Source organism: Ctenopharyngodon idella, chromosome 15 (assembly GCF_019924925.1).
Source record: "Ctenopharyngodon idella isolate HZGC_01 chromosome 15, HZGC01, whole genome shotgun sequence".
Lineage (NCBI taxonomy): Eukaryota > Metazoa > Chordata > Actinopteri > Cypriniformes > Xenocyprididae > Ctenopharyngodon > Ctenopharyngodon idella.
The window spans coordinates 16621471-16743366 of record NC_067234.1 but is presented as its reverse complement, the minus strand read 5'-3'; the positions used below and the strand labels follow the sequence as shown (position 1 = coordinate 16743366).

The 121896-nt window shown below is 40.4% G+C and overlaps 9 protein-coding genes and 2 pseudogenes across 9 annotated transcripts; 3 read left to right on the top strand and 8 right to left on the bottom strand.

Annotated features, from left to right (window-relative positions):
- Positions 1–1994: 1994 nt before the first annotated feature.
- On the top strand, positions 1995–2639 carry LOC127495562 (olfactory receptor 1F1-like; annotated as a pseudogene).
- Positions 2640–15601: 12962 nt separating this feature from the next.
- On the top strand, positions 15602–16246 carry LOC127495560 (olfactory receptor 1J1-like; annotated as a pseudogene).
- A 2635-nt stretch (positions 16247–18881) lies between these two features.
- LOC127495054 (olfactory receptor-like protein OLF3) lies at positions 18882–19823 on the bottom strand. The gene has a single exon (XM_051861464.1). It carries the CDS (start codon positions 19821–19823, stop codon positions 18882–18884), a length of 942 nt encoding a protein of 313 aa, XP_051717424.1.
- Positions 19824–22107: 2284 nt separating this feature from the next.
- On the bottom strand, positions 22108–23103 carry LOC127495556 (olfactory receptor 52E8-like). Its single transcript, XM_051862480.1, has one exon. The coding sequence runs from the start codon at positions 23083–23085 to the stop codon at positions 22108–22110; it is 978 nt and encodes a 325-aa protein (XP_051718440.1). The 5' UTR covers positions 23086–23103.
- A 4779-nt stretch (positions 23104–27882) lies between these two features.
- Positions 27883–28845, top strand: LOC127495048 (olfactory receptor 2L5-like). Its single transcript, XM_051861455.1, has one exon. It carries the CDS (start codon positions 27883–27885, stop codon positions 28843–28845), a length of 963 nt encoding a protein of 320 aa, XP_051717415.1.
- Positions 28846–31954: 3109 nt separating this feature from the next.
- On the bottom strand, positions 31955–33013 carry LOC127495061 (olfactory receptor 1M1-like). Its single transcript, XM_051861472.1, has one exon. It carries the CDS (start codon positions 32984–32986, stop codon positions 32006–32008), a length of 981 nt encoding a protein of 326 aa, XP_051717432.1. The 5' UTR covers positions 32987–33013; the 3' UTR covers positions 31955–32005.
- Positions 33014–36494: 3481 nt separating this feature from the next.
- On the bottom strand, positions 36495–37502 carry LOC127495063 (olfactory receptor 1C1-like). Its single transcript, XM_051861473.1, has one exon. It carries the CDS (start codon positions 37473–37475, stop codon positions 36495–36497), a length of 981 nt encoding a protein of 326 aa, XP_051717433.1. The 5' UTR covers positions 37476–37502.
- A 3493-nt stretch (positions 37503–40995) lies between these two features.
- Positions 40996–41979, bottom strand: LOC127495072 (olfactory receptor 1M1-like). The gene has a single exon (XM_051861482.1). It carries the CDS (start codon positions 41974–41976, stop codon positions 40996–40998), a length of 981 nt encoding a protein of 326 aa, XP_051717442.1. The 5' UTR covers positions 41977–41979.
- Positions 41980–64790: 22811 nt separating this feature from the next.
- LOC127495041 (olfactory receptor 1-like) lies at positions 64791–66352 on the bottom strand. Its single transcript, XM_051861427.1, has one exon. The coding sequence runs from the start codon at positions 66166–66168 to the stop codon at positions 65104–65106; it is 1065 nt and encodes a 354-aa protein (XP_051717387.1). The 5' UTR covers positions 66169–66352; the 3' UTR covers positions 64791–65103.
- Positions 66353–89356: 23004 nt separating this feature from the next.
- On the bottom strand, positions 89357–90346 carry LOC127495066 (olfactory receptor 52E4-like). Its single transcript, XM_051861477.1, has one exon. It carries the CDS (start codon positions 90326–90328, stop codon positions 89357–89359), a length of 972 nt encoding a protein of 323 aa, XP_051717437.1. The 5' UTR covers positions 90329–90346.
- A 28865-nt stretch (positions 90347–119211) lies between these two features.
- Positions 119212–120198, bottom strand: LOC127495068 (olfactory receptor 1-like). The gene has a single exon (XM_051861479.1). It carries the CDS (start codon positions 120163–120165, stop codon positions 119212–119214), a length of 954 nt encoding a protein of 317 aa, XP_051717439.1. The 5' UTR covers positions 120166–120198.
- Between the last annotated feature and the right edge of the window lie 1698 nt (positions 120199–121896).

Here is a 121896-nt window from a genome sequence, read left to right as displayed (position 1 = left end):
ATTCGAAACAAAAGATTTGTAAAGCTTCGAAGCTTCATGAAGCAGTGTTTTGAAATCACCCAACACTAGAAATTGTTGAATAAAGTCATTATTCATAACATTAAGGTTGAACCACTGTAGTCACATGAACTGTTTTAAATATGTCTTTAGTAGCTTTCTGGGCATTGAAATAGTAAATTAACTTGCTGTCAATGGAAGCCTCACTGAGCCAGATTAGAATTAGAATTTTCATTTTTGGGTGAACTAACCCTTTAATAATAACATTCTACCATTAGGTAAAAAAAAGTGTTGTGTCACAGCAGACTCTGCCCTTATTGGATCTCAAAATACTGTGTCATCATGAGCTCATCTTATTACCTGGAGACTTGTTAGATGTTAGTCTTGCATGTCAACCTTTTGTATACTGTAGCAACTGTAATTAGTCATTAGTATAATGAATGTGCTTTCTTTATATTAGTCATGTTTGTTTCTGGAGGTCTCTATAGGGAATCATTGTAGGTTTGTCAAAACAATATAATGAGTTTCTTAGGGACATGCATGATGAATCAAAAGTTTCTTAAAGTTACCCTAAGAGGATAGAATACTTTTAAAATACTATTAGATGTTAAATCTGTTATGGCTATGCAAAGGATCTTTTAAACTATTATCTTTTTATATTTTTTTTTTATGATTTATAGGCCTGTAGACTCAGTGCTGCAGTTTTGATGCATAAAACTGCTTTTGTTGGTGTTTTTTCTGGTGTTTATTTAACACAAGGCCTCATAAGCATAACAGTAACTGGGGCATATTTGACATTTTCTTTTGATAATTTTGATCACGCATGGCCTTTCGTAAACCTTAGAACATCAAATTATCTGCAATACTCATGCAGATATATATGCAGAAATGTCTTTTTTACTTACCTTTTATTATTTGAAAGGTAAAAGATAAGTGTCAACAGCTTTTTAAAGCATACAGGGCAAAAAGGTTGATAAAAATGAATGAATATATTTATATATCATGCTCTCATAATATGTTTGTATTGTCTTGGATGGTGACGATGTCTCATCCTTTCTTTGTTACTGAGAGCAAAATATATTTTTTTCAATTTGTTTGCCTCTATGGGTCAAAGTGTAAAGACCAACAAAAGCTATTTGGGATATAATTACACTAATTAAATACACAAGAGAAACATTTTGTTCAATAACAAAACTTAAAACAAGATAATTATATTTTTGTTTGCACAACAGTGGTTAATTATACCCATTAGACCCTGGTCATCAGTTTAGCAGGCCTTTAAAAATCTCTTTTCCTTTGACACAGCCCAATTTGAATCCAAAGCAAGATTTCAAGAGAGATTGCTATAGGTATTTTATTTCTTTGGTCATTTAACTCCCATTTGCCATTAACACTTCTAATGGTTTTGTGTCTGTTTTCTGTTATGGTAAAATATTGCACTTCTTATGATTGTTTGAATATGTGGAATAAATATGAGTGTTAAGTCACTCCCTTAATCCACTCTTATTTTGTGTAGTGAAAGACAAAAAAATGTAAATGACTTTTCAAAGTGGCTTTTCCTAAAATGTTATATTTGAAACTGAATATTTTAACTCTAGAAACATTTTAATTGTGTAGTAATTCTAACCCTTTTTTTCAGATTTGCCAGAGTTCAAATGAATTTTTCAGTTGCTTTCAGCAATGGAACTAATTCTTTCAATGAGGGATTTTATCTAACTGCCTTCCGCACTTTGGCAAACAAAAACTATCTAATTTTAGCCTTGGCGATTATCTACATCATCACCTTGCTGGGTAATCTTGTTCTGCTGATTGTTGTCCTAATGAACTCCAGTTTACAGAATCCCAAGTATCTTGCTGTGTGTAATCTAGCTATTGTTGACATTTCAATGAATAGTGTTATAATTCCTCAAATGGTGCCTGTTTTTGTGTTCAATCAGAATCATGTTTCATTTGGAGCATGTTTTTCCCAAATGTTCTTCATGCATTTTTTTGGTGACATGGAATCTTTCTCTCTTGCTCTTTTGGCGTATGACCGGCTTATTGCGATCTGCTGGCCCCTGCGCTACTCTACCATAAACACCAATCTGAGGATGCTGCTTATAATAGCAGGGATTTGGTGTCTAGTTATTCTGCTGGAGATTTTCCCAGTCAGCCTTGCTGCCAGGCTCCCTTATTGTGCCTCCAGAGAGGTACAGAGCTGCTGTTGTGAACACAGTCCTGTATACAAGTTGGCTTGTGCAGACACCTCTTACAACCGTCAACTAGGTACAGCTAAGTCATTGACCACTTTGCTAGGCCCCTTGACTTTTATTATTTTCACCTATGTGATTGTAGTGGTTGCTGTGATGCGGATTGCGTCTACAACACAGCGCTGGAAGGCCTTCCACACCTGTTTCACTCACCTGCTGCTGGTCCTGCTCTATTACATGCCAGTAATGCTGGCATTCATACTAGGGAACCTGCGTTTAATTCAGAATTTTGACCTCTACACAGCAGTTCTGACTGTTTCTGTTACCCTCCCCCCAATGCTGAACCCAATCATCTACAGCTTAAAGACTGATGAACTACGAGACAAGATAGTCAAGCTTCTGGGAAAGTCAAAAGTGGCACAACAGATCATTAAAAATGAGGTCAATGATTAACTAGAGTTTTGTGCTTCTTATAATGGAAAATATACTTTTATCACATTAAATGCCATGTTAAGCAGATCGCTCTTATAAGTTATACAAAATTATGTTAATGCTCTGGATTTGTATACGATCCAGTGTTTACATTGTGTATTGCTTTGTGTTCATGGTATGTTTCTTATACTTGCAAAAAATACAAGAAAATAAATGTTTAGTTAGCTTTGATTGATTCAGTTTTAATCAGGCCTATGTTACACAGAATTAATGTGATGTTCTGCAGATGAGCATGGCAATGTTTCCCAAGCATAAAGAATCTTTTTCATATCCACTTGATTCAAGCCCATTGGCATTTGTAAATATCTCATATCTAGATTTTTGATTCAGTCATTTACAGAAGATTAGAGGGAATCAAAATAATTTGTGTTTCCAAATTTAATCACAGAGGTAAGACCCACTGTATTTAGAAAACAGTCAGCAAGACTGTGACTTTAAAATGACTTCAAAACAGCAGCAAGGACATTAAAAGTACTTGTCATACAGTAATCAAATATGTGTTTTAATAATTTGAAAATGTAAATAATATATGGTTACTTTTGCCAGTTATTGTCTGTGCATTAAGCATTATTGGAGTGGATATTGAATAAGATTCACACTAAAGAACCCTAGTGGTCAAGAATATCCACATGCAGAATGGAGCATAAAACAATAAAGACAAAATACACTGAAAATAAAATGGAATTTATTGCATATTTTACTGAAAAATCATGAAGATGAATACTCTTGCTTCCCACTAGATGGCAGAGAAAGACAAAAAAATAATGCCCTGCACTGACTGCTATATTCTCTGTTTAGATATTAAAAGTGCTTACAATGTTTATGAGTAGGCCTTTGAGGAGTCCTCTCCTTACTCGTCACAGGACCAAGGAAGAAAATTCCACATGTTACATCATCAAAGGACATTCTATACTTCATTCTGATTGGTTAGTGGTGGCATTCAGCAGTCAAATATAGCATTCGACTTAGTCTACCAATGCTGTGTATTAGTCGGCTCATCTGGGTAACTGAAGCTGACTCTGTTATCCCTTATGTATCACATAACATTAATATTGTTTTCTTAATATGTGGTTGCCAGAGCTGTGGTTCACATGCTCTCCATACATAAGAGCTGTGGTTAGAGTATATAAAAAAATTAATTTGAATCTGCATAAAACACATGTTAGACCGAACAATGTTATATAAAGCTTATTGGGGTAGATGCTATAATGACAACAAGGCTTTATAGACATACAGCTTGTTCTCTCTGTCTCTCTCTATTTGGCAGAAAAATACCCCCAAATACACACACAATAAGAAACGCATTTCTTTTTTTTCTTTTTTTTTTTAATGGAAACTTTCAAGTGCAAATACATTACCAACCAAAAACAGGCTGATTCCAGAATCAAATCACTGAGGGAGCTTCTGAAATTAGTGACTCTGGTGCAGATGTAATGTGTAAGCAATGGCTCCACCAAAACAAGAATAACAATATACAGTGAGACATTTAAAGTTATTTACTAGTCATTACTTTTACAAGTAATTGGAATGGAATTTCAAAAATATTTTGATACAGACACTTTTCTATTGATTTATTAGTCTGCATTTACGTTACATTACGTTACGTTGTCCTGAAAATTAAAAAAATAAAAATCCTGAAAAATGACCATTGCTGAAAATTATTTGCAGTGTGGCATGGTGCATTATCCTGCTGAAAGAGGCCACTGCCATGAGGGGACACCATTGCCATGAAGGGTGTGTGTGGTCTCCTAATCTTTGGGTGGTGGTATGTGTCAAAGTAAGATCCACATGAATGCCAGGACCCAAGTGTTCTCATGCAGCAGAACATTGACCCAGAGAATAACACTGCCTCTGCCTGCCTTTTCCCATTGTGCATCCTGCTGCCATCTCTTCCCCAGGTTAACAACACACAAGCACTGGTCATCCACCTGATCTAAAAGAAAACCTGATTCATCAGACCTTCTTCTATTGCTCCATGGTCCAGTTCTGATGCTCACATGCCCATTGTAGGTGCTTTCAGCAGTGGACAGGGGTCATCATTGGCTCTCTGACCTGTGCAGCAAACTCTGATGAAGTGTGTGTTCTGACACATCATGGACACTTTTCTATCAATGCAATATAATGATAATTGAGAGCTGTACAAATAAATGTTCCTCAAGTAAACCTAAGCTGCTTCAGAAATTCATGCATGAAATATGATACAGCAGGCTTTATAGTGTTAACCCTCTGGGGTCTGAGGATTTTTGGGGCCCTGGAGAAGTTTTGACATGACCTGTGTCACGAATGTGGCTCCCTCGGCCCTTCCTCCGGACCACCGGAGGGAGCCATCACCGGAATACTGATCAGTTCTCATTCGGACTACGTTTCCCATGGGCCCTCATTCCTGGGACTGATTGCACACACACCTGCACCGCATCACACTCACACTATTTAAGACACACACACTCACACATCGCGAAGTCTTGATTTGCCTTGGTGATCATTTCTGAGCGTTTTTCTGTGGACTGTTTACCTGTTATCGATTGGACTGGTTATTCCCTGCGACCCTTTGCTGCTGACCCTGATCTTTGCCTGTTTCCTGGACTGTGATTGTTTTGCTGCCTGCCCTGATCCTTGCCTGTACCCTGATTCTGTTTGTCTGCCGCCTGCCTCGACCATTGCCTGTTACTGTTTATGCCTCTGCCTTTGCCCTGTCTACTCTGTAGGTACTTTTAATAAACTAGCTGCAAATGGATCCACATTCTGTCGACCCATCATTACAGAAGACTTCGCCACACAGTGATCCAGCAGCCCTCATGCAGATTTCATCTGAATTAACTGCCCAGGCCAACCAGCTTGCGGTGCATCAACATCAACTCAACCGCTTAACTTCCCTTACTGAAGAGCTGGTGAAGACGCTTCAAGGCCTCCGATTCAGTCCTGCCGAAACCGCCACGCCGCCGCCCGCTGCTCCCGCCAATCCAGGCTTCGCGGCCTCCCCTGCAGTCAATCCTCGCCTAGCGCTCCCAGAAAAGTTCGACGGCACTCCAGCCAGATGTAAGGGGTTCCTTCTCCAATGTTCCCTGTTCATCAACCAGCAACCGTCCCTGTACCCCACCGAATCCAGTCGGATATCGTTTGTGTGTTCCTTGCTCACCGGCAAAGCACTGGATTGGGCCACCGCGGTGTGGAGAGATGACAACCCCGTGTTTTCCACTTTTCAAGATTTCTTGCGAAACTTTAAAGAAGTCTTTGAACATCCCGAAGGAGGCAGAAGCGCTGGCGATCAGTTACTTTCTCTCAGCCAAGGTAAACAAACAGCAGCCGAGTACGCGCTGATATTTCGTACTCTGGCCGCTCAAACGAACTGGGTTGAGGACACTCTAAAGCTGTTGTTCCGAAGGGGCCTAACACTGGAACTGCAGGCCGAACTCGCATGCCGGGATGAGGGAAGTTCGCTCAACGCTTTCATTGAACTTGCCATTCACATTGACAACCTGCTATGAACCCGACACCCCGTCCGGCAATCCTCCTCAGCCAGTCCCGCTCTGGAACCCATGCAACTTGGCTATACCCCACTACTTCCCGAAGAGAGAGAAAGGAGACGACAACGACACCTGTGTCTCTACTGCGGCCAGGCTGGCCATGTCAAGATCAATTGCCCCGTACGACCTCAGTCTTCCAATCCCAAAGCGGTGAGTTCTCCACATCACTCTAACTACTCTTCCAACTGCTTCAAAATCCCAATTCAAATTACCGTTAATGGCAAAAATCTATCCACTCACGCCCTACTGGATTCTGGAGCCGCTGGGAATTTCATGTCAGATTCATTCATCAAAGATCATAACATCCCTCTAACAGACTGTAATTCCCTGTTGACAGTGGAGGCGCTAGATGGGAAGCCCATCGGTGGAGGCAGAGTAGTCCATATCACCGCCGAGCTCGCTTTGCAAGTAGAAGCTCTTCACCATGAACAAATCCGCTTCTATGTTATTCACTCACCCAACAACTCAGTGATCCTTGGTCTACCGTGGCTCAGAACCCATAACCCTCACGTTTCCTGGAAAGATGGCCAGATTGTGCAATGGGACGCTAACTGCCATAAAGGTTGCTTGAAACAAATCACCCCTCTGCCAGTTCAAACTGCTTCACTCCACGATTCTGACACCGGAAAACTTAACATACCCGAAGTATACGCTGATCTGGCTGTGGCATTCAGTAAAAACAAATCCACTGAGCTACCTCCTCATCGTCCCAGTGACTGTGCCATCGACCTGCTGCCTGGTACCACGCCTCCCAAGGGCAGGATCTTCCCCCTGTCACAACCCGAGTCAGCAGCAATGAAAACCTACATTGAGGAGGAACTAGCCAAAGGGTTTATCCGCCCGTCCACATCACCAGCAGCATCAGGGTTCTTCTTCGTGAAGAAAAAAGACGGCGGGTTAAGGCCCTGTATTGATTACCGTGGATTAAATGACATCACCGTCAAGTTCCGGTACCCCTTGCCTTTGGTTCCTCCAGCCCTTGAACAACTCAGACAAGCCGCATACTTCACCAAGCTGGACCTCCGTTGTGCATACAACTTAATCCGCATCAGAGAGGGGGACGAATGGAAGACAGCCTTTTCCACAGCCACTGGTCACTACGAGACCCTCGTCATGCCGTTCGGGCTGTCCAACAGTCCCTCTGTTTTTCAGTCCTTCATTAACGACGTCTTCCGTGACATGCTCAATCGCTGGGTCATAGTCTACATAGATGACATCCTCATCTATTCCAACTCTTTTGAGGAACATGTTCAGCACGTACGGGCAGTACTTCAAAGACTGATACAACACAGACTATATGCAAAAGCTGAGAAATGCGAATTTCACCAAACCTCCACAACCTTTCTAGGTTACGTTATCAGCCGTGAGGGTGTGGCCATGGATGACAGTAAGGTGAGGGCGGTACTGGATTGGCCACAACCTCGCACACTGAAGGAATTACAACGGTTCTTGGGGTTTGCCAACTTCTACAGGCGATTCATACGGAACTTCAGCGGCGTTGCAGCCCCGTTAACGTCCATGACCAAGCGGCAGTCCTCACGTCTCACCTGGTCCTCTGAAGCAGTACAGGCTTTCCAGGAGCTAAAGGAGCGTTTCACTTCAGCACCCATTCTCACAGACCATAAAAACCTGGAATACCTGCGTTCCGCCAAGCGTCTAAATCCACGGCAAGCTAGATGGGCCTTGTTCTTCACATGCTTCCAGTTCTCGGTAACTTATAGACCAGGCTCTAAGAACACCAAGGCAGACGCGCTGTCACGGCAGCATGAGGAGGTGGAACGGACAGAGAACGCAGAGAATATAATCCCTGACACTTTACTGCTTGCTCCAGTTCAATGGGACATTATCACAGAGATCACACATGCTAACGAACAGACCGCTCCTCCTCCAACATGCCCACCTGATCGCACCTACGTCCCAGCACAGCTCCGAAATAGGCTACTTCATCATGTGCACGACTTCCCAAGCTCAGGTCACCCAGGTGTCACAGCCACCTTCCACCTGCTACAAAACCGGTTCTGGTGGGACTCTATGCTATCCGACACCTCCCGCTTCATCTCTAACTGTTCTAACAGACCACCAAAGCATCACATCAAGCGCCAGCCGGTTTGTTGCAACCGCTACCCATTCCCCAACGTCCCTGGTCTCATATCGCCATTGATTTCGTCACTGATCTCCCAGAATCCCAGGGCCACACCACCATTCTCACAGTCATCGACCGTTTCTCAAAAGCCTGCAGACTTATACCACTGGCCAAGCTCCCCACAGCATTCGAAATGGCCGAGCTTCTCTGCAATTATGTGTTTCGATTCTATGGACTACCCGAGGACATTGTGTCAGACAGAGGCCCACAGTTCACATCTCGAGTCTGGTCCTCCTTCTTCAAAAACCTCAATATCAATGTCAGCCTCACTTCAGGGTACCATCCAGAGTCCAATGGCCAAACAGAGCGCATGAACCAGGAATTAACACGTTTTCTACGCACCTACTGCCAACGCAACCAGACGGACTGGAGTCGTTATCTGCTCTAGGCGGAGTATGCCCAAAACTCCCTACAAAAACCTGCCACTGGTGTCACGCCCTTTCAATGCGTCTTGGGCTTCCAGCCTCCATTATTTCCTTGGTCTGGGGAACCATCCAATCTACCATCTGTCACTGAATGGATGCAAAGAAGCGAGGAAACCTGGGACCAAGCTCATCAGCACTTACAACGCGCCGTAAGAAGGCAGGAGATGCAGGCCAATCGTCACCGATGTCCCAATCCCCAGTACGCCGTGGGACATTGGGTTTGGCTGTCCACTAGAGACCTCCGGCTAAGGCTTCCATGCAGAAAACTCAGTCCCAGGTTTGTAGGGCCCTTTCAAATTATCAAACAAATAACTCCAGTATCATTTCGTTTAGATTTGCCTGTTAATTACCGTGTCTCTCCCACTTTTCATGTTTCGCTGTTGAAACCCGCCGGGGGTCCGAGAGGGGAGCCAGAGGGAGCCGAGGTCCGCTCCCCCCCACCCTTGATGATTGAAGGCGAGGAAGCCTATCATGTACGAGAGCTGCTCGATTCCAGGCGCCGGGGTAGGAGACTACAATACTTAGTCGACTGGGAGGGGTACGGCCCGGAGGAGCGATCCTGGGTCAATGCGGATGATATCCTGGACCCCTCACTCACAGAGGAATTTCATCGGACGCACCCAGAGAGACCGGCCCCTCGACCACGTGGTAGACCCCGGCGTCTGCTTCCTCGCGTCTGGAGCCGCTCACAGGGGGGGGGGCTCTGTCACGAATGTGGCTCCCTCGGCCCTTCCTCCGGACCACCGGAGGGAGCCATCACCGGAATACTGATCAGTTCTCATTCGGACTACGTTTCCCATGGGCCCTCATTCCTGGGACTGATTGCACACACACCTGCACCGCATCACACTCACACTATTTAAGACACACACACACACACACTCACACATCGCGAAGTCTTGATTTGCCTTGGTGATCATTTCTGAGCGTTTTTCTGTGGACTGTTTACCTGTTATCGATTGGACTGGTTATTCCCTGCGACCCTTTGCTGCCGACCCTGATCTTTGCCTGTTTCCTGGACTGTGATTGTTTTGCTGCCTGCCCTGATCCTTGCCTGTACCCTGATTCTGTTTGTCTGCCGCCTGCCTCGACCATTGCCTGTTACTGTTTATGCCTCTGCCTTTGCCCTGTCTACTCTGTAGGTACTTTTAATAAACTAGCTGCAAATGGATCCACATTCTGTCGACCCATCATTACAACCTGACATTTAATGCTTTTTTCAGTTGTTCATAAACATATTAATGGAAAAGGTGTCATTACACTGTATTCAGCATGGACTAGGCTACCATAATATGTGAGCGTGGTTATTGAAAAAACAAAAAAACTTAAGTCACTGAAATAAGGCCACAAAATAAATACAAAATGTGTGTTCACAAGACTTCTGGGTATTGGAGTTTGTAGACTAGAGTTTTTGCTTCAAAATGATGTAAAAATTATCCTGCCTACTCGTTCGTATAAAACAATATATTGATTTAAATTTTGTAAGACACTTTTTGTCAAGAAACACAGTATGCATGGAGGCATGAATCTTCATGAATAATGCTGTGATTCACACCTGAGAAGACAAAGACCCACATAATGAGCCCTTTCAGTCAGGTAGGCTATGTGAAAAAACCCTCTGTGATCATACTGATAGCAGTATTAACGTTAATGTAATGTCCACTCTTGACAAAAAAATATGATTTTTGTGATCTCATGCATGCACGTATTATTGCACATCATGTGAAGAAAATTTTGTATAGGCCTATGTTAAATTACAGTACCAGTCAAAAGATTGGACGCATTACTATTATAATGTTTTTAAAAGAAGTCTCTAGTCTCAAACCAAATAATGGTTTCTATTTTAATATACTTTAAAATATAATGTATTTCTGTGATGCAAAGCGTCTGAACATTCATGTTACCTCTATGGCATTTCATATAGGCTATTACATTTGTTATATTATATAGCCTAAATGTTAATGTGCAGTTGACAAACTATACATCATTAAAAAGATCTAAGACTCAAGCTTCACATTTTTACGTCTGTTTTACTCTTATTGTGACTGTAATTTGTTAATATGCGTCAGGAGTTATGAATATGAAAAACAAAGTCGTTACCTTTGACAAAACAACATCCATCAGGGTTTTAGCTTAAAAGCATGCACATTTGGAGAAATATTGATGGATTCTCATATGTTTATACCAATTTTCTATACAGAGGAGTAATATTTATTCAGTATATATTGTTATCACTATGAGCGCTGGATACTTTGTTTTCAATTCGTACTTGCAGCCGGAGGGCGCTCTGTGCACGTTTAGTCCACAAATGACATTCCAGGAACTAACAGAGGCTTCCATAGATCACTAACCATGGCTATAACATGCAGATAGACACTTTTGAAGATAATAAATACACAATTGCGACGATGTATACATGTATTGCCTCAGAATTTGCATCTGAATAGAGCGTGCACTCTGTGGGCGTGGCCGAATTAGTGGATAATGAGCTGACTCATGGACGTCGGACGTCTCTATTTTTATTCAGATTACATAAACAGAGAATGTTTGTTTTCGATATGACTTACACAATTTAAAACCTGACATTTCAACATTTCTTTAGACATAAGTCTCATTTTTTTGTGATTAGTATTCACTAAGTTACAGTTCATTTTCTGAGAACTATCAGATTGGACTTCGTTCAGAGGGAGACAACAGATCACGCATCATGTTAGTTTTCTTTATTTTGCAAAAAGCACAACATTTTGTTTTTACTCTGAGTGTACACAAATAAAAGAAGATATTTCATAGATTAAAATGGAGTATAACTCTTAATTGTATGTACAAAATTGACAGAGTATTTTGAGTCTCTTTCATACTGGTAAGAAAAAAAGCAAGGTGGTATCGCCGGCGCAACCGCCGGCTCGAGGGGGTTAAGACAGTATAATCCACTGAATGGATTGTGTATCTATTCCTCACATACCTGTGGAAATTTCTGTTAAACAATATTGCAGATTTATGGGTTTGTGATTTCAAAGCATGAATAAATGGTGCAGTTAATGTACCAGTTATTGGTTTACTGCTTTGTTGTTTGCTAACGTTATTAGTGGAGATGTTATGTGGAGAATATTGTTAACACAGTTTTTGAGATAAAGAATAATGTTGACTGGGTTTTTAATGTTTCTCAGAAATGTCCCTAGTATTCTGCTGTCAAACGAAACAGAACAGAACATGAGTTACAGCACACCCCCCTCTCGGAAGGCACATCCTTGTGCTGCAACCAATCAAACAGAGGAGGGAGGGAGGCGGTTCTGGAGGTGGACGTGAAGGGGAAGAACACTACTGAAAAGACGATGAAGGAAGGAGCCAGAGGAAGACCCAGAGTGGAACCATCAGGACGATGGCCAATGGCAGAATCAATGGAGGGAGGAAGCCAGGATGAAGCCAGGAACCTGACAGACAGAGGTAGAGATGTGAAAGGTGGAGCCGAGGAGATAAAGACCCAGGGTGACACAGAAGGCCTGGAGGGCAAAGGCAGAGCTGCAGGTTGGTGGGACCGATTTGGGACCAGGGGGTCGTCACACCAGGGTAGAGCTGGAGACCTGGAAGTCCAAGGTAATTCCGAGCAGTTGGGCGGAGCCACTGAAGTAATAGCCAACAGAGGCAGAGGGCCAAAGATCTGGATAGCGTTAACAGAATAGGAGGGAGAGGGAGGCTGTGCAGGAGCAGCAGTGACAAAGGCGACTTGGGGCTGGGCAGAACCAGCGAGGACGAAGGCAACTTGGGGCTGGGCAGAACCAGCTGCGATGAAAGAGACTTGGGGCTTGACGGTACCAGCGGCGAAAAAGCAGACTTGGGGTTGGAGAAGACCAGCAGAGACTGAAGGCACAAGGAACAGTAATAATCCAGATTGCCAAACAATTCCTTAGGGACCAAGCTCAAACACAACTCAGCTGTGGGAGTATGGGCGGGGCTCCACTTCATGCTCTCAAACTCCACTAACATGCCCTCAGGGACAGATGTTGGTGCCGGCTCTCGGGCTCCCAGTTGAAAATGGCTTCTGTCGTTAGTTCTGGCTTTGTGGTTTGTGGTGGGTGTGGGGTCTGGCTGATGGTCCGTGGTGCATGTGGTTGAAGGCTGGCTGGGCTCTGGGTCCAATGTGAGGCTGGTGTTGTCCTCCTCTGTGGTGCAAACAGCGAATGGGGATCCACATTATACCAGCACCCACTCCATGTACTCTGCGAAGCTCCTTCAAGGACCTTCCATGGGCAGGTGTTCCTTAAGGGGTCAGTTCACCCAAAATTAAAATTCTGTCATTAATTACTTACCCTCATGTTGTTCCACACCCATAAGATCTTTGTGCATCTTAAGAACACAAATTAAGATATTTTTGATGAAATCCAAGAGATCTCTGACTCCTCAATAGACAGTAATTTAATTACTGTCATTAATTAAATCAATTAATTGTCAAGGCCCAGAAAGGTACTAAAGACATCGTTAAAACAGTCCACATGACTACAGTGGTTCAACCTTAATTTTATGAAGCGACGAGAATACTTTTTGAGCACAAAAACAAAACAAAAATAACGACTTTATTCAACAATCTCTTCTCTTCCACGTCAGTCTCTTATGCAGTTGACGTAGTGAACACAGTGCAGTGCTTCCGTGTTTACGTTCGAACACCGGCTCAGCTGACGCTGTACACGTGATTAGCACGACGCATGTGTGTGATGCTGACAAAGCAGCCAACTATAACGAGTCGCCGTTCTGACGTAGAACACGGAGGTGCTGCACTGTGCCTATTACGTAAACTGTGTAGGAGACTGACATGGAATTTGTGTTCCAAAAATGAACGAAGGTCTTACGAGTTTGGAATGATATGAGGGTGGGTAATTAATGACAGAATTTTTATTTTTGGGTGAACTAACTCTTTAAGGCTGGCGTGGTAAATGACGCAGAACTAGCGGTCCGGGTACTGAGTGAGGCACGCCAGATAGAAAATTCCTTGTGTGGTCAACAAGGGAATGCTTCTCCTGTTCCAGGAGGAGGAATTGGACAGCAGGTAAATCCATCTTCTTTGTTTAATCCTTTCTTTAGTTTCGGTGTTCTGTTATGGAACGCTGTATAATCCAAGATTTAAGGATGATGACACAGAATGAATGATACAAGGAGACTTTAATAAACACAAGGAAATACACAACACACTAGACATTCAACACTGGCGTTAATGACACCGAACCATGAATAGAAAGAACAGAGGGCTTAAATACGCAGGGATGATAATCAACAGAACATGAAACAGGTATTTAACTCAGGCAACAGTGACAGGGAAAACAGGAAAACAAAACAGAACAGAACATGACCGTTACATATGTGTTTCTTTATGTCATATGGTTGACATATTTCAACAAATTTATATAAACAAATTCACATTAATCTTTTCATGCATAACTTTATAATTTAGTTTGACTTGTGTATATATAGATTTTATTGTTTTACATTTGTCCTAAACCAGACCCAATTTTTCAATCTTAAAAATGTAAATACATCATAAAATATGAATTATTTTATGTTAAAAACTATGGTAATCTGTATATAAATGCTGGATTTCAGATAAATGAGACTTTCATTTTCATTGGACATTATTTCATTGGAAAATATTTGTTTTAACCTTGTTTGCCTCTGTGGGCCAAAAGAGTAAAAACTCTTTCATAACACACCAACAGCTTTATGGACATAATTACAACAGTAATTAAATACTCATGAGAAAGGTTTTTTGCTAAATAACAAGACCTCAGTCAAGGTAATTATTTCTTTGTTTGTACACAGTGGATAATTATACCCATTAGACCATGTCCATTAGTTCAACAGCCCTTTATATATCCCTTTTCCTGTAACACTACAGAATTTCAAACCAAAGCTAGATTTACACAGCAGTTGGTGGGTATTATTTGTATTTGTTTGTTTAATTTCCAGTTGTAAATGAACACTTTGTGTCACTGTTTTTCTGTTAAATGCTTGTATTTGGTTTTATAAAATACATGATGATGTCAATATGAGATTGATGTTATAAAACTGAAAAGGATAGTTAATTTACTCACCCTCAAGTTGTTTCAAACCTGTAAGTTGTTACACCCTCTAGTTGTTCCAAATAGTAAGTCAACGGGGCCCATCAACTGTTTGGTCACAGACATTCTTCAAAATATTGTCTTTTGTGTTCAGCAGAAGAAAGAAATTCATACAGGTTTGGAACAACTTGAGGGTGAGTAAATGTCAATTTTTATGAAAAAGAAACTATCCCTTGAATGAAAAAATATAATTTGCTGCTACAGTTCCTCTCCTATCCTTTTTTGTTTGTTTGTTTTTTTTTTTTTTTTTTTTTTTTTGTTAATATTAATAAAAAAAAAAAATGTCTTTATTACTTTTTCTATCGTTTGCTATCTCAGACTCAATCTTTTAAAGCTGAAAGTTTGTTAATTGTGTATTTCTTTCAGATTCGCCAGAGTTCAAATGAATTTTTCAGTTGCTTTCAGCAATGGAACTAATTCTTTCAATGAGGGATTTTATCTAACTGCCTTCCGCACTTTGGCAAACAAAAACTATCTAATTTTAGCCTTGGCGATTATCTACATCATCACCTTGCTGGGTAATCTTGTTCTGCTGATTGTTGTCCTAATGAACTCCAGCTTACAGAATCCCAAGTATCTTGCTGTGTGTAATCTAGCTATTGTTGACATTTCAATGAATAGTGTTATAATTCCTCAAATGGTGCCTGTTTTTGTGTTCAATCAGAATCATGTTTCATTTGGAGCATGTTTTTCCCAAATGTTCTTCATGCATTTTTTTGGTGACATGGAATCTTTCTCTCTTGCTCTTTTGGCGTATGACCGGCTTATTGCGATCTGCTGGCCCCTGCGTTACTCTACCATAAACACCAACCTGAGGATGCTGCTTATAATAGCAGGGATTTGGTGTCTAGTTATTCTGCTGGAGATTTTCCCAGTCAGCCTTGCTGCCAGGCTCCCTTACTGTGCCTCCAGAGAGGTAAAGAGCTGCTGTTGTGAACACGGTCCAGTCTACAATTTGGCTTGTGCAGACATCTCTTACAACCGAAAACTGAGTACAGCCAAGACATTGACCACTTTGCTAGGCCCCTTGACTTTTATTATTTTCACCTATGTGATTGTCGTGGTTGCTGTGATGCGGATTGCATCTACAACACAGCGCTGGAAGGCCTTCCACACCTGTTTCACTCACCTGCTGCTGGTCCTGCTCTATTACATGCCAGTCATAATGGCATACGTACTAGGGAACCTGCGTTTAATTCAGAATGTGGATCTTTTCACAGCAGTTCTGACTGTTTCTGTTACCGTCCCCCCAATGCTGAACCCAATCATCTACAGCTTAAAGACTGATGAAATACGAGACAAGATAGTCAAGCTTCTGGGAAAGTCAAAAGTGGCACAACAGATCATTAAAAATGAGGCCAGTGGTTAACAACAATAACAATTTTATTCCATCCAGAGAAGAATGTGCTTAACCTGTAAATTATGTTTCAAATATTCTGAATTTGTTTAAGAAACAATGTTTTCACCCAGTGTATTATGTATTATAATTGCATTGTATTCAGGGTGAGTTACTCATCTCTCTGTGCAAAAAGAAAATAAATGATTGAACCACTAGTTGGTTGATTCAGTTTATTTACCACTATGTGTTACACAGAACATGCTGCCTTTTTCTAGTCCAGCATTTTCTATATTCACTTAATTATAGTGTTTTGGTATTTATAAATATCTCATATCTAGATTTTTGTTCTAGTCATTCATTAACAAATAAATGGATTCAAAATAATTAGTGTTTCATTGTATACCACTATAAAGTCCATTAGTGAGCCTGAATGACTTAAATAGATAAAATATAGTCTTACTGCAACAATAAATGCATTAAAAAAATTATTTCTCATACAATAATCAAATATTCTATATATAAAAAATAGGAATAGGCTATATGGTGCTTCTTTCCCAGTTGCTAATGCAGAGGATTCAAGAGTATCTTTGGAGCGGCTCTACACTAGTGGTCAAAAATAATTATTGTGAACATAAGTTAATGTAAAACACAGACAAATAAAATGCAAGTCATTATATATTTCAGTGTGAAATCGTGAAGACACATTCTCTTGTTTTCCCACAAGATGGCAGAAAAAGACAAGAAACACTACACTGCATGGTAGTTGAATATTAGCAGATTATGAAAGGAATATATGCACTTTGAATAAAACATTTCTCGGTGTAAAATAATTAAGCTCCTTAGTATTCATCTGAGGAAATATTTTCTCCAGCAAATATTTGAATTAAAATGCTATATTGTTTGTTTGGTTATAAAAGAAGCTCCTGGAATTTTGAGGTGGTTCCTCCAATCAACAGACATTCCACTTACAAAATATATGCACTACACAACAGTAAAAGATATAAAAAGCAATATGGGGCTGTATTAGAGAAACATTCTAACTCATAATCTTATCCTATATGTTTAGTAACCATGGTTTCACACAGAATGTTTTCAAATCTTAAAAATTAAGATGTTTCTTATAAAGGCTAACGTATGAAACTACGTCAGACTGAATTACTTTAAATGTATGATTTAAAAAAAAAAAAAAAAAACCTGCCATACAAACAATATTTACCCAAATGTTGTTCCAATTAGCATAAAATAATACTGCAGAATTTTGATGATTTGTTAAGGGTTTGCAAAGCTCCTAGCATGCATTTCAGTATATGAATAATTTATGTGGTTACTGTAATGACATGATTGATCACTGACTTTATTTACGCTGTTGTTGTTGTTTTTGTCATCACTGATATTTATGTGGTAATGGTTTACGTGGTAATGTTTGAGATTTTTTTTACTTCACGATATTTGATTTATTCAAGTGTGTACAGTATACTGTGAATATTCAAAAATTTGGGGTCAGTAAGATATTTTTGTATTTAAAGAAATTAATAGTTTATTCAGCAAGGACACATTAGTTTTTTAAATTGCTTTGGTGTATATATATATTTGTCTATTATTTAATCCAACTGATCTTAATGGTTAATCAATGAATCATTTGGTACACCTATAGATTTCTATAGATACAGATTCTACAGATATAATTTCTACTTTTTTAATTTCTGATACGGATAACCAAAAGTAATTAATTCTTTTTACATTATAAGCGAGTTATTTTAGATTATAACCACTATGTTCACGTTATGGGGACCAAATGTCCCCCAAATGTGTAATTAAGTAATGTATGTGTATTTTCTAATGTGGCATCTGTAGTCTGTATAACTGTAATTATTTCAGCAACAAGATTTGAAACGTATCTTACATTGTTTGTGACTGAATGAACTGATTGTTAAAAGTACTAAACTGAAAGAAGAACATACTGTTGTGTTTCAGTGATTAAACCAAATGTTCTCATTATATATCACAATGATCTTGTGTTTTGAAACAGTGATTATGTAGAATGAAAATATGTACAACTAGAATTAAAGCATGAGATCAGGTTTTGAAAGAATGACTAGCTGTGTTAGAAGTGTGATCAGTTTAGATTTTTGTGAAAAGAGTTTTGAAAATGTGCAGCTTACTTGTGAAAATAGTACCAAAGCAAATAAAAAAGCTGCAACTTGATCAAAAGTGACAGTAAACACATTTATGATGTTACAAAAGATTTTTATTTCAAATAAATGCTACTCTTCTGAACTGTCCATTCATCAAAGAATCCTGAAAATAGTGCCACAGTTGCCACAAAAATATTAAACAGTACTCTTTTCAATATTGATAATAATAAGAAACATTTCTTGAGCAGCAAATCAGCATATGAGAATGATTTCTGAAGGATCATGTGACACTGAAGACTGGAGTAATGATGCTGAAAATTCAGCATTACCATCAAAGGAATGAATTACATTTTAAAATATATTAAAATAGAAAACACTTATTTTAAATTGTAATAATATTTCATAATATTTCTGTTTTTACTGTATTTTTTATCAAATAGACTTCTTACATAAACATTTAAAATAATATATTATAAAATTACAGTAAGAATCATCCACTGATCACAAACTGTCTGTGCTTCATCAAGACTTTATTCAGGTGCAACTTTTGACACAATTCTAAAAATTTTGTTTCTGATTTCTTTGGTTCTGAAACAGTATATGAAAGGATTGACTAGAGAAGGGCAGATGATGGACATTAGCAGTAGTCCATTACGTTCCCCTAATGTTAAAACCACACCAATCCGGGTCAAGACTATTCGTACGAACATCGGAGCATAAAAACAAACTATCACTATCAAGTGAGTAAAGCACGTATGAAACATTTTCTTTTTGTCGGCCTTTGAGGTCATTCTCATAACAGCGATCACTATCCTTAAATAGGACAGGCAGATGAACGCGAATGTCCCAAACAACAGTACAAAAGTCACAGTGGATATCATATTAAAATAAGGATTTGGATTCACACAGGTGGCCCTCACAAGAGAAGCATACTCACAAAAAATATACTGGATAGTGGAAGAGCAGAAGGGCAGAGGAAGAACAGTAGCTGGGATGACGGTCAAAATAGCACTTGCCACCATCCACAGCAAAACAGAAATTACAACAGTACGGGTGGTGTTTAAAATGGAGTGGTAACGTAAAGGATTGCTTATGGCAATCAAACGATCCAGTGCCATTACGGCGATAGCAAACATCTCCATTACTCCACCTAAATGAAAACCACACATCTGAAGAACACAAGGGATATAAGATATGGCTTTATAACCAATGATAAGGTTGCCGATCATACTAGGATAGGTACTGCTGCTATACAGCATGTCCACTAAAGACAAATTGCAAAGGAAAATGTACATGGGCTGGTGCAAACGCTTGTCCATGACAATAAAGCATATGTTTGCAGTGTTAGCAAGCATTGTAAGCACATAAACCACCAGCAAAACAACTCCAATGGGCAGTTTGTGCTCTACAGTGTCAAATCCTGAAATTACGAACTCAGAAATGTTTTTGATTGAAACATTTTGAGAGGACATGGTCCTTTGCAAATCAATCTTTACAATAATAATAATGATAATAATAATAGAACAATGCTAGTAATCAACCAAATCTTCAAACAAAAAAAACATAATTCATTCATTCTCTGACATATTCTCTTGAACTAATTACTTGGCATCTAATAAATAGGCTAATGTTCACCATCATTTCTTTTCTTTACTCTTCAATCACAAAAAGGAGTAAGGCTTCTCTTTAGATTTGCTTTTCTTGTTGGTCTGTCACTTGGCTTGCTTAAAAACATTCTGTCATTTTTCCAGCATGCAAATGTCAGATCTGGGTAACATAAATGCTTCTCTTATGCTGTACATGTGCATATAGTTTGCTGTGGTCCCATAGCAACAGGATTCATGTTTGTTTGGCGATTTTACCTCAAATAGAAACTCAATTGATTGAATTGTGTGTGTGTTTGTGGGAGAACACTCCCCAAAAGTTCAAAGCTCAATGCTGTAATGATGTGTCCTATCCTTAGAGAATACTGTAGGGTTGTGTTTCTTTATGCCTTCAACCACAAAAAGGTTTCAGCTCATCAAGAGGAAAAAACAGGTAAATTAAGACTTTGGGGAAACAATACTCATCAGTGTGTTATTGTGCCACAGTACCTGCTTTATTGGCAGCTTATGCCATTCACTCATTCCCCTGCTATTTACAGCAGAAATGTTCAGTGATGTTCACAATAAATAATAAACAAAGAGGAAGCAAGAAATTAAGTGTTTTTTATATATACTCAAGACTGTTTTTTTTAATGTTTACATTATTAAACCACCATAAAAACACATTCCAATTTCAGCAAGTGACCCTCCAAAGTATTTGTATAGTTAATATTTTCATTAATACTGTTAAAAATGCACTATAAAAAACAAGCATGGGGAATGTGCATAATTGTATTAAATCATTAGCTGAATGATGCTTAGGGATTTGATCTCTAAATAATCTCTATGGAGAATTTATTAAGAGAGTCTCCAGACCTCAGGTCCACTTCCATTTTGCTATATCTTTTGTTCCAATGGGAGTTTTCCATCATGGAATAGATACACACCTTTGTGTGATTTATTTTTCAAGAAAAAAAGTGAGACATAGCTTTTACACTGCACTATCAGGTCAAATTTTGGACACACTTTTCTGTTTATTATTTATTTATTTACTCGTTATCTTAAAACCTTTTAAATCTAAAAGTTTATGCTTAAATGCTGGAAATTATTTTTGCAGAATATATTTTGCCTATGTACTTTGATTTTATTTTAAATTTTAAACCTTGACTGCATTCATGTTTATTCATTACATTTTATCAAAAGCTATTTATAAATTAGAATCAGGTGTGTTCAAAACAAAAAGTAGTGATCTACTGAAATAAAGATCTGAAAATTCAATATTGATTTTCAATATTGATAATAATAAGAAACATTTCTTGAGCAGCAAATCAGCATATTAGAATGATTTCTGAAGGATCATGTGACACTGAAGACTGGAGTAATGATGCTGAAAATTCAGCTTTACCATCGAAGGAATGAATTACATTTTAAAGTATATTAAAATAGAAAACACTTATTTTAAATTGCCTATGTACTTTTTTTTATTTTAAATTAAAATTTTTTAAACCTTGACTGCATTCATATTTATTCATTACATAGAAGCAGGCATGTTTAATCCAAGGGAGAAAACAAAAAGTAGTGATCTACTGAAAAAAGATCTGAAAACACTTCATAGATAGATTAATGATGCCAGGTTTAGGCTATAATTTATGACAAAAATAATAGACATTTAAAACTAAAATGGTGTTACATTTAATGTTGAACTGCAAAGAAGTCAAAAGATGCTATAATAGATGCTTATAAGTACAACAAAAACTTATTTAAAAAAATATTAAATTTCCATTACTTATCAATTTTGCAGAAAAACAGATGATTGACAATAACTTTTAAAACAAGAAACTTGATTATTCCATATGAAAAACTAAGTGTAGAAGCTTTATGATATATAGCACGCATACTATACACTTTGCAGTAGTAGGTTATTCATTTGTTTTAGTGTGACAGAAAAATACAGCATGGACAGTAATAGCACACATACATGTGAAAGCAAAAATAATGATAATCATACTTGGCAAATCAGCATGATAAAAACAAGACATGGCCTACTTGCAGACATCATCTTTTCTCTTTAATTTAATCAAGTTTTGCTGTATAGCTTCAAGATGAATACATATGAATACATGAAATAAACAATGCAATGAAAAACTTTGAGACACAAACAAACATTTTGCAATCAATCTGAAACGCTGTGGGCAATGGATGCAGACTTCTTTTTAATTACTGTCTGGATAAAATTCTTAACTTCAGCTGTGTTTAAAACATAAATGATGGGATTTAGCATTGGTGGAACAGCATATGCCAGAGACGTGCTGATGATTCTCACATTGGGAGACAAAGAAAGCATGACTGCAGCAATGTATGTGCAGATTATGGGAATGAAACACACTCCAACTAACAACAGGTGAGAAACACAAGTCTTTAGGGCCTTAATACGCCCCTCCCATGTTGTAATTTTACTTAAGGCAAAACAAATGCAAAGATAAGACAGGAATATTGCCAGCGGAGCAGCAAAGTAGACAGCTGTGTTGAGTTTTGCCATAAATGAACTTATGCTATTGTCATTACATGCCAACCTATACAATGGACCATGGTCACAAAAATAACTCTGTATCTCATTGGACTTGCAGAATGAAAGTCGGGAGATCAAAGACACCGTGAAGGCCACCAGAAAAGCATTAAGCATCCAGCATACTGAGAAAACTGTACACATGACAGCATTATTTACAATGGCGTGATATCTTAGTGGCAAGCAAATAGCAATAAAGCGATCAAATGCCAAGACAACAAGGCTGACACACTGTATTGTATTAAAGAAGTAAACAAAAAACATGTTGGCCAAACAAGCATTGTAGGAAATGTACTGTGAGTCAAACAGAAAAGTCTTCATCATGTTAGGAATCAGTGCATTAGTTTCACCAATATCAGCCAAGGCCAAATTAAAAACACCAATGTACTTTGGAATGTGCAGGCTCCGGTCAAGAGCTATAATGAGAAGGACTAAAGAGTTCCCAATTACAGCATTAATATAAATGAAAAACAGGAATATATAGTAATAGTTGCTGTATGGTATACCTGATAGTCCGCTGATTAAGAAATATTCAGGATGCACAACAGAGATATTTTGGGAAAAACTGACATTTAAGATACCCATGGCAGCTTTTTCTTTGATATTTTGTCCTGCTGAAGTAATAGAAATATATATATATATATATATATAAAAAAAAAAATCAGAAATAATTAGAGTGTGAAATACATTTCATTTCTCACAGTAGCTATTTTAAATACCTAATTATCCAAACTATTTCAGTCTTATATAGTGTTCACAATTCAAATGACATAATGAATGGTTCCTATACAAATTCTGCTATTTTTGCACTTAAGCAAATTTACTTAGTTGTAGCTTGGGCATTAAGTTAAATATGTAGGTTAGAGATTTGCAAATTAATGTCGCTGTTAGGCCTTATTTTAAAATAGTAGACTTTACGTGACGGTGCACTTTTCACTTTCTACACATAAAAATATAAATTAAAATAAATAAATGACAAAAATGAACCTTCTTACCAATGTGTTAAATTACTATTTATTCGTTGTTCCTAATTATTTTAAGATAGATAGGTCTTCCTGAATGTTTAGTGTTTACATAGGCTAGGCTACAAATTGTTAGGCATGTTGTTCGTGATCATTTAAGTCTACCTATCATATCTGAATGAAAATCAAATCAGTTTCGGTTGCAGTAAGTTTCGTGAAAAGAAAATGTGAAATGCGTGATTTTAAAACGATCTATATTCGATTTACAGGTTATGGCTGGTGCGACACTGTCCTTTATGCCAAGCTTTAAATATATAGGACTCCATGCAAACAAAGTCAGCGCGTAAAGTCACTGTCCTCAATCAATGAAAATAAATCGGAAGATCCTGTTCATTATCCGTACGCACGAAACGTATCTGCTCCGGCTATGTTTGGTTGTAGAGCCCGCATCGCCGTAGAGAAGTATGTTTTTTTTCGTTTATCATGCACCCTTGTCAACATAACGTCTGAGAAACTACACATTAAATACAATACTCTGTGCGCAAAGTAGGCCTACAAGTGCGCAGACACTAAAATAAGATCTGCGGTTATTAGATGCATCTGGCGCATTTCTTCCGTACTCTCGGACTTATTGAATGAACAGCGTGGGGCGTGATTGGCACATTGGGCGTGATTTCTGATTGTGACGCAATAAAAGGGCGTGGCTTTTACTATGAGCATCACAACGGGGTCAGTGTGGGGAAAATAAAAATAAATAAAAATCAAAAATTTATATGAAAATGAGGTGACCTTTCTGTTGCTAACTTAATGAAGGGAATTTAATTTAAATTATACCCTGTCTCTATATACTATATTTTTTCATTCTTTTTATTATGTATATTTTAATTTTTGTGAAATCATAGAAATGCACAAATACACGCAAAAAAAAAAAAAAAAAAAAAAATGTTAGGTGAGACAATCTTGCTTGTCCTTACTGAACTTTTCTGTTCGGTTGCTACCAAGCCACTGACTCAGTATGACACTGTATTCCAATTTATATCTGCTGACACATCTCAGGAGAGCATTTAAACTATAAAGTGATGCAATTTATTTTAGTCCTCCTTTATGGTACAATAAGACAAAAAAATGATGAAAAAAAAACAAACAAAAAAAACCATGAAATAAAACCCCCCAAGCAAATTCATTATTCATTTAAGCTATTTTTGCTTCTTCATAAGTATTAATATTTTTTTAGCAAATGATGTTTAAAAAAGCTTGTTTTATTCTAACATGTAAAAATAAAAACCGCAAAATGGAGTATGTGTCATATTTGTGCTATTATCACTATTGGTCCCAGATGCACATTATAATAATCTCTCTGGAGTGCAAAATATCCTGAGATATTATATGAGATAATGAAAAATTAATTTCACAATGACCATTCTCAGCTGAGAAGTCTATATTGATATAGATATATTCTTTATATTATACTGATTTATTTATTTTTTAATGATTAATTTTTAATTTAAATAATAACACATTACACTTTACAACACATAGGTTTTCATTTGTATTTTTTTTTTTTTTTTTTTAGCTTTTACAAAGGTTTACTATATTTTGTTGATTAGACTGTTGCATCAAACGATAAATTATCATGATAATTCACAATAAACATTCTTTTTGTATTACAAAATTAAAGTCACATTTCGCAAGACTTTTTAATTCTAAAATTAATTATTTTAATTCTAAAACACAAAGAAAAATGGTTTTGCAGTTTGTATGTAGGTGTAGGATAACTATTTTCAGTAAGAGCAGAAGTTCTTGCTGTTTTGTGTAAAATCATTTCTGTATATTGACATTGTCACATAGTATATTTGACTGTCACCAGAGGCTTTGCTAATGATGATCTATGGCACCTTAGAGACTTTTGAAGCTGTATGTTTGCTAACGACGGCACATTCTCAAAGCTCGTTGGGAATTGAGAAAAACAAGTCACAAATGAAGACTATGGGGAAATGGCACACATCATTAAGTTTATGATACAGTGTCTGTTTGTATTTCTTAAGATAAACAGCATATCATGTAAAAGAGAGAGGATGATAGAGGAAGAAACAGACATATAGACAAAACAACAAAGAGTGAGCTATGTCACAAGTTAAAAGCATAACTTATTCAAATATTTTAACAGTACATGTATATTCATAAACCAAATGTATCTATTTTTCCAAATAATCCCACTACACTTTGCTGTGAGGCAGAAATGTTGCCAATTGTTGGTAGAACCCTTTTGATTCTGATTCTGTAACCCATTAAGCATGCCATCTCTTGTTGGTTTTATTTCTTCTGCATTATTTCTCTTTCTTTCTTTCTTTCTTTCTTTGGTAAAACTGCCAAACGTTAAAACATTTTATAAACATTTTTTTTTTGTAACGTCACAATAAACATGAACTAACAATCAAATATAAAGCACGTATTAACCCAAGTTAATGTTAATTTCAACATTTATGAATATCAAAAGTATAGAAGTATCTGTTAATAATATTTAATGGACCTGAGCTAACATGAAATAACAATGAACAGTTGAATTTTTATTAACTAACATTAATGTAAAGATCGAAAAATGCTGTAACAAACTCAATGCTAGTAAATAATACATTAACTAAAGTAAACTAATGGAAACTTAAAGGGATAGTTCACCCAAAAATGAAAATTATCCCATGATTTACTTACCCTCAAGCCATCCTAGGTGTATATGACAATCTTCTTTCAGACGAACACAATTGAAGTTAAAATGTCCTGGCTCTTCCAAGCTTTATAATGGTAGTGAATGGGGCTCAAGATTTTGAAGCCCAAAAAAGTGCATCCATCCATTATTAAAGTAATCCATACGACTCCAGGGGGTTAATAAAGGCCTTCTGAAGCGATGGGATTTTGTAAGAACAGTTCAAATTGTTGAATAAAGTCATTATTTTTGTTTTGTTTTTGCGCACAAAAAGTATTCTCGTCGCTTCATAACATTAAGGTTGAACCACTGTAGTCATGTTGCCTATTTTAACCATGTTTTTAACTACTTTTCTGTAAAAGGTGCAGTGACGTTGCTGCCTATGTGTGGATTAGATACCCTCGGATTTCATCAAAAAGATCTTAATTTGTGTTCCAAAGATGAACGAAGGTCTTACGGGTGTGGAACAACATGAGGGTGAGTAATTAATGACAGAAATTTCATTTTTGGGTGAACTATCCCTTTAAAATGGCCAACTCCCTGATCAGTGCCCTGACTACTGAACTAGGGAGCTGATTGAGATGCATCCTTTGAAATATATGGGCAGGTGAGTTTTGATCAGGGTTGGATCTAAACTCTGCAGGAAAGTGGATCTTGAGGGCCAGAGTTGCCAAGCCCTGCTTTAGGTACTACAGTTTTTCACAATTGCTAAGACATAATTCTTGAAACCTTCACTCATTTTCAAACAACATTAAACACAAAACCCCTGATTCTTCTCCAAAATCAAACAATGCTTTTAGATCATACACACAACCAGTCAATATATATACACTACAGAGCATTCATTAGACACTACATTAAAAAATGGAGAACACAGCATCCAGAGCATGTAGTTACAGAAAAAAAGTGTACTGGATACAGTAAACAAATTTTGCAATTACATAAAAAGTAGCCTTGACAATCTCTCCACACCTTACTGATTCTTGTCCTTATCCTCTACCTCTTCGTCCACCACCGCGTACACTTCCTCCTCTCCTTCTCAGATTGTTTCTATCCATTGTTCGTATCAACATTCAATGCACCTGTACCACCTGTGCACTCTGAACAGGCCTATATTTTGCCACTTGTGTTTACTGTTTTACAACACAAATGCTAGAGTTTTGCAGAGATTTGCAAATGGTGTCTAACTGCCTGAACGTTTTTAATGTTTTAAAAGTTGATTTGACAAATTGGTTTAGGCCATTGAGAACTTGGTTCAGAGAATGGATTTTAGTGTTTTAGCAATTGTGAAAAACTTTAGTATACCTTTAAGGTTATATGCACCCTTTAGAAGTAAAGTAAGGTGCACAGTTGTACCGCACCAGTGTAGAAAGAACTGATTATCCCTGGAGCCTTGCGTCAGCTGTTTTACGTCATTCCCATCTGTATATTCATAAAAAATTGTCTTTTAACTGCCATATATCTGTGTTTGAAGCAGAATGCACTTTATGGTACCTTGTGAAAGCGGTATGCAATATCTGTGTGCCTTTTTTCTAAAATTTTTTAACCAGCTGATGACAGGCTGATTCTGGAATTCTCTAACAAAACTCCTTTGGTTGATTGCAATATCAGAATCGTCTGCTGTTTTCTTTTGGAAAATGTTCATTTCCATTTAAACTGTGAATGTATGTATTGTGTACATAGAGAACTCTAAAACTTTCCCAAGCACTTTAACTCATCATGTCAGTGGGAAACGTCAGCTTTGTAAAGGATTTCATCATAGTCGGCTTTCCTGGACTTCAGCCTCATTACTATGGCCTTGTATCAGCACTTCTGTTTTTTGTTTATGTGTTTACAATGGTTGGGAATGCTGTATTTTTTACTTTGTTTGTAATGACTAAGAGCCTGCAGAAACCTGTTTATTATTGCATTATAAATCTTGTTGTGTGTGATGTATTATTCAGCACTACAACATTACCAAAGATAATTAGCAGGTATTGGTTCCAAGATGAAACCATTTCGTTCTTGGGCTGTTTTCTTCAGATGTTTTTTGTGCACTATTTTGGCTCGGTCACTGCACGTTTATTGGCAGTAATGGCTATAGATCGCTATGCAGCAATCTGTTTTCCACTTAGATATCATAGTATCATAACAAACAGAAATGTATTCATTTTGATCCTGGGCTCTTGGATGTTGGGTTTGATAGGCCCTTTGATGATGGTCATTCGAGCTTACCCTCTCCCTTATTGTGCAAGTAACGCCATTGTGCACTGTTACTGTGATCATATTGCCATCACAACACTGGCATGCACAGATAGAGAAGAATATAGTTATCCAGCATTCATTCATGCTATGATAGTACTACTGGGTTCTCTTGCTGTTATTGTTTTCTCTTACTGTGCCATCATTGTGGCAGTTCTGCGTATATCAAGCGCTCGAGGAAGGATGAAGACTTTCTCCACCTGCAGTCCTCAACTCATCATAATTGCCCTTTTTTTCCTACCCAGGTGTTTTAATTATTTATCAAGCAATATTAAAATAAAGTTCAGTACTGATTTACGATTAGTCATTATTATGATGTATAGTCTGCTACCACCCATGATCAACCCCCTCATTTACTGTTTGAGAACAGAAGAGGTAAAGAAGGTTTTAATCAGACAAATTCAAAGGAAAAAAGTAGACCTCAAATCAGGACAGACCTGATTGTACCTATTTTTTTCTGTAGCTTTGTAGATTTGTTTATTTTATTTTCAGCTCATCAGCACCGACACACATATTATTACATTTTTAGTCCCATCTGCCCTCTTTACAATTTATCAGAATTTAACTGCTGCTTGTTAACTTTTTGGTGATGTTTATTATCAGTAAATAGTTATAAAAACAATCTTGCAACAGCAATACTGTATATATCTTCAGAATTTCAAATGCATAAGATTTGAGCATAAGGGAATACAAATAAATGTAAATGTGTATGATGTACAATCTAAATGACATAATCACAGATAAAATGTGATTGATAACTACATGATAAATAAAATAGTGATATGAAATATTTTGATCCGTTTGTGTCTTTTGCGGCATATAAATAGATGTAATGTTCAATCATTAAGTATCAAACACCACTGCTTTTGTCTGCATTTTTACTAAAGCGGATATCCTGATTTCATGTAGTGTATTTTAAGAAAACAACATATACTTTGCTTTAGTAAATGTATTTAGCACTCATGCATTTCAAAACACGAGTTAGATGTATGATGGAGTATTTCTGTGCCAAATACACTCCTTCAGAATTCGTAAATGTTTCTGAAAGTTTTTTTTTGAGTGTGCCCCTGTATTACATAATAAAGGGCGGAATTCCTTGTATGGGCACTTCTCCTGGAAGAGCGCGTGTACATCAACCAGAGCGAGAGCAAGAGCACGCCCATCAACGTGCTTCGTTCAGGGTTACAGAAGTCATCGGCAGCACTGCACAGACCTTGCTCGAGAAAGAATTTATTACTTTGTTTTTAGACCAGGAAATCAGCAATGTCACCAAAGAAGTGTATTTTTGGTTGTGAGGGAAAGATAACCTTGCTTCCCAAAGAACCCAGCGTTGGGCGATGTGAAGCTGAGAGATTTGTGCTCACGCATTACATTGATGCGCTCTTGATATTTGACATTAAAATAACCATAGAAACCGCCTTACATAAACTATCAAAATAAGGATAAAGTCATGTCTGAAAGTTGCAATACATTTTTTATTGGTTAAAATGAATGGAGAATATCTTGAGTTTTCCGTGGCTGCTCGAGCCCTCAGGATCAGCGCTTATGGTTTCATAAACAAGGCCCAGTTCGACACTGGATTTACAGATCGTTTGAAACTGAAAGATGGAGCGGTCACAGCAATAATGATCCCGGTCATGAGTCGGAACCCCAGGTGGTGAGCGTGCTTCAAATGTCTGTTTTGTTGGCAGTTGGCGCATAAGTGCATATAATGTAAATAACACGAACGTATAATGAATCAAAAGTTATCCATGGATAATGCGATGGTGTTTTGTGTGTGTTTAAATACATTTGTTTAGCTAACCATTGATAGCTTCGCTACGCAAAAGCTGTGCATGCTTGTCACACTTTAGCATTGTCAACGGCATGCCTGCAGGAGCTCGGCTGTTTTCGGAAAGACTCGGTACAGCATATCTTTTCTTTTATAAAACTAAAGACTTTTCGGAGAAATGAAGGATGCTATACTACTCTATAGGTACTCAAGATTAGCATGATATTGGCCGAAACTGTGTGTGTTATGTACCCTTAAGATAAATTTAGGTAAAATTAAGTTCTATTGTCATTAACAAATATTAGGCCATCCTTGTCAATAAATACATTCATCTTAAGCCAAAAGAATAAATATGAATTGAGCAGTTACACAAACATGCTTGTGTCAGAATGGAAACTTGGGTTCAAAATTTAAAGAGAAAAACATTTCAATTATTTGAATTACATTTTCAGGCCTTTGTTCTCTGGTATGTGTAACACAGAATCAAACAACATACACCATTTTGAAATTACCACTAGATAACAGTAAAGGAACATTTATGCGACTGAGATTTTACAGAAATGTTTGACATTGATTCTCTCATGAAATGTTACTTGAAAGACTTCGGAATCTGTTTTAACTGTAATCATTATGTTACTGTGAAGAAACTGCGCCGAGACATGAAGGTTGAGGATCCAAACGCAGTATTTATTGAAAGGGCAATCCACAATCAAAGTCCAAAACAGGCAAAAGGTCAAAACAGGGTAAACAGTCCAAACAGTCACAGGAAAAACCAAGAAGAAAGTCAAAACCACAAACATGAGAAGCAAAAGACAGCACGCTCATAAATGCAGTGTAGACACATACAAGACTTCACAATGAATACCTGAGTGAACAGCGTTTATATAGGGTGGGCTAAACAAGGTAATGAGAAACAGCTGTAGAAAATCATGGATGATGAGACCGTGTAATGAGTTATGGGTAATGTAGTTCTTGAATGATGATAGTCTGGGGTAGAGAGCCCTCTGATGGCTATCAAGGGCACTCCAGCTGGTGATCGTGACAGTTATACTTTACATTGTCATTTTTGAATCAAAGCTACAGGCCTAATATAATTTTGATCACCTTTTCAAAAGGGTAACACAATAATCTGTAACATGTACATGTGTATTTGTGTCTGGTTCATGTCCATTTTTTTATTACTGTAAAGAAAAAAAAAGAACATCAGAAAAACACCAAATGCAGAGAAAATCTAAAAGAGCCTCATCGGCAGATCTCAGGCCAACATGCTCATGTCAAAATGGACCCCTGTATTACAAATTCAAACAGGAATACATTGTGAAATATTATTTTATTTATGTCATGTCTCAGCTGATTTTGCAGAAAATCTATCAAAATACATTTATAAATGACAGAGAATTATGTGTTTAACATGAATATGTCAATATAGTAACGACTGCTCACCAAAAGTCAAATAGCTTTTTTTTTTTTTTTTTCTGTCAGTTTTGTCTTGTGTTCATTAACGGCTTACACTTGAAAACAGCTGGATTAATAAAGAATTTGATTAACAAGTATAGATAGCATTACTGTCACATATATTTTTATACATATATACAAATATTTCTTTCAGAATTTTAAAGAACCTGAGATTGTAAGGGAATACAAAGAAAATATTACTTAACTGGGTTACTCATTCAAAAGTTAATTTTTCAAATTATACATTTCAGAAAAGATATTGTTCACTGACATTGTTCACCTCTGTGTGGCCTGAGCGTGCAGTCTTCGTATTTGTTAATTTTTTAAAAATAAATAAACAAGCATACATTTTAAATAAATAAACAGACATTTTAGTCATTTTGAAATGTTCTCTCTAATTGGTGCTGATCGGTTTTTAACCACTTTCCGGATTATGTCTTTGATTTCAGCTGTGTTTAAAACATAAATTATGGGATTCAGCATTGGTGGAACAGCATATGCCAGAGACGTACTGATGACCCTTGCATTGGGGGAGAGAGAAACCAACAATGCAGCAATGTATGAACAGCATATGGGGAGGAAATAAATCCCTACTAACAACAGGTGTGAAACACAGGTCTTTAGTGCTTTTAAACGTCCTTGCCAAGTTGTAATTTTGATTAAAGCAAGAAAAATGCCTAAATATGACAGGACTATAATGATCAATGGCACTACAATGTATAAAGCTGAGATGAGAAATGCCATAATCTTATTAATGCTATTGTCATTACATGCCAACCTAAACATAGGTCCATGATCACAAAAGTAACTCTGTATCACGTTAGATTCACAGAATGAAAGCCGGGAGATCGAAGCCACCAAAAAGGCCACCACAGAAGAATTAAATATCCAAATTGCTGAGAAAATCAAAACTATACTGGTATTGTTCACAATTGCATGATATCTTAATGGCAGGCAAATTGCAATGAAGCGATCATATGCCAGAACAACAAGAGTGACACTTTGCAAACTACTGAAGAAGAACACAAAAAACATGTTGGCCAAACAAGCATTGAAGGAGATGTACTGTGAGTCAAACAGAAAATTCTTCATCATGTTAGGAATCAGTGCATTAGTTTCACCAATATCAGCCAAGGCCAAGTTAAACACACCAATGTACTTTGGACTGTGCAGGCTCCGGTGAAGAGCTATAATGAGAAGAACTGTAGAGTTGCCAACTACAGTTATAAAATAAATGATAAATAAGAATATATAGTAATAAGTGCTGTTCGATATACCTGTGAGTCCAATGATGAAAAAGTATTGAGGATGAACAATGGAGATATTCTGTGAAAAACTTGCATTTACAGAATTCATGGCAGCTTTGAGTTTGGTGTTTTGCACAAGCTGAAAATAGAAATTATCACAAAGACATAAGCAAAATCTAGGGAAATGTATAAAATTGTCATTTAAAACCTGTAACAGGACATTTTAAATACAACTATAATTTTTAATTCCAAAAATATACCTTCATCACAGACATGTATACATAAAGTTTTAGAGCCAGAGCAAACAATGACAATGACAATGACTGTCTGAACGCTTGTGAGCTGCTTTGAATGAAATTACTCCGCTGTAAATTCTCGTCCTTATTCATCACCTTATTCTGCCTCATGCTGCAGAGATCACTGGCTAACTCTGTCCATATATATCTTCTGAATCATCTCTTGAGAGCTTTCTGACAACACAATGATGCAATATTCAAATGTTGCAAATGTTTTGGCCACTATAGTTTGGATCTATGTTTTATTGACTGGTCTGTATTCACCCTTATGAGTCATTTGAGCATACCATATAGTCATTCAAGGATGAAATTTTGGAATTTTCGTCTATTATGTGCCACTAATAAATATATAGTGCAATTTATTATTAGTAAATAGTTATAAAAACAATATTGCAACTGCAATACTATATATATATATATATATATATATATATATATATATATATATATAGTATTGCAGTTGCAATATTGTTTTTATAACTATATATATATATATATATATATATATATATATATATAAAACTTTACTAAAGCGGATATCCTGATTTCATGTAGTGTATTTTAAGAAAACAACATATACTTTGCTTTATATAAATGTATTTAGCATCACTGACAGTTTATCATTTTAAATTTAGATACATTTAGGTAAATTTACCTAATTTAGGTAAAATAAAGTTCTACCCCCGGTTTCACAGACAAGGCTTAAGACTAAAATGCATGTTTGAGCTGCCCCTTACAGAACAAAAATACATGAGGATATACTGCAAAATATACATTTCCATATATGGGAAACTAGTGCTTATATTTTTCAATATACTGCAATATTGAAAAATATTCAAACCATGTATGGCTATATATGGATACATATAAAATATTTATAAATGAAGACAAAAATACCATTACATTCATAAAGTTTTATCCTTTATTGTGTTCATATATTGCACATACATGTTCCCATATAAATGTGCATGTATTGTACACACATATATACACACATTCATGGAATGAGTTACAGTCAGTGGTAGCAACAGACTTCTAGTTCCCAGCATGCTTTGCTTCTGACTGTTAAAGGAGAGTAAATGTTAAAATTAAGTGCTATTTCATGTGTTTTGCTCAATATTGATATAGGGGGAGATCTGTTAGTGTTTAAAGTTGTATTATTTTGGAATTTAAAAGGTTTTCTGGTATGTGTGAGTTTTTGGGGTTACCATTGTGCTGAAGAGTAGAGCCTGTGGTTAGGTTTATGACTGACTGAACACTATTATGACTATAATAACTTTATTTAAAAAGTAAAGGCTGTGCATGCTATAACACAGTGATAGTCTCTTTGGTAGAAACTTTAATACATGCATGTGTGCTTTTGCTAACTAACTTGAAAATATGAAACATTTAAAATGTAAATAATTATAAAGTATAGAAGTGTCTTACACAATACATTTTACCATATATGTGTTTATACTGCATGAGTGAATATATCTGCAATATATTATGCATGCAGTACCATATCTGATCACATATAAATCTATATGTTATGAAGTATATTACTGAATATAAAAAAAATTACATACATTATGATATATTAGTAAATATATTATCACATATTTTTCAATATATGAAAAGTGGCAATTCCTTATGTATTATTCAATATATTTACACAATATATTTTTCTGTATATTTTCAAATATACTGTTAAATCATGTAATATATTGATCATTCATATATAGGGAAATATATTTTCTTTCCATAAGGGGCTTTAACTGATTGTAACTTGCACTGACATATCTAAAAATATGTCAGAGCCATTGTTTTGTCTCAAGATGCACACCAGTAATGTTTTTTTCTAGGGTACGTTTATAAAATATATCTACTTAAATACCCTAATTGAACTAAGGCCCAATCCTGAGTTAATCTAAGCCCTGTCTGTGAAACTGGGCCCTAGAGTCATTAATAAATATTAGACCATCCTTGACAATAATTACATTCATCTTAAGCCAAAAAAATAAATATTGAATGAGCAGTTACACAAACATGCTTGTGTCTGAATGGAAACTTGGTTTCAAAATTGAAAGAGGAAAACATTTCAGTTATTTGAATTACATTTCAAGCTTTTGTTCTCAGGATTTTACACAGAATCAAACAATATACACCACTCAAATTCACCACTAGATAACAATAAAGGAACATTTATGCAGCTGAGATTTTACAGAAATGGTTGACATTGGTTCTCTCATGAAATGTTACTTGAAAGACTTTGGAATCTGTTTTAACTGTAATCATTATGTTACTGTGATAAAACTGCTCAGAGACATGAAGGCTGAGGATCCAAACGCAGTATTTATTGAAAGGGCAAAAGGTCAAAACAGGGTAAACAGTCCAAATAGTCACAGGAAAAACCAAGAAGAAAGTCAAAACCACAAACATGAGACGCAAAAGACAGCATGCTCATAAATGCAGTGTAGACACATACAAGACTTCACAATGAATACCTGAGTGAACAGAGTTTATATAGGGTGGGCTAAACAAGGTAATGAGAAACAGCTGTAGAAAATCATGGATGACGAGACCGTGTAATGAGTTATGGGTAATGTAGTTCTTGAATGATGATAGTCTGGGGTGGAGTGCCCTCTGATGGCTATCAAGGGCACTCCAGCTGGTGACCGTGACAGTTATACTTTTCATTGTCATTTTTGAATCAAAGCTACAGGCCTAATATCATTTTAATCACCTTTTCAAAAGGGTAACACAATAATCTGTAACATGTACATGTGTATTTGTGTCTGGTTCATGTCCATTTTTTTTTATTTTTCATTACTGTACAGAAAAAAAGAAAAAAAGAAAAAACAACAACAACAACAACAACAACAAAAAAACACAAAATGCTGAGAAAATCTAAAAGAGCCTCATCAGCAGATCTCAGTCCAACATGCTCATGTCAAAATGGACCCCTGTATTACAAATTCAAACAGGAATACATTGTGAAATATTATTTTATTTATGTCATGTCTCAGCTGATTTTGCAGAAAATCTATCAAAATACATTTATATGACAGTGAATTATGTGTTTAACATGAATATGTCAATATAGTAACGACTGCTCACAAAAAGTCAAATAGCTTTTTTTTTTTTTTTTTTCCCGCCAGTTTTGTCTTGTGTTCATTAACGGCTTACACTTGAAAACAGCTGGATTAATAAATAATTAGATTAATAAGTATAGATAGCATTACTGTCATATATATATATATATATATATATATATATATATATATATATATATATTAAACAAACAAGCATACATTTTAAATGAATAAACAGACATTTTAGTCATTTTGAAATGTTCTCTCTAATTGGTGCTGATCGGTTTTTAACCACTTTCCGGATTATGTCTTTGATTTCAGCTGTGTTTAAAACATAAATTATGGGATTCAGCATTGGTGGAACAGCATATGCCAGAGACGTACTGATGACCCTTGCATTGGGGGAGAGAGAAACCAACAATGCAGCAATGTATGAACAGCATATGGGGAGGAAATAAATTCCTACTAACAACAGGTGTGAAACACAGGTCTTTAGTGCTTTTAAACGTCCTTGCCAAGTTGTAATTTTGATTAAAGCAAGAAAAATGCCTAAATATGACAGGACTATAATGATCAATGGCACTACAATGTATAAAGCTGAGATGAGAAATGCCATAGTATTATTAATGCTCTTGTCATTACATGCCAACCTAAACATAGGTCCATGATCACAAAAGTAACTCTGTATCACGTTAGATTCACAGAATGAAAGCCGGGAGATCGAAGCCACCATCAAGACCACCACAGAAGAATTAAATATCCAAATTGCTGAGAGAATCAAAACTATACTGGTATTGTTCACAATTGCATGATATCTTAATGGCAGGCAAATTGCAATGAAGCGATCATATGCCAGAACAACAAGAGTGACACTTTGCAAACTACAGAAGAAGAACACAAAAAACATGTTGGCCAAACAAGCATTGAAGGAGATGTACTGTGAGTCAAACAGAAAATTTTTCATCATGTTAGGAATCAGTGCATTAGTTTGACCAATATCCGCCAATGCCAAGTGAAACACACCAATGTACTTTGGACTGTGCAGGCTCCGGTGAAGAGCTATAATGAGAAGGACTATAGAGTTGCCAATTACAGTTATAAAATATGTGATAAATAAGAATATATAGTAATAAGTGCTGTTTGATATACCTGTGAGTCCAATGATGAAAAAGTATTGAGGATGAACAATGGAGATATTCTGTGAAAAACTTGCATTTACAGAATTCATGGCAGCTTTGAGTTTGGTGTTTTGCACAAGCTGAAAATAGAAATTATCACAAAGACATAAGCAAAATCTAGGGAAATGTATAAAATTGTCATTTAAAACCTGTAACAGGACATTTTAAATACAACTATAATTTTTAATTCCAAAAATATACCTTCATCACAGACATGTATACATAAAGTTTTAGAGCCAGAGCAAACAATGACAATGACAATGACTGTCTGAACGCTTGTGAGCTGCTTTGAATGAAATTACTCCGCTGTAAATTCTCGTCCTTATTCATCACCTTATTCTGCCTCATGCTGCAGAGATCACTGGCTAACTCTGTCCATATATATCTTCTGAATCATCTCTTGAGAGCTTTCTGACAACACAATGATGCAATATTCAAATGTTGCAAATGTTTTGGCCACTATAGTTTGGATCTATGTTTTATTGACTGGTCTGTATTCACCCTTATGAGTCATTTGAGCATACCATATAGTCATTCAAGGATGAAATGTTGGAACTTTCATCTATTATGTGCCACTAATAAATATATAGTGCAATTTATTATTAGTAAATAGTTATAAAAACAATATTGCAACTGCAATACTATATATATATATATATTTAAAACTTTACATGCATAAGATTTGAGCATAAGGGAATACAAATAAATGTAAATGTGTATGATGTACAGTCTAAATGATATAATCACAGATAAAACTGTGATTGATAACTACATGATAAATAAAATAGTGACATGAAAACTGAAACTTTTTTTTTATTTTGATCAGTTTGTGTGTTTTGCGGCTTATAAATAGAAGATGTAATGTTCAATCATGAAGTTTCAAACATCACTGCTTTTGTCTGCATTTTTACTAAAGCGGATATCCTGATTTCATGTAGTGTATTTTAAGAAAACAACATATACTTTGCTTTATATAAATGTATTTAGCATCACTGACAGTTTATCATTTTAAATTTAGATACATTTAAGTAAATTTACCTAATTTAGGTAAAATAAAGTTCTACCCCCGGTTTCACAGACAAGGCTTAAGACTAAAATGCATGTTTGAGCTGCCCCTTACAGAACAAAAATACATGAGGATATACTGCAAAATATACATTTCCATATATGGGAAACTAGTGCTTATATTTTTCAATATACTGCAATATTGAAAAATATTCAAACCATGTATGGCTATATATGGATACATATAAAATATTTATAAATGAAGACAAAAATACCATTACATTCATAAAGTTTTATCCTTTATTGTGTTCATATATTGCACATACATGTTCCCATATAAATGTGAATGTATTGCACACACATATATACACACATTCATGGAATGAGTTACAATCAGTGGTTACAACAGACTTCTAGTTCCCAGCATGCTTTGCTTCTGACTGTTAAAGGAGAGTAAATGTTAAAATTAAGTGCTATTTCATGTGTTTTGCTCAATATTGATATAGGGGGAGATCTGTTAGTGTTTAAAGTTGTATTATTTTGGAATTTAAAAGGTTTTCTGGTATGTGTGAGTTTTTGGGGTTACCATTGTGCTGAAGAGTAGAGCCTGTGGTTAGGTTTATGACTGACTGAACACTATTACGACCATAATAACTTTATTTAAAAAGTAAAGGCTGTGCACGGTATAACACAGTGATAGTCTCTTTGGTAGAAACTTTAATACATGCATGTGTGCTTTTGCTAACTAACTTGAAAATATGAAACATTTAAAATGTAAATAATTATAAAATATAGAAGTGTCTTACACAATACATTTTACCATATATGCGTTTATACTGCATGAGTAAATATATTTGCAATATATTATGCATGCAGTACCATATCTGATCACATATAAATCTATATGTTATGAAGTATATTACTGAATATAAAAAAAATTACATACATTATGATATATTAGTAAATATATTATCACATATTTTTCAATATATGAAAAGTGGCAATTCCTTATGTATTATTCAATATATTGTAATATATTTACGCAATATATTTTTTCTGTATATTTTCAAATATATTGATCATTCATATATAGGGAAATATATTTTCTTTCCATAAGGGGCTTTAACTGATTGTAACTTGCACTGACATATCTAAAAATATGTCAGAGCCATTGTTTTGTCTCAAGATGCACACCAGTAATGTTTTTTTTTTCTTCTAGGGTACATTTATAAAATATATCTACTTAAATACCCTAATTGAACTAAGGCCCAATCCTGAGTTAATCTAAGCCCTGTCTGTGAAACTGGGCCCTAGAGTCATTAATAAATATTAGGCCATCCTTGACAATAATTACATTCATCTTAAGCCAAAAGAATAAATATTAAATGAGCAGTTACAGAAACATGCTTGTGTCTGAATGGAAACTTGGATTCAAAATTTAAAGAGGAAAACATTTCAGTTATTTGAATTACATTTCAAGCTTTTGTTCTCAGGATTTTACACAGAATCAAACAATATACACCACCCAAATTCACCACTAGATAACAATAAAGGAACATTTATGCGGCTGAGATTTTACAGAAATGTTTGACATTGATTTTCTCATGAAATGTTACTTGAAAGACTTTGGAATCTGTTTTAACTGTAACCATTATGTTACTGTGAAGAAACTGCGCCAAGACATGAAGGTTGAGGATCCAAAGGCAGTATTTATTGAAAGGGCAATCCACAATCAAAGTCCAAAACAGGCAAAAGGTCAAAACAGGGTAAACAGTCCAAACAGTCACAGGAAAAACCAAGAAGAAAGTCAAAACCACAAACATGAGAAGCAAAAGACAGCACGCTCATAAATGGAGTGTAGACACATACAAGACTTCACAATGAATACCTGAGTGAACAGCGTTTATATAGGGTGGGCTAAACAAGGTAATGAGAAACAGCTGTAGAAAATCATGGATGATGAGACCGTGTAATGAGTTATGGGTAATGTAGTTCTTGAATGATGATAGTCTGGGGTAGAGAGCCCTCTGATGGCTATCAAGGGCACTCCAGCTGGTGATCGTGACAGTTATACTTTACATTGTCATTTTTGAATCAAAGCTACAGGCCTAATATCATTTTGATCACCTTTTCAAAAGGGTAACACAATAATCTGTAACATGTACATGTGTATTTGTGTCTGGGTTCATGTCTATTTTTTTTTTTTATTACTGTACAGAAAAAAGAAAAAAAAAAAAAGAAAAAAAAAAACAAAACAAAACAAAAAAACCACAAAATGCTGAGAAAATCTCAAAGAGCCTCATCAGCAGATCTCAGTCCAACATGCTCATGTCAAAATGGACCCCTGTATTACAAATTCAAACAGGAATACATTGTGAAATATTATTTTATTTATGTCATGTCTCAGCTGATTTCGCAGAAAATCTATCAAAATACATTTATATGACAGTGAATTATGTGTTTAACATGAATATGTCAATATAGTAACGACTGCTCAAAAAAAGTCAAATATATATATATTAAACAAACAAGCATACATTTTAAATGAATAAAAAGACATTTTAGTCATTTTGAAATGTTCTCTCTAATTGGTGCTGATCGGTTTTTAACCACTTTCCGGATTATGTCTTTGATTTCAGCTGTGTTTAAAACATAAATTATGGGATTCAGCATTGGTGGAACAGCATATGCCAGAGACGTACTGATGACCCTTGCATTGGGGGAGAGAGAAACCAACAATGCAGCAATGTATGAACAGCATATGGGGAGGAAATAAATCCCTACTAACAACAGGTGTGAAACACAAGTCTTTAGTGCTTTTAAACGTCCTTGCCAAGTTGTAATTTTGCTTAAAGCAAGAAAAATGCCCAAATATGACAGAATTATAATGATCAATGGTACTACAATGTATAAAGCTGAGATGAGAAATGCCATAGTATTATTAATGCTCTTGTCATTACATGCCAACCTAAACATAGGTCCATGATCACAAAAGTAACTCTGTATCACGTTAGATGCACAGAATGAAAGCCGGGAGATCGAAGCCACCATCAAGGCCACCACAAAAGAATTAAATGCCCAAATTGCTGAGAAAATCAAAACTATACTGGTATTGTTCACAATTGCATGATATCTTAATGGCAGGCAAATTGCAATGAAGCGATCATATGCCAGAACAACAAGAGTGACACTTTGCAAACTACTGAAGAAGAACACAAAAAACATGTTTGCCAAACAAGCATTGAAGGAGATGTACTGTGAGTCAAACAGAAAATTCTTCATCATGTTAGGAATCAGTGCATTAGTTTCACCAATATCAGCCAAGGCCAAGTTAAACACACTAATGTACTTTGGACTGTGCAGGCTTCGGTCAAGAGCTATAATGAGAAGGACTATAGAGTTGCCAATTACAGTTATAAAATATGTGATAAATAAGAATATATAGTAATAAGTGCTGTATGATATACCTGTGAGTCCAATGATGAAAAAGTATTGAGGATGAACAATGGAGATATTCTGTGAAACACTTGCATTTACAGAATTCATGGCAGCTTTGCACAAGCTGAAAATAGAAATTATCACAAAGACATAAGCAAAATCTAGGGAAATGTATAAAATTGTCATTTAAAACCATGTAACGAGATATTTTAAATACAACTATAATATTTAATTCCAAAAATATACCTTCATCACAGACATGTATACATAAAGTTTTAGAGCCAGAGCAAACAATGACAATGACAATGACTGTCTGAACGCTTGTGAGCTGCTTTGAATGAAATTACTCCGCTGTAAATTCTCGTCCTTATTCATCACCTTATTCTGCCTCATGCTGCAGAGATCACTGGCTAACTCTGTCCATATATATCTTCTAACTCATCTCTTGAGAGCTTTCTGACAACACAATGATGCAATATTCAAATGTTGCAAATGTTTTGGCCACTATAGTTTGGATCTATGTTTTATTGACTGGTCTGTATTCACCCTTATGTCATTTGAGCATACCATATAGTCATTCAAGGATGAAATTTTGGAATTTTCGTCTATTATGTGCCACTAATAAATATATAGTGCAATTTATTATTAGTAAATAGTTATAAAAACAATATTGCAACTGCAATACTATATATATATATATATATATATATATATATATATATATATATATTTAAAACTTTACATGCATAAGATTTGAGCATAAGGGAATACAAATAAATGTAAATGTGTATGATGTACAGTCTAAATGATATAATCACAGATAAAACTGTGATTGATAACTACATGATAAATAAAATAGTGACATGAAAACTGAAACTTTTTTTTTTATTTTGATCAGTTTGTGTCTTTTGCGGCTTATAAATAGAAGATGTAATGTTCAATCATGAAGTTTCAAACATCACTGCTTTTGTCTGCATTTTTACTAAAGCGGATATCCTGATTTCATGTAGTGTATTTTAAGAAAACCCATCCTTGACAATAATTACATTCATCTTAAGCCAAAAGAATAAATTTTAAATGAGCAGTTACACAAACATGCTTGTGTCAGAATGGAAACTTGATTTCAAAATTTAAAGAGGAAAACATTTCAGTTATTTGAATTACATTTCAAGCTTTTGTTCTCAGGATTTTACACAGAATCAAACAACATACACCATTTTGAATTTACCACTAGATGACAGTAAAAGAACATTTATGCAGCTGAGATTTTACAGAAATGGTTGACATTGGTTCTCTCATGAAATGTTACTTGAAAGACTTTAGAATCTGTTTTAACTGTAATCATTATGTTACTGTGATAAAACTGCTCAGAGACATGAAGGTTGAGGATCCAAACGCAGTATTTATTGAAAGGGCAATCCATAATCAAAGTTCAAAATAGGAAAAGGTCAAAACAGGGTAAACAGACCAAACAGTCACAGGGGCACAGGAACAAAATCTAAGGACAAAAACTGTAATTTAAAACCTGTAATAGGATATTTTAACTATAGTTAAAAAAAGATACATTGGATTTACTTAACTTTTTTATGTCAACAGGTTCCACATAACTGAATCATGTTGCGTTTAATTAACATTATTTATTTCAATAAACTTAAGTTTATTACATAAGGTTAATTCAATGCCATTTATTTGAATCAGGTTAACATTCTTAATTTGTTCAAAACTATGAAGTTCAATTATCCTAAAAATTAATATCAAACAAAAATTAAAATAAGTAATCCAGTTTAATTGATTAGGTTATTTAGTGAATGCATTCAAGAACAATCTTTACAACTCTTACATTATCTAAGAATAATACTTAAACAAAATCTTCACTCCGTAAAGACTTTTATTGTAAGGTGTCAGCCAAGATGGTTTTGTTGCATCCATAGAACACCCAAAGTAGTTGTTTTTATTATTAAAACAACTGCAATTTTTGTTAGCAGGTCCTCAACCCAAGCACAAGTGCAACACTTCACCACAATGGTAACCCCAAAACCATTAACATAACAGAAACTTTTAAAAACCAACATAATAGAACAGTAACCATTAAAAAAAACACTCTGTTTTCTCATCTTGCTAAAAAAATGTAGAAAATAACACTTAAAATAACACTTTATTTCAACATTTACTCTCTCAGTTCAGCCCCTTTGCAAAGCATGATGGGAAGTAAAAGTCCTGTTTGATTAACTCCTGGTTTGGTTACTTGATTGAAACATGATATTTCAAAATGAAAATCATCAAGTTAAGTCAAAGAGTAACCGTTTCAAGTCAATTTAACATGAATCAATCACATTTAAACCAGAAACCTGATACAATGGTGCTGAATCAAAATAAATTGTTTAAATAAAGTAAACAGCATCAAAAATATATATTTTTTTGAGTGCACAACTATAATTTTTAATTCCAAAAATATACCTTCATCACAGACATGTATACATAAAGTTTTAGAGCCAGAGCAAACAATGACAGTCACAATGACTGTCTGAACGCTTGTGAGCTGCTTTGAATGAAATTACTCCACTGTAAATTCTCGTCCTTATTCATCACCTTATTCTGCCTCATGCTGCAGAGATCACTGGCTATCTCTATCCAAATATATCTTCTGATTCATCTCTTGAGAGCTTTCTGACAACACAATGATATAATACAGTGGTGGTCAGAATTATTGGCACCCTTGGTAAATATGATCAAAGATGACTGTAAAAATAAATCTGCATTGTTTATCCTTTTGATCTTTATTTCATAAAATTAGCAAAAATCCAACCTTTCATTGAAGGAAAAGAATTGAAAGTGGGGGGAAAATCACATTATGAAATAAATGTTTTTCTCCAAAACATGTTGGCCACAATTATTGGCACCCCTAGAATTTTTTATGAGTAAAATATCTCTGAAGTATATTCCCATTCATATTTACATTTTTTTAGCACACCAGGATGATCATGAACATGAAATTGTCCAACCATGACTTCCTGTTCCACAGGAGTATAAACATGAGGAAACACAAAGGCCAAATTCCCTTAATGGTTCACAATGAGAAAAAACAAAAAATATAGTTCTGATGTGCAGCAAAAGATTGTTGAGCTTCACAAAATAGAAAGTGGCTGTAAGAAAATAACTAAAGCATTGAAAATCCCCATTTCCACCATCAGGGCAATAATTAAGAAGTTCCAATCAACTAAAGATGTTACAAATCTGCCTGGAAGAGGACGTGTGTCTAAATCGCCCTAATGCGCGGTGAGGAGGAGAGTTTGAGTGGCCAAAGACTCTCCAAGGATCACAGCTGGAGAATTGCAGAGATTAGTTGAGTCTTGAGTCTCAGAAAGCCTAAAAAAATGATCAAACAGCACCTACATCCCCACAAGTTGTTCAGGAGGGTTTCAAGAAAAATTTTGCTCTCATCCAGAAACAATCTCTAGCATATTCAGTTGTCAGACAAGACTGGAACTTCAAACGGGACCGGCTTCTATGGTCAGATGAAACTAAAAAAAGAGCTTTTTGGCAGCAAACCCACCAGATGGGTTTGGTGCACACATGGATAAAAAGTACCCCATGCCCACAGTTAAATATACTGCTGGATTTTTAATGTTGTGGGCCTATTTTTCTGCTGGAGGTCCTGTACATCTTGCTTAGATACATGGTATCATGGATTCTATCAAATACCAAGAGATAAAAAAAATCAAAACCTGACCGCTTCTGCTAGAAATTTAATAATGGGCCGTGGTTAGATCTTCCATCAGGACAATGATCCAAAACAAACATCAAAATCAACACAAAAATGTGTCACTGAGCACAAAATGAAGCTTCTGCCATGGCCATTCCAGTCCCCTGATCTGAACCCTAAAGAAAATGAGTGGGGTGAACTGAAGAGAAGAAGCACCAACATGGAGCTGGGAATCTGAAGGATCTGGAGAGATTCTGTATGGAGGAATGGTCTCTGATCTCTTGTCAGGTGTTCTCCAAACTCATCAGGCATTATAGGTGAAGACTCAGAGCTGTTATCTTGGCAAAAGGAGGTTGCAAAAAGTATTGAATAAAAGGGTGCCAGTAATTGTGGCCAACGTGTTTTGGAGAAAAACATTTATTTCATAATGTGATTTTCCCCCCAATTCTTTTCCTTCAATGAAAGGTTAGAATTTTGCTAATTTTATGAATTAAGGCAGATTTATTTTTACAGTCATCTTTGATTATATTTAACAAGGGTGCCAATAATTCTGACCACCACTGTATTTAAATGTTGCAAATGTTTTGGCCACTATAGTTTTACTTTAGTTTTATTTACTGGTCTGTATTCACCCTTATGAGTCATTTGTGCATACCATATAGCAATTCAAGGATGAAATTTTGTAATTTTGCTTACTTATGACCTGTTGACACTTAGGGTGTCCTTCTGTTTACTTTTGAAAAGGAACTCGTGCAGTGTCCCCTAGGGGTGGGGCTCGCAGATGGAGCTCAAGCATAAATTTGAGAGTATGAGTAAATACTCAAAGTATGAGTATTTCTCATTCATATGCAGCTGATGAGAGCAAGCTGCCGGATTGTGATGATGTGTTGTCTTTCACGTCATCTGATCCGGCATCAAGCATGCTCCTGGCTTCGAGCCATGACGAGCAGGACAAGGCTGATGAGATCAATGATGCTTTGGAGTGCTCTCAGCCCACCTGCCCTGCATATGACGAGTTATTGGATGTTATGTCCCACGCCACGGCGAGATTAGATCTGCCATGGAAATGTGAGAAGCGCAAGCTTCCAACTCGTACGGGCCTTCCCTTTCTCCCAGATCTTCACACTGAGCTGCGGAGATCTTGGTGAAAGCAATATTCAGCCCACATCCAACACACTTAGAAGAATCATGCTGATGTTGAGGGAGTGCAGGAATATGGGTATGTGTCGATGCCTCTGATCGAAGAGATGCTGGCTAGGTCTTGCGGTGGATTGAGAGCTCCGTCTCTTCCTGCTAAACCAGTGCGTGTTAACTTGCATCTTAACGGCAAAGCATATGCGGCAGCAGGCTGTGCTGCAGGCCTACCAGGCTGATCTGCTGAAGGACCAGGACCAGGGGCTCCCTCTGAGGATTTGGCTCTCTGTGCCACTAAACAAACTGGTGGCTACAGAAAGACATCTCTGGGTGAACCTGGCCGATATCGGAGAGAAAGAGAAAAACTTTCTCCTCAATGTGCCCATTTTGCCATCTGAGCTTTTCGGCACATCTGTTGAGATGGTGGTTGGGAAGTTTAGAGAGGCGAAGGCGCGCTTCTCTGCTTTTAAGACCTTGATATTGTGACTGTCCAGCCTCAGCCCGCGAGCCCTCCCAGTCTCAGTACTGGAGACAGGACCAGAAGGCTAGCACAGACTTTCACGCTCCCCCTCCTTCGAGGGGTAGAGCGCAGAGGAGGTTTGAGGCCAGAGGGAGAAGGAAAGATCTGAGTGATCCAGAATAAACACGGTCAGTGTTTTGAGGTCCCAGAGGCAAAATAACATCTGCCTCCTTCCCCATCGGGTTGTTAGGCACTCTGGTTGCTTCCTTGACGGGAGCCTCAAGCTGAGTTGTTAGGCTCTCTTGGAGCCTCTTTGGCTGCTCTTTGATATTGTGTTGTTAGGCCTTCTCTTCTTTGAGAATTATTGTTCACTTATGCCTCCTCTCCTCCAGAGCTCCGTCCAGTTACATTTCCAAGCTGCCTTGGGTACAGAACATAGTTAGGCCTCCTCTCTTTTTGGAAAGTCAATTTATTGAGGCCTTCGTTCTCTGAGCCAGATTTGGCAGTAGCACTGAGTTGTAGGCTCTCCTTCTTGAGCCTCCTCTGGTGCATCTAGGTTGGGCTGTGCCCCAGTTATACTTTAGCCTCCTTAGCTAGTGCGAGCGTTGCTAGTCCTCCTCTCGCTAGAGAGAACTATTCTAATGAGGCCTCCGCTTCCCAGACTTGGCTAGGCTGTTCGCTAAGTTGTTAGGCTCTCTGTGATTCTCCTTGGCTACTGTGAGTGTTTTTAGGATTCCTTTCGATACAGAATTATCTTATTGAGGCCTCTGCTCCTCAAGAGCTGTGCTAAGATAGCGATTGTGAGTTGTAGGCTCTCTGTGAGCCTCCTTGCAAAATGTCCTGAGCGTGGGCTGTTGTTAGGCCTCCTCTCCATTTAGAGAGTTGTGATGTTGAGACCTCTGCCCCTGGAGATTAACTAGGTATGTTTGCTAAGTTGTTAGGCTTTCTGTGAGCCTCCTTGGCTACTGTGAATGTCAACAGGCCTCCACTCGTTGAGAGAGTTATTTTCTTGAGGCTTCCACTCCCTTGAGCTCTGCTGGGATAGCAATTGCGAGTTGCAGGCTCTTGATGAGCCTTCTTGCCAGATATCCTGAGTGTGGGGTGTCGTTAGGTCTCCTCTCAATTTAGAGAGTCATCATGCTGAGGCCTCCGCTTCTATATCTCGATAATATTTGCTAAGTGGTTAGGCTTTCTGTGAGCCTCCTTGGCTACTGCAAGTGTCGACAGACCTCCTCTCACTGATAAGAGTTATTTTCTTGAGGCTTCTGCTCCCTTGAGCTCTGCTAGGATAAGCGATTGTGGGTAGTGGGCTCTCTCTCTCCTTGCAAGATATCCTGAGTGTAGGGTGCTGTTAGGTCTCTTCTCAATTTAAAGAGTTGTCATACCGAGCCCTCCCCTCCTAGAGCTCGGCTAGGCAAGAAGGTAGTATGCTGGGTTGTTAAGCTCTCTGGGAGCCTCCATGACTACTGACCTTAACACTCAGGAGTTGGCCGTCGCGCCGGCAATACCAGCTCGGTTTTTTCTTACCAGTGCGAAAGAGACTCAAAATACTCTGTCAATTTTGGACATACAAATAAGAGTTATATATTATTACAAACTTTGGAATGTCTTCTTTTATTTGTGTACACTCGCAGTAAAAACAAAATGTTGTGCTTTTTGCAAAATAAAGAAAACTAACATGATGCGTGAGTTGCAGTCTCTTTCTCAATGAAGTCCATTCTGATAGTCCTCAGAAAATGAACTGTAACTTAGTGAATCCTAATCACACAAACATGAGACATATAGCTAAAGAAATGTTGAAATGCCAGGTTTAAAATCATATAAGTTTAATCGAAAACAAATATTCTCTGTTTATGTAATCTGTTTGAAAAGAGAGAGATGTCAGTCATCTCATTATCCACTAATGCGGCCACGCCCACGGAGAGTGCGCACTATTCAAAGGCAAATTCTGAGGCAATCCATGTAACAGAGTGAACGGCCGCATCAACTCAAAAAAATGCATCAAACTTTGTCAGATTCATGTACATGGTTTTGAGAAGCAGTGGGGAATAATTTTGGAAGAATTTACCTCAGAGTAAGAGCACAACTTTCAATTTCATTTTGAGGATCAACTAGATCAAGCCGATGATTGTGAATGGTACTTTTTTTTACTCTCTTTATTCTAATTGCGATATAGTGTCTGTGAATATTAAACCGCAAAAAGACTGTTTAAATATGAATCTTGCAAGTTTTGTGTGTCTCAGTGTGAATTAATGGGGCAGATCGCACGGTTTCGTTTACTACACATAACTTACATTAGTAAATTGCCATATTGGCTATTCCCAAACTATATTGCTATACTGAGATGAGTGAAATCGACTGAAATACGTAATAAATACTGAAATAAAATGTGTTAACAACATATTAAACTGCACATTAACATTTAGGTTCTATAATATAACAAACATAATACATAAAATGCCATAGAGGTAATATAAATGTTTAGATGCTTTGCATCACAGAAATACATTATATTTTAAAGTATATTACAAAAGAAACCCATTATTTTAAATTGTAATAATATTCCACAGTATTGGTGTTATTTTCTGTATTTCTGATCCAATAAATGAAGGCTTGATGAGCATGATGTGTCCAATCTTTTGACCGGTACTGTAATTTAAAATATATTAGGCCTATACAAAATTTTCTTCACATGATGTGCAATAATACATGCATGCATGAGATCACAAAAATCATGTTTTCTGTTAAGAGTGGACATTATATTAACGTTAATACAATAGCTGATATGATCCTGTTATCAGCATGCTCACAGAGGGGTTTTTTTTCTTTTATCTCAAAGATTTGAGAATCATAGTGACCAGATATTGGCCCACATTGGACTGCATGCATATGATACTGAGATCACTGACTGAAAGCAGGAAAGGTTTTTTTTTCTTATTTTATTTTCCCTCCAGTGCATAGAAACACCAAACACCAAATGCCAGGTAAGTGATGTTCAGTTATATCTTTGAAGGATTTATTTCCAGGTATAACTGTACTCAAAATGTGAAGTCATCTTCATTTATATAGCGCTTTTCACAATACATATTGTTTCAAAGCAGCTTCACAGTGACAATAGGAAAATTATTATCGAGCTAAAGTTGTTTTTTGATTGAATCACTTCCGTTGTAAAAATTGTTAATTATTACTTTAGGGGCCACTTGAATGACACCTTTCCTACTGAACTGGAATAATTTTGATAACGTTTTATCTATACATAGGGAAAGGAAAGGGAAGGAGGCCTTCGCAGGGGATAATTTAGTTGAAACGTCAGGGCTGCGTTATCATCATGTCTAGGCGCAGGTCCTTCATCTCATCTGGATACGGCCTGGATCTGGCAGGCTGTGGCAATCTCAGGATAAACAGAGAGAGACTAATATTAGCGTACACGCCATTCTTCTTATGATGTAGCGAGTACATCAGGTGTTATGGGAATCCAATTTTTTATATCAGCTATGCATTCCGTTAATTTTGTGAATTGGTAAGTTTCGTCGGGGCTCGAAGAAATATAGAGCTGAGTATCATCAGGATAACAGTGAAAACTAATGCCATTCTTCCTAATGATATCTCCCAAGAGTAGCATGTACAGAGTGAAAAGCAACGGTCCTAGTACTGAGCCTTGCGGTATCCCATATCAGTGTTAATTTTGACAGCAAATTTTGATTTAGTTTTAGTCATAGTCTTTTGACTAAAATGTCATTTAGTTTTAGTCATATTTTAGTCATCGGAAATGGTTTTAGTTTTAGTCTAGTTTTAGTCAACTAAATCTACAGTAGACTTCTACAGTCGACTAAAATCTAATTTAGTTAAATTGTAATGCATTAAGTAAGCATTTCTCTAACAATACACAGATCCAATACACTGATATACATCTGATATTCTCCAAAATGTTTATGTTCACTTAAGAGAACCAACTGTACTTTACTTGCCAAAACGGACATTTTTTGACCATTTAAGTGCAAAAAGACATGAAAGAGAGCTCAGTTCAGTACTATTCAGGGATTGACACAATTATCATTGAGGTACTATTATAGTTTTAGTTTTTGCTTTTAAATGTCATTATAGTTGTTTTTTTTTGTTGTTGTTTTTTTTCTGTTTTAGTTATTTTAGTACATCAGGTTAAGCCAAAGCTTGGAATTTTTTATGGTTTTAGGTTTAACTATAATAACCCTTATACTTGTAAAATATATAGAATAATGTGTCAAATAATGTTCTTAGTCTTTCCTTCCTGTGACAGAAGATACAGTAGTTTACTATGAATTAAATAGAAATTAAATTAAGTTAAATACAGTTTGTTGTGTAAACAAAATAACAATAATGACCAGGAAAAAAATAATTATAAACCATCCTGCATACACCGTGACTCTTATTCTGAAATGTCTGCACTGTAGCAGGCTGCTCATTTACGTTCAGAAGAGGGAGATAAAATATGCATTCTTACAACCGTCTAAAACATATTACCATATAAACATTGTGTAGTAAACATTGTCATAATTCATCAACATTATCTTGTAAGCATTCGCTTGGCATAAATGTGCGTTATTCATTAATTGCAAAGCAGTCTGAAATGCTGCTGGACGAGGCTGTAGAGCGCGCAACACAGGACAGCAGTCCTGACTAGATATCTTCCCAAATCGTCCCTCTCTTATCATTTTCGTTTCGTTTTTAGTCGTTGGCGAAATTGAGAGTAGATTTTAGTCATAATTTTAGTCATTGAAAACTCATTTTTATTTAGTCATCGCCTCGTTTTCGTCTGTGAAAAAATGTCGTTGACAAAAATTATGACGAAAATTACTCGTCAACGAAATTAACACTGCTCCATATTTAACTTGTGATCGATATGACATCTTTTCGTTTACTACTACAAACTCATAACGTTCAGATAAGTAAGATTTGAACCATGCCAATGCAATTCCACTAATGCCAATGTAATTTTCAAGTCTATTCAAAAGAATATTGTGGTCAATAGTGTCAAAAGCAGCACTGAGATCTAGTAACACTAATAGAGAGATACAACCACGATCTGATGATAAGAGCAAATCATTAGTAACTCTAATGAGAGCAGTCTCAGTACTATGGTACTGTCTAAATCCTGACTGGAAATCCTCACAGATAACATTTCTTTCCAAGAAGGAACGTAGTTGTGATGATACTGCCTTTTCTAGTATTTTTGACAGAAAAGGTAGATTTGAGATCGGCCTGTAATTGACTAATTCTCTAGGATCAAGTTGTTTTTTAATAAGAGGTTTAATAATAGCCAGCTTAAAAGTTTTCGGTATGTAATCTAGTGATAAAGATGAATTAACAATATTAAGAAGAGGATCTATGACCTCTGGAAGCATCTCTTTCAATAGCTTAATCAGTATAGGTTCTAACATATATGTTGTTGATTTTGATGATTTAACAAGTTTAGACAATTCTTCCTGTCCTAAAGCAACGAATGAATGGAATTTTTCCTCAGGGACACTACAGTGCACTGTCTGATGCGATACTGTAATAGACGGTTGCATAGTTATAATTTTCTCTCTAATTTTGTCAATATTGCAAGTAAAGAAGTTCATAAAGTCATTACTGCTGTGCTGCTTGAAAACATCAGAAGTTGAAGCTCTATTTCTCATTAATTTAGCCACTGTATCAAATAAATACCTAGGGTTGTGTTTATTTTCTTCTAAAAGATTTGAGAAATAAGCAGTTTTTAAGGCCTTTCTGTACTCAATCATTCTCTCTCTCCACGAAATGCGAAAAACTTCTAGTTTTGTTTTCTTCCAGCTGCGCTCCATTTTTCTGGCAGCTCTCTTAAGAGCCACGGTGTTGGATTAATTTCTTTAATTTTCTTTAAGCGCAGAGGAGCAACTGAGTCTAATGTGCTGGAAAAGACAATAGTTTCTGTTGCAACATCGAGGTCTTCTAAGCTATCTGTTATGCTAAGGCGATGAAACTGATCAGGAAGATTATTTATAAAGCAATCTTTAGTGGTAGAAGTGATGGTTTTACCGTATTTATGGCTGGGTGGCGGTTTTGCAGCCTTGGCTAAATGTAGTATATACGAGATTAAATAATGATCTGAGATGTCATCGCTTTGCTGCAGAATTTCAACGGCATCAATATTGATTCCATGTGACAATATTAGATCTGAAGTATGATTACGACAATGAGTGGGTCCTGACACGTGTTGTCTAACTCCAATAGAGTTTAGAATGTATAGAAATGCCAATTCCAATGCGTCTTTATCACTATCAACATGGATATTAAAATCACCAACAACAAGGACTTTATCTGCAGCTAGTAAATAGAAAATCATCAAATTCTTTGATAAAGTCTGTATGGTGCCTTGGTAGCCTGTATACAGTAGCCAGCACAAATGTCAACTTACATAACGTTACATAAAGCACCATCACTTCGAAGGAATTATATTTGAAAGACTTTTGAGTAATACTGAAAATATTACTATAAATTACAGCAACACCTCCCCCTTTGCCTTTCTGACGAGCATTGTGTCTTTGACTCATTTATATAGTTAACTATATTCTAAATTTTAAAATTATATATTATATTATATTATAATTATATTATATGTATTAAAAATTATATATTTCTTTTGTCATTGCATTCTTTCTTAGTTCACTCAGTCACATTCCTCACTGAATGGCTCATTATGTGGCTCATTAGGGGCAGGGTCTTAATCTCCTCAGGTGTGAATCACAGCATTATTCATGAAGATTCTTGCCTCCTTGCATATGGCCTTTCTAAACAAAAAGTGTCTAATTTTTAAAATTTAAAATCAATACATTGTTTTATATGACTGAGTAGGCAGGATGATTTTTACATAATTTTGAACCAAAAACTCTTGACAAAAAAAAAATACACTTCCCAAAAGTCTTGTGAAAAAATGTTTAGTATGTTTTGAGGCCTTATTTCAGTGATTTTTTTTTTTTTTTTTTCAAAAACCATGCATATACATAATTCTCTCAAAAATACAAACATATACATACTCGTTGCTCATATATTATTGTAGCCTAGTTTGTGCTGAATACAGTGTAATGAGACTTTTGTCATTAATATGTTTATAAGCAGCTGAAAAAAAGCACAAATATCAGGGCATGTCAAAACTACTCCAGGACCCCAAATCAGCCTCAGACCCCAGAGAGTTAAGAGTGGAGTGTAATAGGCCTCCTCATTATGAGAGTCATTGTATCGAGGACTCCACTCTGTAGAGCTTCTCGAGCCAGTAGACTGAGCTTAGCTCTTTTAAACTCTCTTTCTCTCTATTGCCTGTGGGTTAGAATGTTGCCTAGGCCTCCCTTTTGAGTTTGTGTTAGGCTCTCTGTGAGCATCCTTGGACGCTGGCCTGAATATGAACGTAGTTAGGCTTCATCTCTTTAGAGTCATCCTGTTGAAGCCTCTGTTCTTGAGAAGCTCTGGTCTATGATCATTGCTGGTGAACCTTAGCGATGAGGACTCCTGTGAGTCCTTTGACTTAGCTCAGCCAATAGGGCACTCATCTCTTCAACATGGCAGCATGGGTATTCCGTTCCCTATAGCGACAAGAAGTGGATGACGTATTTCACAGGTGCCCTTTTATACTCACGGTCGCACCGGTGATGACATCATAGGCTGCCGCCTGCCAATGTCCAGTTCATTGTCGTGTTTAGACTCATGCTTCAGGCTTTGGTAAGGCCGGAGGCATTCCCTCATAGCAACCCCTAGGGGACGTAGCATCTTGTTATTCTTAGGAAACCATGGTTACATGCATAACCTGAGACGTTTTTCTTATATTAATTTATTCGCCTATATTAATTTAGTTCTGCTTTACAACTGTGAACAAACAAGCTACATGCAATTTATATTGTAACTTTTATATACTACATGTTTTGCCACACAATGTAGAGCATTCACATACCTTTTTATTAAGTTTGCAACATTGACTTTCACTAAATGTCAGATGCCGAAACTGTTATCCATGCTTTTATAACCTCACGTCTGGACTATTGTAACTCTGTTTTGTGGCCTACCCACTAAAGACCTTAATCACTTGCAACTAGTTAAAAACTCAACTGCTCCTGTCCTTACATTTAACAAAAAATCAGCTCACTTCACTCCCATCCTTCAGCAACTGCACTGGCTCTCTATTGTCTATCACATTCAGTTCTAAATACTATCCTATATTTTAAGGCCTGCCATGGTTTAGCACCTTCATACCTTACAGAATTAATACACCCTTATGTTCCTGCCCATATTTTAGCTTGGGTTCTGAGAATTTTCTTGTATTTCCAGAGTTCAAACTTGGTGATAAGGCGTTCAGCATTTCTGCTCCTTAGCTTTGGAACAAGCTGCCCCAAAACCTCTGTGCTGTCTCCTCACTCCAGACCTTTAAGACTTAAAACTCATTTATTTACAATATATTTTGTTAACTGATTGATTACTTCCATTGTCAGCTCCATACTTATTGTCTTGTATGTTATATGATCACTGTATGACTGCCTGTTCACTTTGTTGTTCACTGATTGTAAATCTGTATTATTTGTGGTATTTGTTAATATTACGTAAAGCGTCCTTGGTTTCTTGAAAGGCGCTATATAAATAAAAAGGCGATATTTATAAAAAATATATTATTATTATTATTATTATTATTAAGTTGTCTGATCTATTTTTTACTGGTTAGCAAACATCTTCACAACAATGTGTTCTCATTTGTGCATATCGTTACAGTAATTCAAGGATGAACATGTTAGTCTATTATGCTGATAACTGCGATGCAACATTGTTTTGTATTCATAGTATAAGTATTGATCTCTGGGTTTTACACAAAAACAAACTCTTATTAAAATGTTGCCACTAGATGGCAGTGAAGGACCAGAGTAAACAGAATTCATGCAGCTGAGAGTGTGATATTAAATGTAGTTCCAAATGTAGGTTCAGAAAAATGGAGCGCAGCTGGAAGAAAACAAAACTAGAAGTTTTTCGCATTTCGTGGAGAGAGAGAATGATTGAGTACAGAAAGGCCTTAAAAACTGCTAGATCTGCCTATTTTTCAAAACTTTTAGAAGAAAATAAGCACAACCCTAGGTATTTATTTGATACAGTGGCTAAATTAACAAGAAATAAAGCTTCAACTTCTGATGTTTCCAAAGAGCACAGCAGTAATGACCTTATGAACTTCTTTACTTGCAAGATTGACAATATTAGAGAGAAAATTATAACCATGCAACCGTCTACTACAGTATCGCGTCAGACAGTGCATTGTAGTGTCCCTGAGGAAAAATTCAATTCATTTACTGCTTTAGGAGAGGAAGAATTGTCTAAACTTGTTAAATCATCAAAATCAACAACATGTATGTTAGACCCTATACCAACTAAGCTATTGAAAGAGATGCTTCCAGAGGTCATAGATCCTCTTCTTAATATCGTTAATTCATCTTTATCACTAGGATACGTACCAAAACTTTTAAGCTGGCTATTATTAAACCTATTATTAAAAAACCACAACTTGATCCTAGAGAATTAGTCAATTACAGGCCGATTTCAAATCTCACTTTTCTGTCAAAAATACTAGAAAAGGCAGTATCATCACAACTATGTTCCTTTTTAGAAAGAAATAGTATCTGTGAGGATTTCCAGTCAGGATTTAGACCGTACCATAGTACTGAGACTGCTCTCATTAGAGTTACTAATGATTTGCTCTTATCATCAGATCGTGGTTGTATCTCTCTGTTAGTGTTACTGGATCTTAGTGCTGCATTTGACACTATTGATCACAATATTCTTTTAAATAGACTTGAAAATTATGTTGGCATTAGTGGAATTGCACTGTCATGATTCAAATCATACTTATCTGACCGTTATCAGTTTGTAGTAGTAAACAAAGAGATGTCATATCGATCACAAGTTCAATATGGAGTACTGCAAGGCTCAGTACTAGGACCGTTGCTGTTCACTCTGTACATGCTACCCTTAGGAGATATCATTAGGAAGCATGGCCTTAGTTTTCACTGTTACGCTGATGATACTCAGCTCTATATTTCTTCGCGCCCTGACGAAACTTACCAATTCACAAAATTAACAGAATGCATAGCTGATATAAAAAATCGGATGACCAGTAATTTCCTACTACTAAATTCAGAAAAAACAGAGATTCTAATTTTTGGTCCAAAAACTTCTTCACGTAATAACCTAGAATAGTGTCTAACACTTGATGGCTGCTCTGTTAAGTCTTCGTCGTCAGTTAGGAACCTGGGTGTGCTCTTTGATACCAATCTTTCATTTGAAGGCCATGTTTCTAGCATCTGTAAAACCGCATTCTTCCATCTTAAAAATATATCTAAACTACGACATATGCTCTCAATGACAAATGCAGAACAGTTACTTCATGCGTTCATGACCTCAAGGCTAGATTACTGTAACGCTCTACTGGGTGGTTGTTCCGCTCGCTTGTTAAACAAACTACAGCTCGTACAAAATGCAGCAGCTAGAGTTCTTACTAGAACTAGGAAGTATGACCATATTAGCCCAGTTCTGTCAACACTGCATTGGCTTCCTGTTAAACATCGTATAGATTTTAAAATCTTGCTAATTACTTACAAAGCACTAAATAGTTTAGCTCCCCAGTACCTGAGCGAGCTCTTAATTCATTATAGTCCTTCACGTCTATTGCGATCTCAGAATTCAGGCCAGTTGATAATACCTAGAATATCAAAATCAACTGCAGGCAGTAGATCCTTCTCCTATTTGGCACCTAAACTCTGGAACAATCTTCCTAGCATTGTTCGGGAAGCAGACACACTCTGTCAGTTTAAATCTAGACCAAAAACACATCTCTTTAACCTGGCATACACATAACACATTATCAATTTATTTTTTCAAATCCGTTAAAGGATTATTAGGCTGCATAAATTAGGTCAGCCGGAACCGGGAACACTTCCTATAACACCAGATGTACTCATTACATCAGAAGAAGAATGGCATCTACGCTAATATCAGTCTTTCTGTTTATCCCGAGGTTTACCGTAGTCAACCAGATCCAGGCCATATCCAGGTGAGATTGAGGACCTACGCCTTGACACGACCACAATGCACCCCTGAAGTGTCAGCAGAGATTGAGTCAACTAGATCATCCATTGTGAAGGCCTCATCGACACGACAGCTAGTGGCACAGTTCCTCAACAAACTGTCCATACCGGCGTGATGAATACGATCCTCAACTGGATTGAACTGGAATAAATACTTTGAATGTTGCGATCCTATCGGGCTTATGATAGCTACCTGAATCGTAACAAAGCGCTGTTTGCCAGAGGAGAACTGGCCCCCCGACTAAGCCTGGTTTCTCCCAAGTTTTTTTTTCTCCATTTTAACACCTATTTGCCACCTGTTTGCCACCTGATGTCACCTGTTGGAGTTTGGGTTCCTTGCCGCTGTCGCCTTTGGCTTGCTTAGTTGGGGACACTTGACATTTGACATTTGATATTCAACAGTGCTTTGCATCTGCCTACATTGACAGCATTTTCTTTAAGAGCTGCTGTGCAGCCAAAATTATATACCAGTTATCACTTTAAAGCTGCTTTGACACAATCTGCATTGTAAAAAGCGCTATATAAATAAAGGTAAAGGAAGGAGCCTAAACATTCAGTCCTGTCAATCATCATTACAAGCGTATATAAGCAGCAGTCACTGCTTCATCCCATCGACAATTCTTCCAGCATCCCTCCTCCTTCCCATCTCCTCCTCTATTTCTCCCTCTGCGTAGTACTGTTATAGGGGAGTTTAATGTCTCGGTTACAAAGGTAACCCTTGTTCCCTGAAGGAGGGAACGGAAACGTACGTCGGACAGACCGATGAATAGGAATCTCGCTAGAGAGGCCAATCTGCTTCGAGTGTAACTAAAATGAGCCAATGCACATTGGCATGCAATCATATGCAGCAGCTGCTCGCCTCGCAGCGCAGGTATATAATGAGCAGCAGGTGTGTTGCATCTTCAGGTTTTCGCTGAGGAGCCGAACCGGATAGGCGGCAGCATCAGCAGGGTACAGCGACTGTGGCGACGGGATGTACGTCTCCGTTCCCTCCTTCAGGGAACGAGGGTTACCTTTGTAACCGAGACGTTCCCATTCAGTTGGTCACGTTCGACGTACGTCGGACAGACTGACGAATAGAAATCCCTACCAAAGTGCCACAGGAGCTGCCCCCTTCCAGCGCTCTGTTCTAAGTCACCTGAACCCCCTTGCCTAAGGACGGTGGGACAGGGCTAACACAGAGAGTGTCGATCACTGCTGTTCCCCAACACCCACTCAGTGAGACTATTGGATAACACTGGGAAAGCGTACCCTTTCACTGGAAAGGAACGCTGCGGAGCCACATCCTTCCCCGAAGAAGTTATGTGGAGAAGTACATATGGACTAACCCCTTAGGGCTGTACTACATATGGAAGAACTGGGGTGACTCCAACCCAGTGAGAGGTGGGTTCTCCCAGAGGGAAAGACACAGGCTTCATTTAGGCGCAACCATGGAACTAGACATATGGGATCCCTGTATGGTCACACATATGGTACCCAGCCTATACTCGGATCTCAAGGATACAACTGAGTATAGGCCTGGCGCCAGACGCTCTGCCACGTCGGCTGCCGAAGGAAGATCGGAGGACTCAACAGGGTCAGCCTTGTAGGGACTCTCTCTGGAGTAATAAGCGCATGTAAGCGCAGCAAGCCGACACTAAGCCAGGGCCTCTCCGTGCCTCTGACCTGAGGTGAGAACACACTGGAGGAGACCGGCTCGATACAAAGGCTATAGAATCTAGTGAACGTGTTAGGTGTCGCCCAGCCCGCAGCTCTACAAATGTCTGTCAGCAAGGCACCACGAGCCAGTGCCCAGGAGGATGCAACACCTCTCGTGGAGTGAGCATGCAACCTGAGCGGGCAGGGCACGCCTTGAGCTTGGTAAGCCAAAGCGATGGCGTCCACTATCCAGTGGGCCATCCTCTGCTTGGAGATAGCCTTTCTCTTCTGCTGGCCTCCATAACAGACAAAGAGCTGGTCTGAGGTCCTGAAGCTTTGAGTTCTGTCTATGTACAGTCGCAAAGCGCGAACTGGACAGAGCAAAGCCAGGGCTGGGTCTGCCTACTCCGGGGGCAGCGCTTGCAGGCTCACTACCTGGTCCATGAAGGGAGTGGTAGGAACCTTGGGCACATAGCCAGGCCGGGGTCTCAGTACCACGTGGCCGTCGCCCGGCTCGAACTCTAGGCACGATTCGTCGACCGAAAATGCCTGCAGGTCCCCTACCTTCTTGATGGAGGTCAATGCAACCAGCAGCAAAGTCTTCATAGACAGAATCTTTAAGTCTGCTGACTGCAAGGGCTCAAAGGGAGCATTCTGGAGTGCTCGAAGCACCAGAGCAAGGTCCCAAGAGGGTATGGAGGGGGGTCAAGGAGGATTTAATCGTCTCGCCCCCCTAAGGATACTGACTACCAGGTCGCGCTTACCAACAGACTTGCCATCGATGTGGTCGTGGTATGCAGAAATTGCGGCAGCATGAACTTTGAGGGTGGAGGGAGACAGCCTACGCTCCAACCCTTGCTGCAAGAATGAAAGCATGACTCTTATCGAACATCTTCGGGGGTCTTCTCGGCAAGAAGTGCACCACTCAATGAATAGGTTCCACTTCAAGGCGTAAGCACGTCTCGTAGACTGTGCACGTGCCGAAGTGATGGTGTTAAGTACCTCGGGGGGTAAGTCACCTAGAACCTCCGCGTCCCGTCCAGGCACCAGACATGGAGTTTCCAGAGGTCTGGAGGTGGGTGCCAAAGAGTGCCCCGTCTCTGAGAAAGAAGGTCTTTCCTCAGAGGAATGCGCCAGGGAGGTGCTGTCGCGAGGAGCGAGAGTTCGGGGAACCAGGTCCGATTGGGCCAATAGGGCACAACTAGCAGGACCCCAGCCAGCGGCAGAGGCATCTGTGAACACCACAGCATGCCGGGACACCTGCTCTAGGGGCACTCCTGCCTGATGAAACAAGGGGTTTGACCACGGGTTGAAGGTTTGGCGACATTCCGGAGTGATTGCCACTCGGAACATACCGCATTGCCACGCCCATCTTGGGACTTGGCCATGAAGTCAGTGCTGAAGCGGTCGGGAGACAGGGCCAGCTGGAAGGGTAGGACCTTGTACTGATATGCTCGACCCTCGAACGCAAAGCGCAGGAACAGCCTGTGTCGAGGTAGAATCGAGACATGAAAGTACTCGTCCTTCAGGTCGATCGCTACAAACCAATCCTGGGGACGGATGCACTCGAAAATGCGTTTCTGCGTGAGCATTTTGAACGGTAGCTTGTGGAGGCTCCGATTCAAATCTCGCAGGTCCAAGATCAGTCGTAACCCACCGCTTTTCTTGGGTACAATGAAGTAGGGACTGTAGAACCCTGACCTCATATCGGCTGGAGGGACTGGCTCTATCGCGTCCTTCGCCAGTAGGACCATGATCTCCGCACACAAGACATGGGCATCGACAGTCTTCACTGCAGTGACGTGGACGCCCCTGAACTTGGGGGGATGCTGGGCGGACTGAATTGCACAGTCGAGCCTGATGGTTCGAATGAGCCAGTGAGACGGACTGGGGAGTGCTAACCAGGCTCGCACAACAGACCGTACAAGTGGGGACGCGGCTCGGGAGGCTCTCTCTGCGAGGTGGCCCGAAGCAGGGTCAGAGTGTGCTGTGCAACACCTACCTAGTTCCACGGCTGGACAGAGGGTGCAGGAGAGGCTTTGGTTGCCTTCTCAAACCACGTGCTGCTGCCCGCTGGCGATAGAAGAAGGGGATGAGAGTGGAGAGGTTCTTGCCCTCCCACTACTCTCCGAGCCCTCTTCGGACCCGGAGATGAAGGAAACTGCTCTTTTTTTAAAAATTTGGCGGAACAGAAACAAAACAAAACAAAGGATTTACCACCCGGCCCTCCTCCGGGGGGAAGGAGTGGTGCGGTCACCACCTCCTGAAGAGCAGTCCCATCCATCCTCTTGCTCTTGGCTTTACCACCCTTCTTGGCAGGGGCCTGGACGGGCTGGGCACCCCGCTTGCGACTGGCTCCGCGGCGCCGCTTGGATGGAGGCTGCTGCTGTGGCGCGGGAGCGGGGGCAGCCGCAGGGGGGCGCCCTCGGCGACGAGCAGGCTGAGGGCGTCAGATGGGTGGACGCAGCAGCTGACCGCCGTAGCAGGATGTGACTGATGGCCTCAGACTGCTTCTGTACAGCTGAGAACTGCTGGGCAAAGTTCTTGACCGCATCGCCGAAGAGGCCAGGCTGGGACACGGGGAATTAAAGAACCTGACTTTGTCGGTATCCCTCATGTCAGCCATAGTGGACATCACATGACCCACTGACCGTGCCGTAACCTTCGTCGCACGAAGCGCGAGGTCCGTCGCAGCACGAAGTTCCTGGAGAACTTGTGAATCGTGACCACCCTCGTGCAGGTCCTTCAGTGCCTTGGCCTGATGGACCTGCAACAACGCCATAGCGTGTAGGGCGGAAGCGGCTTCCCTGCAGGCCTGGTAAGCCTTGCCGGCAAGATCTGACGAGTGCTTACAGGCCCGGGAAGGGAGAGACGGCTTCCCCCGCCAGGTGGAGTTAGGGCACAGTTGCATAGCAATGGCCCGTCCCACAGAGGGGATGCGCGTATAACCCTTCGCTGCACCGCCATCAAGGGTGGTGAGGGAGGAGGACCCACCGGAATGGTTTCGGGCAGTAAAAGGTGCCATCCATGTACCGGTGAGTTCTTCATGCACCTCCGGGAAGAAAGGAACCAGGGTGGGTGGCTGAGAACCAGCACGCGCCACCCCGAGATACCAATTGTCCAACCACGAGGATTAGGGACACGGTGGAGGATTCCACACGAGCCCGACCCTGTTGGCGGCCCGGGAAAGCATAGCCATCATCTCCGGATCCGAATCGGGCACAGTTACCGTTCCCGAAGGAGGCAACCGCGCCGACTCGTCATCTCCGGAAAAATCTGGCTCACCCTCCGATGCAGCTATCGATATCCGGTCATCGGGGGGAGCTCCGAAGGATACGGATGGTGCACACCTTTGAGATGGCCCACCGCGCTCCCCCGGCAGCTCTACTGGCTAAGGAGTGCAAGGAGGAGTGAGGGTTCCTAGGGGGTTGGTTCTCCAAAGGAAGCGTGCTCACTGTAATCCTCAGATCACCAGTGCCGCTACCCGAAGCAACCCTCTGAGGAGGACTGGAATGAGGCAGCGGCACTGGGACTCCGCCCCTTTGCAGGAACTGGAGTCTCGATCGCAACTCCGAGATGGTCATCTTCCCACAATGGGTACATGACTCATCCACAAACGCTGCCTCAGTGTGCTTTAAGCCCAGACACGTGATGCAGCGATCGTGACCATCCCTCGGTGCCAGGTAACGACCGCATCCAGAAACACACAAGTAGAATGTCATCTTTAAAAAGACGCAAGCTCTACTTTGTGTAAGCTTTTTCAGGGACTTGCTCTTTAAAAGTGCTGAAGCACGCAGGGGAACGGCCACGGCAACACAGACAGGGATTGCGTGCAGCCTGTCGTGTGCTCTCCTCTCTTAGAAAGCGGTCCTCTTACCGGCAGTGAAAACGGCTTTTTAGCGCTCAAAAACGCACTGAAAGAACAGCTTTTTGCTCAAAAGGCTAATACAAAGAGAAAAAAAAAAGAGGACTTCGACCCCGCTGCCGTGCTGTACACCCGCACTGAACAGAGAGAAGTTTGATGAGCTGACTCATTTTTCAACACTTGCTTGCAGAGAGACAGGAACATTCGTTCAGCTCTGAAGCGAAAAGCTGAAGATTCAACGCACCTGCTGCTCATTATATACCTACGCTGCCAGGCGAGCAGCTGCTGCATATGATTGCATGCCAATGTGCATTGGCTCGTTTTAGTTACACTCGAAGCAGATTGGCCTCTCTAGCGAGATTCCTATTCGTCGGTCTGTCCGACGCAAGTTGAACGTGACCGACTGAATGGGAACTCGGAGCTTGAGCTGAGCCTCGGGTCGAGCCTCCTTCGAGGACAGCAAACCAAGTTTGTTTTACCATTAACCATTCAGACTGAATGGGCAGGCGAACGTGTGAAAACCCTTAATTGACATTGTGATATTGACTTGTTGGATAACAATAGTTTTCATTAAAAATTACTTTGGAAATAGTCTGTATTTTCCACACTTAGTTTTAATTTCTAAATATTTAGGAACATTTTCATTGTTATGAATGAAAGCTGAAGGCCTTTGGATTTACAGAATGACATTACTACTAAAGTGCTACTTGTGTCAGCATGACTTTTTATTTTAAGTGGCATTAACAGCAATAATTAAATAAATACAATGGAGAATCATTAAGTTTTGTGTAAATTCATTATCTATATTTTATCAATTGGTAATAATATCAACAATCAATTTAGTGGTGGTGACCAAAAATAATCCTCACGTGCAAATGGACACCTTGATAAGAAGTTCAAAGATGAAAATATTATGAATGTTATTTTATTTAGTCAAATATTATTTATATGTCAACTTTTTCTTTAGATGGCAACAAAACAACAACAACAAAACATTTATTTGAATTTACTCACTAATAAGAGTGAAAGATGAAAGCTAGTACAATTTTGGTGGCTGAAACCCCAGAGTAACAAAATAAGTAAACACAACAATAATTGTTCACAAATCACATTATAAAATATTCTTCCTTTTCAAGTTTTGTCTCGATGTCAGTAAGACCACAAGCAGTACATACACACTTGGAAACAGCTGGATTCATATATAAACAAGTACATAAATAGCATATTACTGCTATTCACCAACACATACATCCAGTCCCAGTACTGATGATACTTTTATTTATATATTATCATAAATATTAAGAATTAGAAAAACAAACAATAATTGCAGTCATTTTGAAATATTATCTCTAATTGGTGCAGATCTGTTGTCAAGCATTTTTCGCAATAAGGTTTTGATTTCAGCTGTGTTTAAAACATAAATGATGGGATTTAGCATTGGTGGAACAACATATGCCAGAGATGTGCTGATGACTCTGGCATTGGGAGTGAGAGCAAGCAAGAGTTGTGCAAGGTATGTGAAGCATATTGGGAAGAAATAAATCCCTACTAACAACAGGTGAGAAACACAGGTCTTAAGCGCTTTTAAACGTCTTTCCCAAGTTGTGATTCTGCTTAAAGCAAGAAAAATGCCCAAATATGACAGGAATATAATGACCATTGGTGCTATAAGGTATAAAGATGTGATGACAAATCCCACAGACTTATTAAGGTTATAGTCATTGCATGCCAACCTATACACTGGCCCATGATCACAAAAATAACTCTGTATTACATTGGATTCGCAAATTGAAAGTCGGGTGATCAAAGACACCATCAAGGCCACCATAAAAGAATTAAATGCCCATATTGCTGGAAAAACTAAAACCATACTGGTATTGTTCACAATTGCATGATATCTTAATGGCAAACAAATTGCAATGAAGCGATCATATGCCAGAACAACAAGAGTGACACTTTGCAAACTACTGAAGAAGAACACAAAAAACATGTTTGCCAAACAAGCATTGTATGAGATGTACTGTGACTCAAACAGAAAAGTCCTCATCATGTTAGGAATCAGTGCATTAGTTTCACCAATATCAGCCAAGGCCAAGTTAAACACACTAATGTACTTTGGACTGTGCAGGCTTCGGTCAAGAGCTATAATGAGAAGAACTACAGAGTTCCCAAAGATAGTAACAAAATAAATCATAAATAAAAATATATAGTAATAAGTGCTATGTGGTATACCTGAAAGTCCAATGATGAAAAAGTATTGAGGATGAACAATGGAGATATTCTGTGAAAAACTTGCATTTACAGAATTCATGGCAACTTTGCATTTGTTGTTTTGGAAAAGCTGAAAATGTAAATTATCATAAGAAAAATACATAAGAAAAATTTGAGAATTCATAAATTTTTTTTTTTACACATTTAACAGTTATTTTCAAATGCTAGATAAAGTTGCATTTAAATTTGAGCATAATGATTAAAAATTTGCTGTATAACATTTAAATCACAGACCTGTATAAATAAACATAAAGCTTTAGAGTCAAAGCAAACAATGACAGTGACTGTCTGAACGCTTGTGAGCTGCTTTTAAATATACAGCTGTAAATCCAGTGCTCATCCTTATTCTGTCATGCTGCAAAGATAATTGGCTGCCTGATTCATCTCTAGAGCTTCGATGAGCTTTTGAACACAATGTTTTTTTTTTGGCCACTGCAGTAGTTTGAATAGATGTTTGTTTTTTGTTTTTTTGTCTGAAAACAATCTCTATTACTGCCCTTTGTGTTTTCATTTGAGCACCATCATATTACAGTAATTCAAAGATGAACTTAAAGAGTTAGTTCACCCAAAAATTCTGTCATTAATTGCTCACCCTCATGTCGTTCCAAACACGTAAGACCTTCGTTCACCTTCGGAGCAAAAATTAGGATATTTTTGATGAAATCCGAGAGGTATCTGACTTCTCCATGGACAGCAATTTAACCACCACTTTCAAGGTCCAGAAAGGTACTAAAGACATCGTTAAAATATTCAGTGTGACTGCAGTGGTTGAACCTCAATTTTATGAAGCGATGAGAATATTTTTGTTGCGCAAAAACAAAACAAAAATAACGACTTTATTCAAAAATATCTTCTCTTCTGTCACTGTGTCATTTTCCTACACAGTTTAAGTTCAGCACTTCTAGGTTCTACATCAGAACGCCGGCTCAGTATGATAAACGGGTGAACTAACCCTTTAAAGTTAGTGATGGGATTACCTGCTTTTGAGTTCTTTATTAAACCTTGTTTGATTTGTTCCTTTTGGCATTTTTTCGTCATCATCAGACTAAATGCGTTACAGAATACTGGACCTAGAAGATGGACTATGCTATAGCTTTCACTGCCCTCGCCAGGGAAGGACTTTCTTTCATGGATTATTCCATTCACTTTTGCACACTCGCACAAACGACATTCAGACAGTCACTGTCATTGTTTGCTCTGACTCTAAAGCTTTATGTTTATTTATACAGGTCTGTGAGGATGACAGCGCTGACCATCACCCCAAAGCTGAAGTGCCACAGTGAGTTTGATCAGGGCTCCAACAAAACGTTTTTTTAAATGGAAACGGTGATGCATTAAACACCCTGTTCTGATGACGCAAGAGTTGCAACTATGGCAGCTGAGAAGGCCATTCTTTGTGTTCTTTAAAAGGATGAGTTTGCAAACCTGGCAAATGGCTTTCAGGACAAAACTGGCTTCCCTGGAGTCATTGAAGCAATCGATGGCACACACATTCCCATCCCAGCACCCACACTCTATAGAAATGGTTACATAAACAGGAAAGGACAGATGATGTTCCTGGATGTGTACACTGGTTGGCCGGGGTCTGTGCATGATGCTAGGGTGTTTCGGAACTGCCCATTATATGGCCATCTCCAGGATGTAATGAGAAGTGACTACCACCTGCTTGGAGACTCCGCATACCCACTCAGCACATCTCTCATTACACCATACAGAGATAATGGGCACTTATCCCGAAGTCAAAAACAATTTAACACACTCCACAGCTCAACCAGAGTTGTGATTGAAAGGGCATTTGGAGACGACTGAAGTACTTGCCCATGGAAGACCTTAAAAAAAAGTACCAGTGGTTATCACAGCTGCATGTGTTCTACACAATTTCCTCTTGAGGGAGGAAGGCCATCAAATGGAGGATTGCGAAGAGGTGGATGGCAACAATGACAATGATTGTCAAGCAGGACACCCTGAAAATACTTCGGGTCAAAGAAAAAGGGATGAACTTGCTTTATTTTTGGTGGAGGGTGATTAAAGTTTCTGTTTAACTAATTTTTTTGTGTCAAAGTTTTCAGATGTTTTTGTTTCATAGAAGAATGGAAATAAAATATTAAAAATATTGCCTCCTCTGCTCAGTGACACAGTGCTCAAACCACTCGGGTGCTTCAGACTTGCGCCTTCTCTTTTTGCCATGTTCTGCTGGTGGCTTAGGTTGTGAAGTTGATGGTTGTGAAGTTGATGGTTGTGAAGTTGATGGTCCTGGGCCAACTGGATCTGATGAAGATCCTGAGTGGAAAGAAATATTAAACTTGGTGGCCTCAAAATGGTAATGATCAAGGCAGCAAACATCACTTTCCTCTGACAAATACATTTTGCGGTTCTCACATGGACTTACACATGTCTGCATCTACTGTAAATTAGAGTCATGTGCCAACAAAGCTAAATTAAACATCCAGTTAACCTAGCTTAGAATTACCTGAGCCACACAATATACATCCTTCAAATAAAGCTGTTAGCAACACTACCAAGTTACACAGTAAAAGTAGATGACAACATTGGAGCTATTTTGTATCCAACACGAATGCTAATGTAAGGCCATTTTATGATATCACTGAGTGATTGAATTAAAACTTACAAATAAGATCCAATAATGTATAAGATTTTTATAAAAGCATAAATATAACATTTTCTTTGATTAAACTGCACTCAACTCATCTAATGTGCTAATTCATGTTGATGTGGCACAAAAAAAACAACAAAAAAAAAAACATGTAAAAGATTATCACCAGCAAAAGATGACACGATCAGGACCGGATCCACACAGGGATCATCAGCCAAGAGGTCCTCCATTGATGAAAAAAGACCCAGCTGCTGGCACCACTCCCAGTCTTCTTCTTACTGTCCACTATTGTTTTGTATCTAATAATAGAAACCCAGAAATAGCAAATGTCTTCAAGTAAAATAATGCAAATGCCAGTATCAAAACAAACCTGTGTTTTAACTGCCTGAACTTATTGTCACATGCCTCTGCTCCAAAGTCATATCCATTTGTGCAGCTACCTTTTTCCACACTTCTACTTTCTTTAATACAGGAGATTGAAAGTCTTCAGCCATTTGCTTTGTGCGTCCATAGCTTTGTATCTATAGCACACATTTAAATAGGTAAGTCACAGAAAATACATCAATGGAAAAATTATGCTAGGAATGAACTTAATGTACCTTTATGCATTTGTTGGGGGTTTGAGACTGGTGCCCACTTTGGAGCACAGGCAGGTGATGGTCCAGCAACAGACAAATTAAGTGGTGCAGGAGCCAACTTCTGTGGTGCAGGAGCCAGAGGCAAATGCAGTGGTGCAGCGGGAATGTGTAGAACTAGCCTGTTCCAAAGGGATTGCTGAAACAGAACACCGTTGCACACCGTTTCCAGGAAACATGTTGTTCAACCCGAAAACCGTAGCAAAAAATTGCGCAACAGTTTGAGCTTGAACATGCCCCAGGTGTTTGAGCCAACTACATCCGTACCAGTGGGAGTTTTGGTGCAGCTGGACACAGAGAAGGAATGGCTTGTCGATTGGGAAACAGTTAGTGCTTCCCACCCTACCCCACCCTAAATCTTCTGTGTCATCATCATCACCGCTGGACCTGCCCAGCATAAAACCTGCATCTTCGCCCTGTATAGAATCTGAGTTTTCTATGTTGATCTTGCCCTGCCTTCCTCTCCCGCCTCTTCATCAAGATACATCTAGAACTTCATTCCTGTCTTCGCTGGTTGCTTCACCCCCCTCATTCATTGCGGCTTTCTCCGAAGCCAATGGTCATGTTAGGTTCCATCTGCTCTGTCTGTGCCAAGGGCTCCACTTCCAACGTTTTGTTCTCCGTTGGTTACGTTCCCCTACCCGTCTAGGGGTCCGGAGGGGAGTAACAAAGGAAAAAGCATAAATAAACGAGTAAGGAAGAAAAGAAAAGGCGAGAGCACATTTTAATCCACTGTCCCAGAGAGAAGATGACACCAGATGATATATCAAAGAAAGGATTTTATTTACAAAAAAGAAAATAAGACATAACATAGGATAATGGGGAGCAATGGGGAGAGCAAGGCCTAAAATAAACAAAACAGTCTACTAACTAATTTAAGTAGGAGTTCTAACTAACCTAAGAAGGGACAAACGAAAACAAATAAACTTCCCTCAACTCCCTTGCTGTACAAAAACAGCGACAAAAGCAAAGTTAAAAGAAAAAAGGCACTCTCCCCCTACAGCTTCCCTCACAACAGTAATAAACAAGTAAAAAGGAACACAATACCTTTTCCCTAGCTTTTAGTTTAAAATAAGATCTCTGAACACTTCCTGTTAACACAGATTACTGCTAGGCTCAGTTAGCCACTGCTAACACACAACTACTGTCTCTAAATGGCAAACACAAGCAGAGAATTCAACACAGAGTTCAATCTGGAGCAGGGGAGAAGCATATCTGTAATGACTCGTTACTCAAGGTAGGATCCATAAGCAGGCTTTATTATAAAATGTAGTCAAACAGGCAGTGGTCAGTACCGGCAGGTACAGTGACAGAGGGCAGACAAAGTCGTGGTCGTAAAACAGGCAGGAGATCAGGGCAGGCGGAGAACAATCACAGGTCAAAACACAAAGCAAATAGTCCAGAAGGCAGGCAGCAGAGAATCGTAAACGGGTAATCAAACTGGGTCACAACAGATAGGCAAAACAAGAAATAATACTCAGAAATGCAAACCGTAGTAATACAAGACCTCACAACGAGGACTGGTGCAGGAACAGTTTATATAGGCCAGCCAACGAGCTGCAGCTGGGTGGTGTAATCAGTACCAGGTACGGGGCTGATGGGAAATGTAGTGTATGTGCGAGTGTCAGTATTCGGGTGAGGGCGCCCTCTGCTGGCCAGAGGAGGGGATCAGAGGAGTTTGTCTCTGTAACAATATCTCTCTCAGCAAACTCTTAACTGCCCCAATATACTCTTGTGCTGTGTTCGAAATCGCCCCCTATACCCTCATTTTGGAAATGAATAGATGATTGATTCAGCTGCGGGCGCCATCTCCTGGCAAGACGTGGGAATTCATTTAGCGCGTGACTCTCACAGTGCATTATGGGTATTCTTTAGCCGTTAAGCGTGCATCGGTTGTACACTCGTTATTGCGGTGCATTGTGGGATTGAATGAGTGCACTCAACATCGTCCACTATGGTTTCGGACACCACTACTAATGGCTGTCCCCTCAAATAGTGCCCTATTTAAGGGTATAGGGGGTGATTTCGGCACAGCCTTGGTCTCAGGCACGCTCTCACAAACGAGCTATAGGTGGTGGTGATTTGGCCTGAGAAGGAGTAGAGAGAGAGAGAGAGAGAGAGAGAGAGACAAAGGGAAGGCAAAAACACAGATACAGGGCATTCAACCACGCCCACACCTTTGTAAACCACAGTGAAACAAATAATAATAATAGAATTATTCCCAGAATTCATTAGCTGTTTCTCCATGTTTTCTCATGGCTCCTCCCTCCATCGACCCCGCAGTGGGCTTTCATCCTGGCTGTACTCTGGGTCAACACCTGGCCACTCCTCCCATCCTCCCCTCCCTGACTCCTTCAGCACTGCCCTGGTTTCTTCCACTGGGGCTTCCTTTTCACCAGTCCCTTGTCCCTTGTTTACAAATGCACACAGTAGTAAGGACACAGCTTGATGTAATTTGGGTGCGCTACAATAAATCACAGTGTCTGCATAAAAATGAAAATTAACATTACTAATATTGAAATCAAGATTATTAATATAAATGATAAAATGTAAAGGCCCCAGAACGGACCCCTGAGGAACATCCCTCATAATCTGTAAAAGTGTAGATGAATGACCTTCCATCTGCACACACTATGTCCTGTCCAGTAAATAGCTTTCAAAACAAGAAACTGTATCATTTGACAATCCAGTTAATCTCAGTCTAGTTTTCAGTATAATGAGATCAGCAGTGTCGAAAGCCTTAGTCAAGTCAATAAAGAGTAAAACTGTCACATATAGTTTTAGGTTTTGTTTTCATGTTAATGTTTTCATGTCTTTTATTTTGTAGTTTGTTTCATGTTGCTTGTTTGTGCCATGCTTCCTTTGCTCCTCATGTTCTCCCTTAGTCTATGTGTCATGTTCTGATTGGTTGTTTATGGTCATGTGGTTTTCAGTTCTGTTCTGTCATTGGTTCCCTTGTTCCTTGTGTCACTTCCCCATTGGTTGTCTTAGTCATGTGTTCTCTAAGTTCTTGTATTTAAGCCATTGTCTTCCCCATGTTTCTTGGTCGTGAATTGTTTATGTAACTCTGCTGTCGGTGAGTCTTATAGTCAAGTCTGTTCAAGTTCAAGTCTGTTCAAGTTCATATCAACTGGTTGCTTTGTTTGTTCACTTTGGATAATTCAATAAACTGCACTTGGGTTCATCATTTCACCTTCAGTCTGGACTAATCGTTACAGAAACACAATAATGACCTCTATCAAGCGCCTCAATGATATCACTTAGAACCCTGTTAGCAGCTGTAGTTGTGCTGTGTTTTTTCCTAAAGCCTGACTGATTATGTGATAAGATGTCATGTTCAGTCAGATATGAAATCAGCTGCTGACTAATGAGAGATTCAAAAACCTTAGACAAAATGCAAAGTTTAGAAATCGGCCTATAGTTATTCATATCAGAGGAATCTCCTCCTTTTAACAACACAATAACAAATGCAGACTTCCATATATTTGGAAATTCATTTAAACTAAGTGAAAGATTATAGATATACGTATGTCAAAGGGACAGCTATGTGATCTGCAGCTAGTTAAAAAAAAAAAAAAAAATGGTTCTAATTGGTCAGGACCAGCTGACTTATTTACATCCAGTAATTTAAAAGGGTGGTTCATTATGATTTCACTTTTTTAACTTTAGTTAGTGTGTAATGTTGCTGTTTGAGCGCAAACAACATCTGCAAAGTTATGGTGCTCAAAGTTCAAAGCAAAGGGAGATTTTTCTTTTAAAGAATTCTCCCGGGTTGGTGACATCACTAATCCTAAAATTTACATAAACCCTGCCTCCGAGAACATGCAACAAAGGGCTGAGGCCATGTTATTGCAATACAGTACATAACACAAATGCAACAGCATCTCATAAAAGCAAGATGACAACATAAGTTATAACCGTAATTAAACTAAACTATACCTGTTCTGTCTTTATGCAGCGTATATTCTCTGGCTCTGTAGGCATTTTACAACAGTTCTCACATGAGTGATTTATAGATTATCATGACAGAATATGCTAATCAGTGATTTTAAGAAATCCCACATCAGCTACATAAATTAAGCAACTAACCATTCAGAAACATCCTGTTGCATTCTAAATGTTGTCACTTCTTCTCTCCATCATTGTCCGACTTTGGTTTGAACATCAAAGGCTGAACAGTTACTGACATTTTCAGTGAGTCTTCGTGAGGTAATCCGCGCTGCTAACAGGAGCTCTTGAAACCCCACCCTCTGCTTAGGAGCAGCAGCTCATTTGCATTTAAAGGGACACACACAAAAATTGAGCGTTTTTGCTCACCCTCAAAAAGTGACAAATTTAACATCCTATAAAAATTATCTGTGGGGTATTTTGAGCTAAAACTTCACATACACACTCTGGGGACATCAGAGACTTATTTTACATCTTGTAAAAATGGTATTATACCACCCCTTTAAGGGCTTTTTTAATCTGACAAATTAAGAGTGGTTTAAAACTAAACTTAAGATCCAGTAAAAGTCTTTCTCTATTATCCTTATCAATATTCATGTCTTTAGTTTTAGGTGCCTTGTGTGATGACCCGACAGCAACAAAGTTGCCGAGATTTTTATGGAATTGTCCATTATGTATGAAGGAAGTCCTGCAGCCTTTTATACACAAGTAATGGAGTCAATATTTTTCCAAAATGTCATAGGTTTGTCTAGATTGCAAGTTGTTTTGTTTAAGAAGTAATCAGCTTTCCTTATCATCACTGTACATCTATTGTGTAATTGTCTGAAACAAAGCCAATCGGATTGAAGATCGGAATGCCATGCTCTAGCCCAGGCAACATCACACTCATGAATCAAATTTGATAATGTGGGTGAGAACCAGGGGTTATCTCGACCCTTAACATGATATTTTTTTTAAGAGGCGCATGTCTATTAATAATAGTGATGAGCCCTTTATAAAAATGCTTCCAGGCACACTCAGTAACTGGAATCAACAAAATCTTCTCCTAGTCAAACAGAGCAAGGTCATGACCAAAACCTTGCTCACTAAACTGAGACATACACTGCCTAGTAATTATCTGAATTGTTATTTTAATAAAGTTTGTAATTTTACATTTCTTACCGCTTTCATGCATAAGTTTAAAATATTCTAGCAGACCCCCCAGAGTGTCACAGACACGCCAGGCTCCACCATTCACCAATCACAGCGCACCACTTCCCCTGAGTACTGATCACCGGCACCTGCACCTCATCACAGCCTCATCAACACCACTATATAGAGCACTCACACACACAGCCACATTGTCCAGTCTCGTTTGCATCTAAACTTACCTGTATGCTTACCTCAAGGACTCCTACCAAACTACTTACCTGTCTCCAGCGTCTCCAGATCTCCTTGTGTGATTCCCAGTCTGTGTGTGAGTGTTCTCCTCATTCTACGTTCATCCATACCAACGCCATTCAAGTTCACCACGTCTGCAACCACAAAGGACAGTATAACTCATCTGCACTTCAGTATTTCATCCTCACGTTGTCATATACTCACCTGCACTGCTGTTTTCACTCTGCTGGTATCAATAAACATCCTTGTCTGTGATATCCTGTCTCCGACCCTTCTGTACTGTAACACAGAGTGAGGTTTTTTTTTTTTTTTTTTTTAATCTTCATCTGCCTATCCAAATTAGGCTTTTAAAGTATTAACTGATTAATATTTGCCTCACAATTTACAAATGAATCTCCACATTCACCGTGATGTTTTTTTTTTTTTTAAAGATTGACTTAAATGTGTGATATGAATAAATAATGGTCAAAAACGGATTTAAAGTATTCTAAGTTGATTCTCAATTATTGAAATGACTATAGACTATTCCTCATGTTTCATGTTTATTACCTGTTTTTTTATATCGTAATGCAAATATGTATTGGTGTTGCCATGTTGTTTATACATAATTAATTATTGAATTTAAAAAAAAAAAGAAAAGGAAAAAAAAAAATCCTAAGGTCATGACTTAACAAGCGGTATGTGTTGAAAATGACCAATCACAGGAGCGGAAACATCTGACATTTGATCCCCACCTCTGTCACGAATGTGGCTCCCGCGCCTCCTCCTCCGCACCACCGGAGGGAGCCATCACCTGAATATTGACTGTTTCCCATTCGGACTACGTTTTCCATAGGCCCTCATTCCCGGGACTGATTGCGCACACACCTGCACCTCATCACACTCACACTATTTAAGTCACACACACACACACACACATCGCAAAGTCTTGATTTGCCACGGTGATCACTACTGAGCGTTTTTTTTGTGGACTGTTTACTCTGTTGCCGTTGGACTGCTTATCTCTGTGATTCTCTGCCGCCTGCCCTGATCTTTGCTTGTGTACCGGACTGTGTTTGCTTGCCGCCTGCCCTGATCTCTGCCTGTGACCCGACACCGTTTGTCTGCTGCCTGCCTCGACCATTGCCTGTCCCTGTTTATGTCTCTGCCCTTGCCCCTGTCTGCATTGGTGATTATTCTAATAAAAGCTGCAAATGGATCCCCACTCTGTCAATCCTTCATTACAGAAGACTTCACCAAACAGCGATCCAGCAGCAATCATGCAGATCTCCACCGAGCTGTCCGCCCAGGCCAACCAGCTCGCGGTTCATCAACACCAACTGAATCGACTGACTTCTCTTACCGAGGAGCTGGTAAGAACCTTGCAGAGTCTTCGATTCGACGCCGCCGAGGCCGCCACGCCACCGCCAGTGGCTCCCACCAGTCAGGCCTTTACTGCCGCTCCCGTCGTAAATCCACACTTCGCACTCCTGGAGAAGTTTGATGGTTCCCCCGCAAAATGTAAGGTATTTCTTCTTCAATGTTCTCTGTTCGTCAACCAGCAGCCAACTCTCTATTCCACCGAGTCCAGTCGGATTTCCTTCGTATGCTCCCTGTTGACTGGTAGAGCGCTGGATTGGGCCACGGCTGTATGGAGCGAGGATAGTTCTGTGTTTCCCACCTTTTCTGCCTTCCTGCGAAGCTTCAAAGAGGTCTTCGAACATCCGGAGGGAGGCAAAAGCGCAGGGGGTCAATTGCTGTCGCTGTGTCAAGGTAAAACCACAGCTGCCGAATACGCTCTTAACTTTCGAACCCTCGCCGCTCAAACGAACTGGGTCGAGGACACGCTGAAACTATTGTTTCGCAAGGGGCTGTCTCTGGACGAGGGAAAATCGCTTAATGAATTCATTGAACTAACCATTCATATTGATAATCTCCTCCGATCACGACGCCCTGTCCGTCTTTCCACTCTGACCAATCCCACATCAGAACCCATGCAGCTCGGGTACACCCCGCTTCGTCCAGAGGAGAGAGAAAGGAGACGACAACTTAATTTGTGCTTGTACTGCGGTCAGGCCGGCCACATCAAGATCAACTGCCCCATCCGACCCAACCCATCTAACCCGAAAGCGGTGAGTTCTCCACTTTCCACCGACTATTCCTCCAACTGCCTCAAAATACCCATTCAAGTAACAGTGAGTGATCAATGCATAACCACGCATGCACTTTTGGACTCTGGGGCAGCGGGTAACTTCACGTCAGATACATTCATCAGAGAACACAATATTACACTAACAGACTGTAACTCTCCATTAACAGTGGAGGCGCTAGATGGGAGACCCATCGGAGGAGGAAGAGTGGGGCACATCACCACTGAACTCACTCTGCAAGTGGGAGTCCTTCATCACGAACGCATTTGATTTTATGTAATCCACTCACCCAACAATCCAGTCATCCTTGGTCTCCCGTGGCTCAGAACTCACAACCCGCTTATTTCCTGGAAGGAGGGCCAGATCGTTCAGTGGGATGCCACCTGTCACGAACACTGTCTGAAACAGATCACTCCCATACCAGTTCAGACCGTTTCAGTTCACGAGTCCAACACCGACGAGCCCGACATACCTGCTGAGTATGCTGATCTGGTAGTTGCTTTTAGTAAAAGCAAGTCAAATGAATTACCTCCTCACCGTTCCAGTGACTGTGCTATGGATCTTCTACCTGGTACCATGCCCCCCAAGGGCAGAATATTTCCCCTGTCACAGCAAGAATCAGCAGCTATGAAAGCATACATCGAGGAAGAATTGGCCAAGGGATTTATCCGACCTTCTACATCCCCGGCGGCATCCGGTTTCTTCTTCGTCAAAAAGAAGGCCGGCAGTCTTTGGCCCTGCATAGACTATTGAGGACTGAACGACATTACAGTTAAATTCCGCTACCCTCTGCCATTGGTCCCCGCAGCCCTAGAGCAGCTAAGGCAAGCCAAGTATTTCACCAAGCTGGATCTCCGGTGTGCATACAACCTGATTCGTATCCGAGAGGGTGATGAATGGAAGACGGCCTTTTCCACTGCTACCGGCCACTATGAGACCCTTGTTATGCCATTCGGGCTATCCAACAGTCCCTCCATCTTTCAATCATTCATTAACGACGTCTTTCGGGACATGCTCAATCGCTGGGTCATAGTCTACATTGACGACATTCTCATCTATTCCAAAACCTTCGAGGAACACATCCAACATGTTTGGGCTGTACTGCAACGACTCATTCAACACAAACTGTATGCCAAAGCGGAGAAATGTGAGTTTCATCGTACTTCTACATCATTCCTGGGCTATGTCATCAGTCAGGAGGGAGTGGCGATGGACGACAGTAAAGTAAGGGCGGTGCTTGAGTGGCCTCAACCACGCACGCTGAAAGAACTACAACGATTCCTGGGGTTCGCCAACTTCTACAGGCGGTTCATACGAAACTTCAGTGGCATTGCAGCCCCGTTAACTTCCATGACTAAGCGACAATCCACACACCTCACCCTATTCCCACGAGGCGGTGCACGCCTTTCAAGAACTGAAAGAACGATTCACCACCGCACCCATTCTCCGCCACCCAGACCCAGAACTCACTTTCATAGTCGAGGTCGACGCCTCCAGTACAGGCATCGGGGCCATACTCTCACAGCGCCAAGGTAATCCAGCAAAAATGTTCCCATGTGCATTCTACTCCAGAAAGTTGTCGGCAGCAGAGCGCAACTATGATGTAGGCAATCGGGAGCTACTGGCAATGAAGGCGGCGTTGGAGGAGTGGCGCCACTGGCTGGAGGGAGCGCAACACCCATTCACCATACTCACCGATCACAAGAACCTGGAATACCTCCGGTCTGCTAAACGTCTGAATCCCCGGCAAGCTAGATGGGCCATGTTCTTCACCCGTTTCCAGTTCACGGTAACCTATAGACCCGGTTCAAAAAATGTCAAGGCAGACACACTATCTCATCAGGTAGAGGAGGTGGAACGGACGGAGAACGAGGAAAACGTTATTCCTGTCAAACTGCTGCTCGCTCCGGTTCAGTGGGACGTCATGACCGAAATCACTCAGACAAACGAACAAACAGCACCACCACCAGACTGCCCACCAAACCGCACTTTTGTACCCGTGCACCTCCGCAACAAATTGCTTTACCAAGTTCACAATTTCCCCAGCTCAGGCCATCCAGGCATCACAGCCATCTTTTAAATAGACTCGAAAATTATGTTGGCATTAGTGGAATTGCATTGTCATGGTTCAAATCATACTTATCTGACCGTTATCAGCTTGTAGTAGTAAACGAAGACATGTCATATCGATCACAAGTTCAATATGGAGTACCACAAGGCTCAGTACTAGGACCGTTGCTGTTCACTCTGTACATGCTACTCTTGGGAGATATCATTAGGAAGCATGGCGTTAGTTTTCATTGTTACGCTGATGATACTCAGCTCTATATTTCTTCGCGCCCTGACGAAACTTACCAATTCACAAAATTAACGGAATGCATAGCTGATATAAAAAATTGGATGACCAGTAATTTCCTACTACTAAATTCAGAAAAAACAGAGATTCTAATTTTTGGACCAAAAACTTCTTCACGTAATAACCTAGAATATTGTCTAACACTTGATGGCTGCTCTGTTAAGTCTTCATCGTCAGTTAGGAACCTGGGTGTGCTCTTTGATACCAATCTTTCATTTGAAGGCCATGTTACTAGCATCTGTAAAACCGCATTCTTCCATCTTAAAAATATATCTAAACTATGACATATGCTCTCAATGAAAAATGCAGAACAGTTAGTTCATGCGTTCATGACCTCAAGGCTAGATTACTGTAATGCTCTACTGGGTGGTTGTTCTGCTCGCCTGATAAATAAACTACAGCTCGTACAAAATGCAGCAGCTAGAGTTCTTACTAGAACCAGGAAGTATGACCATATTAGCCCAGTTCTGTCAACACTGCATTGGCTTCCTGTTAAACATCGTATAGATTTTAAAATCTTGCTAATTACTTACAAAGCACTAAATGGTTTAGCTCCCCAGTACCTGAGCGAGCTCCTAATTCATTATAGTCCTTCACGTCTATTGCAATCTCAGAATTCAGGCCAGCTGATAATACCTAGAATATCAAATTCAACTGCAGGCGGTAGATCCTTCTCCTATTTGGCACCTAAACTCTGGAACAATCTTCCTAGCATTGTTCGGGAAGCAGACACACTCTGTCAGTTTAAATCTAGACTAAAAACGCATCTCTTTAACCTGGCATACACATACCACATTACCAATTTATATTTTCAAATCCGTTAAAGGATTATTAGGCTGCATAAATTAGGTCAGCCGGAACCGGGAACACTTCCTATAACACCTGATGTACTCGTTACATCAGAAGAAGAATGGCATCTACGCTAATATTAGTCTTTCTGTTTATCCCGAGGTTCACCGTAGTCAACCGGATCCGGGCTGTATCCAGGTGAGACCAAGGACCTGCACCTTGACACGACCACAACGCAGCCCTGACGTATCAGCAGAGATTGAGTCAACTAGATCATCCACTGTGAGGGCCTTATCGACACGACAGCCACGACACAGTTCCTCAACAACCGTCCATACCGGCGTGATGAATACGATCCACAATTGGATGGAACTGAAATAAATACTTTTAATGTTGCGATCCTATTGGACTTATGATAGCAACCTGAATTGTAACAAAGCACTGTTGGCCAGAGGAGAACTGGCACCCCGACTAAGCCTGGTTTCTCCCAAGGTTTTTTTCTCCATTTTAACACCAATTTGCCACTTGTCTGCCACCTAATGTCACCTGATGGAGTTTGGGTTCCTTGCCGCTGTCGCCTCTGGCTTGCTTAGTTGGGGACACTTGACTTGACATTTGATATTCAACAGTGCTTTGATCTGCCTGCATTGACACTATTCTTTAAGAGCTGCTGTGCAGCCAAACAATGTACCAGTTATCAATGTAAAGCTGCTTTGACACAATCTACATTGTAAAAAGCGCTATATAAATAAAGGTGACTTGACTTGACTTGACTGGCTGGAGGGAGCGCAACACCCATTCACCATACTCACCGATCACAAGAACCTGGAATACCTCCGGTCTGCTAAACGTCTGAATCCCCGGCAAGCTAGATGGGCCATGTTCTTCACCCGTTTCCAGTTCACGGTAACCTATAGACCCGGTTCAAAAAATGACTTTTGACAGGGGCCCACAGTTCACATCCCGGGTATGGACAGCTTTCTTCAAACAATTAAACATCAACATCAGCCTCACCTCAGGTTACCACTCTGAATCCAATGGACAAACCGAACGCATGAACCAAGAACTCACCAGATTCTTACGCACATACTGTCAACGAAATCAATCAGAGTGGAGCCGCTACCTGTTGTGGGCCGAATATGCTCAAAATTCCCTACGGAAACCTGCCACTGGTGTCACGCCCTTCCAATGTGTCTTGGGTTTTCAACCGCCACTCTTTCCCTGGTCCGGGGAACCATCCAACCTGCCATCAGTAACCGAGTGGATGCAACGATACGAGGAGACCTGGGACCTGGCCCATCACCACCTACAACGCGCTGTAAGAAGGCAAGAGATACAGGCCAATCGACATCGTCGCCCCAATCCTGAATACTCCGTGGGACAGTGGGTCTGACTGTCAACTAGGGACTTGCGTCTAAGACTTCCATGCAGAAAGCTCAGTCCCAGGTTTGTAGGGCCTTTCCAAATTCTCAAGCAAATTACCCCTGTATCATTTCATTTAAATTTACCTGCTAATTACCGTGTTTCTCCCACTTTCCATGTGTCGTTGCTGAAACCCTCTGGTGGTCCGAGAGGAGAGTCGGAGGGAGCCGAAGCCCGCAACCCCCCACCCTTGATAATCGAAGGCGAGGAAGACTATCAGGTTCGAGAGCTGCTCGATTCCAGGCGCCGGGGTAGGTATCTAGTCGACTGGGAGGGGTACGGCCCGGAGGAGCAATCCTGGGTCAATGCGGATGATATCCTGGACCCATCACTCATAGAGGAGTTTCATCGGACGCATCCGGAGAGACCGGCCCCTCGACCACGTGGTAGACCTCGCGTCTGGAGCTGCTTGCGGGGGGGGGGCTCTGTCACGAATGTGGCTCCCGCGCCTCCTCCTCTGCACCACCGGAGGGAGCCATCACCTGAATATTGACTGTTTCCCATTCGGACTACGTTTCCCATAGGCCCTCATTCCTGGGACTGATTGCGCACACACCTGCACCTCATCACACTCACACTATTTAAGTCACACACACACACACACACACACATCGCGAAGTCTTGATTTGCCCTGGTGATCACTACTGAGCGTTTTCTTGTGGACTGTTTACTCTGTTGCCGTTGGACTGCTTATTCTCTGTGATTCTCTGCCGCCTGCCCTGATCTTTGCTTGTGTACTGGACTGTGTTTGCTTGCCGCCTGCCCTGATCTCTGCCTGTGACCCAACACCGTTTGTCTGCCACCTGCCTTGACCATTGCCTGTCCCTGTTTATGTCTCTGCCCTTGCCCCTGTCTGCATTGGTGATTATTCTAATAAAAGCTGCAAATGGATCCCCACTCTGTCGACCCTTCATTACAACCTCAGTCTCAAAAGTCAACTTGATGAGCGAGCAGGGCTTGAGCAGTTGAGAGGGCGTAGAGAGGGGCCCTGTCTCAAATGGCACCCTAAACCCTCATGGTCTTCCTCTGAGTCTGCACTTCCACAACGTAATGCCGCTTTGACTGCTGGGTAAAGTCCTCTGCGTAGCTCACAGTCTTGCGGGCTCAGCAGAAGTGGCATCAAGGGTGCATAGTAGCCGCAAAGGGGGCACTCACGAGCACCCTTCTTTAAGCTTAAATGACGAATGGGACACCCTATGGTCTTGTGGACTTAACGGACAGGCACAAGTAGCGGCAATTGTAAGTCCACAAGACCAAAAGTGCACATGAAGTGTGCCATTTGGGACAGGGCCAGGGTCGAGCGAGCATTACTCGGTGCCGTTCTCGCGAGAACGCATTTTTGCAAGCGGATACTGTTGTGTGCGCATGCGGTGCAGAAATGCTCCCTCGCGAGGATGGTTTTTGCCTAATACATAAACTTTTTTTTTTTTTAGGAGCTTACACCCCTAGTGGCAGCAAATCTGATACAACAAGCTTGGTGTAGAATCGCAGAACTAGAATAAACGAGTACGGTTGGGGAAGCATACACCCACTGCAATAGCTCAGACTAACGACAGCAAAATCTGATACAACTAAGCATGTTGTGTAATAACAAAACTATATTAGCTAGTATTTTGGTCGGGGAAGCATCTACCCTGCAGCATAGCTCCAAATACCCGTTGTGGCATTAGCATGCAACACGTAAAGAGAAAGATCTACTGGGGGAAGCTTACACCCCTAGAAGCAGCAATCCAATACAACAACAAGCATGTTGTATAGTCACAGACTAGTATTAAATTAGTGACAGTGTGCTTCCTCATCATGAACATGATTTCTGCTACCGTCGGGCTGATTTCTTCAGCTGTGCAAGTGAAGATGACGGCTCCCATGATTCCACACTCCTTTACGGGATCATCAAGCTACGACATTAGTGTTGAATAAGAGACCTCTGTAATTGTTGAATTTGTCTCGTGTATTTAAGGACAAGCATGTTACAATACTCTGGATACGTTTTAAGCCGCAGAAAGTTGCTAACTTAACAGAATGTTGCAATATGACCAGATAGCATAAAGAGCATAAAGCATAAAGTCTAAAACAACAGCTTTAAGATAAGCATGTACCCAAATAAACTTACCACAGCATGTGCTTATAGTATGTGGCAATAACACTAGAAGCTTAGGTAACAAGCATTTTTGATACATTTGCCTTCCATAGCAACTAGATAGCCTTAAGAACAACATGTTCCCAATAGCAACTAGGTAGCCTTTAGAACAAGCATGTTTCCAATAGCAATCATAGCTTTAAGAACAATCGTTTCAATAGCAACTATAGCTTTAAGAACGAGCATGTTTACTACGAGTTGCGCCACAGCAGAATAATTCCATTTTGAACGTCATGCAGTATCGGAAAGTCGGGACAGTTGGTTTGAAAAAATTGGCGCTTCACCTGATGCATAAAAGGAAAATGCATTTAATCATGTTTTATTGCTGGGGTCTCAGAGACCCCGAACAAAACATAACGGTTAAACAGCTCATCCAAAATATTTTTTCAACTACTCACGTCAATTATGATCACATCATTGTATATTTTATATTATTGATCAATATGTGAATCCGTTGACCAGGCTACACATGACACGAGTTGTGGTCTCATTGTCACAAATTAATTTAGATGAGATTAGATCAGATTAGATAGAAATGTACTGATCCAAGACAAGAGTGATTCCGTATGTCACGGACTTCTGACGCTTTGTTTGGTCACATGCTTTTTCAAACCGTACATCTGCTCCGCGATGATTTAAATAAGGTGCAGAAAACAAGTCTGACCACGAGATGTCACTAATGCGCACTGTGTTAAAAGCTTTGAGTAATGAACCATTTTTCGGCACAATTTGATGAAAGCCTCAAACGCTTCAGAAAGCCTCGGTTTCCCATCACTACTTCCAAATCAGGCGGCTTATGATCAATGCGGCAAATTCGTGTGCTCAAAAGGTAAAATCCATGTGGGGAACGAATCCCTCTCACTAAATTCCCAATTACACAATTCCTAGAGAGATGATGCTGTTTTGTCTGTCGAATTTGCCATATAATTAGCTCCTGAGAAATAGGATAGCTACTGATAATACTGAAGCTTATATATGGATGCTGTGACAGGCATCGTATTCCTATAGGTAGACGTCAGCTGATGCCAGCTTGACTGACGTGATCTGCCAGAACTGACGCTACGCTTGTTATTATATCATCAAAATAAAACTGAAAAATACAGATCCCACTTTACTGGTATTTAAATAGTATAAGCTTATTATTTTATCTTTATTATTCTTGTACATAAAGTCATTGTATTAAGCAGTAGCTAAGTATTGTTTGAATTTCTGTTTATTTGTCAAATGCTGACAAGTAAGGGATAATCCATGGCTAGCTGAGCATTAAACGATTTAAATGCACAACATGGAGGCTAAGAACCCCAAAGAAATGCGGGAAATTTTGCCAAGTTTGTTCTCCTTGCCTTGAGAGTAGGCAGCTGCAGTCATCCGCTAGCACAGTGGTTCTCAACCTTTTTTACTCCAAAGGCCCCTCTCCACCCCAACCTTTTTTATTCACAAAAACATTTTTATACATGTTTTAACTTTTCAACTCAATGTTATTATTTTATTAAACAAAATAAATTCAAGATAGATTTAAACTTTCAGAGTTTCTTTTTGCAAACATACTTTACAAAAGTGTCACTACAGACAACTTCAAAATACTTACTCTGCTCAGTTATACAGTAACTTAAAGGGTACATAACACACACAGTTTCTGCCAATCTCATGTTAATCTTGAGTACCTATAGAGTAGTATAGCATCCTTCATATCTCTGAAGAGTCTTTAGTTTTATCAGATTTATAAAAGACAGATACGCTGTACCAGGTCTTTCCGAAAACAGCCGAGCTCCTGGAGGCGTGCCGTGGGCGAAGCTAAAGAGTGACGAGCACACGCAGCTTTTGTGTAGCGATCATCTGCAAGCTATCGATGGTCAGATAAACAAATGTATTTAAACACACACAATACACCATCGCATTATCCCTGGATAACCTTTGAATCACTATAATGAATATAACTATAGTGAATGATGAATAATGAATTTATGAATTCACTACGTTTGTGTTGTTTACATTATATGCACTTAGGTGCCTATTGCCAACAAAACAGGCATTTAATGCAGTTTTACTTACCACCTGCGGTTCCAACTCATGACTGGGATCATTATCTCTGTGACCACTCCATCTTTCTGTTCGAAATGATCTGTAAATCCAGCGTCGAATTGAGCCTTGTTTATAAAACCATAAGCGCCGATCCTGAGGGCTCGAGCAGCCGCGGAAAAACATGAGATATTCTCCATTCATTTTAACCAATAAAAAACTGATTGCAACTATCAGTTTCTACGGTTATTTTAATGACAAATATCGAGAGCGCATCAATATAATGCGTGAGCACAAAACTCTCAGCTCCACTTAACGCTGGATTCTTTGGGAAGCAAGGTTATCTTTCCCTCACAACCAAAAACACTTCTTTGGTGACATTGTTGATTTCATAGTCTAAAAACAAAGTGATACTAAGTGATATTCTTTCTCGAGCAAGTCCTGTGCAGGGCTGCCGATGACTTCCGTAAAGCCGAACGAAGCGTGTTGATGGCGTGCTCTTGCTCTCTCGCTCTGGTCGATGAGTGCGCGCGTGCTCTTCTGGGAGAAGTGCCCGTACAAGGAATTCCGCCCTTTATTACGTAATAAAGGGCCGTGCTAAAAAAAAACTGTCCGAAGTCTGTGAGAAATCTGAAGAGTATTTTTGGCACAGAAATACATTCAACTCGTTTTTTGAAACTCTGGCCATGTTTAGCATGAGAATCCAACTCTTTAACAGTGTAAATGCGTCAGAATGCATGAAATAGCATTAGACCCTCCCTTTAAATAAGCACAAGTCAACCTGCCATACCAAACAAGACCACAGGGAGATGCCAAATAACTGCATATAGCTATTATACGGATCCATCAGAATTAGTAAACACACTAAAATACAAATTAAAAATAAAAACATTCTGAATGTGTGGAAACTTAGCAATCTGAAGGCGGGTCCTCTGTCAGAACAAGCAATCGTGTCTGTTTGGAGCGTCTTATGTCCATAATGTACATAAACACCACTGACTGATCCTCACAAACTTCTGCAAATCACGCTTCTTCTGCAAACATGTTATAAAACTCACAGTACATTCATTTTGACAACTACGCAAGCATATTGAACTGTGTTCATGCAGAAATACCATGTTATTGTGATCAATGAGCCGAGAGCGCACATGCACCGTTTGTTTGCGCATCAATAATAACAGACTCGCTCATGCCTAATGTACAACTCCTGTATGTCACTATAATGGTCTTTACCTTTATTACAATCATCATCCATCAAAACTTTATTAGCGACATTGGTTTTCTTTATCCAACTGAGAGATGTAGTTTGCCTATGTTCATGAAGCGGTTGGGTGTTTTGAATCGCCGTGCAGTCTGTATTTCTGACTGCAATAATGGCTTGTTGGGCTGCTCTGAAACAGTATTAATTTTGTTGACGAGTAATTTTCGTCATAATTTTCGTCAGCAACATTTTTTCACAGACGAAAACAAGACGATGACTAAATAAAAATGCGTTTTGAATGACTAAAATTATGACTAAAATCTACTATCATTTTTGTCAACGAATAAAAATGAAACGAAAATGATAGAGAGGGACGATTTGGGAAGATATCCAGTCAGGACTGCTGTCCTGTGTGGAAGATGCGCACATTTGAAGTGTAACGTGCTGATCTAACCTCGGGAAAACGAGGCGCTGTTGCGCTCTACAGGCTCGTCCAGCAGCACTTCAGACTGCTTCGCAATTAATGAATAGTGCACATTTATGCCAAGAGATTGCTTATAAGATAATGTTGATGAATTATGACAATGTTTACTACACGATGTTCATATGGTAATATGTTTTAGACGGTTGTAAGAATGCATATTTTATCTCCCTCATCTGAACGTAAATGAGCAGCCTGCTACAGTGCAGACATTTCAGAATAAGAGTCACAGTGTATGCAGGATGGTTTATAATTTTTTTTTCCTGGTCATTATTGTTATTTTGTTTACACAACAAACTGTGTTTAACTTAATTTAATTTATATTTAAGTCTTAGTAATCTACTGTATCTTCTGTCACAGGAAGGAAAAACTAATAACATTATTTGACACATTATTCTATATATTTTACAAGTATAAGGGTTATTATAGTTAAACCTAAAACCATAAAAAAATCTTCATTAGTTGAAATAAACGTTAAATGAAATAAAAAAATTAAAACATAAAAAATTAAAACTTATTTTATTTCATCTAGATTCCAAGCTTTGGCTTAACCTGATGTACTAAAATAACTAAAACAGAAATAAAAAACTATAATGACATTTAAAAGCAAAAACTAAAAGACGTAAACACAAAAAATTACTAAAACTTTTAACTAAAATTACAATGAAAGTAGAAAAACTAAAAAAAAAAAAAATATATATATATATATATATATATATATTTTTTTTTTAATAAAAACTATAATAGTACCTCAATGATAAGTGTGTCAATCCTTGAAAAGTACTGAACTGAGCTCTCTTTCGTGTCTTTTTGCACTTAAACGGTCAAAAAACGTCCATTTTGGCAAGTAAAGTACAGTTGGTTGTCTTAAGTGAACATAAACAGTTTGGAGAATATCAGATGTATATCAGTGTATTGGATCTGTGTATTGTTAGAGAAATACTTACTTAATGCATTACAATTTAACTAAATTAGATTTTAGAAGTCGACTGTAGAAGTCTACTGTAGATTTAGTCGACTAAAATCTTATGATATTTAGTCGACTAAAACTAAAACAATTTCCGATGACTAAAATATGACTAAAACTAAATGCCAGTTTAGTCAAAAGACTATGACTAAAACTAAATCAAAATTTGCTGTCAAAATTAACACTGCTCCGAAACAATCACAGAATACGCAAAGAGGTGCTTTGTTATTTTTTTTTTTTTTATTTATTTATTTAATTAACATATTAATAATAAAATTAATAAATTATATTCATATATTTAAATTAATTTTAAGTTACCTCGCGGCCCCCCTGGAGGATCACTGAGGCCCCCTGGTCGAGAACCACTGCTCTAGCATTATTTGTGGCAGATGTACCAGAGACTGTGTGAACGTAATGCTAGTGGCACGATCATTCCACTGGTGGAAGTAAACATATACTTAGAGTCAGAACGTTATATGACGTCACATGAAAAGGGTCTATGATGTTGTAGCCACAACAAAATTAAGAGAACAGATCATGTCCCTTCCAGGTCACTCTAAATAAATTGCCAAAACATCTGTGTGTTACACTTTTTTATTAATTACTGCACAGCAAAGAAAAATAAATGAGAAAACCACAAATGCAGAAAGACAATAAAAAGAGCCATATCAGCAGCTCTCAAACCAACATGCTTGTCAAAATGGACCTCTGTATTACAAATTCAAATAGGAATACATTAGGAAATTTTGTTTTATTTAAAAATCAAGCATTTCATGAGAAAATGAAGCAAAACTTTTAAAAAGGACAGTGAAAGATGTTCTAAGGGTAATGAAATGTCAACATAGTAACGATTGCTCACAAAAAGTCATTCAAATAAGTATTTTTTTTATCTGTTTTTATTTTGACAAGGACACCATTTTCTTTAAGAGCTGCTGTGCAGCCAAAATTATATACCAGTTATCAATGTAAAGCTGCTTTGACACAATCTGCATTGTAAAAAGCACTATATAAATAAAGATGACTTGACTTGACTTGTCCTGGGATCAGTAACTAAGAATTCAAGCATTACAATATAGACATTTGAAATTAGCTGGATTCATTAATTATTAAGCGTATAAATAACATTATTTTGTATTGTAAATCATAGAAACCACTGTGAGGTCTGAGCATGCAATCTTCATATGGGTAATCTAATTCCCATTTTTACAACATAAATTCATAGACATTTTAATCATTTTGAAATACTTTCAACAGATCTGTTTCTAAACACTTTTTGAATTATATCTTTGATTTCAGCTGTGTTTAAGACATAAATGATGGGATTTAGCATTGGTGGAACAGCATATGCCAGAGATGTGCAGATGACCCTTGCATTGGGTGAGAGAGACAGCAAGAGTTGCGAAAAGTATACACAGAATATGGGAAGAAAAAATGTTCCTACTAACAAAAGGTGTGAAACACAGGTCTTTAGGGCTTTTAAACGCCCTTCCCAAGATGTAATTTTGGTTAAAGCAAGAAAAATGCCCACATATGACAGGACTATAATGATCAATGGTACTACAAAGTATAAAGATGCAATGAGAAATGCCATAAACTTGTTAAGGCTATTGTCATTACATGCCAACCTATAAATTGGTCCATGATCACAAAAATAACTTGGTATCATATTAGATTCACAGAATGAAAGTCGGGTGATAAAAGACACCATCATGGACACCACAGCGCAATTAAATACATATACTGCTGTGAAAATTAAAGCCATACTGGTATTGTTCACAAGAGCATGATATCTTAATGGCAGGCAAATTGCAATGAAGCGGTCATATGACAAAACAACAAGAGTGAAACTTTGCATAGAACTGAAGAGGAACACGAAAAACATGTTGGCCAAACAAGCATTGAAGGAAATGTACTGTGAGTTAAACAGAAAAGTCCTCATCATGTTAGGAATCAGTGCATTAATTTCACCAATATCAGCCAAAGCCAAGTTAAACACACCAATGTACTTTGGACTGTGCAGGCTTCGGTCAAGAGCTATAATGAGAAGGACTATAGAGTTCCCAATTATAGTAAAGAAATATGTGATAAATAAGAAAATATAGTAATAAGTGCTGTACGGTATACCTGAAAGTCCAATGATGAAAAAGTACTCAGGATGAACAATGAGGATACTCTGGGAAAAACTGGCATTTTTAGAACTCATTGCAGCTTTGCATTTGTTGTTTTGCACAAGCTGAAAACAGAAATGTAGAGAATTCTATAAATTGTCAATTCACACATTTAACAGCTATTTTCAAATGGAGGAAATATACATGCAAATATATTTGCTGCATAACATTTGAATCACAGACCTGTATAAATAAACATAAATCTTTAGAGTCAGAGCAAACAACGACAGTGACTGTCTGAACGCTTGTGAGCTGCTTTTAATTACACAGCTGTAAATCCAGTGCTCATCCTTATTCTGTCATGCTGCAGAGATAATTGGCTGCCCGTGTCACTGAATCCAAATATATTTGTCTGATTCATCTCTTGAGAACAATGACATAATCCTTGTGTGCTATAGTAAGTGTTTTTTTTTTTGTTGTTTGTTTGTTTTTTTCGCCGCTGTTTGAATGGATGTTTAATAATCTGAAAACAATCTCTACAACACCTACCCTTTGTGTTCGCATTTGTGCACCATCATATTACAGTAGTTCAAAGGTGAACATAATGTTTGTCTATTATGTGATAACTGCAGTGCAAGATTGTCAATTGTTTGATCTTAGAGTTTTGAACAAAATCAAACAACATACTCATGATGACAGTGAAAGACTACACTATATAGAAAGGTGCTGTGTTCATGAGTGAATTGTGTTGTATACTACTACTTTGAAAAGTGATGTGTTCTGATGTGATGTGTGTGGAGAAAGCAAGTGAAGAGTAAACAAGATGGATAAAATTTACTTCTGTCTCGTGTGGATTATTGTGGCTTACTAACTCCTGACAGATACCACAAATTGGCGACGAGGATTAGGCAATTTTTTCTATCGCTGGCCGCAAATATGGTTGTTGCTAACGTGCCTTTGTAATATGCTGAAGATTTACTGTATGTGTAATGCTACAGGACATACTGCGTGTTTTCCTAAGGGTTAATTCATGGGACCATTTCAGTTCATACAATGAGTAATCAGTTTAACCCTCTGGGGTTTGAGGTGTTTTCTAGGCCCTGGAGGTGTTTTGTCATGCCCTGGCATTTGTGCTTATTATCAGGCAGGACCACTTTGGCAAGTTACTTTGAGTTTATTGAAACACAAGTTATCTTTGGTGGTATGGTTCTTTATGGGGGTTCTTGCTCCGAAATTAATTGAACATACAAGAGTTTTAGCATTAACCCCCCATGGAACCATCAGCTTGGGAAATGCACAGACGATTAAGACACTTTAGTAATGTCTTTAAATGCGAAACAGTGGTAACGTGTAGATGTGGCAGTGGAATGTCTATACTGTAGCTTGGCTATGAGGATGGGTGTCTCTCAGCAGTGAGGTCCATGCCAGCTAGGACTTGAAAGCCTTGTAAGTCTGAAACAAAAAAGAAGATAACAACCAGAAGGTGCACAGTAATATGCTGATGCTTATAGTGGGGATGGAGGGAGGGTTGCGAGCAGTTTGAGCATACTTACCGAGCAGCAATGCCACGTATATATGTCTCCGGTCTAATAGGAGAATAGTAGTGATTGGAGCGATTTGACAGCTGACTGCAGCACTATGCCTACATGGCCTGACTGAACTAACATTGCGCTCGATTTCAGACAGGACCACTTTGGCAAGTTATTTTGAGTTTATTGAAACAAGTTATTTTGGCGGTATGGTTCTTTATGGGGGTTCTTGCTCCGAAATTAATTGAACATACAAGAACTTTAGCATTAATGAGAGGTTTTAACTTGCCTGAAAAAGAACCCCCCAAAACCATACCCATGTTCCATTCCTGCAAAAGAGAAAAGACAATTTTATTGAAATATAGCTTAATGTACTCATGGCTAGCAGATAGGTATTCTCCCCAGAGATTAGCAGCCCCCTCTTTTAATTTAAGTAGCGAGGTGGTGTTCATTCCTTGCTGAGGGATAGAACAGCAGGCCCCTGAAGTTATAGCAGCAAATGGGGTGTTGTCTCTAGAGGGAGAAAAAACAAGAACAAAGTAGCATGTCCCTGAGATTATAGCATTAAGGAGTAAAAGAGCAGCGTGCCCCTTATAGTATCGTAAAATACTATGTGAATGCAGCAAAGTATTTTTATTTAATAAATAAATAAAAAGAATTTTATTTATTTATTTGAAAGAGCTGCTTAAAGCTTTTTGGGCTAATCTTATATCCTGAGTTCTAGGACTAATGTATCATTGATATGCTGATGATGACCACCGACCCATTGCTTTGAGCATGGGTATTGAGACTATTAAAGCTACGGTGGTTGCCGCGCCTAAGCGGAATGAATGGCTGGTATAAAGCATGGGGTCCATGCCACAATGGAGGCATATGGTCCAGAGACATGAAGCAAACCAATGCTTGGACATAGCTTCTCCTTTTTCTGTGATGAAGAGGGGCTCTGTGTCAGGGTTCTGTCACTTCTGTCTAGTTTAATTCTTGGTTTTGTGACAGAGCTCTGACACTCCCATTCTTGTCCTGTCTTTGTGTGAGTGTACGGCCTCGAGAGTTCATGCGCTCTCTTGTCTGCGTGTCTTCTTCCATGTTGGGAGCGTGGCGTTCAGATCCCAGCACTCATGTCTAGTTCAGTTTCGGTTTCGTGTCGGGATTCGGACACTCGCGCTCCTTGTCCTGTCTTTATTGTGAGCACACGGTTGAGTGTACTTTCACTTGCCGTGTGTTCTTTTCTCGCGTTTTGTGAAGCGCCTGGTCGGTTCTTATTGGCAAGGCGCTTTTGTATTGTCATGTTTTGTGTAGCATGCGGTTTGTTTACATCTGCCGCGTGCTTTCATGTTGTGTTTTTGTCTTGTGCTGTGTAGCACGCAGTCTGTGTTTCATGGGCTGCGTGCTCTCATGTTGCCTTGTTTTGTGTGAACACGTGTCTTATGGCAGGGCCGTGCACAGACCTTTTGAGGGGCATGTGCTGAAACTGAAATATAAAGAAAATATAATATAAAAATATAAAGAAGCACAGTGACCTGGTGATTCTGTAATGTTTTTTAGTTACTACAACATTACTGTAGTAAAACCATGTTTTACTATGTTTATACATGTGAAGACGAGCGGGGAGTATACAATACTAGCAAATACATGCATATTAACATCGTAAACATTAACCATACTGTGTGACCATATATAATATGACTAAATGTTAATAAATGAAGTGTATCAGCAGATAGCCATCATAAATCGAATAAGAAATTTCTTAGACATATATATTTACCTAGCTGACGAGGATCACGCTTTGTGTCAAACTCAAATGCAATTACGCCGGGTTTTTGACCATCGAATGTGTGCAAATGTGCAATTTGTCCGTCATTAAAATGACGGCATCACATTAGGCTAAGTCATCATCAATAGGTTATGAGTGCTCAGTTTTTTCTGTTGTAAAATACGTTTGGCCAAAATCTCAATTTATAAAAGATGTAATACTACTGTATGCACAGGCTATTTAAGGCTATTTGTAGGGTATTGGCTATAACTAACTTAGATGGCAAATGCTAGCCCCCTCCCTCTCTCTCCGCCGCCGGTCCGGTCTCAGGCCTCAAATGCATAAAATATGAGCCTTTATATACATACTAGTGTTTCTTCCGTAAAGACAATGTTGTACTTATTCAAACAACAAGATATTTATTTACTGTTGCAAGACATTCAGCTGCTCTGCTGTGGAACTTCAGTTCGCTGCACTGAGGGGGCGGAGTTAAAAGGTTTGACTAACAGTTTGAGCGGATCCAAAAAGATTTTGTCACAAGCTCTTTTTAATACCTTTAATTGGCTAAATATATTTGTAACTTGACAGACAGACGTAAAGGGTGACCAATAGCATTGATTTATTGAAGAAAATAAATAAATAAAATAAAACACCTCCAAAAAAAGGGCGCTTCGGAGTGTAAGGACAAAAAGGGCATGTGCTCTGCACAGGTTGAGCCCTATGTGTGCACGTGCCTGGCTTATGGGTTCTTTCATTAGCTGTGTGTTCATGTCTCGTTTAGTGCTTGTGTTTTTGTTATGTTTGGTGTGAGCACATGGCTTGTCGTGTTTCTTTGGTTGCATTTACACTGCAAGTCTTAATGCACAGATCCGATCTTTTGACCATATCCGATTTTTTGGCCAGTGTGTTTACATTCACTTTAGACGCGACTGGTATCCGATATCTGTGTTTACATTACTTCCTGCCCCAAAATGATTGTCATTGATAGTTTTACATGCACACGGTAGATCCTCGGGTTTTGAATAAAAATTATTTATATATTTCATGTCGAGTGGCCATGATTACGTGTCAGAATGGATAAGTTAACAGCTGTCAGTGTCATGGATGAATTGCAGCGCAAAATCTGACTGAATGGATACAGAACGGACAAAAAGGTAATTTGCGTTTGATATTTTATCTACAGTTATTAGTTTTAGAATTCCTTTTTTTTTTTTGAGTGAGCTAAGGAGAGAGAGAGCGCGCACGCGCGAGAGAGAGAGATAGCTACAGTGAAGCTTTTGGCTTATAAGAAAAACAACAACGTGGCGGTCTCTTTTAAATTAATCGGGCAAAGGTTGAAATTGCTGCGAATTGCTGTAAAAAAAAAAAAGCTGCAAATTTTTAGTGCGAGTGCATACAAGCACATCTGCTTCTTAATACAACATTGAAGCTACCTTTTAGTGAGCAAACGTGTCGCCCTCGCCTTGTGGTGGCTTGGAATTCCAATGGGAATCGGATATGCGTGTTTAGACGTAGGTCGCATGTCCAGAGATTGGATATGTATCGGATTTTAAACCACATTTGGAAGTGGCTCAGATCGGATGCGAAAAAATCAGATCTCGTGTGGATTTTTGTGTTTATACGTGTGCAACTAATTCCGTTCTGTGTCAGATGTGAGCAAAAGATTGGATTTTTTGTGCCAGTGTAAATGCAGCCTTTGTGCCATGTGCTCTCCTGTCAATTGTCTAACCACACCCATCTTGTTACCTGTTAATTGGTTCATTTGCCCCACCTGTCCTCCCTCATTACCTGCCTTGTTTGCTCTCCTATTTATTTTCCTTGTGTTTGCAGTCCTGTGCTGGATCGTTGTCGTTGAATGTTACCTCGTGTGTTGCTGTAAAGTCAAGTTTTAGTCAAGTCAAATCCTAGTCAAGTCAAGTCAAGTCTGTTTTCCCCCTCGGGGATGTTTTGTTTGTTTTTGTTTTATTTTTTATATATTAAATAAAAACCCATCCTCACTGCAATTGAGTCCTCACTCCTTTCATCATCTACCAAAGCTGACACTCCGTAGGATTGGATTTACGGCGTGAGCTTAACAACTGGTCCATGGCTGTGTGGGGACAATATCCGTCGTCGGCTCTAGTAATGTTAATGGTACTTCTATTATTATCTCTGTTTTAGAATGTTTCAAATAGAAGGAAAAGTAATTGGTGTGATATGATATGTCTTTGATTGTGAGGTCGTGTGAAGGGTCAAATATTTTGGTGTTAATAGTGAATTCTCCTCTTCTGAGGAATCCATAATAGGCAGTGAGGAACGCTGCTTCTAGGAGTAAGTTTGTGTGCAGAGTGAAAAGGCCTGATCTTAATTTATCCACCATTGTGTGCACCTGTGAGAGAGACAACGGTAGTCGTTTATCTGGAACTGCAGGGCTTTCCTTTTTTTATCCTGTTGAGATGAAGGCATATTTAGGGATTTTGTAACAGGCTTTGAGAGGAAGAATCTAAACATCTAATGTGGAATTGAATGCCTAAAATTATAATCTTGATGGTGGAAGGCTTAAGCTTCCTGGATTCAAAGCAGTGTGTAATGAAAGCGCATATGATAGGTATATTAGCTTGGAGTTCAGGCACAGAGAAAGCATTGCAGAAATCTGAAAAAGATGACCCCACCGAGTCGTAAGTTTTTAGTGTCGTCTTTGCTAGCCCTGATCTCAAATACTCTACGGCTGATTTTAGGTATTTTTGCAATGTTGCATTCAGTCTAGGACTGTCAGTCTAGTCGTGATGAAGCAGCTCCCGGACACAGGCATCTGAATTCCTGGAAATTAAAGACAGAGACAGAGTCAGCTATTTTATTATCCAGCCCAGGTATGTGAGTAGTTTTAATTGTAAGTAATTGTAAGTAGCTTTAATTGTAGCTTTAATTGTAAAATTGTTTATAACTAAGATCCAGGTTAGACGTGCAAACCATTGTTTGTTAAATATCCCTCCGAACCCGACGGAAGGGGCTGCGTCGATGGAGAATTGTAGTTTAACTGAGGTTTCTATATCTTCTTCATAGAAGAAGGAAATGCCGTTCCAGTTGTCACATAATTTAGACCAGAATATTAAATCTGACTCATCTAAAGTGACTGTGTTGTGCATTTTCTCGACCGTTTTAGACAGATCTAAAAGTCTGGAAATAAAGGGACGACATTGGGAAATAATCCTCATAGCAAAATTAAGATGGCCCAGCAGAGAAAGAAGATCCCTTTTTGTTAAGGTAGGTAATTGGGAATAAGTTCTTATAAAACCTGTAATCCTTTCTAGCTGTAACGTAGACGCTGAGGCTGAGTTAGAATCCATGTGCGGCTGTTTATTGTGGACAATAGCAATAAACGGATCCAAAAAAAAAGCAGGCAGAGGGTCAAAACCAAATGAGCAGTCCAATCCGTTGACGTACAAAGGATTAGTCCAAGAAGCAATAGTGAGAAGGCAGGGAATGGGTCTAAACCCAAACATCAGTCCGATAGGGCAACCAAAGTAAAAGGGATAATCCAGGTAATCGGTAAACAGAGAAGCAGGCAAAATCATACACAGGTAATCAGACAGAATCAACAGGGAAAATAACGCTTGATAAGGCAGGTAAACTGGCAATACTTTGCAATGAGGCTCAGCATGGTCTCTGGTTAAAAAGCCAACAAACAGGAAGTGACTGAAGAGGAAGCAGAGGGAGTGGAACATGGTCAGTATTCCGGTGACGGCTCCCTCTGCTGGCCTGGCGTTACAGAACCCCTCCCCCTAGGAGCGACTCCTGGAGCTTGACGTGGGCGTCCCCGTGGTCGTGGTGCTGGTCGGTCAGGTCTGGCTCGATGAAACTCCTCGATGAGAGATGGATCCAGGATGTCAACAGCAGCTACCCATGATCTCTCCTCGGGTCCATAGCCCTCCCAGTCCACTAGATATTGGAGCTGACCCCCTCTCCGCCTTGAGTCCAGCAACTCATTTACTTGATAAGCGAGAGTCCCGTCTATATCCAACGGTGGTGGTGGTTCTGGGGTCTCAAGGCCGGGGTCAGCATCTGGGTGGACTGGTTTCAGCAGGGAGACATGGAAAGAGGGAGAAATACGGTAATTAGCAGGAAGCTCCAATCTGTACATGACCTCATTAATTCTTTCAATAATTTTAAATGGACCAACGTTGTCACGGAGTCACAACCAGCACCATCGTCACCAGACATTCACGCTCCTCCCACTTGTTCACAATCCCCTGAGTTCTGATCACCTGCACCTGCACCTCATCACCAGACACCCTTAAAAGACGATCACTCCCTTCACACAGTGTCTGGTCTCGTCAGACTTACATGGACTCCTTACCTGTGACTTACCTGCGTCTTCCTGTGGCTTCCTCCTTTCGTCTCCTGTCTTCAGTCTCCAACCCCGCTCTGGATATCCGTTCCTACGAAAGAGACTCTGATTACACTCAGCTAAGTGACTGTTTCAAAGTGCTTGTTCATCTACTTACCTGCCATCAACCATCCCTGTGTTTGTGCCTCTGTGTAAATAAACTTCTGTGTTTAACTTACCCATCTGCCTCCGTCTGTGTCCTGACAGTAGACCAGACCTCATGCAGAGCACCTCGGACACAGGCAGGGATCGTACTGCGGATCCATTTGCCACCTTGGTCAACGCAGTACGATCCTCACTCCCACAAACGACCACAAGCAATGCACCCACAGTCCCAATGGATATTCTCAACGCCATTCAGCACGCTCTCCAACACCCAGCACCTGCTGCTTCTTTGCCAGCTGCCTCTGTCAGTCCCATGGCCCGACCAGCGACATTCACCGGCACGGCGGAGGATTACAGCGGGTTCCTTCTACAATGCTCTCTCTACCTCGAAGCACATTCCCAATTATTTCATTCTGAACGAGCCCGGGTGGCGTTTGTGATTTCACTGCTCGCTGGACGAGCGCTACAATGGGCACAACCTCTCCCACGCTCCTGTAACAGCCTCCATTAATTCCTTCTTCGCCCATTTCAGAGAAATTTTTGGACAGAGCACCGCCGAGCTTTCCGTATACGACCAATTATTCAACCGACGTCAACATGATGAGTCTGTGAGTATGTATGCCCTTCGTTTCTGTACCCTGGCAGCTGCCAGCGATTGGAATGAAACTGCTTTAATAACTGCTTTTCGCCAGGGCTTGAATAACAATGTCAAACAACTTATGGTCATGTATGATGATACTATGGGCTTGGAAAATCTGATTCAGAGAACCATCTGGGTTGCCCAACGCTTCTCTGCGTGTCAGCTCAACTCACCCTCTGTCAATCCTCTGCCCGCCACACCATCTGTCGCCCTTCCAGCACCTGAACCCATGCAGGTGGATTCTACTCGCCTAACCCGTGCGGAGTGTCAGAGAACATTACAACTGTTGTGTATTTACGACATGCGAATTGACCTTTCTGTGTTTCCGTATACCCTCCCTGTGTTACGTTATTCTATTGAGATTACGCCATAGAGTCATATAGTGTTATGCAGGAATAAAAATGGCACGCACCTGTTTTATGCTCGCTCCTGCCTTTCGTGTATTTCTTAAATATAAAGGAAATATATAACATAATTGGCGACGAGGACCCTTCGTACCACGTTAAGTTTTGTTGTTTTTGAACTTTGGTCGATGTTTCAAGACTGAAGATGTTCGCAGCGCTAATTCTCCACTCCGAGCACGCCATTCTCCACGAGGGAGAGGGAGAGTGAACGCACGGCAACCTCGTAATGTTGCAAAGCCGCGACAGTCGGAACAGAACGAGTTGTCTTCGCTGGAAGGAAATAGAGTGAAAGACAGAAAAAGAAGTTGATGACGGAACGCGGAGCAAGAAAAGGGGGAGAAATTAAAAGAGCTGCCGAACGGAAACAAAGAGAGGAGTGAGTAAAAGAAAAATGGCTGGATTCATTGGTTGTATTGGACCGTTTGATGAATCAGTAGAGCAGTGGAGTGCTTATACGGAACATTTTGACTACTTTGTGCTGGCAAACAAAATAAAAAATGAAGCAATTGTGCCAACATTTCTAAGTGTCATGGGTGTGAAAACGTTCAATTTGCTGCGAAGTTGAACTCAGCCGCAGAAACCAGGCGACAAATCATATGAGGAAATAGTGGGCTTACTCAAAGATCACTATTCACCCGAACCACTGATTATCGCAGAGAGATTAAGGTTTCATAAAAGAAATCAGCAAGATGGTGAATCCATCTCGCAATCTGTGGTTGTGTTGAAACGATTATCCGAACATTGTGAGTTTGGCCAGTCATTGAGTGACACAATACGTGACAGGCTTGTTTGTGGTCTTCGAAGTGAAGCTATACAAAAGCGACTACTAACTGAAAGTAACTTAACATTGCAGAAGGCCATAGAAATCAGCACGTCAATGGAAATGGCTGCAAAAGAGGCACAACAACTAAGTGCTTCCACCCAAGTACACAAAGTGTATGCTGATTCAAAGAACAAGTCAAACTCAGATAAGCCATGTTACCGCTGTGGAAAAGTGGGGCATCAACCTGGAGATTGTTGGTGCAAGGACATGAACTGTAGAAATTGTGGCAAGAAAGGTCACATTAAACGTGCCTGCAAAAACAAAAAGACACAACCAAGCAAAAATGCTGGACCTAAAAAGAAAAATGACCATAAATTCAAACAAAAGCATGTGAACCAAATGGAAAGTGCCCAGCACACACAGAGTGATTCGGGACCTGAGGAAGAGGATGTGTTATGCATTTTATCTGTTTCAGGAGATGAACAGGGCTATTGGGTGACTCCTCTTCTAAATGGGAAACCAGTACGGATGCAGGTGGACACAGGAGCTGCGGTATCACTGGTGTCAGTGACAACATTGAAAGAAACGTTGCCGCATCTCACACCTCAGCCATCCAACATTACACTGAAGACCTACACAGGTGAGATAGTTCCTGTTAAAGGGGTAATTGAGGTGACAGTTGAACTAAATATGCAGAGGAAGAAACTACTGCTGTACGTTATCGAAGGCAATCACCCAGCTTTGCTAGGAAGGATTTGGCTAGAAAGGATTAAGCTGGATTGGCAAGAGGTCCGTCTGGTCAACGAAAACACAAAACTCCAAGGGATTCTAAATAAGTATTTGGATGTGTTCAGTGACGAACTAGGAAGTATGAAGGACACTGCAGTGAAACTGACGATGAAACCAGGCAGTCAACCAAAGTGTTTGAAAGCCAGACCAGTGGCGTACGCCATTAAACCCAAGGTTGAAGCTGAATTAGAGAGACTAGTAAAGGCTGGAGTTCTGCGACCAGTACACACGAGTGAGTGGGTGACGCCAATCGTGCCGGTCTTAAAAAAAGACGGGTCCCTTCGACTATGTGGAGATTTTAAGGTCACCATAAATCCGGTTCTGACCCCAGAGCAGTATCCGCTGCCTCTTATTGAGGATCTCTTTTCCAATCTCGCTGGGGGCCAACAGTTCAGTAAAATAGATTTGTGCCAGGCATACTTGCAGATACACGTGGACCCAAATTCACAAAAACTTCTTACCATCGTGACCCATAAGGGGATGTATCAATATCAGAGGCTTCCTTTTGGGATTACCTCGGCACCGGCTCTGTTCCAAAGAGCAATGGACCAGATTCTCAGTGGGCTGACCGGGGTGCAGTGTTATCTTGATGATTTGCTGATCACCGGGAAGGATGAGCAAGAGCATTTGAGTAACCTAGAAGCCACCTTGCAGAGACTGCAGAATTTTGGACTGAAGGTCAGGAAGGACAAGTGTGAGTTTTTCTGCCCTTCTGTTGAGTATTTGGGCCACGTGATTGATAGTTCTGGACTTCACAAGGCACCCTCAAAGGTGAAGGCAATACTAGAAGCGCCAGCTCTGCAAAACGTGAGTCAGCTTCGGTCTTTTTTGGGCCTGTTGACTTATTATGCGAAATTTGAGCCAAATCTAGCTAACAGGTTGAAACCGTTGCACGAGCTACTGAACAAATCCAAAAAGTGGGAATGGACTAAGCAATGTGAAGAATACTTCAATGAAGTAAAAACAGCCTTAGCTCAGTCTGAAGCTCTCACTCATTTCAACCCCGCTCTGCCAGTGCAGTTGGCATGTGACGCATCGCCCTATGGCGTGGGGGCGGTGGTGTCACACATTATGCCATCGGGTGAGGAAAAACCCATCGCTTTTGCATCACAAACTTTGAGTAAGGCAGAATGTAACTATGCCCAGATCGAGCGTGAGGCACTCGCTATTGTGTTTGGGGTGAAGAAATTTCATCAATTCTTTTTTGGAAGACGATTTATGCTTCTAACTGATCACAGACCTCTCACCTCCATCTTTGGCCCACATTCAGGTATTCCTTCACTTGCAGCCGCAAGAATGCAGCGTTGGGCCCTTCTTCTGTCTGCACATCAGTATGAGATAAAATACAGAAGATCGGAACATCATGCTAATGCTGATGGGCTCTCCCGACGTTGCCCACTTCACATCCAGAACCAGCAAAGGCAGAAATTTTCTACTTCAAAGAGGTGGACAATTCCCCTGTAACGGCAGCTCAGGTAAAAAAAGCACACACGTACTGACCCAGTGATGTCCAAGGTTTTAGATCTCGTGCTCAGAGGGGAAGTAGGAGAAATGTCACCACTCCTAAGGCCTTATGTGACCAGGAGAAATGAGCTAACAGTAGAATCTGGATGTCTACTGAGGGGCTCAAGGGTCATTATTCCACCACCATTGAGACAACAAGTTCTGGAGGAACTTCATTCGGGACACTGTGGAGTAGTTTGGATGAAGGAAATCGCCCGTAGCTACCTTTGGTGGCCAGGTGTGGACTCGGAGATTGAGGAAAAAGCAAAAACGTGCAGTGCATGTCAGAAGCTGAGAAATACCCATCAACCAGCCCCGTTACACCCCTGGCAATGGCCTGAGGAACCGTGGGTGAGAGTCCATATTGATTTTGCAGGGCCATTGGAAGACCATATGTTTTTAGTTCTTCTTGATGCCCACAGCAAATGGCCAGAGGTTGAGGTAATGAAAGGCACATCATCATTGAAAACTGTGGAAGCCCTTCGTTCAATTTTTGGTCGTTTTGGCCTGCCACAGCAACTTGTCAGTGACAATGGGCCTCAGCTGGTCTCGGAGGAGTTTGAGGCTTTCATGAAGGTCAACAGGATTCAGCACATTCGATCAGCACCTTATCACCCGTCAACTAACTTGCTGAGCGGTTTGTCCAGACAATGAAGCAGGCTCTCAAGTCGACACAGGGTAAAGGATCACTAAATCAGCGCCTCAACACTTTTCTACTTTCCTATAGAAACACCCCCCATGCCACCACTAAAGTATCTCCTGCCACCGCTATGTTCAAAAGACAACTTCGCACTCATCTGGATTTGTTGAAACCCCTGAAAACAAAACAGACTGTTCAAGCGCAACAAAACCTTCAGATGGAACGATGTCTAAAAGCAAAACATCGTTGTTTCAGACCGGGAGACAAAGTGCTAGCTCGTAACTATGGGAAGGGTATCAAATGGCTACCAGCAGTAGTGATCGCACAAACAGGGCCAGTGTCTTACACTGTTGAACTTGCTGATGGTCATCTCATCTGGAAAAGGCATGTAGACCAGTTACTAGCTGCAAATTCAGGTGACAACTCAGGAGAACAGGTGATGATAGATCCTTACCTGGAAATTGCTCCAGAATACCATCATCTGTCGGAGAATTCTTCCACACCAACTCCTGAGAATACACAGACTGAGACTCTGCCTAGTCAGGTGAAACAGACTGTTCTGGGTACAAGTCAGTCAGTGCCCTTGTCAAAGCAAATCCCTGCTAAAGAGACTGTAACTGTGGATGTACCTACAGTTCGGCCATATCCTAAAAGAGAACGTCGACCTCCAAATAGACTGACACTCTAGATAGTGACAAACCCACAACAATGGGGCAGAATAATCCCCAGGGTTATGTCTGGGAATAGAGGTAGTCTACCCACTTTCCCTAGTTAGTTTAAAAAAAAATAAAAAATCTTCTGAATAATGTATGCTGACACATACATCTGAAGTTTAAAAGAAGTGTGTTTAAAAGATGTTACAGTTGATGTAATCTTTATTTTCTTTACTACTTTGAATTTAGAGGGGAGGAATATGTTGTGTATTTATGACATGCGAATTGACCTTTCTGTGTTTCCGTATACATAGAGTCATATAGTGTTATGCAGGAATAAAAACGGCACGCACCTGTTTTACGCTCGCTCCTGCCTCTCGTGTATTTCTTAAATATAAAGGAAATATATAACAACAACATCATCTCTGCTTATACTGTGGGGGAGAAGACCATATGATCGCTGCCTGTCCTGTATGACCACCACGCCCAGCGGTGAGTACTATCCAGCTACCAGCTCCTGTACATCTTCTTAACTCTCATGTCTGTGTTTCAGCGCAAGCCCTCATTGACTCTGGCTCTGCAGGGAACTTCATCAGCAACCAGATTCTCCAGAAACTAAATGTACGTCGCAAGCGATGCCAACAGGACTTCCGCATCCACACCATACAAGGAAAACCGCTGGGTCATGGTCATGTTCGTCATTTCTGCCCCACACTGACGCTCCGCATCAGCTGTCTGCATTCAGAGGAGATCACATTCATGGTGCTGGAAGGTTCCATCCTGGGATGCCCATGGCTCAATCAACATCAACCTTGCATCCAATGGAACACTGGTGAGATCCGCAAGTGGAGTAATGAATGTTTTTCCAAGTGTTTATCTTCTCCAAGAAAATCTTCCTCGAAACTACCACCTTCTTCTTTCACTTCCAACATTTTGTCTATCCTCTCCACCTCCTTCGAAAGCGGTTACGTGGAGCTCGCATCTTCTCCAACCTGGACCTGCGGAGTGCGTACAAACTCGGGGGGACGAGTGGAAGCCTGCCTTCATTACCCCATCTGGCCACTACGAATACCGGGTTATGGCGTATGGCCTGTCCAACTCTCCCTCGGTGTTCCAGAATTACATGAACGAGGTGTTCCGAGAGTTTCTCAACTGATTCGTGGTGGTCTGCATCGATGACATCCTCATCTACTCCCGGAACCTGACTGAACATCGTGAAACACGCCTCCCAGGTGCTGGAAAAGCTCCGCCAACACCATCTCTATCTAAAGCTGGAGAAGTGCGAGTTCCACACCACCTCTGTGTACTTCCTAGGATACATCATTGATCAACACGGTATCCAGATGGACCAGAGGAAGGTGGAATCCATCCGCAACTGACCTTTACCCACCATCGTCAAGGAGCTACAATGATTCCTGGGGTTTGCAAATTTCTACCGTCACTTCATCCACAACTACAGTCTCCTCAGTGCAGGCAGTCCGGAGACACAAACGACATGCGGATTCTAGAAGAGGGCCGACTCCTCAATACCAACCTGGCCAGAAGGTTTGGCTCTCCACGAGGGACATCCGTCTCCAGCTGCCCTGCCGCAAGCTGAGTCCCCGGTACATAGGTCCATTCACCATACAGAGGCAGCTCAACAAAGTCACCTACCGACTCAACCTCCCAGCACAGTATCGTATCTCACCATCATTTGACGTATCCCTATTAAAACCTTACACTGATCCTATGCCTTCTCCCTCCACAGATTCTGGTGACGATGCGGTACCTCCTCCTCCCGAACTCGCTGAGGAGGAAACCATCTACCGGGTGTGGCCGATCCTCGACTCCAGACGATGGGGTCCCCAACTTGAGTACCTCGTGGACTGGGAGGACTAAGGCCCAGATGAATGCTCCTGGGTGAACCATCACGACATCCTCGTCCCCTCTCCCCTAATGCAATTCCACGCAGACCACCCAGATCGTCCTGCTCCCCGGGGTCGAGGTAGACCCCGTCGTGGTCGCCCCATCCGGTTGTCAGGAGCCGCCCGAGGGGGTACTGTCACGGAGTCACAACCAGCACCATCGTCACCAGACATTCGCGCTCCTCCCACTCGTTCACAATCCTTTGAGTTCTGATCACCTGCACCTGCACCTCATCACCAGACACCCTTAAAGGACGATCACTCCCTTCAGACAGTGTCTGGTCTCGTCAGACTTACATGGACTCCTTACCTGTGACTTACCTGCGTTTTCCTGTGGCTTCCGCCTTTCGTCTCCTGTATTCAGTCTCCAACCCCGCTCTGGATATCTGTTCCTATGAAAGAGACTCAGATTACACTCAGCTAAGTGACTGTTTCAAAGTGCTTGTTCATCTACTTACCTGCCATCAACCATCCCTGTGTTCGTGCCTCTGTGTAAATAAACTTCTGTGTTTAACTTACCCATCTGCCTCCGTCTGTGACCTGACAAATGTACCTTGGGCTGAGCTTCCTGCTGGGCAGCCACAGTTTGATTTCCTTCGCTGAGCCAGACCCGTTGTCCTGGTTGGTAGAGAGGGTTTGGGCGACGTCGTCTGTTGGCCTGGAACTCCTGTGTTCTCATGGCCCGCTGGAGACGGACGTGTGCACTGTCCCACACCCTCTCACTATGTTGAATCCAGTCGTCCACAGCTGGGACCGAAGAGGGTTCGCCAGACCACGGGAACAAGGGAGGTTGAAACCCCAGGACGCACTGGAAGAATGGGTGAGAGAGTTCTGAGCATATTCCGCCCAGGGGAGGAACTCTGACCATCTATGCTGCTCTCGAATAAATTAAGTTCTCAGATATTGGCCAATTTCTTGATTTAAACGTTCCACTTGGCCGTTAGCTTGAGGGTGATATCCTGACGTGAGACTGACGTTGATATCCAGTTGTTTACAGAAGGCTCTCCAAACTTGGTAAGTGAATTGTGTACCTCGATCGCTGACGATGTCTTCTGGCAGGCCATACACTCTGCAGGCATTGTTGAATAAGGCTTGAGCTGTTTCCATGGCTGTGGGTAATCCATGCAACAGCACTAGGCGGCAAGATTTGGAGAAACGATCTATGATGACCAGGATTGTGGTGAAGTCATTGGATGGGGGTAGATCGCTAACAAAGTCTATTGATAGATGAGACCAAGGGCGTTGTGGGATGGGTAGTGGCTGGAGTAGACCTGAGGGTAGTTCTTTGGAGGTCTTGGATTGGGCGCAGACTTGACATGACTTCACATAGGCTGTGATTTCTCTGGTCATTGCCGGCCACCAGAAAGAGTTTTGTAACAAGCGGTTAGTGCGGGAAATGCTGGGGTGACCGGCACTGATGGACATGCGGACCCATTGCATGATACAGCGACGTAGGCACTAAGGTACATACTGTTTACTAGTGGGGCAGTGAGCTGGTAGTGGTTCTCATCGCTGTTCCAGTTGTAGTTCTTCCAATATGTCCCAGGATATAGGAGCTAGGATGACAGAAGGAGGGAGTATGGGTTCAGGAGTTAAATGTTCAGTATATGGATCGTACCTTCTGGAGAGCGCATCCGCCTTGCTATTCTTACTGCCGGGTCTGAAAGTGACAGAAAACTGGAAATGAGTGAAGAATAAAGCCCAACGGGCCTGGCGTGGATTTAAGCGTTTAGTGCTCTTGATGTATTCTAAGTTCTTGTGATCGGTGATAACTTGAAATGGGTGGATGGCTCCCTCTAACCAGTGTCGCCACTCTTCAATGGCGGCCTTCATGGACAACAATTCTTTGTTTCCCACATCATAATTCCGTTCGGCAGAAGTTCATTTCTTAGAGAAGAAGGCACAAGGATTCTCCAGTTGATTCTCTAGGAGACGAGAGAGGACGGTTCTGACATGGTTAATATGTTCAGCTTTGGACTTAGAGTAGATGAGGATGTCGTCGATGTATGCCACAAACTGGTTGAGTACGTCCTTGAAGATTTCATTGATGAATGATTGAAAAATGGCTGGTGAGTTGGCAAGCCCATACAGCATAACCTGGTATTCATAGTGCCCCCTAGTGGTGAGAAAAGCAGTTTTCCACTCGTCACCCTCCTTAATTCTGATTAGATTGTATGCACTTCTTAAATCCAGTTGTGTAAATGGTGGCTTCTCATAGTTGTTCAAGCACAGAAGGTACTAAGGGGAGAGAGTAACGAAACTTAACTGTAATTCTATTCAGTTTTCGGTAATCAATACAGGGTCTGAGTCCTCCGTCCTTCTTCTCGACGAAGAAGAACCCCGCAGCAGCAGGAGAGGTAGAAAACTGGAAACGGGTGAAGAATAAAGCCCAACAGGCCTGGCGTGGATTTAAGCGTTTAGCGCTCTTGATGTATTCTAAGTTCTTGTGATCAGTGATAACTTGAAATGGGTGGATGGCTCCCTCTAACCAGTGTCACCACTTTTCAATGGCGGCCTTCATGGACAACAATTCCTTATTTCCAACATCATAATTCCATTCGGCAGAAGTTAATTTCCTAGAGAAGAAGGCACAAGGGTGCAATTTCCCTGGTTGACCATGTCTTTGTGAAAGTACTGCTCCAATTCCACAGTCCGAATGAATAGTCGAATGAAACCTGAGTCCAGAGCTTCTTCAATATATTCCTCCATAGCTTGACTTTCGACTCTGGAGAGGGGATAAACCTTGCTTTTGGGGGGCATGGTATTGGGAAGCAGATTGATAGCACAATCCCAGGATCGATGTGGTAGCAGTTGTGTGGCCTTGGTTTTAATAAAGACTTCTGACAGGTCGTTGTAGTAGGTGGGAATGCTCACATTTCTGAGTGTCAGGACTTTCAATGCTGGTAGTTAGACATGGCTGGGGTCTCATAGTGAGGCAATGATTTATACAGAACGTGGACCAACGAGTGAGTTCACCGTGAGACCAGGAAATATCGGGGTCATGGGCAGAGAGCCAGGGGTAGCCCAGGATGACTTCGTGCTTGGGAGAGTCAACGATGTATAATGTGATGGATTCTTGATGTAGTAACTCAACGTTGAGGGTGAGGGTTTTGGTCTGATGAGTGGTTCCTTTTCCAATCAGGGCGTCGTTGATGGCTTTGATCTTGATAGGTGGGGTACATGGTTGAGTGGAGATGTTATACTTGGTGATGATGTCCTTGTTGATCAGATTAAGAGCAGCCCCAGAATTGATCATCACTGTTAGATCAAGAGACAGAGTATCAGACTTGAGAGAAATAGGTACTGTGAATGATTTGTTGCTAAGCAGTGAGAAGAGTTCAATATTTACCCTGGGTGTGGCTTGGAACTTGTGTGGGCATCCCAGACTGCGATGGCCTGCTTCACCACAGTAAAAACACAAACAATGTTGTTGACGCCTCTCTCTTTCCTCCTTAGAAAGCCGTGAAACACAGAGTTGCATGGGTTCATCGTTGGAGTTATTATCGATGGTGACTGAGATTGGTGAATTGCGTTGGCTTCTCCTGCTATCCTTGCGTTTAGGAACTTGTCTCATAAGGTTGTCGATCTTAATGGCAAGGGTGACAAACTCATGAAAGGATGAATCTTCTCCTTTACAAGCTAGTTCTGCCTGCAGTTCGGTGGAAAGACTACAGTGAAACATAGCTTTGAGTGCGACATCATTCCACCCATTCTGAGAGGCTAGTGTTCGAAACTCGACAGCATATTCTGCGGCGGTACAGTTGCCTTGACTGATGTTAATGATTTGTGTTGAGATATCTCTGCCCCCTGCCTGATATTCAAACACTTCCCGGAGTTGTTGGATGAAGTAATCTGCAGAATATTTAAATCGTGGGTCAGAGTCCCAGACCGCTGAGGCCCAATCAATAGCTCTGCCAGTCAATAGTGTCATTAAGAATGCACATTTCTTCTCCTCCGATTCGAACATATCTTCTTGGTGATCAAGGTACAATCTAACCTGATGAATAAAGCCCTTACATTGCTCAGCAGTACCAGCAAACTTGTTAGGAAGAGCAAAGCTTACCGTCTTCGGCTGGGAGGAGGAAGTGACCGGATGTAGTGCGTCAGATGCTCGTTGACTGTTTGGGACTTAGCAAGCTGTTCCTGATAATTCTTTAGCATCTCGCTCTGATAAGCGAACGCCATCTGCAGGTTTAAAACTTCCGCTGGATTCATGGGTGGTGAAGTATTCTGTAACGTAGACGCTGAGGCTAAGTTAGAATCCATGTGTGGTTGTTTATTGTAGACAATATCAATAGACAGATCCAGAAAAACAGGCAGAGCATCAAAACCAAAGGAGCAGTCCAATCCGTCAACGTACAAAGGGTTAGCCCAAGAAGCAATAGCGAGAAGGCAGGCAATGGGTCTAAACCAAAACATCAGTCCGATAGGGCAACCAAAGTAAAAGGGATAATCCAGGTAATTGGTAAACAGGAAGCAGGCAAAATCATACACAGGTAATCAGACAGAATCAACAGGGAAAATAATGCTTGGTAAGGCAGGTAAACTGGCAATACTTTGCAATGAGGCTCAGCATGGTCTCTGGTTAAAAAGCCAACAAACAGGAAGTGACTGAAGAGGAAGCAGAGGGAGTGGAACATGGTCAGTATTCCAGTGACAGCTCCCTCTGCTGGCCTGGTGTTACACTAGCTTGTCTAGCGGAAGAAATGCTTGCATTTTTTCTGAATCTAGTGTGATCCCCAGGAAATCTAGGACAGGAGATGGGCCTTTTATTTTTTCTTCTGCTAGAGGAATGCCGAATTTATTGAATGCTTTAACCAGGGAATTGAAAAACTGGAGGTTTTGACAGGTGAAAGAGAAAGACCAGCTAGGAACCCATGCATGAGCCCTAGAAAAAAAAAAGCGGTTTGGATGCTTTATCAGAGCTTTAAATAGCTCTTTATTATTCACCAGAGTGTTTATTTCTTTTATAGAAATTTTGTGCGGCGTGGACATGAAAACTTCGGGTGACTGTTCCCGCAATAGCTGCAAGCATGAAAAATTTACCAGTGGGAACGAAAAATTTACCAGTGGGAACGAGGGTTACATACGTAACCGAGACGTTCCCTTTCAGTCGGTCACGTTCGACATACGTCAGTAGTGACCGACGAATTGGGATCCCAAATAAAGCGCCACAGTATGAACCCCTTCCAGTGCCCAGCGCAAGCTCTAGCCACCCGGCGCACCAGTGGGACGGGGAAGGGGGCGAGTTTATGCCGAGAGAGTCTACTGCTGTTCCAATATACCCACTAAGTAAACTAGACTACACTGGGGAAGCGAACCCGTAGGGGACGCTGCGGAGACCACTATCCACCCGTAGGGGAGGAATTTACGTGGAGAGTACACATATGGACTGGCCGTGGGCAGTACGCATATGGAGTCCCTGGGATGGCTCCACCTGGGTAGGGGGAGACTCATCTGAGAGGTGACAGCAGAGCTGGCTCTGCTAAGGGAAAGACACAGGCTCACCGTGGGGAGTTGGCCGTGGACAAATACACACATGGGACCACTCACGTTGAGGGGTCACGACATGTGGAACCCAGCCAAACGTCAACGTCAGTGACGGAGGTTTGGCCTGACATCAGACACTCCGCAATGTCCGAGCCGAAGGGGGAGGCAGAGGAACTCGACTGGAGTAAAAAGGATGCACATATCCGGCCCAGGGGGCGGGAGTGGCATTGCAAGCCAACACTAGAACGGGCTCTTCGCGTCTACCAGCTGGTGGAAGCGAGTACACGGGAAGATACCGGTTCTACACGAAGGCTATAGAATCTAGCAAACGTGTTAGGTGTCACCCAGCCCGCAGCTCTACAGATATCTGTCAGCGAGGCGCCGTGCGCCAGTGCCCAGGAAGAGGCCACTCCTCTGGTGGAGTGGGCTCTCAACCCGAGCGGACAAGGCACGCCCTGGGATTCATACGCCAGGGAGATGGCGTCCACTATCCAGTGGGCCATCCTCTGTTTGGAGACAGCCTTTCCCTTCTGCTGGCCTCCGTAACAGACAAAAAGCTGATCTGAGGTCCTGAAGCTTCGCGTTCTGTCCACGTACAGGCGCAGAGCGTGGACAGGACAGAGCAAAGCTAGGGCTGGGTCTGCCTCCTCCGAAGGCAGCGCTTGCAGGTTCACAACCTGATCTTGAAAGGGAGTGGTAGGAACCTTGGGCACATATCCAGGCCGGGGTTTCAGGATAACGTGAGAGTCACTGTGCCCGAATTACAGGCACGATTCGTCAACCAAAAATGCGTGCAGGTCCCCTACCCTCTTGAGCGAGGCCAATGCAACCAGGAGGACGGTCTTTAGGGACAGTACTTTTAACTCAGCTGATTGCAAAGGCTCAAAGGGACGACCCCGGAGAGATGTAAGAAACAGGGTCAGATCCCAAGAGGGTACAGAGGAGGGCCGGGGAGGATTCAGTCTCCTCACCCCCCTCAAGAACCTGACGATCAGATCGTGCTTCCCTAGCGATTTACCATCAACTGCATAGTGATGTGCGGCGATAGCAGCAACATACACCTTGAGGGTGGAGGGAGACAGCCGTCGCTCCAGGCCCTCTTGCAGAAAGGAAAGCATGGCTCTGACCGAACATGATCGGGGGTCCTCTCGGTGAGAGGAACACCATTCGACGAACAGGCTCCACTTCAACGCATAGAGGTTCCTCGTAGAAGGAGCTCCAACGGAAGTGATTGTGTCTGCGACCGCTTGTGGGAGATCACTCAGAACCTCCGCGTCCCGTCCAGGGGCCACACATGGAGTTTCCACAGGTCGGGACGCAGGTGCCAGAGGGTGCCCCGTCTCTGAGTCAGGAGGTCCTTCCTCAGAGGAATGGGCCAGGGAGGTGCTGTCGCGAGGAGCGTGAGGTCCGAGAACCAGGTCCGAGTGGGCCAGTATGGAGCCACTAACAAGACCTGCTCCTCGTCCTCCCTGACTTTGCACAGGAGCTGTGCGAGAAGGCTCACTGGGGGAAAAGCATATTTGCGTAGGCCCCCGGGCCAGCTGATTGCCAGGGCATCCATGCCGAGCGTGTCGCCGGTCAGGGAATAGAACCACTGGAAGTGGGCAGTTTCCGGGGAGGCGAACAGAACTATCTGTGCCTCGCTGAAGCACTGCCAGATCAGCTGGACCACCTGGGGATGGAGTCTCCATTCGTCCGGAAGCAGAGGCTGCCGTGAGAGCTCGTCGGTTGCACGGTTGAGCACGCCTGGGACATGAATGGCACGAAGCGACCTTAGATGCTTCTGACTCTATAGCAAGAGATGGCGGACAAGTTGTGACATACGGCGGGAGAGTAGACCACCCTGATGGTTGATGTACGCATTGGCCGCAGTGCTGTCCGAGTGGACCAGTACGTGCTTGTCTGTCAACAGCTCCTGGAAGCGGCCCAGTGCAAGACGTACTGGTAGCAACTCGAGGCAATTGATATGCCAATGCAGTTGGGGCCCCGTCCACAGACCCGACGCTGCATGCCCGTTGTACGTGGCCCCCCACCCCGTGGCAGAGGCATCTGTGTGGACCACAGCATGCCTGGACAATTGTTTGAGGGGAACTCCAGCCCGCAGAAATGAAGGGTCCGACCACTTGGTGAGGGTGCGACGGCAGTTCGGTGTCACGGGGACACGGAACGTACCACGCTGCCATGCCCATCTTGGGACCCGGCCGCGGAGCCAGTGTTGAAGCGGCCTCATATGAAGCAATCCGAGCAGCGTGACTGCAGCTGCGGATGCCATATGCCCCAGGAGCCTCTGAAAGAGTTTCAGTGGGGCCGCTGTCCTGCGCTTGAGCGTAGTCAGGCAGGTCAACACTGACTGGACGCGCTCCTCGGTGAGCAGTTCCATACCGAGATAAGAGATCCTCTGCCCGGGGGAGAGTTTGATCTTGTCCCAGTTGACCCGAAGACCCAACTGGCTGAGGTGAGCTATCACCATGTCACCATGTCCTGGGGACGGATGCATTCGAAAATGTGCTTCGTAAGCATCTTGAACGGCAGCCTGTGAAGGGACCGATTCAGAACACGTAGATCCAGGATTGGCCATAGCCCACCGCCCTTCTTGAGTACAATGAAGTAGGGGCTGGAGAACCCTGACTCCATATCGGCTGGAGGGACCGGCTCGACTGCATCCTTCGCCAGGAGGACAGCAATCTCCACCCGGAGAACAGGTGCATTGTCCAGGGACACACGAGTGTAATGGACACCCCTGAACACCGGGGGACACCGGGCGAACTGAATCGCATAGCCGAGTCTGATGGTACGAATGAGCCAGCGGGACGGGCTGGAAAGCGCTAGCCAGGATTCCAGACACCGAGCCAGCGGGACCAAATGCACCACAGATGTACCAGGCGTGGGGCAGCGAGGTAGAGTGCTGGGACCCGACTCGGACAGCATAGCGGCCCGTAGTGGGATCAGACTCTGCAAGGTGGCAGTGTGAATGGGAGACGGCACATGGGAGGCGGCCTCGACCAACACACTGGGACCTGCTGGCGATGTGAGAGGGGGCTGAGAGTGGCGAGGCGGGGCCTCACGCACTGCCAGCTGCGCCCTCTTGGGACCTGGAGGGTTAGAAAACAGTTCTACTTCGTGGTGTAAGGAACCCCGCATCGGCCCAAAAACGGAATCCGACGGCCTGGGCGAAGGTTAGCGCGTGTATGTCTTTTCAGCGCCTCTGTGAATTTCACTTAATTTCACTCGTTTAATCTGACTCCAATTTCAAGTGTTACTCATTCTTAGGTTGAGTTTCCAATTAGGAATGAACCATTGGTTATGCATTAATTTAGACTTTTGATTATTCTGATTATCTTATATCTTCAATTATTCGTTCACTGCAGTCCCGGTATCACTTCAGAAAAGTCACTTCGGCCGACTTGAGTGCTCTTCCCGGACACGAACTCGTAAGTTCTGACCTTAAACATTGGATGCAGGGTAAATATCTACCTTTAAGTCGGTCGCGCTCTGCTTACTCGTAACAAAAAGCATAGTTTTTATTTATTTACGAAAACTGCAACTTATTTAAGGCAGCGATAGTCAGAAATCGAAATGGACTTAATTGATGTGCCCTATGCTCCATCTATTAAACCTTCCGTATGATCTATCCTGAACACAGATTTGCGGTAATACCTTCGCTTTAATCTACTAGAAATAATGAATCAAAAATAATACAGAATAAACCAAATATAACATTTTATTTGTCAAGTAAAAATGTATCATGCCAATTACATTACAGTTAGACAATTAGAAGCCAATTCAGAAATAATGAATGCATAACATCAATTACCCAAAGAAATGTACATACATAAAGTGATGTGTAAATGTCTTCAGACATTATCCCATCACTGCATGGGGGCTTCTGGCTACAGATGATCCCCCATGACTGCTTTGCACTTTACCTTATATACAGACCAGAACAAAAGGGTTGTAAATATTTATTACACCAACACCTGTTTTGGGGGAGAGGAGTGGGTTTTTCAACACCCAAAAGGAGAACAGAATTATCCTTAGTTTTCAATCTTTTTCATAATACCAGTGACTGCTGTGAAATTGAGACCGTTTTACCAATCGCACCAAGACATTTAAAATGATACCAAACATGAAAGGGAAAAAACAATAGGTATACAAGTTACATTATACATAGAATATAAACTTTCAGTGACTTGAGTCAGGGGGAAAGGAAGGAGGGTGTGTGTGTGTGTGTGTGTGTGTGTGTGTGTGTGTGTTGGGGGGAGGGCTATTGCATCCTGTAGATGTGTGAGGGCAAGGCGTTGTCCTACGCTATTTCTTTGAGATCTTCTCTCCAGATGAGTTTTATTGCTTTATTGCAGGGTGCTTGATCTCAGTTTTTGTCTTAGCAGGAAAATCAAGTCTTACAGTGGGTACCGCTGGACTCCGGAGAGCCAGCGGCGCAAAAAAACAAAATTCTCCACCCGGCCCTCCTCTGGGTAGGGAGCGATGTGGGCATCGTCTCCCGAAGAACTGTTTACCTCAGCTCCAGGTCACCCGTTTCTCCAGGACCGCTTCTTGCTAGCCAACTGGCTTGGCTGCGGGCTGAGCAGGCTGGATTTTAAGCCAGCTTGTGAGATGAGAGCATCGAGAAAGTGTACTTAGACGACGACACACCTCTGCAAGGCTAACCAGGGGTGTTTCCGGACCACCATGGTGCCTTACTCAGAACTTCCCATATGCAATGAGTGCTTTGGCCTTCCATAGACTTGCCGGGGGCCAAGACCCATTCAGGGCAGAGGTGGTGTGCCCGTAGCACTGCCACCCCACCACAAAGGGTAGTGAGAGATAAAAAACTTTTAATGCAGATTATGACCCTTTTGGTGTTCCATATTTGGCACCAAAAAAGGCTTCCAAACTGCCAAGTTTTTCATGCACATCCGGCTAAAGATAGGGGGCGGGGCAAGGCGAGTATGTGTCGCACCACACCCCCAGGGGCCCGGGAAAGCATGGTCGGTAACTCTGAATCTGATTCAGCATGAGCACATCACAACCGTGGGACGCTCAGCCTCATCTTCATGTCCAGAGCCCAACAACCCTCTCTCCAATGTAGCAGTCGACATCTGATCCTCTGCTGGAGCCCTGACTAAGACGCTAGGTCCCCCATGAGAAGGACCAGCAATCCACCCAGAAGCTACCAGCCATGTGGGACAGTGAACGTGGCCGTCTAACTGAACGACACACGGTGCTGGGCGCCGACGTGGCCATGTTGTTACCAAACATAAACCACCCACGAACACAGTCACAACATGTTTGCGATGCATTAGAGGAGTGGGGGGCCCATGGACATTGGTTCATCGGGTATTGCCCCACTGTGATCCTCTAGTCACCCTGGCTTTTTCACCAAAAGTAGTACTTTTCTGATTCAGAAAGAGAAACTAGATCGGGGAATAGGTGAGGGGACTCCACCTCATTTGAGGCACTCGAGTCTCGACCACGCATCTAGAGCGGCGAACAACGCGCTGAGTTGCCATGGCAATGTGCACTGTCAGCCGGCAGCTCGACGGCACACGGCGCGCTGGGCGCTCAAGCCCTTACGAGACAGGCAAGACGAACAATGCGCCGACGTGGGCATGCTCTCTTTTTTTTTGTTTTACAAGAGAATATGAACCACCCACAAACACAGTCTCAGCACGCTAAGCAGACATGAGAGAAAGTGATTGTGGCCGTCAGTGAGGATAGGAAACGACCGCCTCCAGAAACGCACAGACAGAATGACGTCTTGAAAAAGACGCAGTGTCTGTCTGTGAAGCTCTTTTAGAAGCTCTTGTTCTTTGTGCCGAAGCACACAGGGAACAGCCGCGATGTGACTGCAGGTACACTTTTCACTCCCTGAGTCACAGACACAGAGGAACCGGCCCAAATCGCAAACCGAACGGGGCAAATGATGCTGTGAAAACAGCAGTTGAGAGCTGTATAACAGCTCGAAAAGCTCACTCTGGGAAAGCTCGCGGCCTCGCTGTAAGGTGCCATAAAGCTAGCACTGTAGAACAAAAGCTCTTCAAAGGCTTGCAAAGTCACTCTCAGACTAATAGCAGGAACACACAGGTTGGTTCCGAAGCAAAAGACAGAGTGCGATGGCATCTGCTCCCCTATTTATACCATCTGGCGGGGGCGGTGCGCATTATGCAAATATCGCACGCCAACTCCATTGGCCTGTTGTAGTTCACTCGAAGCTGATAGGACTCTCTAGCGATATCCTAATTCGTCGGTCACTACTGACGTACGTCGAACGTGACTGACTGAAAGGGAACTAATGTAAATGGAAATACATTAATTACCTCCGCTAGATATCAATTGCATTCTTCTTCTTAGGAGGTAAATTCAAGGTAAACTCACTGCGCGTCTTCCAAACTCTATGAAAAGCAGAGAAATGATGAAGCTGATGCTTTGTTTTGAGGTGATGGGGGCATTTACAGGTCAGCGTGCCACACACATGGATGATTTGGTGATATTACAGATTGTACCTCGTTGGTTTCATACAGATTACATAAACAGAGAATATTTGTTTTTAACATGAATTCCTTTAAAAGTAGACACTTCAAGCTTTCTGAAGACATATGCAAGCATGTCTTTATGTGTGGTGGTTATAAAAGAGGAAAAAATAAATTAAAAAATTTAAAATATATTATATTGGGTATTGGGTAGGATTAAGAATGTAGAATAAGGTCATGCAGAATAAGGCATTAAAGTGTCCCTATTATGCTTTTTTAAGATTCCTTATATCGTTTTGGGAGTCTCCTACAACAGGTTTAAATGCATGCAAGGTCAAAAAACACTTTCATTTTCTCATAAAATACATTTAATTTCACCTGAGTTTTCAATCTTTTGTAAACGACTCGTTTGAAGCAGTTCAGAGAATCAGTCTCTCTAAACCCCAACTTTCCGTGAGCCTACACTGCTCTAATTGGTCAGATGGCCCAATCCTTTGTGACTGATCTACTGCTCGCCCATTGCTATAACTGAATGACAGCTATCAATTCACAAGACCTTTTGTATACAATGTATGGACAGAAAAGGTAGCATCGATTTTACCATATCAATTTGAGCCCGAGTCCGACGATGAAATGTCTGAAGTAGTCAATCAACCAGAAACTGATTCGCAATTCCCTTGGGGGAAGTGTGTAATCAGTATACAATTTGTACAGTATAAAAAACATTTTCCCTATGGAGAGTCCCTGTAAACCACATATGCCAACATGTACTGTATATGTATGTGTGTGCTTAATGTATTTATAAACATTTTAAGGAACACTGAATATCAATGCAATTAATGTTCGATAAAGGTTGCACTTAATTAATGGCATTTTCCCATTTTCTGTGACCTAAAGTGAGAACTAGTTACGGTTAATATTGTTAACAAAGCATATAAAACATCTAACTCTTCACATATGAGCTAATTAAACAATAATAACTGGTTAATTGGTTAATTCCAGTGACAATGAATTAAAGTATATAGCCTATATTAACTATATAATTAATATAGTTAATTATTAATTTATTACCATGTAGAGGCTACAATATAAATAACTATAAATTAACTATAAATAGTTTGCAAATGATTTGCAAAAATGATTACTTTAAATGAAAAAAAATGATTACTTTATCACTGTATTATAAAGTGTTACCCATAACTTGACATTTTTGCAAAAAAAAAAAAAAAAGTTTGAAATACATTTATTTGAATTTGCCCTCAATGAAATTAAAAAAAAAATAATAACACTTCGGTGGTTGACATTAAAATTATTTTCAGGTGTCTAGATTATTTCAGGTTTGTTATGCGTGTCTCCCTGTTGTGCCACAGATGTGGTCTGTATACAAACAATCTGCATTATTCCTTAACTGTCCTTCTCCCCACAACAGTTTGTGCATGCGAGCCTGTTTCTTTAATGATTATAGTATATACTGAACATTGAAACATTGTTGTCCACATCGGCTGCCTGTTCTGTTTTTATTACCATCATCTCAGCCGTGTTTTTGCTGTTGTTCATTGTATTCGTTAACTGTTATTAAAACATTATCTTTATCAAACCTGCTCTTTGGTATTCCTGTTATTCCTGACATTCCTGACAGAAATTAACAATAAAATAATTCAAATTGCTTGCTTAAGTATTTTGTCTTTTCAGTTTGTTTTGTCTTGGGGTCAGTAACTAAGAACAAACACAGTACACTACATACACTTGAAATCAGATGTATTCATTCATAAATAAATAAACATTTCACTGCTGTTAACCAACATACACGTCTAATGTGTCCACTCTATGTGTTAAGAGTCTAGCAGACTGAATGTATTTTCTGCTTGTACACTTTTATTTTCCACTTAATGGATCTAAAAATATTTATGAAATACATATACATGATTTAATTCACAATGATTGAAGAACACATAGACAATCATTACAGTCATTTTGAAACATTCCCTCTAATTGGTGCAGATCTGTTGTTAAGCACTTTTCGGATTAAGTCTTTGATTTTAGTTGTGTTTAAAACATAAATGATGGGATTTAGCATTGGTGGAAGAGCAAATGAAAGAGATCCGCTGATGATCCTGGCATTAGCAGAAGGTGCAGCAATCATAATGCATATTATGGGAAGAAAGAATGATCCAACTACCAAAAGGTGAGAAACACAGGTCTTCAGTGCTTTAAAACGTCCTTCCCAAGTTGTAATTTTACATAAAGCAAGAAAAATGCCCAGATATGACAGGACTATAATGATTGGTGGTGCTACAAGGAAAAAAGCTTGAATGAGGACTGCTATAAACGTATTAATGCTACTGTCATTGCATGGAATCCTCATCAATCTTCCATAGTCACAATACCAACTCTCTACCACGTTGGATTTACAGAATGAAAGTCTGGTCATCAAAGATGTTGACAGTGTCACAAGAAAGGTGTTAAATGCCCATATTACTGAAAACAATATAGCCATGAACTTATTATTCACTATGGCATTATATCTTAGTGGCAAACAGATTGCAATGAAACGATCAAATGCCAGAACAACAAGAGTGTAAGTCTGCACAGTAATAAAGAAGTTCACAAAAAACATGTTTGTCAAACAATCATTATATGACATGTACTGTGAGTCCGACAAAAAAATCTTCATCATGTTAGGGATCAGTGCATTACTTTCACCAATATCCGCCAAGGCCAAGTTAAACACACCAATGTACATTGGACTGTGCAGGCTCCGGTGAAGAGCTATAATGAGAATGACTATCGAGTTCCCAATTATAGAAATAAAATATATGATAAATAAGAATATATAGAAATAAGTGCTATACGGTGTACCTGTAAGACCAGTGATGAAAAAATGCTCTGGATGAACAATCGAGATGTTCTGGGATAAACTCATGGCAGCTTAGCGTTTGTTGTTTTGCACAGGCTGAAAATATAAATTACTATGAAGAAATAACCAAAATATGGACTTTACTAAACTGTCATCTCACACTTTTAATATCTATTTTCAAATGTTGAAAATATATCTTTATGTAAACTTTTTGCATAATATTTGAATCACAGACTTGTCTAAATAATCTAAAAGTTTTAGAGCCAGAGCAATGACAGTGTCTGAACACTTGTGAGCTGCTTTGAATTAAATTAGTCCATTATAAATGATCGTCCTTATTCTCTCATGTCGCAAAGATCATTTGACATTTGCGCCATTGAATCCAAATATATCTACTGTTTCGTCTCTTGAGAGCTTTCAGACAACACAATGATGTAATACTTGTACTGTATATTGAAGTAAATGTTCTGGCCACAGCTTTAGTTTTGATAAACATTTTGTTCACTGGCCACAAAATTCCCCTTTGTGTTCTCATTAGTGCACATTATTTTACAGTAACTCAAGGATATATTTAATGTTAAGTGTGACAGCAACTGTAGTACAACTTATGTCCATGTGTTGGCCTTAACTTCGAGTGTAAATGGTTGAGATCCTCTGGGGGGAGGTCTATTCAAATATAACTCTATAATATACAACAACTATAATATATAACAACCTCTATAATATGTAATACTTAAATTTATTGTCTCCGCTAAATCAGGGGTCTTCAAACTGAAGTTCAAGGTTCACCACTAGTAGACCGCAAAACTTGCTTTGGATCAATATTTATTGTAAAACACTCTAAATAGTACAATGACAACATAAGATGCAAATCATTGTAGAGGTAAACTTTATTATCCCCAGGGGGGAAATTTGTTACACAGCCAACAGTAAAACCATACAATCAACAAAACAAATACACACACACACACACACACACACACAAAAGACTTCCATAAATAATTACCTAGAAATAGTTAAAAAACCAATGGCAGCTGGTACAAAATAATTTTTAAATCTATTCGCCCGACAAAAAGGTAGATAATATCTATGAGTAGAAGGAAGCAACTTGAAAACCTTCTGCAAGGGATGGCTAGAATCTCTCATAATTAACTCGGCCTTCCTCAGAGTCCTAGATTTATACAAATTCAGATCATTCAAAGTGGTGCCAACACACCTATAAACCACACACTTTAACAATGCCATAATCTGATTCTGTTTTTAAGATTAAGTGACCCATACCAGCACACAAATAAAAAAGTAATAACGGATTCAATAAAACAAGAATAAAACATTTTCATATAAGTACTGTCTACATTAAAACCACAAAGCTTCACTGGTGGGCTTTCTTACACACAGCATCCACGTGAGCCTCAAAAGTCAACTTTTCATCAATTACAGTACCCAGGTATTTAAACTGATGCACAACCTCAACAGCATGATCATTTGAAGAGTTTGGTTCCAAAACGTGATAAACGCCATTTTAAAAAAAAATTGAGTTCTTGCCAAAATCAGTATTGTATCTGGTCTGTATTAAAAAGTCAATTTTTAATTTTATTTAAAATGTGAAATCCGCTGTGTTATTCTGTCATGTTTTCTCCCTTTCTTTCCAAACCGCGACACGCCAGTCTCCCTTCTCTGCAGAACGTGATATATCCGCTTAACCAATCACAGCGCACCATTCCATGCATTGTAAACAGTAATGGTGGCGCTCTGAATACACCCGGCATTCTAGTTTTCCTCATCTACTTTGTACTT

Excerpts from the sequence above, each read along its gene's own strand:
- LOC127495054 (XM_051861464.1), bottom strand. The coding sequence starts at position 19,823 with ATGTCCTCTCAAAATGTTTCAATCAAAAACATTTCTGAGTTCGTAATT.
- LOC127495556 (XM_051862480.1), bottom strand. The coding sequence starts at position 23,085 with ATGGGTATCTTAAATGTCAGTTTTTCCCAAAATATCTCTGTTGTGCAT.
- LOC127495048 (XM_051861455.1), top strand. The coding sequence starts at position 27,883 with ATGTCAGTGGGAAACGTCAGCTTTGTAAAGGATTTCATCATAGTCGGC.
- LOC127495061 (XM_051861472.1), bottom strand. The coding sequence starts at position 32,986 with ATGAATTCTGTAAATGCAAGTTTTTCACAGAATATCTCCATTGTTCAT.
- LOC127495063 (XM_051861473.1), bottom strand. The coding sequence starts at position 37,475 with ATGAATTCTGTAAATGCAAGTTTTTCACAGAATATCTCCATTGTTCAT.
- LOC127495072 (XM_051861482.1), bottom strand. The coding sequence starts at position 41,976 with ATGAATTCTGTAAATGCAAGTGTTTCACAGAATATCTCCATTGTTCAT.
- LOC127495041 (XM_051861427.1), bottom strand. The coding sequence starts at position 66,168 with ATGAATTCTCAAATTTTTCTTATGTATTTTTCTTATGATAATTTACAT.
- LOC127495066 (XM_051861477.1), bottom strand. The coding sequence starts at position 90,328 with ATGAGTTCTAAAAATGCCAGTTTTTCCCAGAGTATCCTCATTGTTCAT.
- LOC127495068 (XM_051861479.1), bottom strand. The coding sequence starts at position 120,165 with ATGAGTTTATCCCAGAACATCTCGATTGTTCATCCAGAGCATTTTTTC.